Raw genomic sequence first — 111787 nt, 5'->3', positions numbered from 1 at the left:
GACAACTTTTTCTGATTCTTAAGTTATAAAGCAGATAATTATAGTGCCTTTTTTCTATATGGACATTATAGATTTATAGCACAGTAAATTTGTTACGTAATTGTATCGGACTAAAATGTGACATTATTTTATTGCACGGTTAATTGTTTTATCTTTGACTTTGGCATAAGAAATTTTAGGATTATTTATATTATACTCGTAGTATTATTCTGATGCAATTTTTTATGTGGAATGACAATCTCGAAACTATTAGAAGAACCTCTTTGACTCCTCAGATCAAGGGCGGAGTCACCTTACATTTAGAGGTTCATTCGAACCTTTTTCGGCGAAAAATGATACTATTTATATAAGGTTAAAGTAATTTTTTTATGTATATATAGTAGATGACAAATCCCCTTCGACTAATTTATTAATCTACTTTTTTAGATTTTGAACCCCTTACTAAATTAGAAGAAGAATATGAAAAATTGCTTTGATATCTATAGTCTTGTTTGTCTATGTTTATGTTGAAATAAATCTCCCTATAACTCATGAATTAAAAAATTCTCACAACAAGGTCTAGTCTACACAATTTCCTCATTAATGAAGCATTTCACAATGTTTCAATCAATACTAATTTTATCAACTAATCAAAATTTTTAATTATTATTAGACCAACAACAATCCAGTGAAATTCCACAACGTGGGGTCTGAGGAGGGTAAAGTGTACACAAACCTTACTCCTATCAATGTAGGACAACTGTTTTCGAGAAACCTTCGGCTCAATAGAAGCATAAAAAGAGGTTAGATACTGCTAAGAAGTACAAGTTGTACAAAGCGTTATGTGAAAGTAAATAACGAAAACAATACAAATAAAATAGAGTAATCAAAGTACAAAGAGTAGTATTTAATTTTCTATGCATATTATAATCTAACTAATATTACAAGTGCCAAATACATATACATATAATAAACTAAATCAATATAAATCAAAATTAATATTTAAATTTTACTTTGCACCTAAAGAATGGAGCCTTAATCAGATATTTCTGGTTCGAGCCCTGATTATGAAAAAATTCATGATAGAGAGTGTTTTCCCTAAATAGGACCCCATGCGACTCGAATCAAGATTAGTCGAACTCCAATACAAGTAGTGAAAAATAGATGAAAAATAAATTAAAAGAAAAACTAAATACTTATTTCAAAGTTATGATAATTTAATAAATATTCATTCATTGTTAATTACAATTCATGTTTTTAATTTTTGGAGAATGGATTTTGTTTACAAATTGAGACTTGTCAATGTATATCTCCACTTCTCTTCTCATTAACATAAATCTTAATTAGTTAGAACATAAAGCGAATATCTGATCTTAATAAAAACAAGAAACTCCTTTTATATCACAATATTTAAGTTTTGAGAATAAAATTACTTTTTGAAAAATGAATTTTATTTTCAAATTTAGTCTTGTCAATATGAATCTCAACTTCTCTTCTTGATGAAATGAATTTCAATTAGTAGCCGACCACAATACTCAAAGTTTTGAGAATAAATTACTTTTTAAACAAGGAATTTTATTTTAAAATTTATTAATATCACAATACTCAAATTCCGAGAATAAAATTACTTTTTGATAAATAAATTTTATTTTTCAAATTTTAAATTTATCTATATAAATCTCAACTTTTCTTTTTATCTAAAATCTCAAAATTAGTCAGAGGGAAAAAAACCCACTCCAATCAGTATCACAAAAGATTCCCAAAAAAAATAAATATATGCTCTTTTAGCAACGTTCAAATTTTCTCGAATTCGTAAAAGAAAAAAACTCATTCTCTTCTTCTTCTTCTTCACCAAATTAAAAAAAAAAAACCTTTATTTTCCTCAGAGTCGTAAGGGTTAATAACCCTTTTTATATTCCAACAATTTTTCACTCTATAAATATATGTTCTTGCATTGTTTAATGTAAAAAAAACTACAAAAATGGAAGTGGCAAGTTCTTCTTCTTTGGCTATGAAGATAATTGATATTGCAGACGACGATAACGATGATGTTTCAGTCATATATGAAACCCCAAAAGCTTCAGAAGGTAAAAGGAAAAAGTTTATTGAAACAATTTCAGTAGAAAATTACATTTGTTCAAAACCCAGCTGCAGTGGTACAAAAAAAGTGATGATTGATCTTTCTGATGAATACCCAGATGATGAAATTGAGTTTTTAGGTACCCAATTTGATCGAAAATCAAAAGGAATTTCGAATGAAATCGAGTTTTTGGGTACCAAATTTGTACAAAAATCCAATGACAATGAAGAGGTTGATAACTTGTTCACTTGTGATATTTGTGTTGATGAAAAGCCTATTAATGAAAATTTTAAGATAATGGGTTGTAGTCATTCTTATTGCAAAGAATGTATGGCTAAGTATGTTGGAGTGAAGCTTCAAGAAAATGTTTGTCGAATTTCGTGTCCTGTTTCTGGTTGTAATGGGAAATTAGAGCCGTATAATTGCCGTTCGATTTTGCCTAAAGAAGTTTTTGATAGATGGGGAGATGTGTTGTGTGAGGCAATGATTATGGGTTTGGAGAGATTTTATTGTCCGTTTAAGGATTGTTCAGCGCTTTTGATTGATGAAAATAGCAGTGATTGTGTTGTGATTCAGTCGGAATGTCCAGAATGTAGGAGGTTGTTCTGTGCAAAGTGTAAAGTTGGTTGGCATTCAGGGCTTGTGTGTGAAGAATTTCAAAAGTTGAACAAGGACGAGAGGGAAAAAGAGGATTTGCAGCTTATGCAACTTGCTAAGGGTCAAGCATGGCAGAGATGTCCGCAGTGTAGGATGTATGTCGCGAGGTCTGATGGTTGTGCCCAAATGGTTTGCAGGTTAGTTTGTTACATGATTTTCGTGTTTTCTATGTGTCCTGGAAAATTTTTGTGATCAATAGGTGGATGAAGGCTATTTGCGAGCCACCAATTCCAATTTTTATTTAATCATAGTGTTCGGATTAACTTGTACGTGCTTCAATTAATATCACGTGATACCTGCTACCTTCCACCAACATAACTATCGATTTAACTATGTCCAAATGGCAAACCTTGGACGCATGAGAAGAAATCGTCATGTCTTTATTGGAATTTGAACTTGAGATTTCATTATTTTTAACTTTTTGGTTTCACCCAGTGTCCAGAGCCTGCATTGAGCCCTGTGACTTCATTATACTTGTCTTTTAGATGTTTTAGTCTATTTGCTCAAATTCTGTTGTTTGCCTATAGTTAGAAGTAGTAAAAGTAAAAGATTACGTAAGGAGTGATAAAGAAAAACTTGGTTAGGGGAACCGAAGGTTAGGCTGACTAATTTAGTAGAGCAACACCTAAAAGGATTTATGCCTTACCCCTTGCCTTGTCTTTCAATGTTGCCAATTTCTGAGTACGTCATAATTGGAAAGGGAAGATCGAATCTAGAACGCAGGTTCTGACCTCAAATGACAGACAATTATCTCAAATGCCAAATATATAGCAACACGTCAAAATATCACTACTTTTTTAAGCTCAAATGCCAGTATATAGAACACTCTTGACAAATAGCTTTATTGTATGCTGAAAGAATTGTCTACTTGCTTATAAATTACTAGTTTCTAAGAATTTGATTGCTTGTTAGCGTACATACATATTTGATTTGCCATGGCTGATGAAGAAGGCTGAGGGAAGAGAGCTGACCGAAGCAAAGGAAGCTATGTATGTGTATGCGTATTTTTAGACGTGTTCTGCTGCTGGCTGCAATGGAATCTTGTGTGCTTGTGATTACATAGTTTCTTTAAAGCTATGATAAATCTAGCTAAGCAAAAATGCGTCGCCTTCTCTTTTGTTTTCAATAGCTTCATTGCTAATGTTCTTTGTCACACCAACCAACAATAAGGCCGATAACTTGGATGCTTTAATTCCACTTGTGGGCAATATGGTTGAATGCTGACTTTATCTCTATGTAGCCAAATTCTGATACATCATTGTTTTAACATTTGCAGGTGCGGATGTGGCTTTTGTTACAAATGTGGAGCTGAGTCAGCTAATCACCACTGCAAACGCTGTGGTACTTGAAGACATATTTCGTTTGAACTTTTTAATACTGTTCTTTCTTCTTTTTGTTCCCAAAAATATGAGTCTGCTGCAGATGTAGCACGCTGTTTAGAATATAATTGTGAGTTATACTTAGTGGCCTCTTTTCTCGAATACTCCAAAATTGTTGATGCACCCATGTCAGATTCTCCAAATGCACTGTTTTTGGAGTATCCGACACTCACGTGTCAACACTTTTGAAGAGTTTGAGGAACATAGTCCATAAATATGTATGCATATATTTCGCCATTCTTAGAAGATCCGCCGTGTTGTATAATATCATCAACCATACCCCAGTCCCAAACAAGTTAAGATAGGTTATATGAATCCCCACTTCTTGAGTTAAAGCTCATATCATAAGATCATTCGCTCTGTGTCCGGCCAAAAGAAGAACATATTATTGATTGTTCGAGTGACATTTATCTGTAAACTTATCTTACGATCTTTACACAAATAGCCATCCGGAAACACTGTTTACTGCGGTTGGGTGAATGACTATTTAGATTAATTCTCTTCAACATATCTACTGTCATCCGGGCAAACGGAAACTAACAGCACTAATATTGAGATGCTCTTTCGTATTTTCAGGTACATTGAACAGATTGTAGGTATCTCCAGGAATATAAAAACTGCAAATGCGCGATTTCTAGTTTTATCCTCGTTCTAGTGGTATTTTAGTGATAGGTTCTTATTTTGCTTGAATTGTGGATATAGAGTTTCAGATTTGTGGCTCAGGAGAGATGACTAAAGATATAGCTAAAATGACTTTCTTCTAATTATTTGTGTGAATGTTGTTGATTACTGATTTGGTAACTTCTTACCTAAATATATAACAACTATGTTTCAGTCATAAACAAGTTGGGATCGATTATATGAATTCTCATTGATCATGTAACTTTTAAATTCGCCTAGGGCTAAAATATAAAAATGAAGTAATGCAAGTTCTTTCACTTCTTACTTATAAAGATGAAGTTCACCAAACTAATGAATGCAAAACATGTCTCTCAGACAATCATTTATCACTTAACTATATTAAGTGAAGTATATTCTCACATTAATTTCTAATTTATTACACAAAAGAAACTTGAGGCATTTTCGGTTTGCACCATATATAATTGGTCAAGTGTACTTGAATTTTCGTCTTCCTCCTCCTCATCTTCCTCTTTTTCTTCTGTCTTTCTCTTCTTACTCCTCGTCTTCTCCTTGTTCTTCTTCCACTTCCAATTCCACCTCCTCGTCTTCTTCCTCTTCTATTTTATTCTTCCTCGTCTTCCTCTTCCTCTCCTTCTTGTTCTTCTTCCACTTCCAGTTCCACCTCCTCGTCTTCCTCTTCCTCTTCTATTTCCTCCTCATCTTCTTCTTCAACTTCCAACTCCTCCTCTTCGTACTACTACTTCAACTCCTCCTCCTCTTCGTCCCCGTTCTTCCACTATTACTACTCCTCTTCTTTGTCCCCCTTCTTCTTCTAAGACGACTCCTCCTCCTCCTCCTCCTCCTCTCTCTGTGATTGGGTGTTGTTGGAATTGGTTGAAAACACTCGAATAAGGGAGTGCCTAACATGCAACAATGCGTCGCCAAGCCATAAATTTAAGCAAATGGATTCAAATATAAATAAATAAAAAATATCACGTCTAATATAGAAATTTATGTGTCAAGAATATTCAATATAAGTTTATGTAAATAAAATATATTTATCTCCATAATGTAATGCAATTTTTCGGCGAATGAAATCAAGTTATACCCCTTTTAACAAAGGCAGCTACATCGATGGCATTACCTCACATTATATTTCGTTTATTGTGTTTCGATCAACTTCATTAACATGGTCCTTACCTATTTGGTTAACTAGTGAAATTTTGGATAAAAAATTCACGATAACCACTTTTATGTCCATGTAATTAAAAAATAATTATTGTCATGGAGTTTCAAATTACACTAGTAAAACATTAGAATATAACAAAATTTTCAATTTCAAATTTGAAACTACATGACAAAGACTTTTATATTGATAAAGCAATTGTAACTAATTTGCGCCTCATAAATATTTGTGAAAAGGGATTTCTTATGAAATTGCAAGTTAACTAAGGAGATCAGGGTAAAATCATCAACAAAATAAATAGAATAGTGATCATCATACATTACGTTAGGAGTGCAGATTACAAATTACTTTAAATAATTATGATAAGTAGCTAGCCCTTTAGTAATTAGTACAACTCACCCCTATGTTCCAAAAAGCACTTGAAAGTTGAAACAAAAGTAAAAAAAAAAAAAAAAAAAACAGAAAAAATTTAAAAACTTAGAAGTATAGTAAATGTCTTCTAAGTACCACAACTATTGCAGTAGTGATCACTTGTGTGAGCTCCACATTTGTAACAAAAGTCACATCCACACCTGCAATTGTGAAAAGACATCAATGATGCATTTAGATTCCAGTACACAATGATCTATGTTGCTCTTACTTTTTAAAAATTCAAATTATTTTTTATGTACATGACGTAAAATTTAATTGAAATTTTAATTTTAAAAGCAATGCCTTGCACAAAATTCTACATACGTCACTAACGTTTGGAAGATGCAATAAGCATCCGATGGGAAAGTCAATACTAACCAATTTGAAGGACTAATTTTACACATTTGATTTAACCGAAAAGCAAATGTGTGAAGTTAGATAACATAAGGATCAACACTGGAATAACATAACATTATCTATTTAGAACTAAGAGTGTTGCATATAAACCTATTAAAAAAGAAGTTGAGTACAACATATCATAACTGACTGCACCATGGGCTAGCTAGTCCATACAACTATTGCACGAGTGGAGTACTACTTAATCAAGTAGAGAAAAGCCAACATCATAGCTGGTTGCACAATGGGCTAGTCCATATATACAACCATTATACGAGGCCAAATATTAATTAGTCAAGTAGATAAACCAATTTGAGAGGGAGGCAACTATTGGGAACGGGTTGGGAACTTATGACTCAGAGATAAAATTTAGGGACTACTAGACCTAGACGTCTCGTACAATGACTATATTTAGACTACTCGTGGAGGGATTACTAGATACGACTCTCATGAATGAGGACGTTGAGACTATTGGAAAATAACAAGAATAATAACATTATCAATGCAATATCACAAGTGGGGTCTGAGGAGGGTTTGGTGTGTATACATTGTTGCTACTACCATTGAGACGGTCTCCGACGACTATTGGAAAACAATAAAAGAAAAAAACATAAAGATCATATGGACTAAAAACTAACCAGCATCTCATTTGTGCACAACCTTCTGATCTCTCAACATACATCCTACAACTTGGACATCTTTGCCATTCTTGACTCTTAACAAGTTGCATAAGTTGTATTCCTTCTACTTCCCTTTCATCTTTATTCAACTTCTCAAAATCTTTACACATAAATCCTGAATGCCATGGAACATTACACTTTGCACAAAACAACCTCCTACATTCCAGGCATTCCGATTGAGTAATAACAACAATCATATTTTCTACACCCGCGCATTCATTAATAAAAAGCGCGGAACAATCCTTAAATGGACAATAAAATTTCTCGTACCTCAAAATCATCGACTCACACAACAAGTCTCCCCACCTAACAAACACATCGTTAGGCAAAATGGAACCGCAATTATGCGGTTCCAATTGCCCGGCACGGAATTCTAGAGATGTTCTCTTGAAGCTTTGAGGATATGTACTTAGCAATGCAATTTTTGCAATAAGAATGATTGCAGCCTAATATTTTGAATATATCATTAGTAGCAGATTTCTCATCAACACAAATATCACACGTGAAAGTGTTACATTTTGGAATTGTGACTTCCATTGAAGCTTAATTAGTTTTTTTTTTTTTGGCATCAAGCCAATCTAAATAGATTTGGTGATGAAGAAGACAAAAAGTTTTTTTTTTTTGGGAAGTCCAAATGGATAACTCTTTCAACTTCTATGCAAAAGTTATTTTAAAAAAGTTTTAGTTATATACACCTACTGGTATAAATAGTTTTATATTTCTCATGTCATTTAAAAAGTATCTATGTAAATCTCCTTAAAATAGGAAGTTTGTAATCTTAAAAATATGACAGATTAATTATTATTATAACACATAAAATTGAGCTAATGATAGAAAAAAATTCTTATCAATATTATTATTTTTTACCCTTAAATTTTAGATATAACTCTAATTTTAATTAAATCTTTTTTTTTTGTAATTAGTTGGACTTTCAAAAGATATGGAAATCCTAAATATAAGGGTAAGAGAGTTTTATAGAAAGTGAATGACTTAAACAGAGAATGATCAAAATACGCAAGGAAAGATTTTGATGAGATTTGGAGCTAATTATATGGAAAGGATAATATTAAATATTTTAAGACAAAATCTAAAGAAAATTTCTTGAAATGTAGTTTCCTCTTTTATTTATGTTAGGAATTTAACAAATACTCTCTTTGTTCACTTTTACTCGGCACTTATTTCTAAAACAAATTTTTATTTTTTACTTTTGACATATTCAGAAAAAAATAATCTTTTTTCATGTTTTACCCTTAACATTAAATACTATTCTTCAAATTATTTTTCAAAATCTACTACTAAACATCAATTAATAGGGATAATATGGTAAAGTATCTATGTCAATAATTTCTTAATAGATGTGTCAAGTCAACCGTGACAAGTAAAACTTAACCGAGAGAGTATATTTTACCTATTTTTATTTACATAAAGAATTTAGGGAAAGTTTTTATTATGACATTTTTTTGAACAAAAGATAATTCCATTTTGAAAATCGTAATTGCATGAAATGTTATATAAAATTGTAGTTCAATTATTGATTTTTAAAATCTTCACTATTTTCTTTTATTCATTATTTGTCATTTTAAAGAAATTAAAGAATCTGATTACTTCCTAACTAACAAATAGTGATTTTAGTCCTTGGGTTACTTTTGATCCCTGCCTGTTACTTGTTATCTTATATATACATAAATATGAATTCTGTTAGAATTTTAACATCTATTAATCTCAAGGGTCAGAATCACATGTTTAAATTAATTGAAGGTTTAAAATGTCGAGTGAAATAATAAAGGGATCAAAACTACAATTACACATTAACTCAAGGAATAAAATAGCTATTTGCCCAACAAAATATTAAACACTGATATTAACATTAGCACCCTTAGTAGCATTTGAATCTTATACAATAATGACTTCAGTGCTAATCTGGACACAAATACAAGATTTAGGAGAGACGTACTATTTGATTCAGCCAAACCCGTAAGTACTTGCCTTGTAGCTCCGCCCCTGGACTCAAGCACATTGTTAAAGAAAGTATGATACTTCTCTATCTGAGTGGTATTTTATCAGCAGAACAATCAACCAAGACAAGATTTTGTAACCTTCTTCACCGAGATTCTTTTGCTTGATCAGAATGGTCTCGATAGAGTTTATCTAAAATCTCCACGATTTTAGACATGGTCGGTCTGAACGGCTCTGAATCTATGCATTGAATTGCTAATTCTAGAGTCTCTTCTGCTTCCGAGTTGTAATTCAGGCTTTTATCGACTAGTTTCATTAGATTTTTCATTCGATGAGCTATTTGTGCCTATAGTAGTCAAAACAAGCCAGTAACTTTGTCTGGTTTCCTAAATTAATGTACATAACTATTGCAGTTAGTTGAGTTTGTCTAGTTTCACTTACCTCATCCACGAGGTATTCTGTTTCACCACCTGCCCTCCGGGTAATGCTTGGCTTTCCGCTGACAAGTATAAGCATGACAACTCCAAAGCTATACACATCCGCGTTAGCTTCTAAGGGACGACCTTTAACTTCAGGCGCTGTGTATGAGCTGCAAAAGGCTTCAATTAGTGACAAGTGTAATTGCAATAGCCAGTGTCTACAAAGTTTTAACCAATTTGAAAACAAAAGCTGTCGAAGGCTATTACTAATTTGTTTTTGAAAGAGAGTGAAGGATCAAAACACACATAAAGTATCCCGTTTTTCCGAGTTTCAAAACTGAACTATCAGACGTGCTAGTTTCCTATCTGAACTATCAAAATATTATTTATCAAAACACACCTCAACTATCATGAGTTGTTCCCTTTTCCTACCTAATAGGAAAATGGAACAGTTGATAGTTGCCGTGTGTTTTGATGAATAATTGGTGATAGTTCAGATATAAAACTCAAAAAAAACGGAATATTTTTGGTGTGTTTTTGACTAATAACACACTTTCTAAAAGTGTTCCCTTACATTGTTTCTTTTGGCTTTTGCTTGTCATAAAGCTTTGCAAATCCAAAATCGCATATCTTTGGATTTAGATCATCATCAAGAAGAATGTACGCTGGTTTAATATTCCCGTGTATAACGGACTTCTCGTGAAGAAAAGATAAACCTTTTGCTAGACCAAGACAAATTCTTAATCTCGTTCGCCAATCTAGTTTTGCTCTATGTTTTTCTGAACCTGTAAGTAACCAAAGCTCAACTTTCAATCTGTACAGCTAAATCAAAATCGGCTTATTTACTACAACAACGGAGGCTCAACGAAGAAATATTTTTATAAACACAAGACGTTACCAAATAATGCTTCTTCAAGAGAGAGAGTTCCAATGCACTCATAGATAAGAAGAAGCTGGTTCTTTCCTGCACAGCATCCCATTAGTGTTACAAGATTTGGATGTTTGATGCCAATAATTGTACGACTCTTTTCCACAAACTCGCACATTCCTCCTTTTGTTGCCGAAAGCTTTTTAACTGCAATGGGAGTCCCATTCGAAAGCTTGCCCTGGATGTTGGTAAATTGTGAATCAGAGAAACAAAATAATTACTCACTCCGTTTCAATTTGTTTGTCTTGCTTCCTGTTTTAGTCTGTTTCAAAAAGAATGGTCTTTCCTTTTTGAGTAACTCTTTAATTCTAACTTTTCACTTGGCATGTTTAAGACCATAAGATTGAAGGACATTTTCTTAGCTTAAGACCACAAAATTCAAATGTCTTCTTTACTTTCTTAAACTAAAACTCCGTGCCAAGTAAAAATAAGCTAAACAAATTGAAACGGAGAGAGTACATATCTAGACGTTGAAGGTCATCCAACTAGCAAACGGAAAAAGGTTGTGCACAGTGCAGCTACAGGCTCTAACTGAAGATGTGAGGGGCATCGCGAAAACACAATATTTGTACTGCAACTTTTGTCATGAGAGAATATCATTTCGGAAAGAAAATGAAGAATACAAAGGCGGTAAATATGCCCCCTCAAGTGATGAACAAGTTTAATTTAACTAAGAAAAACTGTAAAAGACATCACAAAGAACACAAAAAAATCATAACCTATAATGAGTTCAGATTAGCTCACCGTATAGATGGTTCCAAAACCTCCCTCACCAAGCCGTTTCGCATTATCAAAATTATTTGTGGCGGCTTTAATTTTCCGATAGTTGTAAAGCCCTCCAGGGTACAATTCAACTTTTTCTTCCTCTATATCGACACATTAGTAAATAAACATCAGCGGAGTGGAAACAGAGAAGGTAAAGAAGCTTACTACAAATAAAGAGACTTATGATTCACATGAAGGTAATTAAAACCGATAACTATATAGAAATGTATCTTGGGCGTAACTATAACAACCAATGTGGGACAACATATCACCCTTCCATGATAAAAGTAGTGTTACCTTCCCGGCGTAATTTGTCTTGGTATCTCCAAGAAAAACCAATGAACAATATTAGAAAAAGTAATGCAAATCCTGAAATTCCAGCAAGCACTCCAATGGACAGTTGTGATTCAGCTGGTTCATAAATTGTTACCATGAAATATCAGTCACAAAATAGGGACCAAAACCATGTAAAACAGTAAACAGGCGATGGTAGCCTGGTGCACAAAGCATCCCGCGTCCACATAGGGTCCCGAGAAGGGCTCTGCTTCCATGGCTGGACCCGTGACCAATAGGTCACACGGAGACATCTTTACCGTTGCTCCAAGGCTCCCCTTTGTAAAAAAGGTGTTAACAGTTGGACATAAAATGAATACCTGGAGTTACTGTAATCGCAGATATAAGGGGCCCATAGTACACTGATGGGTACAACCTTGACCCTTTTCCAGACCAGTATAAGTGAATCTCGAGTTGATTGTTATGCACATAAGCAGTATATTCCTTTGTTATACCGATACTCACACCTTTTGCTTCTGTTTCGATGCTGAAGTTCCTCTGCACATTTTCTCCCTGCATAAATACTATCTAAAAATCTTCTATATGTTTGCTTATGGATCGACAAGATGGTTTTGGTACCTTACCTGGATATCTATGTCAAAGAGTCGCCCTGCTTTGCTATGCGAAACTTTATTATTGCTGTTAGATATTTCAGCAAAGTGAAGATTCACTTTGTACGTACCGGTTTTCAAACAAAATCCATAATATTTCAAAGAGATTGAGGATAAACGTGCTGTTCGATACAATTGGGCATCACCAGCACGAATTTCGCAGGTATCATTTAGCATGTACTTATCACGATTTGTCCATAAGAAGCTTCCCATACTACTATAGCCCCATTTTGAACTATTACTCTTGAAGAAAGTTGATTCACCACGTGGATGTATATCAGCTTCATAGTCACTTCCGTTAACTGATTGAGACTCACCGCCACAGTTTATGTACAAATGATCATCTACAAATGGATACACAAATTTTAGTACATGGTACATATAAGATCTTAAAATATGAGTAACTTTGATGTGGAAACGACAAACTAGCAAATAGCAATCTTATCATGAGTCATGACACAAACACGTTTAACTATTGAAATAATAAGTCCGTCACATTCAATCACGAAAGATGTATCTACGAAGTTAGTCATAAGGAACGTCACAACATAAGACGTATACTAAAATCACTTACATAACTGAGTTCCATTCTTACAATGGAAATCAACTTGGTCCTGCTTTGCAGCCCTATATTCAAATTTATGCACAAAGTTAAGTATAGAACTCGGACCAATTTTCTTCCGAGACTAAATTATTTCTTTTTTTTTTCCTCTTTGCAGAGATAGAAGTGGAAAAGCTTACTCTTCCATTTCATTGGAGCAGCACTTGAACAGATTCCTGTAAAGGCAATATAATTGGATTTGGAAATAGAAAAGCTACTAAGAAGAACATAAATAAGATTTTTCTCGATATGTGAAAATCACCCTTACAAGTTAGGATTTATCTTCTTTCCGGGGCTTATGTTCACATTTTTGAAATGGTTTTCAGAAAGATCCCTGCACTTTAACTTGGACGAGTGAGTGGAAAAATACGTTGTAGATATTAATGAAAAGAGAAAGCAGGCACAGAAAATCATGTTAAATCAAACATCAATTGGAAGAAATAAATGCCATGATGTTAACAACAATCGAATTATAATACAATTTCTGAACAAAAATTATATCCAAGTAATCGATAGAAGAGTAAAAAACAAGAACACAGAAAAAGAAATGTACTTACACGTATTTAGAAGCATTCATCCAAGCTGGAATTGTCTCATTGAGCTTATTTTTTCTTAGAAATCTGGAAACAATGGATCGGATCATGAAACTTAAACCAAGACAGAAAAAAGAAAAAAATGTGATAAAGATCAAGGTTTCGACATCACAGTGCACAAGTATTCATCAAAAGTGAACTATCACACAATTTCTGAATTCAAACAATATCAGAATCACACTATAATAATACATAAATATCGTAAGGTGCAATTAGTATGAAAACCAATGTTCACTTCAAAAGTTTTCCATCAATAGATCCGTCTAAGCTGTGATACAACAACAACATGCCTATTGTAGTCCCACAAAGTGAGGTCTAAGGAAGGTATGAGCATACACAGACTTTACCTCTCTACCTCAGATAGAGAGGTTGTTTCCCATAGACTCTGGGCTCAAGAAAACTAAGTCCAAAGCAGTCCCGAAAAAGAAGTAAGGGAAGAAGTACAAGAAACAACAGATAATAACAAAACAAGCAAATAGTAACAGAATGGAAACTACAACAAAACAATATCGATGTACAATATACAATAGATAGTAACAGAAATTAGTATCAGCTGTTATGGAAAAACAAAACTTGAGTTTTGAGATGTTTTGAGTCTTGAGATGTATAAACTATTAGTGGCTTCAAGAAGAAAGATATAGCCAAATGGAAATAGGTATTGAAGCTTTTCTTGCAGTGATGAATTTTATATTCACATTTCATTACAAAAGTAAGATCACCCTTTATATTTATTGATTAGTTAGAGAAGCAAGATCGCTTACATAAATTCCAGCGAGTTGTTAACAGCTTCTGGAATTGCACCATACAAATGATTGAAACTCAAGTCCCTGCATCAGGGAAAAAGAAAGTAGTATTACTTTATTATACATTTGTTCAGCACACTCAATCAAGTTGTTTTTCCACTTTGTTCCATGCACTTCAACTATTTTTTAAAAAAATATACTGTATAACGTCAAACAGAACGGAGCAATACAAAGATACCACACTTCAAGAGTTTAGCCTGACGGACCTCTTCTATCCATAAACGACTTACTTTCTCATAAACCTCATAATATTAGATACTTTTTTTCCCTTCAAATTGGGGGTAGGGGAAGGGGAAATGGGGGAGGGAATCATAATGTGGAGAATCGAAACCTTACCAACAGGGTGAAAATTCAAGTAGTCAACCAACTGAGCTACTAAGATTCCGCTCATAATATTAGATGTTGAAACACGGGATTGCGGAGACTTTAATAAGAAGGGTTTGATCATGAAGGGTCGTTTGGTAGAGCGTATGAGTATAATACTGAATATGGTATATTAGTAATACTGAGATTATTTCTTATCCACTATTTGGTTTGGTGTATTAAGGGCAGCTTTGTCTTTAACCATGCTTATCCATGTATTAATAGCCCTTGTATTACTAATACCATGACTAACACATGTATTAGATTTTCTAATACATTCTACAAACGACCCCAAAGAGTTTCATATGAAAAAAGTAGAGTCAGAGAGAACATTTGACGCATCGACTTTCCCACACGCCTTTTTCTTTGTAAAGTAAATGAATATGGAGATATTTACTGCAGAAAGCTGTCTTACAGATATTGTAGGCCAGAAATATTCCATATCCAATCAGGGATGCTGGTATTTATTAAGCAATTCCTCAATGTCCTAGATAAACGGAAAATAGAATCGTATTTTAGGATAAGAGCAAAAGAAAAACTATTACTCCAATAAACATGAAAGTTTTGGATGCCACGGGACTCACAAAGCTCTCAAAGATCCCATTCCGGATAAATCTGGAAATGAGGAGTTACCTCCAACTGAGTCACTGATATACCTGAAAGTAGTAATGATATAATCCATAATAATTCAAAGTTTGGGAGAACTCCTTTCAAGGATTCGTATATCGGAAAAGCTACAGGATTTTACAGTGTTGTTAGACTCTTCAGCTTTGAGAACTGGCTATGGAAAGGTCCAGAAAAACTATTCCCCATCAGATTCCTTCTCAAAATGTGCAGAAAAAAAAATCAATAGTCTTGATTAAAAACATGCATAGATGGTATAAAAGTGTATAGTTACTTTGTGAGTTTTACATGATACGCAGATGTTGCCACTCTGAAAAAATATCCGGGATTGTGTCATTAAGGTTGTTCCCTCTCACATTGCTATAGAGAAAGAAGATTAATCCAAGTGATTTAAACCTCTAATCTGAAGATCTATATTCTTGACCTCAGCTAGCAAGTAAACACTCCAACTTTGAGTATGAACATCTAGACACCTCAACTCATCTCCACCATGGCAGTTGAACGCTCCAACATACAAAATGATCATCTAGACATCTCCAAAATTTATGTATCACATCAGCGTCGGGTGTCCACGAGACACATTGGGATGAGTTGGGGTGTTTAATTGCCAGTTGAGGTGTCTAGAATGTGCACTCTCAAAGTTGGAGTCCTTACTTGCCATCTAAGGCCAAGTTTGAGAGTAGATACTTACAAGTATGTCATTTTATTCAAACTCTTGAAGCTCGGCGGCAAGGCACCAATAAATTCATTGTTCTGTAAGTGCCTGAAATCATTTACTACATAATAATAAGTATCCATATATTCTTTGTTAACCTTGAACGAAACTCTATCCAGTAAGATGTGATTCAAATTTAGCAGCTTCTGCGTTCCCACAATTACAGCCAGCTCTAAAAACATACAAGGAATGAGTAGAATTGTTTTGTTTCGGATATATTTTTACTTCGACAGACAAATGTTGGTTGGGAATGTTGAAAGCCCTCTTACCAGGACCAGGGCATAGACCGAAAGAAAACATATTTATCCTATTGTATGTAGCTAAGTACATTCACCCAAAAGTAACCAACAAAAATATACTTACAACTCCTCAAGATTCACAAGATTTCCAAGCTGGTGCGGGAGTTTATCCGAGAGTTGATTATCCGCCAGGTACCTAATTGAGAAGGCAAATAGATGGGGATTCAAGTTTGCGCTAAACCAAATTGAAAGTAGCAATAAGGATATTATCAAGGCTTTTACAATCCGATGAGACTCCCAATATTTCCCAGCTCATATGGAATTTTCTCCGATAAGAAATTATAGCTCAAATCTCTGAAAGGACAAGAAGGAAAAAAAAATATGAACTAAGGCGACTAGATAGTAATAATTTATTTCGGAATAGAAAGGACAATATAAGATGCAGCTTTAGACTTACAAATATTCCAAATGTCGGAGAGAACCCAATTCTGGAGGAATTTTTCCGTTGAAGAAGTTTTTGCACAGATATCTGTAGTGGCAACAAAAGTTAGATTTTAATGATTAAATACAATCCCAAAGTACAAGTTTGAGTGAATTTTGATCCATGTTAACTCTGAATTAGTTGACATGTAAACATGCAGAGTTAAAAGGAATCAAAGGTGCTAGCTCATTGTCGTGATTGAAGCCCCTGTTAGCTCTCCTAAGTACTAATCCATAGAGTACACGTGAAACTACTATTCCAAATAGTTCTTAGGTCTTCATTTTTCACAATATCCCTCATCTAAGCTAATAGAATTGTCACCATTAGATTATCAAATATTCTTCACTCTCAATTTTCGTTGTTAGAACGCCAATGATCTAACCGTTCTTAAATCTTACAAACACCAACATAAGGACATAATTAGGTAAGTCAATGACTTACATGCTTCTTAAATATGTCATCTGATCAAAGAAAGGTGGAATACTTCCGCTCAATGAGTTATCACAGAGAGAACTGTCAAACAAAACATCATAAGCATCAGAGGTAATTCAAGAAAAAGAATTCCTTACTTAGCTTCGTTGTAAGCATAGTAATGAAAGACTTGAAAAATAGATAAATAAGTTTCTTATGGACACAGTAAAGGATGGAGAATATAATAAAAAGTTTGCAGCCGAAGTTATGAAACTACTCACAAGTCTGATAAACTCTTCAGATATTGAAATGATTCAGGAATTGATCCACGGAACTTGTTTCCATTCAAATAACTGTGATCAACCAAAGTAGATAGATCCATAAAGGATATTACATTATCGAATCTTGGATATACATTGCACTAATTTTTGTAATGCTTTCCTACTAATGCATATGTTTTGGGGCATGCATTCCATTTTTTCCACACCTGCCTCGAAATATAAATGCCTACCGGTCATAGTATTAAAAAAGGGGCATTCCAGTTCAGTAAAGCTCCCGGGGAAGGGGCAGACCACAAGGATATATTGTACGCAGCCTTTCCCTGCATTTCTGCAAGAGGCTGTTTCCACGACTTGAACCCGTCACCTTCTGGTACATGGCAGCAACTTTCAAATTTACTCCAAGGATCACCTTCGAAAAGCACAATACAAATAAGAATTTAGGTATTCTTACAGGGTTTTTAAATATTTGAGGTCTCCAATCTTCTTAGGGATCCGACCTTCTAATCGTCTATTGGAGAAATCACTGCAGTTCATTATGTTGCAAAAACATCAATCAGAACTCGATGTTGCATAGTTAAAAACAAATGCGACAAATTTTAACTCCCTTGGTACCACAACTTCAAAAAATAATAATGAGCACAAAACAAAACCTGCACATATTTGGCATGAATGGTACAAACTCAAAACAAACCTCTAATACTTCAACATCATGAATCTGGAGTACCATTCAAACTTTCTATTAATATGAATCATTCACATGAGTAAACTTTTGCTTTATTAGCATAAGAACCTTCATTAGAATACTAATTCCAAGATATATGTAATCACCTGTGAAAAATTCAAGTAGCAATAGTGGTTCAAATCCTAACAGAGACAAAAAAACATTTGGTGATTTCTTTTCATCTGTGCTAGCCTTGGTGGATGGAATTACTGTTGAATTTGGCAAGATTCTAGATGAATTAATTTGAATATTTGGTAGGAAGATAATTCTTCTTTGGTATAAAAAGTCAAGTTAGGAAATTTGTAGTTGAAATATTGGTAAACCATTAAATGGTTTCACAAAATAAACCTTGACATTTTTAACCCATAGTGATGTCATGGGTGACATCAAGAGGAAGATTTCATTCCTATTAATAGGTAGCTCTTGGTTCATTTGTAAGACACCTCTCACTTTGCCTTCTCATCCTCTAAGACATTTGATGTTCTTTCTCTCTTGTAGTGTTTCACTTGTATTCTTTTGGAGTGAAATAAATATTGGTTGGTTGTGTCCGAAGATTAAACAAAAGAAAATAAACTTTTGGCAACCTCGTAAATTTCTGATGTTTTTTTTATTATTGTTTCATTTACTATGTATTATTTATCTTTAGATATAGCAGTTGTGATTTCATCACTCTCTATATATTCAGCTTCAGCAACAGTTATCTGGTACTTGTTGGTGGGAGGTGGCAGATATCACGTGGACCTTATATATAATACTAATTCTGCGATATATGTAATCTACTGTGAAAAATTCAAGTAGCAGTAATGGTTCAAATCTAGCAAAGACAAAAACGCAAGGTGATTTCTTTTCATTTGTCCTAATTTTGCTGGACAGAGTTACCTGGTACCTATTAGATAACAAAAATCACGTGGAATTACTCGAGGTGCACGCAAACTAGCCCAACACCACGGTTATAAAAAAAAAAGCACCATGAGTATATATTGCTCTCTATGAACAAATCTCCTAAACTCCCAAAAAATGGGTCACTAATTATATCAGTGCAAATTATAATTAGAAAAATAGATGAATGTAATCCAATCGCTGTCTCCAGCTCATTCAATCAAAGGACTTGTAATATTTCGAAATAACATATTACTCAGCAAGTCAATTAACAAGAATAGCAGTCGAGAAATATACCCAAAAAAAATAAATGACAATAATAGTAAATAAGTTGGATTAGAAGAGATACATGTGCACCACTCGACATCTTTTATGTTCCTCAGGATAACAATCGCAAGTAACGGCATTTGAACTTTCAATATTACAACTTAGGCGTAATATTCCCCAAGAACACCCAAGCAGCTCATTGATGATATCCTCTGGCATCCAAATGCAGAAAAATTGTATCAGCACAGAAAAAAATAAATTAAAATGAATTTGTGAGATTTCAGGATGTTGTTCTATTGGTAAAAGAAAACAAGCAGAAAAAATGTTTTCACAAATAACCGAGTCCAATATCGAATTATCAACCAAGGTTAAACACGAATCACAACTGGATACACATGATGAACTTAGAAGTACGACATAAAAGGCTAGAGTAGCTTTAAAGACTAAGACAGTCGCAATCTTACCATCTTCTCTGGCAAGAGGAGGTATTATTTTTGTTATACTTTGATTATACCAAGTTGTTGTACAGATATTGCGTAGAGGGCCGTGAGTAGCCTGTTCCACGGTCACCTCACAATGGACCAAAAGCAGCAAAAGAGAAACGAAAATCCTGTAAACATACGTTAACATTGCCATATTAGCTCACAAGAAATGATAGTTCCTCAAATATGTGCCCATACCTTTATAATAGCATTCTTTCTTCAAGTATACCCAATAATACAATAATAATAGCATAACTAGTATAGTCCCACAAAGTTGGGTACGGGCAAGATAGAGCATATCTAGATCTTATGCCAACCACAATGTTAGAGACGTCATTTCCGTTACACGCTCGGCTCAAGAAAAAACATTTCCTATAACAAACTCAAATTAATATATAATGATCATTAACCTATGTTATCCAGACTCTTCAAAAATATTGATGGATATGTGTCGGATCCTTCAAAAGCAGTGCATTGTTGAGAATCCAATACAAGTGCAACAACATTTTTTGAGAATCCAAGCAATAGAGATCCAAACTTGATTCGTAATCAAAATATTTATAGATATTTAATGAATTTCTCAAATACGTATATAATATCTAAACAAAAACTAGTAGGTTCACGTAAACCCACAAACAATATTGTGGGTTTAAAAAAAAGGAACAATCCTTACTTACTTTTTCATGTTGTTTAGGGCACTTACAGCATTATCTTTTCCAAAAAGGTAAAGACACACCACATTCTTGTCACTTTCCTCCTTGAAATTTCTACTTTATAAACCTCCAATAATGCTCTAAAAGAGTTCTTGACACATTTCTATCTTGTACAGTAGCGGGTTCATTCAAACTCGATATTTTTGATACAGAGCATAAATTTATATGTAAAAAAGTCTATGAACCCATAACTTCTAAAATACGAATCCTTAGAGATTGAACTCTTAGGGATCGTTTGGATGAGAACAAGTTATCCCGAAATTAATTATCTCTAGATAAGTTATCCCATTATCACTATGGTAAAAATAATGGTGGGACAAATAATTCAAGGACTAGCTAATACTTCCAATCAAATGCAAGATAAAATGATCCTACATTTTATCCGGGGATTATTATACATTATGCCTCGCACGAAACGACTCCTTAAAGGGTTGTCCCGCCGGTTCGCCAACTAAATTATTGAGAGAATATAATACTTGGACTAATTTATTTCAGGATTAAAAATGGGATAAAATAGTATGTTTGGTTGATGGTAGATAAGTTTATACGGTCAATCAAACACAGTATAAATAAACTTTATCTCAGACTTAATCATGAGATATATCATCTTATCTTGCATATCAAACGACCTCATAGAGTTTAAATAGTGGGTCCGCTTTTTAATTTCCTTTACAGGGAATCAGTTCACTACCAGAAATCCACTATCAAAAAGGCATATTCAACTCGTGATTTGCGTGTAAGGTGTTTGATGAAATGACTCAAAGAGACTTCAATTAAAAAAAGACCAGTACAGTAACAGAACGGGGATATTAACTTCTCTCTTTTTTTCTCAATAAACAAAGACCATAGTTTCACCTTTTTGCTGAAAAAGACATGTAAATTCTACCATTAGTCTCAACAGAAGTCATTTTATAAAAATAAAATGATCTTGTATATGATTGCACTAAAAAAAATAATTCTTTTGAGAAAATTTACGATTTTGTGATTCCTTTCTTCTCATTTTTTCTAGCCTTTCGTGAGGTCTATACTCCCAATATAAACACGAATTCGAAAATTTACAACTGAAACCCCCCCCCCCCCCCAAACATACCAAAAGTTGCAGTTGATAATAAAAGTGCAACTTTATTTTTAAATAAGTTTATCAAGCAAGCGTCATATTCGATTATGACTCCGAAACGGACCACCCAATCCCCTCTCTTATAGGCTTTGTCATAGACTGGATGTTGGTGTTATCTATGAGAATTTAAATTCTAGTACTTCTAGACTAATAAGTACCTCCTCCGTTTTTTTTATTTGTCAAATTTTGATTTGACATGCCTATTAAGAAAACAATGATTGATATAGTGAGTTTATCGTTTTATTCTTATTAATTGATAGAGTTTTAAACATATTAACTCACTACATTTTTCAAATACATTAACTCAATGTTAATAAATTTAGAGTATAATAGGAAAAAAAAAATTTCTTTGTTGATTTGTCAAAATTGACAAATAAAAAAGAAAATCAAATTAGAAAAAATTTAACAAGTAAATAGGAACGGAGGGAGTATATACCATAATTTTCTTTAGATCTTAATGGATAGTGGTGTTAGTTTTATTTTTTATCCATATAATAGTAACAATATATTTATATCAATTATATCATCACAAATAAAAGTCTGTTTTTTTTTCTCTATATCTTTTACTGGTGAAACTTTTGATGGTAGTAATGGATCCTGCCCAAGAAAATTACACACATCTTTAGTTCAAAGTCATAAAATTCAAAAAAAACATTTTGATACATTACACACATAATTAAGTTTAAGGTCGTAAGATTTTAAAAGTTTTCTTTATTTTTTTAAATTCTATACCGAGTCAAATTAAGATAAACAGATTGAAACGATTTTTTAAACACCGTGTTGAGCCAAGACAAACGAATTGAAACGATGGAGTAGTTTTCATAGCCTAGAATATAGTTGTGGTGTGTAGAGTGGTAAGTTTAAAGTTTGAATTCTGAGAATGAAATTGTTTTTGGTGGTGAGCGTTTACTCCCCTCCCCGCAAAAAAAATAATATAATTTTTCAACGCGAATCAAACCCAAAACATATATTAAACAATCGAAGAGAAATAATTTAAAAAGACTGTTTACATTAATCATCTAACAAACCATTTAATTAGTGGTTACTATTTTGCTTTCAAGTGTCCAAAATACATGGAGAGATTAGTTTGTTTTCTCCGTCATTAAATTGGACTAACCTGTTTACCATATTATTAGAACCACATTGGTGTATTGACAAAAATAATTATATAAAAAAAGAAACATATTGCATCAATTTAAATGTCAATTGACGTGAAATTAAATGTACTGAAATACTTCATCTACTTCAAAAAAGTTATCGTTTTTATTAAAAATATGTTTTAAATATTTTGTCATTTTAAAAGTCCAAGATAAAATTAATTATTTTCTTCCCATATATATATATCCTTAGTAGTAATGATAATTATTCAGTGAAAAGAGATTATATCTTAAGACAAAAATAAGAATAAATAATCAAAAACTCCTTCTAATTAATATTTTCTCAAGGGCGTGTAAATAAAAATTTGGCTTCTTCTTCTATGCGTGTATCTATAAGTTATTTTTGGCATGGCAAATGTAGTACATCGAGTCACATGCCATTACTTCATTATCTCCATATTCATCTCATGGAACCATATGCTCTTATAGCAATTGGTGGCTAAGCTAATTCAAAAGTATTCTTAACATTATAACGTTATGTAATACTGTCTGCTTTGGATCAAATTCATGTGGCTTTTTCCAAAACGACTCACACTATTAAGCGTATTTCTACCCCTTAATTAAATATATCTTCCTTTTCACATTACCTACTAATGTGGATTTTTTTCTTCAAACATCCAACACTTTTCTCTATTTCTAAATTAATACTCCCTTTGTTTCAATTTACATGAGATCTTTGATCGCACATGGAATTTAAGAAAGCATTGAAAATTTTAAAGACAAGTAATCTTAATATGCATTTCATAAAGTCTTTTGAAACTCATGTTCTTAAGCATGTTAAAAGATTAAAGCTTGTTAGTCTAGGTAAAAATGGAAATTCAAGTTAAATAGTTTTTAAGCTTAGAAATATGTCATTTTTTTAATGGACTAATAAATTATGTGTCAATTTATTTTATTTTTTTTTGGAATAAGGGATTACTCTAATGTAAGTTGATAGAATGATTTATTGTCACCTTCTTTTAAGCATGTATATTTTAACTTTTGCTTTCACATTTTGCATTATTTTGAATGTGTCATTTACTCATGAGAATCTCTCTTTCAAAGACGGCAGCAAAAAAAGGTTTCTTTTGATTTTAAAGATTTGTCACCACTTGCTAAGTATAGTAATTAAATATCTCATTATCTCTTAAATAAATAGTACAAACATTCACACCAATTCTTGCCACACTAAATATTTTTTCTTCTATTTGCTTGCATTAGGATCACAATTTTTTGAATAGCTATGGTACTTAATTTTCCATTTTGGGTGTATTCGGTAGGAAGGAAAATAAGTGGTTTCTTATTTATTTTATTGTGTTTAGTACCTAAGTAAAAATAAATATTATTTTAAAAGTATTTGTATAAAATCTAGACAAATATTATGGAAGGTGAGGGTCTGGAGGTAGCGATGTGGGGTGATGGAAATCGGATGGGGGCTAGGGGTTGGGGTGAACGTGAAGATGAGGTGTGTTGGATGGTTGGGAGGACACCATCAATTCGGAACTTATTTTCTCTACTTCCACTAGAGATGTCATTTTACTCATTTTTTAAGGAACATGTTTTCATAGAGAAAATGCTTTCCAAAAAAATTGACCAAACGAACAATGGTAAAAAAAATCGGAAACTGTTTTCCTCCGTACTGAACACACCCTAAATCCATTTCTTAATTTCTCCATATTGATTCATATGATATGAATTTTAGTTCTTTATGTTTTCTTGAATGTTTTTCTTTCTAATTACTTGGTTGTAGGATAAGAGTCAACTTCTTGAAGGAAAGGTTGATTGGAGAGGAAGAATAGCTACTAAGGATAAACATGGAGGACAAGGTCCTTCCTCACTCATTTTAGGTGAACAATATTGATTCAATCCTTCAACACAAATATATCATTAACACGGTGTGATATTGTCCGTTCTAAGCTAAGTTCTTATGATTTTTTCGTAAAACATTTCACATAATTAATATTATTATTGCACCATTAGTTTCGATACCAACTTTTAATATCCTCAATAAGAATATAATCATATGTGTATCTACTTCTATAAATATATTTTGACTCTAATCCCCTTAGTAAAAGTACTTTATATATCATATGTTGAATTTCCCTGATTTTTTGTGTATTTAATTTTTTATATTTCAATTCTCATGAGTGAAAATTCCTAGCTCAGTTGATGCTTCCACCATTAACATTTTGTGTATTAATTACTAGGTACATTTGCTTGTGAGAACATAGCATCATTTGTGTTAGGAGTAACCTTGGTGACTTATTTCAATGGAGTGATGCATTATGATATAGCTGATGCAGCAACTCAAGTAACAAATTACTCAGGAACCAGTTATATTTTAACTGTCCTTGTGGCCATCCTGGCTGACACTTATATTGGAAGATTCACAGCTGTTCTTATTTCATGTTGGATTGAGTTCTTGGTAATATTGCATATTCTCTTCATGTTGTTAATTTTAACATATGGACATATAATCAGATTACTTATAAGGTAATTAAAGATAAAACTGAGGGTACCTATAATGTTGAGGCGGATGCAGTATTTTCAATGCAAAAATAATTTTATGTGTAAAAATCCACCGAAATTGTAACAAATACTAATCGGTTTGAACCCATATATAGATATTAAATCTTAAATCTGCCTATACTATATAAGGTTTATTTTGTAAGAAAATCAAATATTGAATGGATAATATATAATATCAGCATGTTAACACTGACTATTAGTTCCAAAACAAAACATAATTTTTTTTAGTTTTTTCCTCTACAGATCATTTGTGAATGACATCTAATTATCTTTTTGGTAATTAAATGACAAAACAGCCCTGTAATATGATTCAGATATAGATAATTAAACACCCTATAATTTAATTTATAATCAAACACTTACCTCCTATGTTGTTCGGATCCTTAAAAAATATCAACATGCATGTATCAAACCCTTCAAAAGTAGTATAATTTTTAAGGATCGGATGTCTGACAAGAGTGCAACATTTTATTTCCAAAAGTCCGAGCAACATAGCTTATACCTATGTTTTGCTCGGACTCTCCAAAATTATTGCTGCACCTGTGTTGAATTCTTCAAAAAATGCGCTACTTTTGGAGAATCCGACATGCACCTGGTCGATATTTTTGAAGAGTTCGAGCAACATAGGCTTATACCCCTTATATTATGGAAATCTTACACTGATAATGAATTCCCCAACTATTTGATAGGGACTAGGACTACTAGCATTTCAAGCACACTATCCCAAATACAAGCCACCACTTTGCAACATTCTTGATCCAACTTCAACTTGTGAGAAAGTTGATGGAAAAAATGCAGCCCTATTATTTGTTGCACTTTACTTTGTAGCACTTGGCTCAGCAGGAATCAAATCAGCATTGCCATCACATGGTGCTGATCAATTTGATGAGAAAGACAAGAAAGAAGCAATTCAAATGTCAAGTTTCTTCAATTGGCTTTTGTTAGCTGTGTGCCTTGGTGGTTCAATTAGTACAACATTTATTGTGTGGATTCAAGAACATAAAGGATGGGATTGGGGATTTTTTGTGAGCACATTGGCTATGTTGTTTGGTGCAATAATATTTTGTGTTGGATTACCATGGTATAGGATATTTGTTATTAAGGGAAGCAGTGCCATCGCAGAGATTTTCCAGGTATTTGTGAAATTTAACATGTCTTAGTACAACGAGTTAGTGGTAAAAATTACAGCTAAACTATCACCTTTTCACGAGTTTCATACCTCAACTATCACTCACTTGGTCTATTAAAACATACCTAGTTGTTAAGTTAGTCTACACGCGCCTGTTGTTGACTGGTAACAAATATTTTTCCAACTCATCATTGGGGTGTGTTTTAATACAAAAAGGGAGTGATAGTTTAGATAGGTAAAGAGAACAGTGGATAGTTGAAGTATGAAATTCGCAACTGATTGTATGGATTCAAGAACATAAAGGTTCTAGTGAAAGTTAAACATAAGTCTTAGCTATGTTGCTCTTATCCATTAAAAATTCCACCTAATATGGCTCGGATCCTCTAAAAGTTATTTGTTATTGGAGGATTAGACAGGAGTGTGACAACATCTTTAAATGATCTGAGCAACATAGAGTCTTGTCATTACAGATATTTTCTAGGTTCTTGTGAAAGTTAAACTAAAGTCTTAGCTATATGTTGCTCAAATCCTTCAAAAATGCCGCGTAATGTGTGTTGAATCCTCCAAAAGTTTATTTATTTTTTGAGGATCCAACATGAGTGCAGCTGCATTATTTAAAATATCCGAGCAAACATAGTCTTAGTACTCTTACAATCCTCTTTCTATGACAAACCATGATCATTTTTCTAATTTTGTATGACTTCCTTATGTTCTTATTGATAGGTGTATGTTGCAGCCATAAGAAACAGAAATCTTCAACTTCCTGAGGACTCATCCGATCTCTATGAGATCGACGAGGATGAGGAAGCTGCAACTCCAGCAGCAGAATTTCTACCTCATACTGATACATACAAGTAAGTATCTCTCTGTTTCATGTACTTCACGACCAAATTTTTATACTATCAGATCACCTAAAAGATAGCTAAAGTATGCCCGTAATAAACAGAATTGTATTGGTAACCTAGAGAATAAGATAGATGAAAGATAGCTCAATCAAATAGAAGTCATCTCCAAGAATAAAAAGCCTGTTATGCTAAATACTTGTAGTTTGATCGATATCTTAATTCGAGTAGCTTTTTCTTTGGCCTATGTACCAATCTTAGATATTTCATACCTATGCTCTTTTTCTCTTAGCCTTTGTTTGGCAAGATGTTATAAGCTATGTTGCTAATACTCTTAAAAATGTCTACAACCGTGTGTCGTCTCCAAAAGTATAGTGCATTTTTTTAGAATCTGACATGAGTGCAATGACATTTTTGAAGAGTCTGAGTAATATTTATTCGAGATAAAAATTCAAAAATAAATAAAATCAGATAAGATCCTCATTTTTGTAGTAATATTATTTTTTCTAGGTTCTTGGACAAAGCAGCTATTATTCAGACATCGCAACAACAACAATCTGAAAAACCAACTAATCCATGGAGACTTTGCAGAGTTACACAAGTAGAAAATGCAAAAATCTTGCTAAGCATGATACCTGTCTTTTGTTGTACAATTATTATGACACTTTGCCTAGCCCAACTTCAGACATTTTCGATTCAACAAGGCTTCACCATGGACACAAGGATCACAAATTCCTTTCACATACCACCTGCCTCATTGCCAATCATCCCCATTGTGTTCTTGATCATCATCATCCCCGTGTACGATCAAATCATCGTGCCAATCTTGCGCAAGTTTACTGGCATTCCCACAGGTAAGAGTGTCAAATAGACGGATTGAGCTGATTTAATAAATGAACATGTCTGACTTGATTTGGACGGATTAAAATGAGCTGAGTTAATAAATAAATTTATTGAGTTAAATTTGAGCGGGTCAAAGTTAATAAATGTGTGGATCGGGTGAATTTGGTAGGTCAAAATGAACTAAATTAATAAATGAACCTCCTAATTAACTCGCATAGACGTTAGTACTAGGGTTGATATAGATTTGATCAAAATGGGCTAAACAATAAGTCATAACTCAACCAGTCAACTCTTACTAATAGTTTTAACTTTTATTCTTGATTTGTTTTCTGATAGTTTATAAGATCACATATTTTATTTTTTCGTATTATAATAAATGAAAAAGCTTCTTTAAAATATCTGCTAATATTTCTCATGGGTCAACATTTGGGCAACATTCGACCCAACTTTTAAATGAGCTGAATTGGATTGATCAAAATGATTTGAATTAATAAACAGATGGGTCATTAACCCATCCAAAAGTTACTTGATCTGAAAAGAATTGCGTCCAAATGAGCTAAACAATTGGTAAAAGCCTAATCGCCCCAACACTTATATGCTTTGGGCGGGTTTGAGTTGTATCAATAAATGGATCATGGTTCGGCCGGGTTGAGCATAACATATTTTTATAGGCTAATTTTGTCACTTCTACCTACAGGCATAACATACTTACAACGAGTCGGGGTTGGTTTAGTCCTCTCTGCTTTATCTATGACAGCAGCATCCATCTTAGAAGTCAAGCGCAAACAAGTAGCCCGGGAAAACAACATGCTCGACGCGATCCCCGGGCTACAACCATTGCCTATTAGTGTATTTTGGCTCTCAATCCAATTCTTCATATTTGGAATTGCAGACATGTTCACCTATGTTGGACTTCTTGAATTCTTCTACTCTCAAGCACCAAAGGAATTGAAATCAGTGTCATCATGTTTTCTATGGACTTCAATGTCAATAGGGTATTTCTTGAGTTCAATTATTGTCAAAGTTGTGAACAAGGCAACTAAAAAAGTTACAAATAGTGGAGGGTGGTTAGTTGGGAATAATTTTAATAGGAACCATTTGAATTTATTTTACTTGATGTTAGCTGTTTTATGTTGTTTGAATTTTTGTGTTTATTTGGTTGTTGCTAGTAAGTATAAGTATAGGGTGCAAAAAAGTGCTAGTGATCAAGATGATAGTAGAATACATGCTTTAAAAGATCGGAGCAGTCTCTCTACCTTCTCGAGACAAGATTAGGATTGAGTACGCACCATTGATCTCTTCAGATTACTTGCAGAATTTCAGTGGATATATTATTATCTGGTGATGATGAAGATTTAAAAGTGAAATTTGTGATCTTTGCTATATATTAGCAAGGAAATTAGTTCTTTCTAATGTACTTGGAAAATTCAGTTGTTTTTGAAAGTTGAAAGATAATTTGCTTGTTAGCTGTTGGTTGTTTAGCAAAAGATCTTTAATTTCTATATTTTTAATTATGATTATAATATTGATTTGCTACATCCAATCATTGGTGAATTGTATTTCTCTTTTAGGAAAAAAAAAGGAGTACAATTTCTCTTGTACTCTTTTAAATTGAGCAACTTATTTGCCTTTTTGTTATAATATATTTTTGGTCTAATTTTATCTTTTTCTTTAGAAAAATGTCTCCTTTTCTCCATTGTTGATACCTAGTGAAACTCCAATTCGAGGGGTTATTTCAGACCGTCACTAAAAGTTAAGATTTATTATATGCATATACATAATATAATATTTTTTGACTTAAATTACAGTAATTAAAATCTTAGAATAAACCAATGTTCACTCAGGTACAAAATTTTTACTAAAAAAATAAAAAATATATATTAAAAAAACACATTAATTTTTTTAAAAAAATTCAATAACTATTAAACATACATGATTTTTTTTATCATATACAAAAAAAATTACAATTTTCCGCATAGAGAAAGTTCAGAATCCCTTAGCTTTACCTCGCCCCTATCTCCTCTGATAATAATAACAAACACTGCCGTCTGCCCATGCCATGCAAATCAATTACGTGGCCACAAGGCTCATAAATACAAGCCACCTCAACATCACATCCATGCCCATGTGTCCACCCAAAAATCCGCCACATCAATCAATGCCACATCATCGGAAAAAAACTTTATAAAGGTCCTCCACCCAACTCAACCCTATCCATTTTGATCACTGAAGTCGTTTAGTAGAGTGTATACTTCAATTAATTTGAAGAATCACTTTTAAAATTTCATTTTCAATATTATTCTACCATATTATGGCTTCTACAACAAAAAGTCATGAACAAGTTCCACCAGGAGAGCCCATGTTAATGGGGCAACATATGCTAGACAAAGGTGCTCAAATGTTGCAATCTTTGAAACCTATCAAGCAAATGAACCAACATGTTTGTATTTTTATTGGGTTTAATTGATAGGTTAAATGATATTTTTATTGGGTTTAATTGATAGGTTAAATGGAAAATGGAGGAAAAAGAAGTGGAGGGAAAAATGATTTGTTCTTTCTTGCTTTATGAAATAAGCATTTGTCCTACATAAGTGGTGGAAAGAAAAAGTCTCTTATTTAAAAGTAGAAGCACTCCTTCATTTTGCTAAAGGGTCAAGAAGAGGGTCTCCTCTCACGCCGCCGTCGTCGTTGCTCGCTCGGCTACGGCTTCAGCTTTGATCAATTGATTTAATTTTTAATTGCAAACATTTTCTCAACAGACAAACTTTTTTCCAACAAGTACCTTTTCAAAAGGCTGCAAACAGGCTATATATATCTGTTAATCCTCAGAATTGTTCTTTACGAAAATTTCTGTTTGACATCTTCTTCTTCTTTTCTGCACTTCTTAAACTCGTGTGATATACTGCCTTCGAGTGATTCGCAGTCACCATAATTTGCTGTACCGCTATTTTGGTAAGTAAATCGTTCTATCCTGAGAGGAAAGATTTCAAAACCTTAGGTATATTAAGGGGAATAATTTCCTTAAGGACATACTGTGCAATTAGTGGGCTCGGTTTCTTTTCTTTACATAATTTTTCAGACACTGTTTGTACTTTCAGTTTCTGTTCTGATTTTACCTCTTATTTCAGAATTATTGTTACTGTTTCATCATTTATTTTTCACTACAGTTCACTAACAACTTTTGTTATGTACAATCATAATATGTCCCGTCAAATTGAGACACATTATTATGTTACGCGTGTGAATCAAGATTTCCTCCAGTGTGCTGTTTATGACTCCGATGAATCCACTGGACGCCTTATTCGTATTATTTGTTTTTGAACTTATTTGATAGGATTTAGATTATTTTTTAAAAAAAGTCCTTCCTAGAAGCTTTCATTTTTTTCCCTTCCAACCCATATTAAAGTTAGAAACTGAAGGTGTTTACCATTAGAGCTCTTCTCTGATTGGATTCCTTTTTAATTTATCGAATTCAAAATTTTAAATTTATAAATCTTGTATACCATATATATACTCTCTTCATTTATTTGTCTCACTTTTATCCTTTTTAGTCTCTTTTAAAAAGAGTGTTTTTTTATAATGGTTTAATTTTAATTTTTTATATTTTAAGATTACATTTTTAAGATTACAAGATTAAAGGGTATTTTGATGCATTTTCTACATCTTTAGTTTAACACTATTTTTATCTTTATTTTTTAAAATTTCGTGTCAATGTCAAAAGATAAAATATCAAACAAAAAAAATGATTGAAACAAGAAATATTAAATATTATTTTTGATATTACAATAGGTATATAATTATGAATTTTATATGTAGGAGTGGAGTATATAGAATCTGATCGTATCTTTGAAAGTTTGCCTCAAGAAGAACAAAAGCTTTGGCATTCTCATGGACACGAGGTTTGTACCTTCATTTTTACTACTTTTCTTTAAATATTTGTAGTTTTTCACAAATTTATTTTTAATTTTATGTGATTTTTATTTTTATTTTTATCCATAAGACATCGGAAAAGGTCATTTTCGTTTCAGGGTCAACCTTTATTTTTAGAGATGTAATCAAAAGGTTTATTTTTTAAAATGGTAAGTGATCATGAGATTATCCATCTTTTTTCCCGAGTTATAGTAGGTTAGTTACTATATTTATTATATTATGAAGTTTTAAATGTAATTACATAAATACAAACATTTTGTTTTATTTTATGTAGTCTTATTGTCACGCCCTGGGAGGGTACCCTAGACGTGTCCGGCACTCAGAAACCATTACTGGCTCCCAAGCGAACCACTTGACCTGATCACACATCCGTTCATTCATTCAATCAGAGGAAGACTTAAAATAAAGAAATAATTTAGTGCGCAACTCAAATCATCGATCTAACTCAAGAAAGAAAGGTCATGGGCCAACAAATCAAACTTCACTCTATGTCATTAAAATATTCTGACAAGAATAATTCAAGGAAATAAAATACTCAATCGACCCATCACTATCTAGTATATGAAGTCTCTATCACTATTATCTAATTGGTGCCAATGATAGGTTCATGGCTACCTCAAATAAGGATGAAAAGACTAAACTCAACGCAAGAATAACATAAGTGGTGTTCTCCGAATGTAGGGGAGGACTCACTAATAAGCTGAGTGTGAACAAATCCTCAACGGTGCGCCTATTGATGATTTCTTAAACCTGTCTCTGCATCATGAAACGATGCAGGTCCAAATGAACGTCAGTACGTGGAATGTACGAGTATGTAATATGGCATAATGAAACATGTGTCAAGATAGAACAATACCGGTTCAAATATCTCAAGTCATAAAGATAAGAGAGACTCAATCAAGGTGTCATAAGTCTAAAGTAAGAGCACAGTTTAGACAGAGACCAATCATATACAATCCGATCCAATCCAATCATATACCATCCAATCCAATCATGTACAAGACAATTTAATCCAATCCAATCATTTACAATCCAATCACATACCATCCAATACAATCCAATCAACTCAACAACAAAGTCAAAAGATTCAACTCAATAGATATGCAAATTAAAATTTAGTAATGTTATACAATCTGACTCAATCATCTACAATCTCAATCCAACCAATCATATCATGCACAATCCACACAAATTGGGAGTTTCTCTAACCGACAACAATCCCACCACCTATAAATAAGTGATGTACAACGAGCCACATCGCTGCCACATCCGCCCATACTTTGCCAGGGTATGAACGAATCAATCAATCATGGTTCCATCAATCAATCAAGTCCTATCATTTCAGGATGATGAAATGGAAAACATCCGACTTTAACGATCCAATTCCTTCCTACGATGGCTACCTAGTTCATGGGGTTCAAGTATGGACTATACTCTTACCCAATTCGGTGCTCAATACTCCTCCCAAGACTCAATATGCACATATTTATCAAGTGTGTAAAATATTCAAAATACTCATTTAGTGTCACGCTCCGAGAGGGTACCCTAGACGTAACCGGCACTCAGAAACCATTTCTGGCTCCCAAGCAAACCACATAGCCTGATCAGACATCCGTTCATCCATTCAATTAGTGGAAAACTTAAAATAAAGAGAATATTTGGTGGGCAACTCAAATCATCAATCTAACTCAAAGAATAAAGGACATAGGCCAACAAATCAACTCCAATATTTGCCATTAAAAATAGTTTGACAAGAATAATTCAAGGAAATAGATACTCAATCGACCCATCACTATCTAGTCTATGAAGCCTCTATCACTACTATCTAATTGGTGTCAATGACATGTTCATGGCTATCTCAAATCAAAATGAAAAGGGCTAACTCGATGCAAGAATAACATAAGTGGTGTCCTCCGAATGTAAGGGAAGACTCACTAATGCGCTGAGTGCGAATAGATCCCCATTGATGCTCCTATTGACGATCTCTTAAACCTGTCTCTGCATCATGAAATGATGCAGGTCCAAATGGATGTCAGTACAAGAAATGTACGAGTATGTAATATGACAGAATGAAACATACCTCAAGAAAGAATAAAATCGGTCTCAATATCTCAAATCAAAAGATAAGAGAGGCTCAATCAAAGTGTCATAAGTCTAAAGAAAAAAATACATTTTAGACAAAGACCAATCATATACCATACAATCCAATCCAATCATGTACAATACAGTTCAATCAAATCATTTACAATTCGATCCCTTCCAATCATGTATAATCTGATCCAATCCAATCTAATCACAATTCATCTAACCCAATCTGATCATGTACAATCAACTCAACAATCAACTCAACAATCAAATCCAATCTAATCACATGCCAGTCTATTCAATCCAATCACAATTCATCTAATTCGATCCAATCATACACAATTAACTAAACAATCAACTCGACAATCAACTCAAAGGACTCAACTCAATAAATATGCAAATTAAATTATGCAATGTTTTACAATTCAACTCAATCATCTACAATCACAATCAAATCAATCATATCAAGCACAATCCATTCAATTAGGAGTTTCTCTAACCGACAATCATCACCATATGAGCGAGTGATAGTACAACAAGCCGATGTTGTTGCCACGTCCGTTCATACCTTGACAGGGTATAAACGAATCAACCAATCATGGATCCAATCCAATCAATTCATATCATGTCAGGACAATAATTTGGGAAACATCCGACTTTAACGGTTCAATCCCATGGGAAGCATCCGACTTTAACGGTTCAATCCCCCTCCTATGTTTGGCGACATAGTTTATTGGTTCGAGTATGGACTATACTCTTACACAATTCGGTGCTCGATACTCCTCCCAAGACTCAATATGCTCATATCTATCAAGTGAGTAAAATGCTCAAAATACTCATTTAGTCTCATTGGATTCTTTTCAAAAATCAGTCAAATCTGGCCTCATTGGACCTTTTTTCCAATCAACTCATCTCAATCATCAAAATCTTATTTTAAAGATTTGATACCATCTCAACTCGATGAATGCAGAAAATATTAGATGTCTTTAAAACATAACTTTAACTCCTTAACTCAAACTCAAAATAGACATTTTAAAGTAAAAATGCCCAACTCATTTATACTCAAAATACTTGTGTTCAAAATGATTAAAAGACTTCTCAAACTCAACTCATGCTTAAACTCTTTTAAATCATAGATGAAAATAATTACTCTTTAAACTCAAAATAGTGTATAAATAGTTTATGCAAAAATGTTTCCAAAATCATTTATTTAAAACTCCTTCTCAAAAGATCATTTGTTTTCAAAATGTTCATAAGACTCCAGCCACATCAAATTAGGTAAATCACATATCACATAATCAGATTAGACTCCAATCCATTTCATCACACCACATTCTCATCAATATAGCCTCTTCATCAATCATTCTATATATATTAAATAGCCACAATTTACATCATCATTCAGACCATCATCAAAACATCATCATTCACATCATCACTCACACCATCATCAAAACATCACCATTCGCATCATTATCAACATCATCATACACATCATTATCAATTATTATCATCACATCATTGTCAAATATCATCATCACATCAATCGCCAAACATCTAATCCAAAATCCTTATTTTAGTCTCATGTTCAATTTATAGAAGCAAAAGGACATTTTTAACTATCCAATTCATTCTTTTCATTCCAATCAATACATATATACACTAAAATCATCCATCTCAACCTCAAGACAATTATGACAAAGAAATCTCATCTTGGGTTCATGGGAATGAAACATGAATCCATACTCTCAACAAAACTCAACTCAAGAATATTGTCAATACCTATAAATCTATATACAAAGATACATTTGTAGTCAATAATATGAAAGTTGACTATTTAAGAATCAAGTCATGAAATCATCCATCAATTTCTAGTATATATAAAAATATTCTAGGGTTTAGAAAAATTTCAAGAAAACCTTTCTAGAAGGTTCAAATCTTTCACAACTCCTATCCAACACATCAATGGGCATATGGAAGAACTCAATCCATATTTTAGGTTAGCCTTACATACCTTGTTTGAAGACCATTTCACCGGAAGCCAAGACTTGACTTGAAGATCTTGAATCCTTGAGCTTTTGGAGGGAAAATCTTGTTGGAGATGATTTGAGAGAGAAGAGAATGGAGGTTAGGGTTTTTAGAGAGAGGCACAAGACTGCAAAATGGTCCAAATCGTCTAAGGCTAGAGTATATATAATTAGGGCAAAAGTCCAATTTGCCCTTTCTCAAAAATCTAGATAACAGGGCAAATATCTTGCTGGAGCTATAGTGGCGCGTCGCGCCATTCCAGCGCCAGGCCAAAATAAGCTTAAACCCTACAAACCTAATAGTAGAGCGTCGCGCCAGAGACCAAACTACTGAGGTTGTTTTATGGCGCGATAGTGGCGCGTCGCGCCCTTACAGCGCCAAGCCTAAGTTTTCTAGGTTCGGGAAAATAGGCTCAAAAACCCTGCAGGCCTTATAGTGGCGCGCCGCGCCAGGGACCAAACTACTGAGGCTTGTTCCTAGCGCGATAGTGGCGCGTTACGCCACTGCGGCGCAAAGCCTAGGCTTCCTGCACTTACAAGTCAGGCCTGAAATTCCGGTAGTGCTAGTCCGTCTTAGGATAGTCATAACTTTTGACTCCGAACTCCAAAATTTACAACCTTGGCGGCGTTGGAAAGAAGACTCAAAGACCTTTAATTTGATAGGTCATGGGCCACCCAATTCATCCTATTTTTGGAGACATGGTCATTCAAAGTTGACCCTTATACTAACTCATCCGAAAAACTTAATCGATTGGAGTTCTTTAGACTCGACTTGGTGTTAGAGATCCCTTATGACCCCTAAACACATCTAACAAACTTCAATCACTTAGGAATTAATCTTAACTCATGTGTAAGATTACAAGTCCTCCGGTCCGAGTCTACACTCACGTGAAGAAATGTTCGAATCTTTGCGAAAAAAATTCTGGGGTGTTACATTTAGCCTCTTAAGACTTAGTTTCAAATCAACTCATTTAGTCTCATTGGACTCTTTTCAAAACTCAATCAATATGGTCTCATTGGACCTTCATTCATAATCAACTCATCCCAATCATCAAACTCTTTTTTTTTGAATTTGATACCATCTCAACTCAATGAATGCAGAAAATATTAGATGCATTTAAAACATAATTTTAACTCTTCAACTCAAACTCAAAATAGACATTTTAATGTGAAAATGCTCAACTCGTTTATACTCAAAATACTCATGTTCAAAAATGATAATTAAGAGACTTCTCAAACTCAACTCATGCTTAAACTCTTTTTAAATCAAAGATGAAAATAATCATTCTTAAACTCAAAATAGTGTATAAATAGTTTATGCAAAAATGTCCACAAATCATTTATTTAAAACTCCTTCTCAAACAATCATTTATACTCATATGACTCCAATCAAATCAAATTATGCAAATCACATATCATGTAGTCACATTAGATTCCAATCCATTTCATCTCAAACATCATCATCAACATACCTCTTCATCAATCATTCTACCTATGTTAAAGAAAATCATCATTCACATCATCATCAAACATCTTGCTCCAAAATCTCCATTTATCTCTATATTCAATTTTATTCATACTCATTAACAAAAATACATCATCTCCCTTTGAAAGCAATATTTACATAAAAACTATCAATCTCACCCTCAAGACAAATTATAACAAAAAGAAATCTCATCTTGGGTTCATGTGAATGAATACATGAATCCATACTCTCAACAAAACTCAACTCGAAAACACCATCAATACATATGAATTTATATACAAAAATTCACTGTAGTCAATATGTAACTACGGTTTGTGAAATAAATATGAAAGATGATTATTCAAGAATTCAAGTCATGAAAATCATCAATCAATTAATAGTATAAAAAATATTCTAGAGTTTAGGAAAATTTCAAGAAAATCTTCATAGAAGGTTCAAACTTTTCACAATTTTCATCCAACACATCTATGGGGCATATGGAAGAACTCAATCCATATTTTAGGTTAGCCTTACATACTTTAGAGTAGATTTTGAAGAAATCTTGATGTTAGGTCTTCAATGGGAAACTTGAATCCTTGAGTTTTGAGGGAAAATCTTGTTGATGATGATTTGAGAGAGAAGAGGATGAAAATTAGGGTTCTTTGGAGGTGAAAGACTGCAAAATTTGACCCCAAAATGTTCTAAGTTCGTATATATAGATATTAGGTAATTTTCTCAAAATGCCCCTACAAAATCTGGAAAACTGGACAAGTCCGCGACGCAGACTTGTCGCGCACCTTTCTGGTGGACAAAAAACCAAAATTTGGAAAAACTGGGCAAGTCCACGACAGGTCTGCGTCGCGGACTTGTCTCGCACCTCTCTGTTCGACTGAGCATAATTTTTTACTCCGAACTCCAAAAACTGCAATCTTGATGGTGTTGGAAAGAAGACTCAAAGAACTTTAATTTGATAGGTTATAGGCCACCCAATTCGTTATATTCTAGAAGATATGGTTGTTTGAAGTTGACCCTTATACGAACTCATTCGAAAACTTAGCCGATAGAAATTCTTTGGACTCGTCTTGGTGTTAGAGATCTCTTATGACCCTAACAATGCTACGAAATTCCGAATAATGCTACGTAAATTGGGACAGGGGAACTTATAGTTTTCATTGAATACTAAAATTTATTTCAGAATGAAGCTACGTTTCAATTCACGGTCGAAATATTTGCATTTCGACCAGTAAACAACTCTAACAGCGTTACATAAATTGGAATAGAAGAACTAGTAATAATTTTTACTAGTAGACATTTCGACCCGTAAACAACTCTAACAGCGTTACATAAATTAGAATAGAAGAACTAGTAATAATTTTTACTTGCTACTAGTAGATTAGTCCCTCAATCTCAATTTATATGTGATTATTTGGGTTTTGAGAGTTTGAACAATATTTTATTGTGTTGAAATTTTCATCTATTTATTTATTGATGCCATAAAAAGTGATGCTAACTAACTTCACTTTGCAATTTTCAAAGGTGACAAGTTACCAATTGGGCCTCCGTCACTAATGATGTCTCCACAAGCAGTAGATTTGGGCATTGTGAAAATAGGCCTAGTCAAGAAGAGAGATGACAAGTACAACATATCGACCGATGCCATGAAAACGGTGAGGGCTGATTTACCCGAGCCCACGCAGCTCAATCCGCGGGCGGATTATTGGGTGGAGCACGGCAAGGGTTTTGCGATTGTGTTGATCATGCACTCTCGCTTCGTGTAATGTCGTATGTATGATAGAGGTAGTGTGATCGACTTTGATGATGTTGAGATGAAGAAGATACCACCATTTCCATGAGTTTGTGTTTGAAGCTTTAATACATAGTTTGCGTCCATGTTAATGTTTTCCTGGTAATGTACAAACAAAGGCATTTACTATAAGGGATATGAGTATATATATATATAAGTTATTTTTATGAAAAATTACTTAAATATACAACTTATTTTATAATATTTTTTAAAATTCTTTATCATTTGAAAAAATTACAAAAATTTCTACTCTTTTCTATTCTCTGACGTGATGTATCGATTAAATGATGTATTGAATTTCATTAAAAAGAAGAAATTTCAAATAATTTTTAAAAGAATAAAAATAATGTATAATTGGGAAGAATAGGATTTAGGTAAAATTTACTACTTTTTTGTCGTTCTGCCAAAGATAAAGCTTTGATCAGAGATCGTTTGGAATGCATATTGGGTCTCACTCTAGGGGTAAACGTCATTTATCAAAAATGGTTTCACTTTATGGTAAATATCGTATCAATAATTGAAAGTATCTATGTATCTGCCAAGAAAATATATACACAATCATATGCATAATCAATATAAAACACCCTCCTATTGCTGAATAAAAATATATGTTCCACATCTCTTCCCAATGATGAGATTCCTTGATTCCTTATAAATCTTGAACAATTATAAATCTTGAATAATTATTTTTTTATGCATATATATATATATTTTGATGTTAGATACATGTATTTTTCATATTGGGTAAATTTTGAAATTTAAATATATAAGAAGATAGGCGAGCGAGATATGAGATAGGCGAGCAAAAAGAGTGTATATATTTTAGATACATGTAAATCACATTCGAATACAATATATTTATAACAAATTACACCTAATTTGATCCACATGTATCCAAGAGTGTGCTAAATATATATATCTGACGAATGAAAAGTGGTACGAAAAATAATTTTCAAAACAAATATGACGACACGTAATTAGAACCTAAACTAGTAAAATTAGTGTTGTTTGATCTATTAAAAATAGAAGAAACTACATAATGAGATATACTTCACTACCATATATATTATTATTATCTATACTTTTAAAATATTACATATTTTACCACTAATTAAGAGTTTTCTACCATATATTGAGGAAGATACACTTAAATACATGTATATTTGCTATCAAATACACTAAAACAGGGAGCGAGACGAGCGAGATTTGTTATGTATCCCAAATATATGCGAATCACACTAGATATACTCCAGATACATATATCTAGTGTAATTCATATGTATCTGCGATACCAAATACATATGAGAATAGCGAGCGAGATAAGAGGGAGACGAGGAAGGAGAGCGAAATTTGTTATGTATCTCAGATACATGTGAATGCACTTGGATTACACCTAGTTTTAATCTCATATATTCTGAAATACATGTATTTTAACGTATCTGAATTCATCAAAATCTGATAAGATTCATAATATTACAAACTAGATTATAACTAAATAATTAATTTCTAAACTAATGAAATTCAGGTAAGTTTTCCTTTATTTAAAAATATCTTAAAATATTTCCGATCCATGAATACGCACGCACCAAACCATTTAATTTGTCACGTACAATAAATCATACAACCCCCCCCCCCCCTTCTTGAGTATAATATAATGCCATTTTCCACCATCTTTACAATAATAAACTCTCAAAAACCCAGCTAAACCATCTCTGTAATATTCCACAACTTGTTAACCATTACCTCTAACAAGTACCATTCAACTCAACACAAAATTCCCCCAAAATAATAATTAAAAAAATCAAAACTTTTTTTAAAATGGGTTTTTTCAAATCCCTTTATCATCTCCATCTTCATGTTCAATAACATTTTCTTCATCAAATTCCTTTCATTTCTTGGACTCATAGCCATTTCTTTACTCTTCTATTCAATCCTCACAGTACCAGATCCAATGCAGAACGTACAACTCAACGAACCAGAGACCACCAAAACTGAAGTTTATTCAGTCTGGGGGATTCCATCGGAAGATGTTACGGGTCGGGTTAAGAAATTGATGGGTGGTCTCAGATCGGAATTTGGTGGGCCCCAATTTGAACCTCACGTGACAGTCGTCGGAGCGGTAAGGTTAACGGAGGATGAGGCACGTGACAAGTTTAGAAAAGGATGTGAAGGTGTGAAGAAAGTGTATAGTGCTAATGTGGAGAAAGTTGATATTGGGACTTTTTTTTATCAGTGTGTTTATCTTTTGCTTCATCCCACCAATGAGGTAACAATAAAAATTTAATTTTTTTTTTGTTTGGATTATTAGTTGTAGTGGTAGTAGTATTGCTCGTGTAGTTTCTTGTCCTTCGATTTTAAGTTACTATCTGTTTGATTCCTCGTTAACTGTTCTGTTACTATATATTGTTTCTTGTACTTGTGTTGGTTTCTTTTTTGGACTGCTTTGTTGTTTTTCCTTAAGTATAGGGTCTATTGAAAAGGTACTCTCTCTACCTACGTAAGGTAAGATCTGTGTATAATTTAACCTCTACCCTTAGACCTTACTTTATGGGACTATATTGGGTATATTGTATTTTTAGGAACTTTGTTTGTGTGGGGATAAGGTCTGTGTACGCTCTTTCCTACTAGTGTTGTTAAAGATGCACTTAAGCCTTGAAGTGAGGCTCGAAACGTGTTAAGTATTTTGCGTTGCTTGATGTGCGCTTCAATGTCAGTCATCAAAGTTAACAGTCTGAATAGTCAATGTCTGAATTCACGGTCAAAATTAACAAGCTTGAGTCTTGAAATTCGAATATACCACATGAATTGGGATAGAGAGAGTAATTTTTGTTTAGTGTTGTTCTCCTCATTGTTTGACGCGGGTTCAATTCTCGTCGTTCACCCATAATTCATAAATATTAGATATTAGATAGATTAATAAATGATTGGCTACAAAGGGATTTTCTTTAGTATTTATATGGAAGATTGATATTGAAATGACTGAGAATTAATAAGTTTGTTGCTAATTTGTTAATGTGCAAACTTCTTTTTCTTAGTTTGAGCTAGATTAGTTAGTACCTTCTGTTCCAGTTCATGTGACACTTCCTAGTGAGATAGCAATTCTCCTAATCGACTACTTATTATGATAAATGAACGTTCCACTTAAAAAAGAAAAAAACGACTCTTCAGACCTGACTACATTGGGTATGTTGCTGTTGTATGTATTGGAGGTTTAGTATATTGATTTGGTATTCTTTGGTTCCGTTCAATTTTGTTTGAAAGGATCTATCTTTTTCCCCTTTTTAACTGGTAGAACTGTCAAATGTAATATCGATCTTGCAACTGGATGAAAAGGGAAAATAGAATCCGTGTTTAGGAATTATGGAAGTTTACTTATTCTTTACCATGATTTTTTTAAAAGTATGATCACTTAAGTTGAGTTGCTGAGGATAAATTAGTGATATGAAATTCCTTTCTATCAGGTTGTGGAGGCTAGTGCACGCTGCTGCAGCAGCTTTGGTTACAACAGCTCAAGTCGTAAGATATACATTCTTTCTTTGTATTTTCTGGTAATTTTATAATTTAGTCGCGTGAAGCTTTTACCTTTTTCATGGTTACAACTTCTCTCTGTTTCTGTATCATAATTCATCTTGTTACATTATAGAAGTGAGGATAATTACCCGAAATATTCATTAAACAAAATAGACGATAGTCAGAGTAATGCCTTATCCCCTTTACTTCCCAAAGGATTGAACTTGCCTGAATATCCTTTTTGTCACACTCCTTAAATCTTCTAAACTATAGCAATCATTAATCTCAGACTTCCTTTGTATCCCCACTCATTCCAATTTCAAATCAACATTGATCTTGGATGAACTTCTCATCGTTTACATTCGTGATAACAACTAGCTCATTTAGATTTTTTGATTTTTTTATAACTGTGGGGTACGGGTTAGTTTTCGCTCTAATTCTCCGGGATACCTGTCACCTTCCACCAGCAATTGATACTAGTAACTTTGTCCACCAAAGCTAGAACATATGGGATGATAGCAACTAGCTCATTTGGAATCTCAATGTGAAAGCTAGATCTAAATACTCATGTTGCCAGTTGGTACATGAGGGTCTTTTGGAAGTCGGGAATTTGAAATGTGCATAACTAGCTATGCTGAATGAATCGTGTCTTGAAGTAAGCTCACTTTTCCGGTTTTACGTTATTGTTATGCTCATGTGGTTCTTGCAATGAAGAAGAAACTTGGAAGAGTTTTTTTGGTTTGAGGGTTTGCGGGGTTGGGGGGCAGGATAGTTGGTGCGGATAAACTCTAGGATACAGCAAGATGCTATGCTATTCTGAAAGCAGCAAATTGGACAATTTGTATCACAAGTAAATCTATTTACTCTTCGTGCTGTCAACAAGTTACTGGTTTACTTTCTACTAGATTCTTTCTATCATGAGCTAGGTTTTCTATTACTGATGTTTAGTTTTTATGATCATGCAGCGTATATGCCTCATATGAGCATTCTTTATGCTGATTTGACTGATGAAGAAAAGAAGAAAGCTCAAGAAAAGGCTTGTATCCTTGATGAGAGCATTGGCAACTTGAGCTTCCAGATATCTCGCCTTGCATTGTACAAAACAGACACCGATGACAAAAGCCTCAAATCGTGGGAGAAGATCGAAGAGTACAATCTCAGCACTAACTAGTTTTAACGACACTTTTAACTCTCCACGAGCTGAAACTCTTGCTCAAGAAAATGTGGTGTACCTTATTTTTACCTTAATTTTCATTACCAGAACTTTCGAGTCTTTTTTCATGTGTTATACATGAGAACTGTGCTGTTGGGGCTTCCTTTTTCTGTATATTTTTGGGTTTTTGCAAAACATCCAGGAGCTAATAATACAATCATATAAAGCATTGCAATTGCCAATTTTTTTAGTCTTTATTTAAGCTGCCGAGAATTTCATAATACGAGTCCAAAATAGCTCCATGGAGTAGCAATCAACAAGTTCTCTTTGACCAAATAGGATTGTGATGGAGTGTAAGTACTCATTTATCCTTAATCAAAGTTCGACACGTGAATATGAGGTTGCCTTTGTTAGGGAATGGGGGACTTTCCGACATAAATTTTGATTTAGTCAAGGATTCAACACAGGTGAACATCCTGTTTGATGTTTAAGGGGCATAGCCAACTGTTGAGTGAACATCTGTTTGATGTTTAAGGGGCATAGCCAACTATTGAGTTCTCTTTGGATGAGATAGGATTGCAGTGGAGTGATAAGTTTTCTCCTTTAATTTCAAGAATTAACTTGTGAAAGAGATTAGTTGTTCAATGCTTTTGCAGATCAAAAGTTTGAGTGCATGGAACTCAAAAATTGCAAAAGTAACTGATGAAGAAAACTGTTCTCTAAAGAAACAGGTTGATAAACTTGATGCATCAAACTTGAAATTTGAAATTCTTAAGACGTCCATTATTGAAAAGGAAAAAAGAATCATGAGTGAAACTGATCAAAGAATAGAGCATGATCTGAAAGAGTGCAAATTGATTTCTTTTGTGAAAAAAAAGGTAAGCAAACTGAATCTAAAAGTTTCTAGGCTGAAAATGGATCTTGAAAAAGCCAACAGATGGACTCACTCGTCCAGAATTGTTAATCATCTGAGTGAAAGAAATCACAATGAGAAAGTTGGAATAGGATTTCATAAAGAAAGTGCTATTACAACAGACTTATGTTCTATTTGTGGTAAACTTGGGCCCATCCAAACGGGCTCCTAATAATTACATTAATTTTCTAGAATTTCAACACAAAAAAGAGGCAATGTAATCACAGTTACATGTTACATGTTACAGTTATTCGGGGCTAAAGATGAATATGGGATGGAAAGACGCTAAAGCCTACAAACGAACAAAATTACAAGAAGCCATTTATTGAAGTACACAAAAATAAAATGCACAACGAAATCCCAGGGCCAAGCAATTCAGCAAAAAATCTTAGATCCAACTAGCCTTTCTTTTGGGAATCTAACAGTTATATCAAATTAAGTGATTATTAACTCCACTATCCTCTAGGTCTTGCATCATCATGACATCCCCTTCTTTTTGACAGTTACATCAACATGAGATCTTTTAGAAATCAATTTAGAGATATGTAGCTGTTTACATATATGAGCAGATTATTTCAGCCCCTGTTATGCATTAGCCCTACCTCTCAAAACTCAATAAGATATTTTTTATAAGAATTTCAGTAAGATACTTTGACATACAGAATTAAATAATATCAATTGTTGAATAGATATAATACCTTTACGGCTTGATAAAAATGTAAATAACAACTTAAAATGCCATTATCCCAGAGGCTCCTTTTGAAATATAAAAATCCACGATAAAACCAGAGGAAATGTCAAGCTCCTATGTCTGGTACAAATTGCTACAACCAACAGCATGCAAATTTGACTATGCGGTACCAACAAACCTTAGACTTCATAACCAGTTGGACATCTGGTAGCTATTGAGAAAATAAGGTACTTTTAGAATATATATCTGATCTTATGCATTTATCAAAATAAAATAAATGAAACAATTCTCATCTCATGGACATCCAAAGACTTTCTTTTTATTTAAAGGTAGGAAAAATCCGAGGTTGAAGGTTACAGCTTGAGATAAAAATTACGAATAATCAAAAAATAGGAAAAGGGCAACTTACATTGTCAAGTTTCCGTTAGCAAAAGGCACCTGTTCATTCAAGAGCAATATTATGCTTGCTAGAAACAAACCAGTTGGTTGTTTGCCTCCAATTTGTATTTTCCTTTCTGTAAATTGGACCTTCAGAATGTGTAGATAGAAGGAAGAGGTCTGCCACACAAAGAAAGTTAGACGAAGTATAAAAAGGTACTCATTGCTTCACACGATTCAAAGAAACTCTAACTTCTCAACATCAGAAATGGGTGCAACAAACAGTAACAGTCTTCAAATGTCAGCAATTAATTTTAGGATTTAAGTTAATATTTTACACTATCATTATATTTAACATGATATTTACCCTCGGGTTTTCAATCCACAACTGCCATGGACAATTGAATTGATAATGTATAAATTTGAACGCAATTTTCCAAGAAAGCTCAGCAAGCAATTTACTTCTCAAGTGTCCATAGAAGTATAGCAACTCTTACAAGATAATTCAAATAGTAGAACATCTTAAACTATTGTTTATGGGTGTGAAATCATCAGCTTTCACATTTTCCATAACTCCTGGACAATACACTATGTAAAAGCACTTGGGATCCCTAGACCATTCCGTTCTTAAGATGCAAATGGACATTGTGGAGCACAATTTTCCGCTTAAATGCCAAAATTGTCCAATTTACCCCCGAAAAAAATCACCTTTAAACATGCTACTCTACCAAACTTAAATTATACATAACACTGATAAAAGGACTCCCCCAATCAACTATTCAAACCATGTGAGGTTGGTTATATGAATATTTTCTTTTCATTCTGCTCTATTTGGGCACACTACATTACAAAGACATCATAATCCCAATCAACGTATACTTACAAGAACTGCAATCAATTTAGTATCAGGACTCCAAACAGCTCGCAAATTCTCGCCTTCCTTCTGAATCGAATCCGAGCTTCTCCTGTACTTGCCCAATCTCACTCTATGCTGCACCCAATTCAAAACCCAAAAGAAATGTGAGAAATTAATCAACACCCAGTTCAAAGCGACATAAAAATGTGAAGAATTCCCATCAACCAAAGCGAAATTCTCCAACAAAAAAATTGATCAAAGTCTGACCTGTGAGGAGGACCATAGTTCAAGATGAGTAGGGAAAACCACAAGCAATAAACGATTGATGACTTTGAGGTACAAAATTTGCTGCGAAGAAGGGCATGGCCCTGATTCCATAGGGATGACCTGTGGCCATCCATATGCCATATACATCTTCTTCAAAATTTAGGTGGACCTTATTTCTATCTTAAAGGTAGAGGGGTTATTTTCTATTTGTGGGACTTCTTTACCACTACTATGTTTACCCTATGGACCATGGTACTAACAAGGTGTTCCCATACTACACAAGGACTTTGTTCAACATGTAAGGTATTGTAAGTTGTCTTTGGAAGAGGAAATAAGGTTCATGGGATTTGAATGAAACCTGTATTTGTTTCAGAAATTAGACTAAACTATGACCATCTCATTCCCAACTTATTATTGACATATAAAAACTTCCCAAGTTTCTACAACTTTAACTAAGACCAAGGTCTGAAACTTTCCAGATCCCTAGTTTTATCTTCCATCAACAAATTCCAATTCCTACTCCTACAACAGCATTTTGCTACGCCTGAAGAAAGGTGGGGTGGAGGATGAGAGCTATCATCCTTCTGTCGCAACCAATAATACCTACATAAAATTGTGAACAGGCAAAGCTTAACATATCTTTTAAAAATGACTGCACCAAAGAGATAACAATGACCCCTATAAATTACATTGGGGTCAAAGTGAGATTCAAAGAATTCTGAAGCATAAATTTTCAGCTTTAAGCTTTATTTGTCCCATGAAACGAAGTGCACGAGATCTTCTTGATACTCTTTATCTTTCAGAAGATCGCAATCTTACAAACAAGAGTCGCCCTTTTCATTACGATCACCCACACCCTCAATGAAAACAATAAAATCTGGTACTAACTGTAAATAAAAAAATAAGGGAACAGCAATGCACAAAATCATCTCTATTCTCGATTTATCAGAAGATCAGATCTTTCATACAAGAGGTGGCCCTTTTCATTATGATCACCCACACCCTTAAGGACAATGCTAAAATTTGATACAAAGGACTATGGAAACCAAAGAACTAAGAGCAATGATAAGCCTATCTACAAAATAAATTTCTGCAGGACACAGATCTGGTCAGAAGAACAAGAACCGAAAATCTCATCTCGGGCGTTTTGCAGAGCCACTCAACCACCTTCTCAATAGAGCAGTAGACGTTTATGCTGCTTTCAAGTTGGTGCGGTTAAAGCTTGAAGTAGAAGATCTCACCGGAAGCTCTTTTAACCATTTCAAGCTGTCCAAGGACTCTTTACATCCATCCATATAGATCATGTCTCTTCTGAATTTGAAGTGGATGAAAGCTTTTCATCCAAACTTTCAAGCAAGTCATGGTATTCGACAAATGACGGATGGGTCTGAAGATGCACATAGAAACCACAGTGAGATGCACAAATAAAGTCAGTGTAACCAAGAAATGATGTATCAAATTTACCTTTAAAGTAATGCTATATGCTTTCCACAAGCGCAAATCATGCTGAAATAAGTCAAATAAGACCTGAGCAAAAATAAGCAGATTTTGACGTTCTCCCAAACAGGAACACAAGCAGTAAAACTAATGGCAAACCATTTTTCATGTAGTTAAGGCAACCTATCAATAACATCCTACATTCAGTTAAAGGAAGTTAGTCAAACCTCAGACCGCCTCAAAAGTGTGGCCAGTACTACAATCCACTCTTTGAACTTCACAGAGCACATATGAGACAAAAGGAACTCTGCATCTAAACGACTTTGCAACGTTCCCATCTGAAGCTGATGATTCAAAAGAAACAAGATTATCAGTATGAGTATTAAGTTCAACAACAGTTGTAGCTAAACATGCCTTAAGAATGCATATCAGCAAACATATTAACAGAAATACATCTAAAAAAGAAATTCAAGCACCATTTGAGAACTCATTAGCATAAGTCAAAAGTTATTACGTGAACTGGAACATCTACAGACATAATTAAGGGAACACTAATAAAGCATGAAACCAAGAGATTGAAATTGATTTAAGATAATTTTCTTAACACAGAGATCAATAAACTCATAACTTGATAATGAAGTAGAAACTTCTCATGTTCTCTGGAGACAAAATGCCCCAATACATCCCCAACAGAAGAACCCTTGTGATGCAAAAGCTTAAAATAGTTTATGGACATAATTCACCCTATCATCCATCTGATATGAAACATCTAACATGATAAGGATACATTTGTGGCATTCTAAATGTCGTTGACAAGCAATACTTGTTTGTACCTTCTGCCCGATAAGTTCAAAGCCTGAAGCAAAATTGTCCAAACGAGCACTTCCATATCTTTCTCGCTGCAAGTATTCCTGCAAGACATTTATATCACATGATCTGTTTTTAATAACATAATAGGATACAATCTAAAATGTTTGTCAATCATACCACGAGATCAAACTGCGTGCCCTTCACAAACGCAACAAGCTTTGACAGTTCTTTTCCAGACATCAAATAGCTTGCATGACTTTCTAAAATATTCTTAACAGAAGCAACATGTGCACTCGGCTCCTTAAATGAACTGCTCCAAAAAAATTATAAGAATCAAGGGATAAAGTAAGTGAAAATCTCCTTCCATCATCAACACCAGAATCTTAGGTGCCAATTTTAGCTAAAATAAAACAAGGAAGTGACACTAATTAATGTAGCTACATCTACCCTTTGGACTCCAAAGTTTGCCTCCGGTAACTAGAGGGAAACAGAAAATATCCAAAGAATCTAGGAGATAGCTTCTCAGAATCAGTGGTTGTGGGTTCATATTCCCGTCCAGATCTGAGAAGAAACCTCACCTGAAAACCAAGCAAAAAAATGTGAATAGTTCACATGAAGAAGACAATTATATTGTTAAAGAAACATGATCGACATCAAAGTTCATACCAGTTCCCCTGCCAGTTCGTATAAAGACTCATCCAATGTTGCCTGGGCAAGTGGAGAACACATGTGAGGTCAAAGAAGTCCAAACTTAATGATGTCACAGAAATTTTGACTTTAGCAAGCATGTGTTCATTTCATTTTCCATTTGGAAATAAATTGAATTAAAGCTCATTGAGATCTTAATAAAATTTGAAGTGCCTGGGACCAAATATCATTTATCCTTTACCCAGTCAATCTTATGTTTTACAGACGACAAATGTCATGGAAATTGTCACAAAGAACATCCATAACGGCCATCCAAAACAGTGTGTTTTGTCACAAAGAACATCCATAATGGACTTCATTAAACTTTTTCTTTTAACATTTGTAACTATATCTGCAACATTTTCTGCCTAGTTAATTTCTTCAGCAGGATAACAAAACAATATATAAATCCAGGGAAATACTTCAATACATTACATGGATTAAAAGCCAAGATTCATTACATCTGCACGTGATTACCTGCAACAAACGCAATGCACAATATTGACTTACAGCTGGACTTTCAAGCTTAGCAATTACCTGCAGCAAGAAGCATGTTAAACAAAGACGTTCAAATGTACGACTTCTTCAGAGATATTGCGCAAAGTTCTCAACACAAACTAAAGTAGCCCCAGACCCCTCCTACAAGAGGGAAACTTCGAAGAGATATACAATTTATAGCCGAAGACGAGATGGAGATTGCAGACAGAAATTTGAAACTCAAAGAAGGCTGCAACTCTTACTAGTATATAGCAAGCGGCAGTTCGATACCATCTGCTTTGGAAGCATTCCTCAAATAGCCTAAATATAGAGAAAAAACAGCTAATAATGGAGTTCGACACAAGCAGAATTACGTTTCTACAATCTATGATCTATCTAATAGGCTTTTGATACACATCAAAGCTGATGTTTTGTTAAAACTCATTCAGTAATGTCATACAAATTAAGCAATAAATTCTTTTACATACTCAGTCGATCTCCCGGCAGCAGCAAATAAATCTGCCCAATGCCGGCCATCAGTCTTTCTTGCAACACTAACGACGACGTCAAAGTACTCCGGAAAATTTTTAATCAAATCACATGTCTTATCCAGAAGTGAGGAATTTGTTGAATGGTTGGGAATCACACTCTGATTCTTGCTCCTGTAAAAGAAGATGCATATTTTACTACTATGATGAAAATATAAGGATGATTTCGGGGTTAGCAGAGGGAGAAAAAAGAGCTAAGAGAAGATTGTCAGATCAATGTCATAAAAAATTAGTGACTACCTCAAGAACAAACTTCCAAATTCCATCAAAAGATGCATTCCAAGAAACAACATTCAACAAAAATTAAACTCAACCTCATTTTATATAAGGGTTTTTTCTCAAAAATAGTACTATTAGAGTCAACTGGGTTTTTCTTTAACTATGATTTTCTTAATTCTATACATCTAAAATCATTAAATTTTAAAAGTGTGATTCTTACTTCTTTTTGTATAGCTTTTAAATATGTGAATTGTATTTTAAATAGGGAAATGGGCCTCATATACCCCTCAACTTTATGATTTAGAGCTAATATACCCCTGGTTATAAAAGTGGGTCATATATACCCCTACTGTTATAAAAATGGTTCACATATACCCCTATCGTTACAAAAGTGGCTCACATATACCCTTTTATCTAACAAAAGTGGGAAAAAAATTAAATTAATTTTTTGATTTTTAATTTTAAAAAAACTCATGTAGGGATATATATGATCCTTTTAACACATGATTTTATTTTTTGACTTCTTTGATTATCATTATTTGAGTTTTTTATTTTATTTTATTTTTTCTTTCATTCTTTAGTGTAAAATATGAGAAATAAAGAAAAGAAGCGTGAATGGAAAAAGAGAAAAAAGTAAGGAAAAAATTTTAAACTAATTTTTTCCAACTATATTGTAATTTTTTTTGTTATCTGTAAAAAAAAAAATTGGGGCATATATGATTTCTTTTACAAGAAAATTAGTGAAAAAATGAATTTGACCATCAAAATAATAAATTCAAATTAACCGTTAATCAAAGAAGCCAAAAAAAATACGTGTGAGAAGGATCAAATATACCCCTAGATGAATGTTTCTTTTAATAAAAAAAAAATTAAAATAAATTAAAAATTGATTTTTTCACTTCCATTAGAGAAAAATGGTATATGCGAGCCATTTGTATAACAATAGGGGTATAACGAGGGGTATATCAGATCTAAATGGCAAAGTTGAAGGGTATATCAGACCCTTTTCCCTTTTAAATAACTAAAGCATTGATGTAAAATTCGCCCAAGTTGTTTCGGAACCGGAAAAAAGAAGACTGTTGATCCTTGGTACTCCATAAGTGTTCATTATGAATGGGTTGGAGGGAGACGGACGACTAGAGCAAGATATTATTACTGATTCAACAATGTTTCCACAGAAGCTTCCTGAATATCAGAACTCTGATTTCGGGAAAAATATCCATGATGAAAAGGTCAGCAGGAGTACTTTGGAGTTTGGATAGCAAGTGATAATCTTACAAATTATATAATTGGTAAAAATTACCCAGAAATGTCGGCTTCAAACACAGTAAAAAGGAGCCACTCTAAGCAGTGCGAAAAATGTGGCTTCTCTGCTGATAATTGTGCCAATCTTAGAGCTTCTTCCTTTTTATCCCTCTGCCAAAAAAGTAAGAGACGTCATCCCAAAAAATGAAGTTCGTTAATTCTGTTTCATGTAAATCCTCGTGGTTAACAAACTATAAAGATTATAGTAGAGTCACGGAAATGAATGCTTATTCAGATAAAAACAGAGACTCCTAAAACACACACAGAAAGACAAAAAGAAATAAGAAAACATGGATTTTCCAAAAAAAAAAATTCTACCAAAATATGGATACTCGACATGAACTGTAAATGTTTACAGAACACATAGAACATGAATGCCAACTAACAGGTGCATGGATTAGGATCATGAACGATTAAATGCATAAACGTCCACAAATTAAGCAGAATAAAATCTTCTTACAACAGAATAATTTTACTTAACATTTTGTCAAATAAATAAGAAGATTGCTGCCTTATCATGAAAAGTTGTGTACTTGTGACTTCTCTTATCGAAAATAGCATTTTTTAAAATATTCTTATTATCAAGTATAAGTATTAGTATTTTCATTCATAAACATGGCCAAACTGGCCGTATACAATGGGTATACCAAAAAGTAAAAAATTTACAAAACAAGATTCTCTACAAACTCCACCCAATCTAACTGGGAACTTTCTGTTTACACCAAAAGAAAATGAGGGATCAGAGACTACTCCTCAACTAAGAGAAACTTGACTCTACTCCTTCAAAAGCTCTCTTATTTCTCTCTCCAAACAACCCACATTAAACCAAGCGGAACCACGTTCCAAGCCCTTCGTCTTCTCCTCCTTCTCCCGCTCTACCAACTGAACATCAACTCCTTCACAGTATTTGGCATTGCCCAAGGGGTGCCAAACCACCTAATTATATCCCAACATAATCTCATTGGTTAGCCCACAAGGTATAAGAAGATGATCGACGTCCCCACCCGCCTCCTTACACATGTAACATTAACTGACAGAGATAACCTTCCACTTTCATAATCACCCCTCTAGTAGCTAGCCACGTGAAAAAGCACACATTTCTCAGCACAATTGGAACCCATTTGCATTACATGGGAAATCAGACTCCGCCCTAATCAAAAGTTTCTCATAAGAACTTCACAGAGAACACTCCATCAGTTCCTAGGGCCACCACCAACCATTGAGGCTATCCATCGGATTGACTTGCATATGAGGCTAGCAATCTTTGAAATCCACTCAATTTCCAATCTTGAAAATCCCTTCTAAATCAAAAATCACACTTATAACTCGATAAAATAAAAAACTATTCCTCAAGTGCAAAACGTTTCATCTTGTGGTACTTCTCATTTTCTACATATCTAATAATATTTTTAAATATAAATTAATCATCATAATTCACAGAAAATACCCCAAATAGCTCTGAATAAACAAAAGAAAGCATTCAATTAGGGTTGGAAGAATTTCATGATTTGATTTGGGACAAATTATAATGAATGCTGAAGACCATTATACTATACTGTCATTTAATAGAAATTAAGTAATTACAATCGTACAATTTTTAAATTTCTAGCACATTGTAAATTGAAAAATGAACTTGATGGAAGCACATAATGGGTGATGTGGTTTCTTTTATTTCTTTGCTTTGGTTTTAACCATCCGATGTCTGAAATCCACTGGCACGTCTAATTCAAATGTGTGCCATAGAAAGCCCACTATGGGGTGGGGGGTAGCACTCCTTACCAAGGAGGACTCCATTCCCCCGGCTCACACCCGGGGTAATGCAATTTCATGGTTACGTACCATTACTCCTCTCTCTCTCTCTCCCTCAAAGCACATAATGGGTAATGCAATTGCGTTGTTAAATACTATTACTCTGTCCAAAAAAAAATGTAGCACATGACACTTCTCCATATAGAAAATCAAAAGCAGTGATTTGACAGAAATGTCACCATCAGCTTCCTTGGAGAAAGATATTCTATTTCTTTCTTAGTTTAGAATTCAAAAAATAATCTCCACTAATGAAAGATGACCTGTTTCCAAACTTCCACCTTTTTATCAATGAAAAGATATTCCATCAGTTGTCCCACTTTACCCTTTGAATGTAAGTAACAACGGCAAGGTACCTGTAGAAGATGTCGAAGTAGGCAATGCAAAATAGTCTGAGCTTGAGGTGATGGCTCAAAACATGAAAACTCTGTACATGCGGAAAATGACATTCTCTGGGAGACACCAACTACAACTCCATCGTTTGGAAGCAAACCAAGAGGATAAACCTCACGATCAAATTCCAGCTCCGGATCCAACTACAAGTTCACACCGTATATTCAAATAAATGAAAGAATTGTAGATGCAATTCTAGACATAAAAGGAAAGACAGGTCATAAGATTTTAGGTGTGTGCATGATAATAAGTTCTTTTTTTAAAAAGAAATTATGCGTGATGGTAGTTAATGATCTGGGGCAATATATGATAAGCTAAGATCATAACTGGTGGTGCGGTAATGCTAACTATCTGTGGACCTTAGTTTGGTCATAAACTAAAGATAATCAATAGTAATACTCTGATGCTTAATCCTGCAAACGATGAATCATAACTCTCTAGGAAAGAAGTATATCCATGCAGGTATTTCAATTCTCTCAAATGGCATCATGAAATGATCCATTATTTAAACTTCAATCCAGGTTCCACCCTTCAGCTATAATACACTCGGGACTCCACTGTTTTTAACTTTAATTAGACCCTAAGTGTTTGACCTTCAGAAATGCTTAAGCACTTCCAATTTCCCAAACAACCTATACTAGAATATATCTCGGCTTCTTTTTACTTCCCCTGATCTTATTAATACTGACAACTTCTCCTTAATCTTTTCTCCCAACACCTCCCCCTCAAGAGAAAAGAAAGAAAAGGGAAAAGCAAGCTTTTCACATACACCAGTGCATATCATAACTGACCAAAGGCTATATTTCTTGAATCATTCAAGAGCTACTAATAACTGAAATATGGACAATTATAGATAGTGTAAAATCAAAGACAAAAGACTCTGTGGACTCTAGCAATAACATCTTGAATACCTGCAAAAAATCCTCTTGCTTAAAAACATCAGCACCAGGGGATGGATACCAAACCTGTACTAAGGAGCTTTTAACCAGTATATACATCAGACTTGTAAGGTAAGTACGAATTTTATAAAAAAACTCTTACTGTTAAAGAAAACTGTTACCTGCATTCCACGGTGGCCATAGTCTAACCATGAAACTTCCTCAATCAAGCTTGCTTTCTCCTCTGACTGACCACAGGTAACCCAAAACAACTCTACAGAATCCGTGAGTGTTCTTTCTCTCCCCTCATCCAAATCAAGAAGTGAAAGCTCTCCATTTGTCCTTAGTATTAAGCATCTGAAAGTACAAGCACTAGAAAATGACAACAAGGTCCTAAAGCACATATCAGTACACATCGAGACTAGCATGCAGCAATGCAGGGTCCAACTCAGAGATGTAAACATTCTGCAATAAGTACATACCGGGTAGGCTCTCGGACTGACAGATCCAAAGAAGTGGACAGGCCACCATTTCTTGCAACGCCTTCTCTTGGGAGCTGATCAGGAATAAAACGCATTGATGCAGGATGGCTCTTTGCAGTCATGATTGATAGCTCTCGTACTGTAGAAAGCTGTTTGTCATGTTATCACTTAAAAACGTATGACAGACACAATACTCTTATTCAAAAGAAATTGTGATATATATCTTGAGCTGTAAAATGCAAAAGAGACTTTGACTCAGTTTTATAGAGCATATACTCCAAGGAAGTTTCACCTGTAAATTGGGAGAACTCGAAGGTGTTAGTTCACCAGATAACTTCACATGGTAAATATGGACATCAAAAGGTCGGTAAGTGACAAGAAGATAATCTTGGTACACATCCATGACTATAGGTTTGGTAAGTAAAGGTTTCCGACATAGAAGTGAACTCTGATCAAGGTGATATCTGGGATAGAAAAGTAATTCATACCTGCAATTCCAATCAAAGTTGAACAAGTGCTGTTAAAAGCTATTTTTAAGAACCCTCTAGATACAATCCAAAAGATCCTCTCTTTTTTTGTTTTAACATAGAATCTAAAAGATTCAATCTACAACTGGAAAGCTATGTTGGTCCTTAAATCAGAAAAATGACCCTCTCACTCCTTAAAAATACTGACCATATATTCAAACAGAAGCAGAGACAAATAGAGGACTCCTGCAGCAAACACTTGAGATATAGAAGTGTTAACAATATTTGATGCAGTCTCGATGCATCTATCTGACCATAAGAAATTTCTTGTGAGCACAAGGACATCCAGCTCACATACTAGCTGTCTCTTGACACCAAACAGATCACGAGCCATTTAGTAAAACATCATTTATCATTCAACATTCAAGGGTATGTAACTTGGAGCTACTGAATAGAATGTCACTCCACCCAGACCGCACCCTTTAGTGGCCAAGCTAACATATCACCAAAAAAGGTAGCTGCTTATCCAACTAGATGCATATGAAGTTCTTTAGTTTTCAAAACATTCCTGATGTTTTCCAGTTATGATTACCATTTATTCAACTACCCATCACTCATCAAGATTTTTATGCCAAGAGATGTTTTCCTTTACTGCTAGAGGCTCCCTGATTGATAATAATTATCTCACCCCTAAAATGCATTGCTATCTAAGAGCAAACCAAACACACAGTAGTTTCTTAATAAACCAGGTCAAACATCAGAACAGACCTTCAAATTCAGAAAAGCCAACGCCAATCAGCGGTAAAGTGTAAGAGAATCCAATATACGAACATACATTTTTTGTACAAACATACCTTGTGTAAAACATAATAACAAATGTAAATTGCTCATCGATCCTCATAGAGCATAAGTTGATGCTGTTTAAAAGTATTAGCTAATGCACATAGATAGCTCACCCGTCAGAAGAATCATCATAGTTGCAGACAACAACAATCTTCCCAAGCCATAACAAGCCTCTGCACTGGATCTTTTGTTCCTGCGTGACATCTCCAAAAACTCTCCACTTTTTCAATCTTATGTCATATAAGATCAGTCCATGAAGGCCAGCAGCTGCTAAGTACATTCCATCCTTGCTAGCAGCCACATGTTGAACTGGCCAATTCTGAGAGATGTAGGAAACCTAGCGGAGAGTTGAACTACATTAGAAATATACTGTCTCAACAAAGAAAAACAAAAGCAATATAAAAATGAATAAACCATACTGATCACTAAATATAACTCTTAACTGGTAGGCTAAGATGCAAGAGTTTTAGTTCATCAGTATCTTCTGACTGCACAACAAGCAATCGATCTTCACCATAGATTACTTGTCGGACATAAGTAGTCCCAGAGACTCCTCTGTTCAGACAATACTTTCCAAAAGAGAATGCAACTATTCTCTCTGAAGATCCTTCCTCAATAGCATAAAGCCTGTATCCATATTCATCCCAGTTCATCAACGAGGTACCGCTCATCATAGGTTCATATTTACATTCCTGATTTCGCTTGACCACTGGAGAAGATGCAGAACTTAAGCCAATTTGACGAATGGTGGACATCAAGCGACAGCCAGAAACAGACCAAACTGTTAGCCCTCTTAACTTCCACCCAACTGCAAAAGCTGAATTATCAGGTGTCCAAGCAACACAACTGACAGCACCAGTGTCCTCTACTGAATATCTGCAGAAGAATTGCAGGTTATTGAAAGTCGGGGAAGTCCTATATTTTTTTATTAGTGTTGCAATTTTCCTCATACAGAATCTTCCATCACCTTCCTTTCATTCTAAGAAGATGAAGCCAGAACTAAAGAGCCAGTACTACTCTAAAACATCTCAAAATCATACCAACTAGGTAGGATATTTTCATTTCAATGATTCATAGTGATGACTTTGCTTCAACACTAGTTCTGCTAACTGCCAAAATTTCATAGATATATGCTTCACATGGTTTACACAGGAAACTATTTCTGACAAGGGCATATAGGCACAAATTAATCATTGGTTAGACCATTGATGGTAAAACTGAAATAATCCCCTTTGGTGGGCACTATGATCACAGATATAATTGTCTTACACAGATGCTTCTTAAATTTTACTTTCTACGCACCAGAAAAAGAAAAGTTGAATAAACTTAAAATATTAACGTTTGAAGTTAAAATGTATATTCCCCAATACTATGAGAAAAACAGGTTCCTTAAAACACAGATCTTTCTTTTTTGTGTGTGTCACCTTGAGCAGACATGATCTTCTCTGTACCATTCCAATTTTATTGGATGTCCCTAGAGGATCACAGATCATTATAAAATTTAGTTGCCGCATACTAGTACTTACTGACATAATCATCCATTATCAAAAACTAACAAACACTTCAAAACAAGACGCAAACATAAATAAATGAATTTAGCTTGGGACAAAATAATCAAAAATGCAATTTGCACTAAAGGGTTCTCTTATAAGCAACCGATTGTGCCTGTCTTTTCCAAAACTTGGATGTCAAGTTGTCAACAGCAAAAGCTTACCCCCAATCATACAGAGAAACAGAACGCAGAAGCGAAGCAGATTCTGCAATGTCATACAACTCAACAACACCTCTTCTGGTACCAACAGCAAGGAGTTGTTGATCTGAAGCAACTGCAGAACATACAGCATCACCAGAGCCCAGTTTCTTTTCAGCTTTGATAGACTCCATTTGCTTCAGACCCTTTTTGCTCACAGAACATAAGACCAATTGTCCATCAGAAAATAGCACAACAAGCAACCTTAAGGGTAAGGAGAACTCCAAATGGATCACAGCAGAGTTTTTCGACAAATGATGACTGAATTTAGAAGAAGATAAACTCCCGCCAGAAGCAAAACCATTTTCCAAGGAACTTGCTAGTTTAGGAACCCCACTGCCATCATGAGACTGAAAATCAAGATCAAAGGCATCAAAGGCCCCACAAAACTGCAATACAACAAAAAAGTATGAACAAACATTTCCAACATTTTCTGCTGACTGAAATGAGCAACTACAGACTTCAATTTAAATAAGTAGACATAAAAAGAAATGTCAACAAAAAATTTCACATTAATGTGCTACACAATTAAGACATTCACAAAGAATTACCTCTCCCTTCCAGGATATATTATACAGAGATCCATCAGAAAGCCCAACTATCATATGTTTCTTGTCACAAACTACATTGCTCCTGCAAGCCACATATGCAGGGAATAAACTATGTGTTTCAGCTGAGATCAATAGACGACAAGTTAAAGAATGAAGAAATGAATCTGGCATGAAAGACATGAATGGAATTATCTTTCCCTTCTCCACAAAATAAACTGCCAGTGAAACAACACAAAGTTGCACAAGTAACAAAGTACAGACAGAATAGGAACTCAGGCTCTCAATATGGTAACAAATGAAGATAAACTATACGTGACAATTTAAACTACGAGCCAAACTAGTCCTACTTAATTGACAACTTAAGCTACAAAACCAAAATAATCTTTAAGAAAGTCTAATTCTAAAATACTGGAGAAACACAGGATTCACCAACTTCTTTTGTCATTCAAGATCAACAACAGGATCGGACTCAACTGGTCTTAAAGTTCAAACTCACTGGTTTTTCCTTTTTACAGAAGTTTCTTTATTTTGATGAAGTAAGATGATTTCATTAAAAGCATCAAGAAGATGCATATTGTACAAAAGAGTGAGCTCAAATCTTTAAAGGCAGTTTAGTCTTCCATTACTTTCCAAGGCCATCTGTCAATGATTTCATTTGATGGACGTAGATGAGTATAAGCTGCCTTTGCAGAAGAGAGACCATTTCTGAGAGACAGTGGAGTCTTGATTTATAAGCTGCCTTATGCTGTCAGCTACACTTTCCATTACAAGAAGCCTTGTAATTTGGCAAGTAGAGTTAGAAGCTCTGGAAACTCCCAGCCCTGCAAGCCCCTCCTGAATTGAATGAGCCAGCAATTGTCTTGCCAATACTGAGAGACAGTGGAGTCTTGATTTTGGGCTATCTGATAGAGGTTAGGAAAATCTAATATTAGTATGGAGCCTTCAGACATTTATCTTTCCATGATCTTTTGTTAATGTCATTGCCCAATTTGAAGTATGAGTTAGAGAAAAATACACACCATAGTTTCCTGATGCTCTTCCATGGCTCAACTCCATATGGATTCCTGGTGAGCAAAGTACACCAATGATTCCGGGACCAGGCTTAGACCTGACCACCACTTTCCATAGTGGATTCTCCTCCTGGTTGAACCTCCAGAACCATTTCATCAACAGACATTTGTTGTGGATGCAGAGGTCCCTAATTCCCAGGCCTCCTAATTTGTTTTGGCAAGATGACCTTTGACCATTTAGCTAGGTGAAATTTATGGCCCTTGCTGCCCCCTTCCCATAGGAATGTTATCCTGATTTTGTCCAGTTGCTTCACTACTTCGCTGGGGATTGGAATAAGGGACATCAACTATGTAGGGATGCTGTCCAACACACTATTGATCAGTGTCAACCATCCTCCCATAGAGAGGTATTGCCTCTGCCAAGAAGCAAGTTTCTTTTCAAATTTTTCAATAACTCCATTCCACACCTCCGTTGATTTATATTTTGCCCCAAGTAGAAGCCCAAGATAAGTGGTGGGCAATGTATCAGTGCCACAACATAGGATTCCAGCTAGCTCATCCAAATTTGTGACTTTTTTTTTTTAATTTGTGACTTCATTGACAGGAAAGATAGAATCAATGCTACCATTGTCTATGCTATTTCTTTGAGAACCAAGATCGTCTATGCTATTATTTAAGGAAGAGGAGCAACTTTCATGCAGCCCTTGACAAAGTTTGTCAAGTTTTCTGCCTCAATCTCATGAATTCTACTAATAAAATGAGAGAAACGGTTTTCCTCCACTCTCTACTCATTATTTCATGTCTTATATCTTTCTATCACATACTACTATTCCTACAGGCCACAGTTACACATGTGTACATTCTGTTTATTTGATATATCATTTTATTTAATTTATAAATTGTGGTAAGGATTTTATATGTTATTTTACAGGAGTAAGAAGTATAATAAAATCATACTAAAGACTTTTGCAAAGTTCTAGCAACTGTTAGTCTCCCTTTAGAAACTAGCAGAGAGAGTTGAGCATCCTTTATATAGTTTGATGGAGACAAATTTTTCATCCAATTGCATTTGCACTTTGCAATCCTCACGTCTCATATAAATGTCTATAGTGAACAAAAAGCAAGGGAAGAAGGATTTTTTATCTTTTTGGGTTTCCCAGCGGGTGTCTTGTACCCTCATTGGAGCCCGACTAAATCTGGATTCATGCTGGGATGTCCCACATTAGGAGGTAAAGCGCTCCCCCCTAACAAAGACGACTCCATTCCCGGGGGGACTCGAACCCGAGACCTTTGGTTAAGGATGAAGGAGTACTTACCACTCCACCACAAACTTGTTTCATGAATCAAGGAAATAATAGAAACCTATCACTTGTTGATGGTGCGGAAAGAGTATTACAACTATCATCAGACAGCGGTATACCATTAATAATAGTTACATACAGAGGAACAGAACATCACTGGGGACTCTTACAAAGCTCCTTATCACCATTCAGGATATATATTGAATTGTCAAGATTCAAGACCAAAACTCAATAGTCAATACTGTGAAAGAAACTGCAATATCAAGTTGAGTGGGCTGAAAGGGCTCTGTTTTGACGGCGTGGCACTGATTGGATAATGACATTTCACTGGACGATGATAAGGTGGTTATTGAACATTTGATAAAGCTCTATCTGGAAAGTGATATTGCAGTGTGGCCCTTACGAATCAATGATTGAATTGAACAGTGATGCATCATTGGACCCGACGGGGTGCCTTGTCTGGAGAGATATGCCACTGGACAACCTGGAGAGGTGTCTTTAGGCTACGAGGTGTTAACTAGAGAGATTTGCCGCTGGGAAATGTAGTGGATTAGAGAGTGGCAAGCCGTTGGAGGGAAACGTGTCACTAAACCATGAGAATGATGTGTCATCTAACATGGTGCTGAATGAACAATGACATGTGAGCTAACTGGATGCTTATGTGACATGTGCCTTCTATATGATGCCCGAAAGGGGTCAGAATAGTTGCCAAAAGAGACAGAAATGAAGTGGTCTACCGAAACAACATGAAGAAGAGCAATGCAATCAGAACAGTCATTGAAAAGGAAGAATGGTCACTGAAAAGAGACGTGTGTAATGCCGGATCAATCACCAACAACAAAAAAAAAAGCATTTTTGTCAGACTAGCGGTGCACTTGCCCACCTGTATGTGTTAGCTACTAGAGCTCTAATATCATGTGAAAAGAAAAAGTAAAACCAAGACAAGTGAGCTAATGATGTCTCCTTCATTTGAAGAAAACTTTTATTGAATTGGTCATCAACATAACATAAGAGGAACTCCTTATATAATAGTCTCAATTTACAGACGATAAGGCAAGTAATTATACATGAAACAATGTAAGTAACCATTCTCCTATAATTAAATAGAGAATGTTCTAAAATTTCATTAAAATATTCTACAAAATGCTATGATTCAGATACAATTAATTCGGAAATTTCTAGACTTTAAACACATCTAACCTAGAGCTCGTTTGGATGGGCTTAAAAAAGTAACTTTTATGCATGAAGTATTTTTAGAACTTTGAAGTGCTGAAAGTTATTTTTATAAATAAGCAGTTGAGTGTTTGGATAAAAGTGCTTAAATGAGGAAAATGATGTGAATTTTAGGGTTAAAAGAATAAAAAGGGTAGTTTGGCAATTTAGTTAAAATAAAAGGGATATAAAAGTAATTTTCATGGTCAAAGAAAATGACTTTAAGCACTTAGAAAAAAAAAGGTAGGAATCCTAACTTTTCATTTTTGACTGAATTTAAGAACTTTATGGCTTGAAGTTAGCATTAAGCAAACACGTCCAAAAGCTAAAAAGGGATTTTAAGTTGGTTTTGACCAACTTAAAGCCCATCCAAACGGGCTCCTAATAATTACATTAATTTTCTAGAATTTCAACACAAAAAAGAGGCAATGTAATCACAGTTACATGTTACATGTTACAGTTATTCGGGGCTAAAGATGAATATGGGATGGAAAGACGCTAAAGCCTACAAACGAACAAAATTACTAGAAGCCATTTATTGAAGTACACAAAAATAAAATGCACAACGAAATCCCAGGGCCAAGCAATTCAGCAAAAAATCTTAGATCCAACTAGCCTTTCTTTTGGGAATCTAACATAGTTATATGAGATTAAGTGATTATTAACTCCACTATCCTCTAGGTCTTGCATCATCATGACATCCCCTTCTTTTTGACAGTTACATCAACATGAGATCTTTTAGAAATCAATTTAGAGATATGTAGCTGTTTACATATATGAGCAGATTATTTCAGCCCCTGTTATGCATTAGCCCTACCTCTCAAAACTCAATAAGATATTTTTTATAAGAATTTCAGTAAGATACTTTGACATACAGAATTAAATAATATCAATTGTTGAATAGATATAATACCTTTACGGCTTGATAAAAATGTAAATAACAACTTAAAATGCCATTATCCCAGAGGCTCCTTTTGAAATATAAAAATCCACGATAAAACCAGAGGAAATGTCAAGCTCCTATGTCTGGTACAAATTGCTACAACCAACAGCATGCAAATTTGACTATGCAGTACCAACAAACGTTAGACTTCATAACCAGTTGGACATCTGGTAGCTATTGAGAAAATAAGGTACTTTTAGAAAATATGTCTGATCTTATGCATTTATCAAAATAAAATAAATGAAACAATTCTCATCTCATGGACATCCAAAGACTTTCTTTTTATTTAAAGGTAGGAAAAATCCGAGGTTGAAGGTTACAGCTTGAGATAAAAATTACAAATAATCAAAAAATAGGAAAAGGGCAACTTACATTGTCAAGTTTCCGTTAGCAAAAGGCACATGTTCATTCAAGAGCAAAGTTATGCTTGCTAGAAACAAACCAGTTGGTTGTTTGCCTCCAATTTGTATTTTCCTTTCTGTAAATTGGACCTTCAGAATGTGTAGATAGAAGGAAGAGGTCTGCCACACAAAGAAAGTTAGACGAAGTATAAAAAGGTACTCATTGCTTCACACGATTCAAAGAAACTCTAACTTCTCAACATCAGAAATGGGTGCAACAAACAGTAACAGTCTTCAAATGTCAGCAATTAATTTTAGGATTTAAGTTAATATTTTACACTCCCCAGACCCCACGTTGTGGGATTTCACTGGGTTGTTGTTGTTGTTGTAAGTTAATATTTTACACTATCATTATATTTAACATGATATTTACCCTCAGGTTTTCAATCCACAAATGCCATGGACAATTGAATTGATAGTGTATAAATTTGAACGCAATTTTCCAAGAAAGCTCAGCAAGCAATTTACTTCTCAAGTGTCCATAGAAGTATAGCAACTCTTACAAGATAAATCAAATAGTAGAACATCTTAAATTATTGTTTATGGGTGTGAAATCATCAGCTTTCACATTTTCCATAACTCCTGGACAATACACTATGTAAAAGCACTTGGGATCCCTAGACCATTCCGTTCTTAAGATGCAAATGGACATTGTGGAGCACAATTTTCAGCTTAAATGCCAAAATTGTCAAATTTACCCCCGAAAAAAATCAACTTTAAACAGGCTACTCTACCAAACTTAAATTATACATAACACTGATAAAAGGACTCCCCCAATCAACTATTCAAACCATGTGAGGTTGGTTATATGAATATTCTCTTTTCATTCTGCTCTATTCGGGCACACTACATTACAAAGACATCATAATCCCAATCAACGTATACTTACAAGAACTGCAATCAATTTAGTATCAGGACTCCAAACAGCTCGCAAATTCTCGCCTTTCTTCTGAATCGAATCCGAGCTTCTCCTGTACTTGCCCAATCTCACTCTATGCTGCACCCAATTCAAAACCCAAAAGAAATGTGAGAAATTAATCAACACCCAGTTCAAAGCAACATAAAAATGTGAAGAATTCCCATCAACCAAAGCGAAATTCTCCAACAAAAAAAATTGATCAAAGTCTGACCTGTGAGGAGGACCATAGTTCAAGATGAGTAGGGAAAACCACAAGCAATAAACGATTGATGACTTTGAGGTACAAAATTTGCTGCGAAGAAGGGCATGGCCCTGATTCCATAGGGATGACCTGTGGCCATCCATATGCCATATACATCTTCTTCAAAATTTAAGCGAAATACTCCTGAACAGATGATAATTTAGTTTTCGAAGGTTCTCAATCTGGAAAAATTATGAGAAAAAATGCAGATCAAAGTTTGCGAGAGAGCATGATTAGGGTTTTAATGGAGATCCAAATCTGGGTGCATTTGATGCAGAAAATGATGAAAGAGAGCGTCAATGTGATGGGACCTCCCTTTCAGTAGGGCTGGGCGTTCGGTATTCGGTTCGGTATTTTCAAAGTTTGGATTCAGTAATTCGGTAATCGGTAATTCAAAGTATTTACCAAATACCGAACTTTCAAACTTCGGTTCGGTAATTCGGTAATCGGTAAATCAAAGTTCGGATCGGTACGGTATTCGGTAATACCATATTGAAGTCGAACTGTCGAAGTCCACACGGAATATGTTAGTATATCATATTCACAATAGCAACAATAAAAGATGTAAAGATTTTTAATAACAAACTAAACAATGGATCGAATACATTCTCAACTGAAATACCAGGCTTTTGGGACATAATAAAAAGGACAAAACAAAGCTAAAAAGCTCCTTGACTTCAAACCTTATTTCTCTACTCGGAATGATTATATATACTGCAGAAAAATAGGCAGCAGAAGTCCTGATATTCAAAGACAAATTGTTGGAGTATCAAAATGTCTCCAACAGCTTCATAGCCGGATTTGTTGGAGTATCAAAATGTCTTTGTTCACCACTAATACTGTACAATGAAGATGACAAGAATGATCAATGACACAAGAAGGATTCTAAAGTGCAGCAGAAATATGTGTAACATGACACAAATGGGAATCAGCACTTGCTAAAGAATCAACAAATTAGAAAAGATTTCGAAATTTAACAAGTGAAAAGTTCAGGAACAAACCCAAAGGCCATGTCATCTACAACAGTTCTTCCAGTACATGTGGCTCCTCCTTCAACAAGTGTCTTGACCACGGTAGACGTCTGACTAGCAGGTTCGTGAGTCCTTGACCAGTCTGGGTTCCCAAACCCTGTCACAAATCCATTGATATCGAATCTGGACAATCAAAATTCAATTTGACTTCAGTAGTTCTAACATAAGCAAATGAATTTCGAATAGGACTCCAATAGCAACGAGACAAGTAAACGGAATATGAGAAAAGAAGTGGGGACAGAAGTGCTGCAAAAACAAGTATCCTACATCATGGACATTCACTAGATAGAGATAGCTTTTTAGAAACTTTATCAAGAAATTTGAGAAGGCCCCTGTTAGGCTCTCCATCCCAACATATAAATCAGCAGTGGTAACCCAAAACTGATGAAGACAAAATTGTCAGCATACAGAACTATGTAATTTCCGGAATCTAGTTGAAGCAAGACTACTCATTTCAGCCAACAAGGGCAGAACGCAAACCTCACACTCAAGACGGCGTGAAGTAGTGAAGCTGAATGCGGCGTGAAGCTGATGGCGGCGTGAAGCGGTGAAGGCGTGAAGAGCTGAAGGGCTGAAGGGCGAAGGGCCGACGGCGGCGTGATTCGTGAAGAAGAGGAACTGAAGTGAAGAAGAACAGAAGAACATAGGGAATTAGAGATTTATCATTTAGGATGAATATAAGAATATTGAATACTGAAAATTGAAATGGGTTAATTCATTGGGCCTGTAGGTTAATGTTAATGGTAAAATTACTCATTTACACATGTTATATTATCATATTTATTAATATTTTCAACTAATTCGAAAAATATCAAAAATTCTTATTTTTTTTATTTTCTCGCTCTTTTATTGATACATCACTTTTACCTTATATCAGTTACCTAAATTCACTCATATTCTTCAGCCTCCTCGGCAGTTTCTTTTTTTCCAATTTCAGTCCATCTATTACTCAATTTCAAGCATCTAAGGTATATTCAAGTTTTTCTTTTAATGGTATCTCACTTCATTCTCACCTTCTTTGATTTCCTCTATTTTCTTCTGTAATTTTTTTTTTACTCACATTGTTCACTAATACACATGAATTCCGCTCTATCTTTTAGTGTTGGTCTCACTCAGTTGAATAAAAATCAAGAAATTCTTGTTTTACTGGACGAGGTTAGATCCAAACATCGTAACGATCCATCAGTGATGGATAAACTCCGTGAGAAATTGAAATCGAAATCTCAAGTTCAACAATCACCCAAAGAAGCCGACAAGAAGATTGAAGGGGTTTCAACACACCCTAATCTCCCAAAGGTATGAGTTTCTATAAGTTTTTTTTTAATGTGATTTTTTATGAAGATTTACTGCTCCTGATGCATATAATTTTATGTATCAGATTCGTATGTATCAAGCTAACATTAGAATCTGATACATCCTGTTTTTTTTTTTTTCTAAATGTCATTTTTTAAAAGTTTTACTGATTCCTAAAACATATACTTTATGTATCAAATTCTTATCTATTTTCTGATACATTGTGTTTTTGTATCAAATGCTCATATATCAAAATTTACTACTTCTGATACATATTATTTATGTATCAGATTCTCATGTATCAAGCTTACATGAGAATCTGATACATCCTGTTTATATAATTTTTTTAAATGTCATTTTTTAAAAGTTTTATTTATTCCTGATACATCTACTTTATGTATCAAATTCTTATCTTTTTTTTGATACATCATTTTTTTGTATCGGATTCTCATTTATCAAACATTAATGCTCATGATACATCTTGTTTATGTATCAGAATCTCATGTATCAAGATATAATGCTTCTGATACATCATATTTAAATACAAAAATTAAGTTGTATTTAATCAATTTCCATGTCAATGCAGGGAATGAAATACGTCATCAAGAAGATCTCCTCGCACTCCCAAAGATTCGGCACTGCATATATGACTAATTTTATTGATGATTTCAAATCATCAATAGGTGATGAAGCTATACAATTATTTCGACAAATCATATTGGTCACTATCTAGATATGCCACCGTGCAATTTTCAAGGGCAAATCATCAAATGCCTCTTACTTCTTGAGGTCGAGCAAAAAAACAGAAAGGAATTGCATACCTCCTGGTCAAGGAGAACCGATGGACGTCGAGTAGTTTTTTTTTTAATTTTACAGTAGTAGAATGTACAATTGTATTTTTGCACCAATAGTAAATATTTTTTCTGGCTATTCAACAATTTAGCACACTTTTAAGTTTTCTAATATTTATGTATCATATTTTGATTTATCAAACTTGAATGCTTCCGATACATCTACTTCATATATCAAATTGTAATGTATCAATATTTAATGATTCTGATACATCTACATTTATGTATCAGAATCATATGCATCAATCTTTTACAACTTCTGATATATATTGTTTATGTATCAGATTGTAATGTATCAATATTTAATGATTCTGATATATCTACATTTATTATCAGAATCACATGCATCAATCTTTACAGTTTCTGATACATATTATTTATGTATCAGATTGTAATGTATCAAGATTTAATAATCTTGATATATCTACATTTATGTATTAAAATCTCATGCATCAATCTTTACAGCTTCTGATACATATTGTTTATGTATCAGATTGCAATTGATTGATATTTAATGATTCTGATACATCTACATTTATATATCAGAATCTCATGCATCAATCTTTACTCTTGATACATCTACAATCTATATCAATACAACATGTTATGTATCAACCATAATCCACTTGAAAACTAATACAACAATCTTTAAAGTATCAACCTTAATACGTCGAATGTTTATGTATCCGTTATTCTTATATATCAGATTCGAAATTACTATCAATACCAAGTAACTTACAATGACTATAATTACCAACTATCCATGTATCAATTATTGATATTCAATTACTATTTTGGTTAATTGATATATGTATCAAAAACAACTCATAATGTAAAAAACAACTATGTAGATGTAAGTACATGATCCAAATAGAATGTATCCTGGCATAACAAAATATCATTTTTCTTTGGAAATAAAATTACAACTCTTTCTGATGTGGCCTTCATGGCCACAACGACTACAAGAATTTGTGCTCGTTCTTATCTTCTCACTAGAGTACTTTTTCTTTTCTTTCTTTGGTCTTCCTGCATCCTTTTGTATCTTGGTGGCAAGACGAATTCTTTCAAAATTTCTTTCAGAACAGACCAATCTTTCTTATCTAGCATTGGAACCATTGGAAATTCATAAGTATTTGCCAACGCCTCTGGTTTGTAGTAATCAGAATAGTATGGGTGCATGCCTGTAATGTTCTTGCTCTTCAACACTACAATTGCGTGTGGACATGGTATCTCGTCTAGTTGAAACCTGCCACAATTGCATGTTTTTCTTTCAAGATACACAATGTATCTTATACCTGACTTATAAACAGAATAAAGATATTTGATGAAGCAACAACCTGCAGTAAATAATTATCACAGCTTTGTATCAACAATGATGTATCAAATACAGGAATGATGTATCAGAACTGATATATCAGGTAATACTGATAACAGGAAATACAGAACTGATGTATCCTATAGCTATGTATCAAGCAACTATGTATCAAGTAGATAACTACTTAAAAAAAATAACATGAGTGTACCTTCATTCTCGAACACTTCATTGTGTTTGATATTAGGATATCTTCGAATTTCCTACCCAAAGTATGTTTTGTATAAGTTGCTATTTCCCTATTTTTGCAGTTCCAAGCACCAAACACACCCTTTTTTGTTAGAACTTATGCTCTGTTTTTGAGTTTTCTTTCATAGTCAGATTTGTTTCTTTTTTTAAAGAAATTTTTGCCTTAATTAGCATGGTAATTGATTGAAACAATCAATCATAGCTTGAATTACGTTACTACCCATAAATAATCCAACAACATTGATTGTTTTACACCCCAAAACTGATGTATCAGCACAACAAATAATGTATCAGAATTTTTTTTAAAAAGGGGAAATCGCGTAATTTCATAAAAATGAGGGATACATCGTAATTGAGCCTTTTCAGTATGTGATTTAGGTAAAGTTTACTAATTCTAATTCATTAATTGGGCCTATAGCCCTTTATGTTTAAAAGACATCTCATTAATTGGGCTTATAGCCCTTTATGTTTAAAAAACATCTTTTAGAAGGCCCAATAGAAATAATTTCGGTATTCGGGAAATACCGAATATCGAAATCAAAACCAAAATATCAAAATATTAAATTTTGGTATCGAATACTGAACCGAAGTACCAAATACCGAAATACCGAAATAGCCGTTCAGTTGATTGTTAACATAAAATTACTCTCATCTTATCTCAAATATCCTCATTTCTAATCATATCCGTTCAGTTGATTGTTAACATAAAATTTGTACTATATTTATATCATTCGATATATTAAGTCTTTCACTTAAGATTTATTTATTTGTGGTTGTCTCAAACTCTTGGCTATTCTACAATATGTCTGTGTTTGTTTTTTAGCAAAATATAATTTGTCAACTCATGTTCATGGTTTATTTGGTTTGTCACTTTGTTTCAGATCTTCAATGATAGTGTTAAATCTTCACGGGTAAACCGATAACGGAATCGATAAAAATCAATAATCAATAAAGTTTCTATAACGATTTAGCATGTCTACAAATTGATAATCGATAAGTCAAACTGATAAACTTCAAAACCAAATCAAACCAATCAATACGCAATCCTGATCGGATCCTTCAATCTCATCCATTTTCCAATAAACCCTTGGCAGAAAAATATCATATAAGTATATATATTAGGCAACGTGCAAATTCTAAGAAGGTAAAACTAAGTTATGAATCTCCTCCATTTCAAAACAATAATATGTAAAAAGGCTTGTGTATATTCATGTTCCTAATGATTGGAAGTTGAATTCGAACTTTTAGATTACGAATTTGATATGTAAGAGTACATGTGCTAATATTATATGTAAAAATAGCGTTCATAGGTCTACTCCTCTTTGTGGAGTGCTAAAGTCAACAATCAACATAGTTACATAGACAGGACATTAAATTAGAAAAAACACTGTTTGTAATTAGTCTTGAAGACTTGATCACTAAAATCGAGACAACAATAACATATTGAGTGTAGTCTCACAAGTTGAAATTTAGAAGGGTAGGAGTGTACGCAAATCTTATCCGTATCTTAAAAATAGGGAGACTATTACCAATAGACCATCGGCTCAAGACAAAAATATACAAAGCAATCCCAAAAAAAATAACGAAAGTACACGAAACATGTAACAACAGATAGTAACAACACTACATATATTAATTAATCATAAACTCTAATTGGCTGCTAGAGAATACTTTGCTCATATGTTAATGGTTGCTTTGAGAATTTTTCTTCAGGAGATTGATATGCAATCAATTTAGTATCAGGACTCCAAACAGCTCGCAAATTCTCGTCTTTCTTCTGAATCGAATCCGAGCTTCTCCTGTACTTGCCCAATCTCACTCTATGCTGCACCCAATTCAAAACCCAAAAGAAATGTGAGAAATTAATCAACACCCAGTTCAAAGCAACATAAAAATGTGAAGAATTCCCATCAACCAAAGCGAAATTCTCCAACAAAAAAAATTGATCAAAGTCTTGACCTGTGAGGAGGACCATGGTTCAAGATGAGTAGGGAAAACCACAAGCAATAAACGATTGATGACTTTAAGGTACAAAATTTGCTGCGAAGAAGGGCATAGCCCTGATTCCATAGGAATTGCAGCAAGTGCAGCCTTCCTATGGAACAAGAAGAAAAGTGCTAGGGAAACTAAGCAGATTCAAGACATGGCAGATTCAACAAAATCTTTAAACTCATTATTAGCCTGTGCTGATCAAGAGCTAGAAAGTCTTCCTCAACAATCTCTCGACAAATCTATCAAGACACATTACGGCCAGAGACCTGATCTCAAGACTAATTACTACTATATCTTTTCATAATTTGTACTTTGTTTCCCAACTCTATCTGTTTGGTAACTAAATGAAATTCTCTTGCAGGAATATTGCTAGAAGTTAAAGGATCAAGTGTTGGAGTACTTGCCTCTGGACCGAAGACCTTGAGGCATGACGTTGCAGCCATTTGCTCATCTGGGTTGGTTGAAAATCTGCAGTTCGAGTCCATCAGCTTCACCTGGTGATTTACTCGCCCTTTCAACTCTAAGCTAGCTTAAAAGGACTCTATAAGAATGCATCAGTATCTGTGTAGATATTATGCCCTGTAATATGTTCCAGTCTTCTGGTTGGATCAATATGTGTGTTTAAAATAGGTATTGTGAGTATGGTTGCCCATGATAACATTACTTTTTGTTGAATATAATATGTAAGGTATTGTAAGTAGTCTTTGGAAGAGGAAATAAGGTTCATGGGATTTGAATGAAACCTGTATTTGTTTCAGAAATTAGACTAAACTATGACCACCTCATTCCCAACTTATTATTGACATATAAAAACTTCCAAGTTTCTATAACTTTAACTAAGACCAAGGTCTGAAACTTTCCAGATCCCTAGTTTTATCTTTCATCAACAAATTCCAATTCCTACTCCTACAACAGCATTTTGCTACGCCTGAGGAAAGGTGGGGTGGAGGATGAGAGCTATCATCCTTCTGTCGCAACCAATAATACCTACATAAAATTGTGAACAGGCAAAGCTTAACATATCTTTTAAAAATGACTGCACCAAAGAGATAACAATGACCCCTATAAATTACATTGGGGTCAAGTGAGATTCAAAGAATTCTGAAGCATAAGTTTTCAGCTTTAAGCTTTATTTGTCCCATGAAACGAAGTGCACGAGATCTTCTTGATACTCTTTATCTTTCAGAAGATCACAATCTTACATACAAGAGTCGCCCTTTTCATTACAATCACCCACACCCTCAATGAAAACAATAAAATCTGGTAATAACTGTAAATAAAAAAATAAGGGAACAACAATGCACAAAATCATCTCTATTCTCTATTTATCAGAAGATCAGATCTTTCATACAAGAGGTGGCCCTTTTCATTATGATCACCCACACCCTTAAGGACAATGCTAAAATTTGATACAAAGGACTATGGAAACCAAAGAACTAAGAGCAATGATAAGCCTATCTACAAAATAAATTTCTGCAGGACACAGATCTGGTCAGAAGAACAAGAACCGAAAATCTCATCTCGGGCGTTTTACAGAGCCACTCAACTACCTTCTCAATAGAGAAGTAGACGTTTATGCTGCTTTCAAGTTGGTGCGGTTAAATCTTGAAGTAGAAGATCTCACCGGAAGCTCTTTTAACCATTTCAAGCTGTCCAAGGACTCTTTACATCCATATAGATCATGTCTCTTCTGAATTTGAAGTGGATGAAAGCTTTTCATCCAAACTTTCAAGCAAGTCATGGTATTCGACAAATGACGGATGGGTCTGAAGATGCACATAGAAACCACAGTGAGATGCACAAATAAAGTCAGTGTAACCAAGAAATGATGTATCAAATTTACCTTTAAAGTAATGCTATATGCTTTCCACAAGCGCAAATCATGCTGAAATAAATCAAATAAGACCTGAGCAAAAATAAGCAGATTTTGACGTTCTCCCAAACAGGAACACAAGCAGTAAAACTAATGGCAAACCATTTTTCATGTAGTTAAGGCAACCTATCAATAACATCCTACATTCAGTTAAAGGAAGTTAGTCAAACCTCAGACCGCCTCAAAAGTGTGGCCAGTACTACAATCCACTCTTTGAACTTCACAGAGCACATATGAGACAAAAGGATGGAGTGTGTTCTTTGGAGATGGAACAAAAGGTACCGTGGTAGGAGTTGACTAGATTTGAAATCTGAATCAAAGGCCTTGGAAGAAGATTATGTGGATGGGCTAAAGCCTAATCTACTGAGCATCTCTCAGCTGTGCGGCAAAGGCAATAAGGTATCTTATACTTCTGTAGGTTATAAGGTTAAAAAGCTAGACACAAAGGAGATCATTCTAACAGTTAAAAGATACAAAAATGTCTATAAGGCTGACATCGTAGGAATGCCAGGCTCAAAATTAAAATATCTCAATGTAATTGCTAATGACCCCTTACTTTGGCACAAAAGACTTGGACATGCCAGCCTAAACCAATTAAACAAGCTAGCATCAAAGGACATGATTATAGGCTTGCCAAAAACTAAGTACAAAAATAATTAAATTTGTGGTGTGTGCTTAAAGGGGAAGCAAGTGAAATCATTCTTCAAGCCAAAGAATCAGGTAAGCACAGCCAAATGTCTCGAACTAATTCATATGAGCTGTGTGGACCAATGAGGGTAAAAAGAAGAGGAGGAAAAATATATGTTTTGTCATTGTTGATGATTTTTTCAAATTCACTTGGACACTGTTTTGACTTCTAAAAAAGATTCCTTTGATGTCTTTTCTATTTTCATCAAGAAACTGGAAAAGAAAATTAAAACCTCCTTGATTTTCATAAGGTCTGACCATGAAACAAAATTTGAAAATGCAATTTTTTTTGAATTTTGTTCAACAAATTGTATAGACCACAGTTTCTCTACTCCTAGAACACCACAACAAAATGAAGTAGTTGAAAGTAAAAATACGACTTTAGAAGATATGACTAAAATAATGATGATTGCAGGTAATCTTACATAAAATCTTTGGACTGAGGCCATAATTAAGCACTGCTTGTTACATTGTGAATAGATGCATGACTCATTTTCTCTTAAGGAAGATTCCCTATGAATTACTCAAAGAAAGAAAATCCAAGATCTCTCATTTTAAAACTTTTGGCTGCAAATGTTTTATTCATAATAATAACAAAGATAATTTTGGTAAATTTGATGCAAGAAGTGATGGGGGAATCTTCCTAGGGTGTTCTTCACATAGTAAAGCATATAGGATTTTAAACAAAAGAACAAATTGTGTTAACAAAGTGTACATGTTGTTTGTGATGAGAATGATACTATTGTTGAGACTAACATGCAGGATTATAGTAAAGACGTGGAGTACACCCAGAAACAGATTGGGCTACCTGATCCAGTTGTTGAGCAACAGCGAGTACACTAACATGGGGAATAACAAATAAAAAAATTGCCCCTGTTCCTGAACAAATTGCTGTTGATGGTGCAGGAACTTTTCAAGAGTTGGCTATGAAGAGCAACAAGTGGTATTAGATTCAACATCATGAGTTCAATTTCAAGAGCAACATGCTGCATGAGGCAGGTGTTAAGAGGGGATTGTAGGGTAACACCAACATCCTGCCTATGGCAAGATCCACAAGGGGGCTGAGGTGATCGGAGTCAAAGTTATGATCGAACATGACATTTGCGTGGTGAACATTTGATATCAACTATAGCTTTTTGCATAATGATAAACGCTTGATTTTAACAAGGATTCTCTTTGATATCATATTTAAGGGTGTATAGCTAACCGATGAGTTCTCTTTGGACCGCCGAAGAGAGTAACATATCATACATAAGACAAAAACCTTCCTATTAATATGAGCTCTTGGTATCACTAATTTCACTTGCCTTTATCATATGCTTCTTTTGTGTAGTTTTTGATCACTTACAATACACAAATTCAACGAATAATGGGATTGAGAGTAAGCGCTAACGAAGAGTTTTATTTATATATTTATTCAATGAAAAATGCGAGTTTGTTTTGTCCACTTTCTTCCTTCTGACAGTGCATACCGAAGTGATTTGAAACTGACCATTTGTCAATCTTGTTTTTGTACAACTTTTTCTCTCAATTTTTCCTTGATGTTGAGGCTTATTACCTCATTAGAGCACAACGTGTGAAGTGTAAATTAGATATACGTTATAGATTGGAATTTTATTATGGAAAAAATTGGTATTTATTGGATGGAGGGTTGGGGGCAATAGTTAAAGCTATTCAAAATAATAATTTTCACACATTATGAGTCCGTTTGGATGGGCTTAAAAAAGTAATTTTTATGTATGAAGTGCTTTTAGAACTTTGAAGTGCTGAAAGTTACAACAACAACAACAACCCAGTGAAATCCCACAACATGGGGTCTGGGGAGGGTAGAATGTACGCAGACCTTACTCCTACCAAGGTAGGACGGCTGTTTCCTGGAGACCCTCGGCTCAGTAAAAGCATAAATGCATAAAAATGTTAGATAAGAATAGAAAATTAAAAGCTTTATGAGAAAAACAACAAACAAACAACGAATAGATAACAAAGAAATACAAATAAATAAATACAAATAACAAATAACGATTACAACAACGAAGTGCTGAAAGTTATTTTTATAAATAAGCAGTTGAGTGTTTGGATAAAAGTGCTTATGATGTGAATTTTAGGGTTAAAAGAATAAAAAAAAAGTAGTTTGAGAATTTAGTTAAAATATAAGGGATATAAAAATAATTTTCATGGTCAAAGAAAATGACTTTAAGCACTTTGGAAAAAAAGAAGTTAGGAATCCTAACTTTTCATTTTTGACTGACTTTAAGAACTTTATGGCTTAAAGTCAGCATTAAGCAAACACGTCCAAAAACTAAAAAGGAGCTTTGAGTTGGTTTTGACCAACTTAAAGCCCATCCAAACAGGCTCTATATCAATGTGTTTGGTTTAATAAACATTCTTGTAAGGTTAGATCAAATAGACGAATAAAAATTATAGTGGAGTGGTAAATACTTTTTTATTTTTAATTAAAAGTCTAGAATTTAAGTTTTTGATATAAAGTTACCTTTATTAGGGAATACATAAATCCAAATTTAATCGGACTAATACAAATATCAAACATCAAATAAAAAAAATATTAGATTAAAATAAATAAAAGATAGACACTGAATACAAATTTATTTTGCTACTATAACCAAAGTTTCTTTTTTAAAACTAATTCACCAAAGAATGCTTGAGTAATAAATTTATTTTAAAAAATACGCTCTCTCCATCCTATCTTATATAATTTAGGGAAAATGCTCAAATATGTCATCGAACTTTGAGCAAAGACTTATTTATGTCCATCCGTTAAAAAAATGTTTTTTTTTATGTCATTTTCGTTTGAGAAAAGGCTCATCCATGCCATTATTTATTTACTGAAATGACATAGATGAATCAAACTTTTAACAAATGACATAGATGAGTCTTTTTTCATAGTTCAATGGTCTATTTGAACCTTTTCCATTTTAAATAATAATTTAGTTAATGACGTGACCGAATCATAATTGACTACATTTACAAAATTGTTTTGGAAAATGAAAAATATTTTTAGTTTACAAATAATAACATGGATGACCTTTTCTCAAACAGAAATGACATAAATAAGCCAAACTATTAATGGATGACATAAATGAGCGTTTTCTCAAAAGTTCAATGGCATATTTGAGCCTTTTCCCCATAATATAATTCAGATTTCAAAAGTTAAATATAAAATTCTTTAATTATAATTTTTTTTATATATTTTTAAATCTTAATAATTCTTGTGAGTGATAGTATTTTTTTTTTAATGATTGATAGTATTTCTTATGTAGTTTTTTTTGGATATATAAGTTATTTATTTGAACGAGGTCAAAATAAAAAATTTTTACTCTCGAAATTCAAATATAATTTTTTCAAAATAAAATTCAAATATAAATTAAAACGACTAATCACCGCCGTAATCGCTTATGAAATTGTCTCCTCCACTCGCAGCCCTTAGCTCGTGCCTCTCACTCTCCTTCTTAATTTGGCAAATTCTTACATTAGAAGTAAACGTACCCCCTTTTAATCTGTAATGGGGTTCTTGTTTAAACCTCCAAATTCCTCAATTTTTTAGAATTTATCTGTTCAAGCACTATTTTTTATAAATACCCTTTTGCTAATTTTGGATTTTTGAAAAGTTCTTGGTACATGTTGTTGTTATTTAGTGCATTTTCTTGAATATTGAATTGTTTAGGGTAGTGTAATTTGTGTAGTTATTTTCTTGAAATGGAACCGAATTCACCTGTGAGATTCAAATTAGGTAAGCAATCTTCATTAGCACCAGAGAGGGTGGATGATGAAGATGGTGGATTTGTTATTGATATTGATCCAAGAGTTAGGTTGATGTATTCGGCGAATGAGGGTGATATAGATGGGATAATGGAGATTTTGGAGTCTGGGACTGATGTTAATTTTAGGAATATTGATAAGAGGACTGCACTTCACGTTGCTGCTTGTCAAGGTTCAAGTGATGTTGTGCAGTTGTTGCTTGATAATGGGGCTGAAGTTGATCCCAAAGATCGGTGGGGGAGTACGGTATGCTGATGAACCCCATTTTGGTTTTGTTGATGTTTGATTGTTAATATGATTTTATGTTTTGTTTGTTGTTGTTGGTACAGTTACTTCTTGTTACCTAGCTTGTGAAATTTTGAAAAGAGGTGGTTTTTTTGGGTATGTAGCTGGTTGGTGAGAGTAGTTTGCACAGTTACTTGGTATCGAGCTTAGGAAATTTTTAAAAAGGGGTTCTTTTTTCTTGGGTATGTAGCTGGTTATTGAGAGTAGTTTGGTATTGTTGGTACACATAGTTCATGGTATCTAGCTTATGAAATAAAAAAGAAAAAGGGTTCCTTATTGGGTATGTAGCTGGTTATTGAGAGTAGTAGTTTGCTATTGTTGGCACACTTAGTTCTAGGTATCTAGCTTATGAAATAAAAAAGAAAAAAGGTTCCTTTTTGGGGTATGTAGCTGGTTATTGAGAGCTATGTTGCTCAGACTCTTTAAAAATGGCGACGAGTGCTTGTCGGAATCTCTAAAAGTAGTGCATTTTTGTAGAATCTGACACGAGTGTGACATCAGTTTTGGAGAGTTCGAGCAACGTAGATTCAGAGTAGTTTTCTATTGTTGGTATAGTTACTTGGTATCTAGCTTATGAAACGAAAAAAGAGAGGTTCTTTTTTTGGGTATGTAACTGGTTATTAGGAGTAGTTTGCTGTGGTTGGTATAGTTACTTCTTGGTATCTAGCTTATGAAACAAAAAAAGAGGTTCTTTCTTGGGTGTGCAGTTCAGTAGCTGGTTAGTGAGACTAGTTTGCTATTGTTGGTACACACACTTCTTGGTATCTAGCTTATGAAACTAAAAAAGAGATTCTTTTTTGAGTATGTAGTTGGTTATTAAAAGTAGTTTTCTGTTGTTGATACAGTTACTTCTTGGTACATCTACCTCTTAAAATTAACAGAAAAGGTTCTTTTTGGGTATGAAGCTGGTTATTGAGAGTATTTTCTGTTGTTGCTACTATTACTTCTTGGTATCTAGCTTATGAAATTAGAAAAAAGGTTCTATTTTGGGTATATAGCTGGTTATCGAGAGTATTATTGCTCAATTGACAGCTATTTCTGTTTCTTTAGCCCATCTTACTTTTACAGTTATTATTTAGTGTCCTGGTCAGTCTGTGGACACACTACTAACCCATGGGTTTTCTAGCTCCTACTAGCATAGGTACGGTAAGGGTAACTCTGCCTAGCCATCCTTAGTTGGATAGAAAGAATTTACCTTGTGTTGCCTCTAGTGGGATTTGAACCTTAGTTCCCATGATTATCACTCTAGCACTTCAATCTTTAGGCCACCCTTGGAACATTACTTTGGTTATTCTGAGATCTTATATGGCGCATCATGGTGAAGAATAAAAATTAAACATAGCAATGGTTGGTGGATAACTATACCATTTCGTGTCACGTGAATACTGTAGAATTGGAAGTTTTGTCTGCTTTAAAATATTTCTCTTGATAGACTTATCTGCTTTAAGATGTCTTTATGTTTTTCAAAGTTACATGATGTGTGACCTTTTTTTAAGATGAGGACATATGCATGAAGTTTTAGTGTTCTTCATCTAATCTGGTTGGCATATACTAAATTTTATTTTTAATATCGTTCTCCTTGCTCCCCTTCAAGTTAGACTACATCATTTGAACACTTTGTAGGCTTATTCTTCCTTCATATATTGTCGGACCTAATGCTGTTGAAAGCCATATCTTTGTCACTTGACAGAGTGATGTGAAGCGAGGGTGTACTAGCTCATGCTTGGAGCAATGTGCTTAAGAGAATCACATTCTTTTTCTTTAACACTGATAACATTTGTATTTAAGTTAATACTTAGGTAGTAGTGGAAAACCATATTTACAAAAAGAAGAAGTATAATCTTCCCCAAAATTGAATCAAAGTCTAGATGGACCCTAATACATCTATGATTGACTCAGTCTCATTGGAGTAGCCATTTGTACACCAAAAACAGAACAACAAAATACATTTAAGCTTGACTTCCTGCAGGTTGTTGTTCCTATTTTCAGAACATCTATCATTTCTCTCTCTCCATATAGTCCACCATATACAAGCAGGGGTCATCCTTCATCTTTCTCTGTTTGTAGCCCCAGCCTCAGCCTTAGCTTCCTCCCAACTGAAAATAGTCTCATCAATCTTACTAGGCATACTCCAGGAAATGCCTCTGAGATTAAGGAAAATCTGCCACAGTTGGTCAGTGAAATTGCAGTGAAGAAAGAGGTGTCTCACAGTCTCTGTATCCTGACCACATAGGGAGCATCTGTTGCATAGAGAGATACCTCTCTTGGCCACATTGTCCAATGTCAAAACTGCTTCATTGGCTAGCAGCCAGGTCAAGCATGCCACTTTGTGAGGCACTTTGACTCTCCAGATTTACTTCCAAGGCCATTTGAAGCCTTGATTATCACGAAGACTTGTTTGTTTATATCCTTGCTTCACGTTGCATTTACCTTTGTTGTGCCCATGCCACCATAAATAATCCTCACTTGTTTGTGTTCCTTGGAAACTCTTCAGTAACTTGAAAAGCTCTATCATTCTAGGTTTCTCCTAGTCATTCAAGTTTCTTCTAAGGACCAGATTCCATCCTTGTTGTGACACATTTCAGCAACAACTTTTTGTTGATGTTGAGCCAAAGCAAAGATGTCAGGAAAGGGATTTTTAGGACTCTCAGTACATATCCATTTATCAACCCCAAAACTTGTTTTTCTGCCATTTTGAACCGTGACAATTAATTGGTTATTGAGAAAATGCCAAAAATACTCTAATAGATTTCCAGAGACCGTAGGGGGTATTAACTACTCTAGTTACCCATTTGTTCAATTCGTCATACTTGCTCTAGATTACCATTTACTAGAGGGCTTGGCCCTCCTGATAGCCACTTGACCTTGAGAGCTTTGCTTTGTTTTTTGAGGTTCTTGATACCTAGTCCACCTTGTTCCTTGCTTTTGATAATGTTCTTCCATTTGACCAGGTGAAAACCTTTCCTCTCCTTATTACCTTGCCACAAAAATTTTCTTCTGATTTTATCCAACCTTTGAACTACTGATTGGGGTATATGGAAGATAGACAACATATATGTGGGTAGAACATCTAGAACTAAGTTAATCAAAGTTAGTCTACCTATCAAGGACAAATATTGTGATCTCCATCTGGCTAATTTCTTTTCACATTTCTCCAGAATTGGGTTCCAAATGTCTATGGACCCAGACTTAGCCCCCAAAGACATGCCCAAATATACTAATGGCAAAGTGCCTACCACTCCTCCCAGAATCTGTGAGAGATGATCCATATCTAGAACCCCCAAAGGCATGCCCCAATATACTAATGGCAAAGTGCCTACCACTCCTCCTAGAATCTGTGAGAGATGATCTATATCTAGAACCAAATTAATTGGGTACAAATGGCTTTTGTTCCAATTTATATGGAGCCCAGAAATGGGTTCAAAGTACACCAGTATAAGAGCCTGTTTGGATGGACTTATTTTAAGTAACTTATAAGTTGAAAAAAATAAGTAGGTGCAACCCAACTTATTTTTTTTGACTTATAAGCTGTTTTCAACTTATAAACTGCTTAAAATAAGTCCATTCAAACAAACCCAATTATGTATTGAAGCTTATTTTAAGCACAAAATGACTTTAAGTTGGCCAGCCAAACACTCAAAAAAGTTGAATACAACTTATAAGCAACTTATAAGCCAAACCAAACGGGCTCTAAGTCTTAGTATCAACAGTTGCTCCTTAGCCCCACAAAAAATTAGTGAATCATCAGCACACTGCAAATGTGTGATCTCTACACTGTTTCCAGCAACCTTGCTCACTTCAAATTCCTGAATTCTTCCTGTTGTCGTAGCTATATTCAGCATGTTGTTGAGTACTTGAGTCCCTCCATAGCTATGATGAACAAGAAAGGGGATAGGGGATCCCTTTGCCCGATCCCTCTATGTGCATTGAAGAAACCTTCAGGTGACCCATTAATGAGTATTGATAACTTCACAGTTGAAATACAATACTTGATCCAGCTGATCCATCTCACACCAAAACCCATTTGTCTCAGCATACTTAAAATGAATTCTCAATTCACATGGTCATTTGCTTTCTCAATATCAAGTTTGCATAATATACCAGGTTTATTTTGGGACACTCTAGAATCAATTGCTTCATTAGCTATGAGCACTGCATCTATTATCTGTCTGCATTTGATAAAAGCCATCTATTGCTTGTCTACCAACTTATCCACAACTCTCTTCAATCTTTATGCCAGTATCTTGGAAATCAGCTTGTAGAAGTGCTTCCAATTAAACTGGTCTGAAGTCTTTGAGTTCCTTTGCTCCTGTCTTCTTAGGAATCAGTGCGATGTAAGTTGCATTATAACTTTTTTTAAACATCCCACTTTAGTGGAAATTGTGGAATGCCTCCATAATGTTGTCTTGTTTCATGATGTCCCAGAATTTTAGATAAAACCCCACTGTGTAACCATCAAGGCTAGGGGCTTTGTCTATAGTACGCATCTATAGACACTCAAAAACTTATTGTTCCTCAATATCAGCCTACAATACTTAATTCTCATCCTCTGCAATGGTAAGATGATTGCTAATATTCTCAGAAGGCCTCCATTTTTAGGTTATGTATATAACTTCTTGTAGAAGGAGATGATTTCTTCCTTAATTCTATTAGGCTCAGATAAGTCACCTACTTGCTCCCAGTGAAAACCTATTCTATGCAATATGGACTTTCAAAAAAAAAAAGCTCTCAGGCACGAAAACCAAAAACTTTCTCTCTCCTACTTCCTAGGAGGGAGAAACATCTTTTTCTTGACACTTTTCCGGCAATCTTTACTGGAAAACCTCTCTCTCACCTTCCTGAGTTATCGCCTTTTGTGGTTACTCCTTTTTTTCCTTTTTTGAGCATTTCTCTCAACCAGAAACTCTATTTTTAAGGATGGAGGACAATATGATCTATTTCAACGCAGGGCTGAAGTCATTCGATATTACAAGGTGGGAAAATGGCAAGTCTCAATGGTATGAATGTGTGGAAAGGAGTAGGAAGATGATGCGAAGGTCTACTGTGAGCAGAAAAGCTATGGAGTGGATATGCTTTTGTATGAAAGAAGCATCGAAAGATCAGAAGAAGGAGATCGGGATATGCAGATTTTTAGAAAGGGAGTTGGACCTTTTTTGCACTAGAAAGTGCAATCAACATGGGAGATTTATAAGCATAATCTCGTCAAATGGAGGGGGGAGGTCTGGCTTAATCATTCCAGAGCTAACATTGAATGTTGGGTGGATGGATATTGCATTAAAGATAGAAAGGTTCATTAAATGGCAGAGAAGAAAGGTACAGATACCTCCTCCGAGAGTGACGGATGTCAAGTACCTTTTTTCAGTAGTTGTACAAGAGAGTAAATGGCAATCACAAAGTCTTCGTACTGCTGAGATAAAGAATAGGAATGGTAATATAAAACTGACTGGTAGAATGGACGATCAGGAAGATAGCCTACTCAAGAGATGTGTAGTTGGTTATTGCGGAGAGGAGTTGAAGGAAAAGCTAACACTTGGTGACATCAGAAGGTGGTCCTCAACAAACTGGAAGAAAGCATTTGAGGTCAACATCTATGAGCTTAATGACGACTCATTTCTGTTTGAATTTCCAAACAAACACATGGCGGAGCAAACCTTACAAGGGCAATGGATATGGAAGAATTGCAGCTTCCATCTGGAATGGTGGAAACCTTTAATAGGAAGCATCTCAAACTCCTTAACATGCAAAGAAACTTGGATCAGATTGGTAGATATTCCCCTGCACTTGTGGTCTCAGAAAGTCTTTCAAGAAATTGGAGAAGTCTGTGGAGGATGGTTGCAACTGAGGAAGAAACAGAGCTAAAAAACCATATGAAGTGGGCAAGGATTCAGGTGGCTAGCGACGACAGGAAAATACCCAAGGAGGTCTCCATAGAACGGAACAGAATTACTTACCACTTTCCAATATGGGTGGAGTGCAAACCCAGGTTGGAAATAGCACCAGAATCAGGTTTTGGAACCAATGGAGAAGAATCAAGGCTGAATCCAGTACAAGCTGTGATTCTGCACTAGAATCCCATCAATTAAGGGATTCTAGTCAGAAACAACATGTGGGTTTTAAGAGAAAGACAGCTGGAGGGGAAAAGTTTAATGAGACACGTGACTTGCACATGACTCATTGAAATTTGAAATCAGATTTGGGCCTCTCGTCCAGCCCAAGAGTACTATGCCCCAGAAAAGAAGTATAACTTCAGATAAAGCTGGACAACTGATCTTTAATAAAATACATGGAGGAAACAACCCAGAAGCTATCAGAGAAGAAAGTGTGATGGTAGAGAGTGAAGTAAGAGGATCTTCGGGAAAAAAAATTCAAAAGAAGAAGAACAAAAGCTCGCAGAACTGTTAGGTAACAACAATGGGGGAAGAGTCTTATTTTCTTCAACTGACCAGTATCTACTGGAGGAAGCAAAGGGGGAAGGTTACAACACATAGTTCTTTACCAACGGGAGATGGAACTCAGTCTCATGAAGAAATTTCATCCCTTTCTCTGGAAGAAATAACTAGAGAAGAAACCAATCTGCCGGGGCAGATTAATTCGAAACAGATAACAATTCTGGGACCCAACACCAATCCAATGTGATGCTTCTGAATGCAATAAGGAAGCTGAAAGCAAGGCAAATAAATGGGTACAGGATAATTTGTTGAGGCTAAGCAAGGATTTTGGAGCAGCTTTTGAAAGGTGCACTGAGGAAGCTTTCGCTCTGTTACTAAAATAGATCAAAGGAGGGCCAAAGCTTTAACAATAGGATCTAATAATAAGCAGGTGGTGCCGTTAAGAAGTAAGAAATCTCATCTTTGATGTCAAATATAAAGATAAGAAACCTAGGAGTGAATCGAGGAGCAGAGGGAGAAGTGCAACCTCCAAGTTATCATGAAGCTAAATTTTTTATCATGGAACGTGAGGGGGCTCAATATGGACGATAAGAGGAATTTGGTTAGGAGTAGAATACAGTAAGAGGGGGTGGACATTATAGTGTTAATGGAGACAACTTAATGTGAAGGTGGGAGAATTTTCGCAACAACTTAGGGGATGGGAGGAGGGTGATTGGAATCTTTAGGTAGCAAGGGGGGCATTTTGATAATGTGGGACAAGAGGAACCGAAAAGGGGAAGCTGTAGAAAGTTGCAATCAGAGCATCACATGCAAGCTTAGTAATTTAAACCAAGAGTTCACTTGGTTTGTTACTGCAGTTTATGAATCATGTGATAGAAATGAAAGAAATGAATTGTGGGAGGAGTTAGGGGCAATGAGAAGCTTTTGTGAAGGACCATGGGTGGTATGTGGGGATTTCAATACCACAAGGTTCCCCTTAGAAAAGACCAACCGTAGTAGATTGTCTGGGGCCATGTCTGATTTCTTCAGCTGCATCAATGAATTGGAATTGGTGGATCCTCCTTTATTTGGGGGTCCCTACACATGGAGGGGAGGGGCTAACCAAAGAAATGCATCAAGGATTGATAGATTTCTATACTCCTTTCCATGGGATGAACTTTTCACTCAAATTAGACAATGTGCTCTGCCTAATCTAGGTTTTGATCCCAACCCCATAGTACTAACTTGTGGGGATGAGGCTTTCAAAAAATCTTGTTTCAAGTTTGAGAGTTGGTGGTTAAATGTAGAGGGTTTCAGAGATAGAGTTAAGGAGTGGTGGGGATCCTTTTATGTGACAGGAAGTCCTGATTTTATTTTAGCTTTCAAAGCTGAGTTTCTTTTTTCAAGGAGTGGAGCAAGGAGAATAGAGGCAACCGGAAGGTCAGGAAAGAACAAATATTGGGGCAAATTGGCAGTTTTGAAGATATCCAGGTTGTTAGAGCACTAATAGATGATGAGCAGTTATTGAAGGCTCATTTAGCAATGGAGTATGAGGATGTGGCTAGAAATGAGGAGATGCACTGGAGACAAAGATCCAGAATCAGTGGTTAAAGAATGGGGACTAGAACACCAAGTTCTTTCATAGAATGGCTACAGTTCACAAAAGAAACAACACCATAGAATCCTTAATGATAAATGAAGAATTGCCTTCAGATCCTGTGGCTATTAGAAATGCAGTGGTGGAGTTCTATCAGATTCTGTACAAAGAGACACAAAACTGGAGACTATCTTTAAACATAATGGAGATTCAAACAATCACAATAGAGGAGCAAGCATGGTTGTCAAGAGATTTTGAGGAAATTCTGGAAGGAATAAAATTGTGTGCAGTTGATAAAGCACCTGGAGCAGATGGTTACACAATGGCCTTCTTCCATGCTTTCTGGGAAACTATCAAAGATGATCTGATGCAGACCTTTCACAATTTCCATACTCAACAAAGGTTTGAGAACAACTTTAATGCCACTTTTGTAGCCTTAGTCCCAAAGAAGGTAAGAGCAAATGAATTAAGGGATTTCAAACCTATTAGTCTGGTCACAGGGGTCTACAAGATAATTGCTAAGGTGTTGGCAGAGAGGTTGAAGAAGGTGATTAGTAAGCTAGTTAACAAGCACCAAATGGCTTTCATCAAGGGAAAACAAATCATGGATGCTGCTCTTCTAGCTAGTAAATATATTGACTCTAGAATTGGAGAAGGAATCCCTGGGCTAATGTGTAAGCTAGATATTGAGAAAGCTTATGATCACTTGAACTAGGAGTTTCTTATCAATATTCTAAGGCGGATGGGGTTTGGCTGGAGATGGTTCAGATGAATGGCTTTTTGCATTAAAACCACTAGGTTCTCCATTCTAGTAAATCTAGTAAATGGAGAACCAGCCGGTTTTTTTCTTGCAGAGAGGCTTGAGACAAGGGGATCCTCTATCCCCTTTTCTCTTTATATTAGCAATGGAAGGTCTGGACAACTCAATGAGAGTTATTGCTCAGAATAACTGGATAAAGGGTTTCTCCATCAAGAACATGGCAAATGATACAATGGAACTGACACATTTATTGTATGCAGATGACATAGTGGTATTTTGTGAAGCAGAGCAGGAACAAATTTGCTATTTAAGAGTGATGTTGGTTGATTTTGAAGCATGCTCAGGACTCAAAGTTAACTGGAGAAAGAGTAGCATTTTTCCAATAAAGGAGGTGCAACAAATTGAGATTCTGGCAAGTATTTTGAATTGCAAAATAGAAGAGTTGCCTACAGTCTACTTAGGCATGCCGATGATGCTTCTCTGAGAATGAAACAAATCCATTCTAACACCTTCTCACTGAGCATAACCCTCCTCATCATATTTCTGCTTCTTTCCACCCAGTCATACCATATAACATTGTTCGAAGTCCATCTGGTAATGTCGTATGATTTAAAATGTTGGTTGAAATATATTCTATTATCCCCCATAATTTCTAAAGACGGAAGAAGAAAGGATTTTAGTAAAACAGTAATCATAGGATGTAAAAACTGAGTTGTTTGAAAAAGGAAGGGTCAATTTCCGGCAAGTCTACCGGAAAGGGGAGGTTCTGCAATCCTAGAAAGTAGGAGAGAGAGTGTCATTGGTAAATGTGCATGGGAGCATTTTGAGTGGAAAACTAAACAACTAAAGTTAGAGAAGCGCACTCTTCAAACAATGAACTGCAAACTAATCTAACGAGACACGTTGATTCTTTGAATCTGATTTAAAAGATGAATAAAAGGAAAGAAACAAGTAAGAGAATTTGCTATCGAATACTAGGAATCTTCTAATGGTACGCTTTAGCCTTCTCTTTGCTATCATTGTCTTCTTGTTCCTCTCATATCTGCAATTTCTCCTTGTGTTTATTATTCTAAAATATTTTACATCATAGATTAGATGTGAACTCTTTAGTAAGGCTAAAGTCTTCTAACTTTTATCAGTATATAAATAATTGCTTTATAGAAGTGAGTCAAATATTTATTATTTTTTTTGTCAAGAAAATCCACCATTAAGTGGGAGGATGAGTTGTATAGTAGCACAGTCTTTTTCTTTCTCGTTCAAGAGTAAAAATTCATTCAGGAGAATCAAGACTTGAAGCTGGTTTGATAAGTCTCAGTTTTTTGTAATTTTTGTTTATGAAGTAAGCTGTTTCATTAAAAAAGAAGGCATCAAGAAGATGGTTAACTCTGTCCAGCTAAAATGATTAGGAAACATCTAGCTTTGAAGGAGTGATTTGGAGTTGATATACTGTCAAAACATCTTCGATTCCTTTCAGTCCACAAAACCCAAAAAACTGCTGCTAGGATCTTTAACCAAATCTTCTTGATGGTTTTATCGACTCTCCACTGACACCAACTAGTATAAGCACTGTTCACATTCTGTGGCATGACACACTGGAATCCAAAAATAGAGTCAAACATGCTCCATAAGTCAGCAGTCGCTGCACAGTGCACATTTAACAATTGCTAGCTAGCTGAAGTCCTTTCTGATGAGGTTATCCTGTGTAAGTCATGCTTCATTTAAGTCAATCCAGCTGAAGCAGATAACATTGGGTGTTAATTTTGTACTCTATGTTAGCTTCCAAGGTTCACTTCGTTTGAGCCAAGGGTCTATTGGAAAAAACCTCTCTACCCCACAAAGGTAGGGGTAAGGTCTGCATACATCCTGCCCTCTTTAGACCCCACTTGTGGAACTACATTGGGTGTGTTGTTGTTATTGTTGATGATGATGATGATGATGTTAGCTTCCAAGGCCAAGCGTCAATTATCCCTTTCTGAAAGCATAGCTTCTTGTAGCATTATTTCAGAGGCAGTCTTGTTATGTCTCCGGATCAAGGAGTCAGCTGTGTCTCCAGCTGAAGCTTTTTGTAATTCTTACTCTTGGTCTGAGATTATCTTATCGCCAGCTTGTCAACTTCCTGTATCTACTATAGTTTCTTCAATCTCCTTAGGTTGTGACCCTAGGTGTAAGAGTCACCTGACTAATTGAAGACAAAAAATATGATTTTCGGTAGAACGGAGGTTTAATCCAGCATCTATTCGTATTAATGTGGTGCAATCTCATGTCCCTGAGTATTGCACCTCAGAGTTATTTATAAAGGAAATTTGCCTTTATGTATCGTGGAAAAGCTGAACAATGTAGAAGTGACAATGTTATTATCACGAATGACCAAAAAAAAGGGTAATTTGATTTCTCAAAGTATCATAAAAGGAATCAAAATAGGATAATTTGATTTCTTAAAGTAATAAGGAAACTTTTAGATGGACGCAATCTGAAATTTTTGAGTGTCCTGTTTTTTTCCATATTAGTTTACATTTTTGGGAACAATCTAATCTTGCTTGAACAGCCCCTGGCAGATGCAATACATTATAAAAATCATGCAGTGATCAAGCTACTGGAGAAACATGGTGCCAAGCCTCCAGTAAGTTTACATTCCATTCTAGCTATTGGCCAGGGAAAAAGCTTTTATTTCATATTGTGATAAGAGTTCCTTGGCTTGATGATTATCTAAATTAATTTTCATCCAGATGGCCCCCATGCATGTTAAGACTTGCCGTGAAGTTCCAGAATACGAGATTGATGATAAAGAACTTGATTTCACTAATAGTATTGAGTTGAGCAAGGTAATATATATATTTTTTCTTATTCTTTTACTTGGGTTTGATGCAATGAGCCGAGGGTCAATCGAAAACACTCTCTCTACCTCCATGTAGTGGTAAGGTCTGGTACACTATATCCTCCTCAGACCCCACTTAGTGGGATTTCATTGGTTATATTGTTGTTGTTGTTTTTCCCTATGGAGTCTTGCATCAAAATCCTTTTTTCATTCTGCCCTCATTGTTAGTTTCATTCTCCAACCTGAGAGTTTGTACTGGCTTTTCCTTTTTTCCTAGTCTTATCTATTTGATTGTACAACAAGAGGGAGTTGCTCGGATGGCGAACACCCCTCACTTTCAATCCGAAGATTGTGAGTTCGAGTCACCAAGGGAGCAAAAAGGTGGGAGCTCCTAGGGAGGGGTAAAAAATAATCTATTTGATTGTACTGTTATCTTGGGAGAAAAAAGGTGGGAGCACTTTCCTGTTACGATGGGGTTGCACCAGGGATCGACTCTTAGCCTGTTTCTATTCGCCCTAGTGATGGATCAATTGACAAGACAAATACAAGGTGAGGTGTCTTGGTGTATGTTGTTCGCGGATGACATAGTCCTGATTGACGAGACTCACAACGGAGTTAACGACAAGCTGGAGGGCTGGAGATAGACGTTGGAGTCTAAAGAATTTAAATTGAGTAGGACCAAGACAGAATACTTGGAGTGCAGGTTCAGTGGCCTGCCGCGTGAGGCTGACGGGGAAGTGAGGCTTGGTACCCAGGCAATTCAAAAGAAAAGAAGCTTCAAGTATCTTGGGTCTATTATACAGGAAGATGGGGATATCGACGACGATGTTTCGCACCGTATTGGTGCAGGGTGGATGAAATGGAGGCTCGCCTACGGAGTGCTGTGTGACAAGAAAGTGCCACCAAAACTCAAAAGGCAAGTTCTACAAAGTGGTGGTTAGACCGACTCTATTGTATGAGGCGGCGTGTTGGCCAATCAAGAAACTTCATGTTCAGAAGATAAAAGTCGCGGAAATGCGAATGCTGCGGTGGATGTGTGGGCACACTAGGATGGATAGAATTAGGAATGAAGATATTCGAGACAAGGTGGGAGTGACATCGGTGGAGGACAAGATGCGGGAAGCGAGACTGAGATGGTTTGGACGTGTGAAGAGGAGAGACACAGATGCTCTAGTGCGGAGGTGCGAGAGGTTGGCTATGGATGGTTTTAGGAGGGGCAAAAGGAGGCCGAAGAAGTATTGGGAAGAGGTGATTAGACATGATATGGCACAGTTGCAGCTCACCGAGGACATGACCTTAGATAGGAGGTTGTGGAGGACTCAGACTAAGATAGTGCGCTAGGTGGCTTGTCTTTTCTCCATAGTAGTCATAGTTTTTCTCATTTGTTTATTAACATTTGATTTCTGCATTTGATTACTGCTTATATTTGTTGGTCCGGTTTACTTTGGGTTTCCTATTTATCGATAGTAGTTAATGCTCCTTTCTTTCCGGTCTTTCCTACCCTCACTTTCTCGCTCTCATTATTCATATTTTTATATTGTTTTCGATATGCTTGGCTCTACTGACCTGTGTCTTGTTTTCCTTGTTTCTCCTCTCCTGTTCTTCTCTCTTAAGCCGAGGGTCTTTCGGAAACAGCCGCCCTACCTTTCAAGCTGGGGGTTAGGTCTGCGTACACTCTACCCTCCCCAGACCCCACATGGTGGGACTATCCTGGGCTTGTTGTTGTTGTATTGTACTGTTATCTTGGAAGATTCTAGTGACAAAGTTTACTTAATGTAGCTTGATGATCACTTTAGAGTTCAATATTGAATAAGATTCTACTATTGAAAGCGGCAGTCACATGAGGCAAGTATGAGTAGATAAGGTATGTTCAATGGAGGAAAATTGAGGTTAGCCTCATCTGATCACATCTTAGATTGATCTGTGGTAAATAGCTCAGCTGCATAGGATTGCTTATCTTCTTCTTTGGAACCTTGGCTAACTATCTGCTGACTATTATGGTACAATCTGATGCTTGCAAGAATTGTGAGATGGATTATTTAATTGGTTACTGAAGTGGCCTAGTATATCTTTTTTTCTCCAATATAGAATTTTTTTTCTCTCTACTCCCCTGCTGATTGGAGGTTTGAGAGGTTGGCTTTGAATGGTTTCAGGAGAGGTAGAGATAGAGGTAGAGGTAGGCCCAAGAAGTATTGGAGAAAGGTGATTAGACATGACATGACGCAGTTTCAGCTTATCAAGGACATGACCTTAGATAGGAGGTTGTGGAGGATACGAATTAGGGTGGGAGGTTAATACGTAGTAGAGCGCTGTCTCACTTATCTTTCCATATTATAATCGTTATATTACTTGGGGAGTTTTTTCTCTTTTAATGTCTGTTGTTTTATTGCACTTCGATTATCGTATTATTTTGTTGTAGTTATTTTTTAAAAAAAATGCTTTGACATGCTCTTTATAGTATTTTGTCATGACTTCTTTATAGTATCAGAAACAACTTCTCTACCTCCCAAGGTAGGGGTAAGGTCTGCATACTAGGTATACTATTGCTGTTGTTGTTGTACTCCTCTGCTGATCCCAAAGTTATTGTAGGGAACCTTCCATATTGCCTCATGGCGTGGAATACAAGTTGCTGTAAAAAAGTTTGGAGAGGATGTGATTGCTGATGAGGATAAAGGGTGCGTAATTTAAAAGTGATTGTGCTTCTATATTTTTTACTTTCAAGGGGAAAACCTGTAGTTGCTACTTCACATTGTTTAGCTCTTCTGTCTGTCTTTTTTTTTTTTGGATATTTTACACACTCTAATATTAGAGCTGCTGCAGGAGCGCATTTAGAGATGAGCTTGTGTTGCTCGAGAAGATAAGACATCCTAATGTGGTCCAATTTCTTGGTGCTGTAACACAAAGTAGTCCAATGATGATAGTGACAGAATACTTACCAAAGGTCTTACTTATTAACTCTACCAATTTGCATAATTATATTTGACAACATCTTTATACACTGTTTTCTTCCTAATAGTTCAATCCGTGTTTTCGACATACATTCTCTTTTCTTCTTTTTGACACTATGTTTGAAACTTTTCCTACAAAACTATCACTTTGAAATAACTTTTCCGTGCTGTATGTTTCCAGGGTGATCTCCGTGAATATTTGAATAGAAAAGGAGCGCTTAAACCAAGGAATGCTCTCAGATTTGCAATGGACATAGCGAGGTTCACATCCACTCTGTGCTATTGACCAGTATTTTGAACTCTTTATAAATTGCAAGATTAATGGTTTAAACCATTTTTAAAAAGCAATTTTTTAAATTATGCATTACACTCTGTTCACTTTTACTTGTTCACTATTTCAAAGAGGTCACGGGTTCAAGCCTTGGAAACAGCCTCTGACAGAAATGCAAGGTAAAGCTGCGTACAATAGACCCTTGTGGTCGGGCCCTTCCCCGAATCCTGTGCATAGCGGGAGCTTTAGTGCACCGGGCTGCCCTTTACTATTTCAAAGATAGATTTTCACTTTTACTTGTCACTTTTAACATATCAAAAAAGACCATTTTTTTTCATATTTTACCCTTTGCATTAATTACTTATTCCCCAAAGTACTTTCCAAGACCTAAGTAGACATCAATTAATAGGGGTAGTGTGCTAAAATAGCCATGCCAATCATTGTTTTCTTAATGGGCGTGCGAAGTCCAAAATTCAAATGTGACAAGTAAAAGTGAACAGAGGGAGTACTTATAAAACTGAGTAAATGTTAAAAAACACACCCAAAGTATCCCATTTTTTCGAGTTTCATACTTGAACTATCCGGTGTGCGAGTTTCCTACCTAAACTATCACCACTGTTTATCAAAATACACCTCAACTATTAGTTGTTCTCCTTTTCCTACCTGAAATATCACCATCATTCAGGTAGGAAAAGAGAACAATTGATAGTTGAAATGTGTTTTGATAAATTGTTGGTGATAGTTCAGGTAAGAAACTCACACACCTGGTAGCTCAGGTATGAAACTTGACAAATCGGGATACTTTAGGTATGTTTTTAACCCTTTATTCTAAAACTTTTCTTGGATGTAAAATTTCAATGTATTGTAGTCCTTTGGTTGGAGCATTACTGCTGAGTATAAGAATTCTCATACATATTTTTGGTTTTAGGGGAATGAACTATCTGCATGAACATAAAGAAGCAATTATTCATCGTGATCTTGAGCCTTCGTAAGTTTCACTTCCCTCAGGTTACCTGAACTACATATGTCTATACTACATCTAGTCAAGTTTTCGAGTAGCATCAATGTTTGTTTATTGTGATTTGAGTTTCTTCATGTAATAATAGTTTACTTTTGTTGAGTAAGATAACAGAAATATTTTGCGGGATGATACTGGACATCTGAAAGTTGCTGACTTTGGAGTAAGCAAGCTACTGAAAGTTACAAAAAGGTTCAAAGAAGAGAAGCCTCTGACATACGAAGATAGTTATCGTGAGTACTGCTTCTTTTAAATATAAAATATTCAATCATTCTCTATTCTTTTCCATTGGAAAAGATATGGTAGCTTGTTACTGTGGAAAATAATGTATGTATGAATGTTGCTTCTTACTGTGGATGCAGAATTTCTATTAGGGGTCATTTGGTAGGATAAAATAATGCATGCATTAGCTTTGTGTATTACTAATACCTTGTTTAGTAGGCTTTTTCAACTTATACCCTCTATTTGGTATTATCCTATGTATAACTACTAGCTAGTACATGGCAAACCATGGTATTAGCAATGCAAGGGTTTTTAATGCATGTTAGCATGTTTAGAGACACAAATTAATCCTCAAAACCTTTTCCACATCCTTTCCTACTGTATTGTGGAGGGTATTTTTATAAACAAATTATTTTTATTTTAGTAATTATACAAATGCATGTTATTTTTAATACACCAAACCAAACAACGCATAAGAATTAATCACAACATAACTAATGCCAGCATAATTAATACCAACATTACTTATATACCTTATTCAGCATTACCAAATGACTCCTTAGTCTACAGTCTGTCGAGTGTTTTCAACTTTGCTTGATAGCTCTAGAAAAAGCTTTCTTCATTTTAGATGTTGTGATCTGATCCTGTTCATTGATATTTGAGGACAGATATTTGGATTTCTTCTAACATTTTCATCTTTTTGTTTTTTCTTTAAATTCTTGTGAATGAATAGGCAGATATGTAGCTCCAGAGGTTTTCAGGAATGAGGAATATGATACCAAAGTTGACGTCTTTTCATTTGCCTTGATTTTACAAGAGGTAAAATTTTGCTTATCTGGTTAATGTTTAAACTTTGAGGAGAACAGTTTGTTTGCACTCTTCTGGACCATATCTTTATTTTATGTTTAAGAGTGTGTGAATGCAAGGAGCATTATCTTTCGTGTTCTTAAAAGCGAAAGCACAAAACAAGAAGCAGACACATACTCTTTTAAAATGAAATTGAAATGAGTGTGCAATCTATAGAAAATCAAAGATCGTTTAACATATATGGATTTATTACTAATGGCATTAAATTACCAATTTAAGAATTCAATATGTAATGATGCCATACTATTCTTGCAATTCTGCTTCAGAAACATTTCTTTTGAGCCGAGGGTCTATCGAAAACAGTCTATCTATGTCACAAGGGTAGGTGTAAGGTCAACATGCATCCTACCCTCCTCAGATCCTACTGTGGGATTACACTGGATATGTTGTAGATCAAATTTAACATGATTGAAATATGTTTCAGTAAGGTCACAGAAACATGCAGTAATTATCGTTTACTTGAATTCTGATCTGATCTATTTATGTTTTTTATCTGCGGAAGTTTTGAAGTAACTTGAATTTGATAAAAATTTTGTGAGTCAAAGATGTGCGTCTTTGCAGTTTCTCTTTCCAGTAACAGGTGATATATAATATCTTTGTGATGTGCTGTATATTAGATGATTGAAGGCTACCCCCCTTTCCTTGCAAAGGAAGAAAACGATGTACCTAAATTATATGCTGCTAAAGAGCGCCCTCCTTTTAAAGCCCCAGCGAAGTTTTATGCCCATGGACTGAAAGAGTAAGTTCAATTTTTTTCATCAGTTGCTACTATAAATCACGATAGTTTACTAGTAAAATAAAACATGCAATTCTTGGGTAATATCAATTATTATAATCTGAGAACATGGAAGAGCAGGTCAACTATGATTGGAGGGAGAACCATAAGTTCTCATGTTTAAATTCTAGTGAAGACACTAGGTGATATTTTCCATATGTCTAAGCCTTGATGGATAGAGTTACCTAGTACCTCTTGCTGGTGGGAGGTAGCAGATATCCAGTAGAATTAGTCGAGGTGTGCGCAAGCTGACATTGATACCACCGTTATCAAAAAAAATTAGTAGTATTAAACGTACATCAAAAAAAGAAAACAAAGAAACTAAGAACTGAAAAAACTTACAATTATAAATTTGAACTATTTAAAATTAGTGTTCCTTTCCTTTCATATAGTCCAGCATTATGCAATGCGGACTATGCCGCAGTTGCAATGCAAGAATAGGTGGCAGCCTCTTTCCACCTCACCATTGCACATAAAACTCTTACACAATGATTACATATCATGATTCCCTTGCTATGTGCAAGGCAAGCATCCTTGCCGACATGCCACACGACAAAAATGACTTTCTAGGGGGCTTTACACTTACCAAAGTTGTTTCTATAGACAATATGTAAAGCTGGCACCAACACTGTTGATAGCCTTGTAGCATGAACTTGCTGGAAAATTCTGCTGCCCATTCCATACAATGCAGTCCTCATCTCATTCTTTGACTTTAGTATTATTTGTTGTTTCTTTTGCTTCAGTTAGCATATTATTTGCGTTGCTTTGTTCTCTTTGCCTTTGTATTTGCCTTACGTACTTGTTGTTTGGTATGCTTTATTTGATCCGAGGGTCTATCGGAAATAAGACTCTCTATCCTCACAAGGTAGGGGTAAGACGGTGCACATACCACCCTCCCTAGACCCCACTTGTGGGATTACATTGGAGTTGTTGTATTAGTGTGCAATTTTCTGGAGTGTTTGCAGACGTTGCCATGTGTTTCTGTTCCCATTCAGTTTCTGAACAAAAGGGTTTAGGTGTAAAATTAAAAGATAATGAGCTGGGATCTGACATGTCAAAAAGAGCAACATTGAAATAAAACTAGTGCGTGAGTGTCTAGGGGCCGTGGTAGAAGCCCAGATATAAGGTTCAACTGAGCCTAATAGCTTTTGCTCAAACAATGATCTATGTTAAGAGATTCATTAAATATGTACACATATTAAATTTAGAACTCTATTATTAGCATTTGAAGTTGGCGTTCTAAAATTCAGTACCCATAAAGTTGAAATCTTGGTTCCACCTCGATGGGTTTCAATCTTGATTCTACTAATGTACAAATTAGTAGGGTTATAACTGATCAACTAGGGTCATTACGTAGATTGTAGCATTTAAACAAAATGGTATCTTGGAAAAATGTCCTTATTTTCGTTTTTTTGTATAGAAATTTACCATTTTATGGTCATCAACTGTTGTCTCCAATATGGTACTCCATCAGTTTTAATTTGTTTGTCTTACTTTACATTTTAGTCTGTTTCAAAAAAATGTCTCTTTCCATTTTTGGGCAACCTTTTAATTTCAACTTTCCACATGACATGTTTAAAACCACAAGATTAAAGGGTATTTGGTACATTTTATCTATCTTTAATTTAATACAACAAGATTCAAAAGTCTTTTTTACTTTATTCAACTCCGGATCAAGTCAAAACCATGCAAACAAATTGAAACAAAGGGAATAATATTTAGGGGTGCTTTTGGTTTTCAGGTTAATTGAAGATTGTTGGAATGACGAGCCAGCCGAGCGTCCAAGTTTCAAGCAAATTATCCCAAGGCTCGAGTCCATCTATAAAAAGTTTGACCACAACAAGCATTGGAAGGTAAAACTCCCATCATAGTTCCCCTTCCAACTGTTTGTCTGCATTTAATTATGTGATTGGACGTAGGGTTTGGGGGGGAGAGGGGGGGGGGGGAGGTGTTCAGGTCAATACTGAACAAGTAAATATGGACGTAGTGAGTATAATATAAGTGGCCGAGTTAGTTATAATTAGCTTGGATATGACTTCTTTCCTCAGGTTTGGTTGCTTGACTCAATAATGCCCCTTCAATCCCAAACAAGTTGGGTTTGGTTATATGAATCCTCACCAATGACCATGTTCCCATTTAATTTCCTCTCCAGGCAACATTATTATACAAAACCTTAATCTCTCCCCACGACCTTTACTACAGTTGAGCATAACATATTATTCAGTGGATACCTAAGTGCCTCTTTTTCACCATAAATATTTTGCTACATGCAGGTAATTAGACCATTGAATTGCTTTCAGCATTTAGAGGCAATGTGGAAGAAAGATAGTTCAGATTTAAGTAGACGGAATCGTTCATCTCGATCTACGCTCCACATCTAAGTTCTGGAAATAAGCAAAAATTTCATTTGCTCAATGAACTGTGCATAAAGTTTCTCTACTTCTCCACATTGTCTGCAAAAAGCTTCAGTTGCTTTTAGTATTTAGGCTGTTGGATTATTTTATAGTTTCAAAATCTTGTATTCTTAGTCATTTGAATGAAGATCTTTCCCTAAGTTTTACAGTATTTTTGTATATTTATTTTGAATCACGTGTTCTTCATTGTCTAAATATGAACTTCCTTTCAATTACACAGTCAAACCAATCTATAAGGACGTTATTTATCCAAATAATTTTCGTAAAATTAGTGTACTAGCAAACACAAAATACATAAATCTTGAATTTCTATTTCGTGATATCAAACAACAATCAGTGAAATTTCACACAACGTGAGGTTTGGGGAGGATAAACTGTACGCAGACCTTACTTCTACCAATGTGGGGTCATTAATAAAAATTGCTACGATTACTGGTCATTAGGTTTGTGCGGCCTTGCCTGGCCAAGTTTGAGTGCCAATGGAGTCGGTCGACTAATTTCTAGAAAAATCATTGGACTAACATATGCAAAAACTGTTTAGAGTTTTGAACTCTATATGTCGTGACAACAAAACACTAACAAAAGAGATATCATTAATGAAAATACAATGAATGCTGGATACGTGGCTTGTGAGGCCCGCCCTGGCCATGTTTGGAGCCAACATAGTCCGTTGACTAAAATTTTGAAAATTTCTATTTAGTCAACAGACGCTACTAATGAAGAATCCAAAAAAATAGACTCGGACCCCCGATACCTAAAAAATCTGTGGGCTAACACACGAAAAAACAACAAAATCGCCTAATTCTTGTTGCATCTCCCCTAAAATGCTCCTACATGCCATAGAAACCTCGCCGAAGCTACTGTAGTTGTTCTCTATGCCATTAGAGACGCTACTAATGAAGAATCCAAGAAAATTCGATCCAGACCCCCGACACCTAAAAAATCTGTGGGCTAACACACACGAAAAAATGACAAAATCGCTTAATTCCGGTTGCATCACCCCTAAAATGCTCTTAAACGCCATAGAAACCCCGCCGGGGCTACTGGAGTTGTTCCCCAGGTCGTTACGGACGCTACTAATGAAATCTTCAAGAAAATTCAACCTGGACCTCCGACACATAAAAAATCCGTGAGCTAACACACAGGGAAAAAATGAAAAAATTGCCTAAATCTTGTTGCGTCGCCCCTAAAATGCTCTTAAACGCCGTAGAAGCCCCGTCGGGCCTATTGAAGTCGTTACCCAGGTCGTTACGGATGCTACTAATGAAGAATCCAAGAAAATTTAAAACGACCCCCCAGCACCTAAAAAATCTATGGCCTAACACACACGAAAAAAATGATAAAATCGCCTCATTCCTATTGCATCGCCCCTAAAATGCACCTAAACACCGTAGAAGCCCCGCCGAGGCTATTGGAGTCGTTCCCAGGTCGTTATGGATGCTACTAATAAAGAATCTAAGAAAATTCGACCCGGACCCCCAACACCTAAAAAATTCGTGGGCTAACACATAAAAAATAATAAAATTGCCTAATTTTTATTGAGTCGCCCCTAAAATGCTCTAAACGCCGTACAAACCCTGCAGGGGTAACTGGAGTCGTTCTCCAGGTCGTTACGGATTCTAATAAGAAAGAATCCATGAAAATGTTACCCGGGACCCTCGGCATCTAAAAAATTCATATAACTCATATAAAAAATGATCAAATCACCTAATTCGTGTTGCGTTACCCCTAAAATGCTCCTAAACGCCGTATAAGCCCCGTCGGGGCTACTGTAGTCGTTCCCCAGGTTGTTACAGACGCTACTAATGAAGAATCCAAGAAAATTTGACCTAGACCCCCGCACCTAAAGGATCTGTGGGCTAACACACATGAAAAACTGACAAAATTGCCTAATTCCTGTTGCGTCACCCCTAAAGTGCTCCTAAATGCCGTAGAATCCCCGTTGGGGCTACTGGTATCATTAACCAGGTCATTACGAACGCTAATATAGAAGAATCCAAGAAAATTCGACCAGCACCCCCGACATCTAAAAAATTTGTGGGCGTTACACATAAAAAAATGACAAAATCGCCTAATTCCTGTTGGGTCGCCTCTAAAATACTCCTAAACGTTGTAGAAGCTCTACCGAGGCTACTGGAGTCATTCACCAGTTCTTTGCGGACGCTACTAATGAAGAATCCATGAAAATTCGATCCGAGCCCCTGGTACCTAAAAAATTCATGGGCTAACACACACTAAAAAATGATAAAATCGCCTAATTCCTATTGCATAGCCCTTAAAATGCTCCTAAACATCGTAGAATCCCTGCCAGGGCTATTGAAGTCATTCTCCAAGTCGTTATGGACGCTACTAAAGAAGAATCCAAGAAAAATCGAACCTGACCCCTGGCACCAAAAAAATCAGTAGACTAACACACACAAAAAATGACAAAATCATCTAATTTCTATTGCGTCGCACCTAAATTTCTCTTAAACAACGTTGAAGCCCCGTCGGGGCTACTAGAGTCGTTCCTTAGGTCGTTACGAATGCTACAAAATAAAAATCCAAAAATATTCGATTCGACCCCTTGACACCTAAAATATTCGTAGGTTAACACGAATGAAAAAATGACAAAATCATTTAATTCCTAGTGCGTTGCCCTTAAATGCCATAATAGCCCCGTCAGAGTTACTAGAGTCGTTTTCCTGATTGTTATTAACGCTACTAATGAAGAATTCAAGAAAATCAACTCGAACCCCCGGTACCTAAAAAATATGTGGTCCAACACACACGTAAAATTGACAAAATCGCCTAATTTCTGTTGCGTTGCTCCTAAAATGCTCCTAAACGTCATAGAAGCCTCGCTGGAGCTACTGGAGTCGTTCCCCAGATTGTTACGAACGCTACTAATGAAAAATTCAAGAAATTTTTGCCTGGACCTCTGACACCTAAAAAATTCGTGGGATAACACACGAAAAAATGACAAAATTACTTAATTTCTATTGCGTCGCCCTTAAAATGCTCCTAAATGCCCTAGAAGCCTCGACGGGGCACTGCAGTCATTCCCCAGATCGTTACAGATGCTACTAAAGAATAATCCAAGAAAATTCAACCCAGACCCCCAAGCACTTAAAAAATCTGTAGGCTAACACACGGAAAAATAAAAAAATCACATAATTTCTATTGCGTCGCTCCTAAAATGCTCCTAAACATCATAGAAGCCCCGTTGTGGCTACTTGAGTCATTCTCCGGTTTGTTATGGACGCTACTAAAAAAGAATTCAAGAAAATTCGACTCGGATTCACGACACCTAAAAAATCTATGGGTAAAATACACGAAAAATGACAAAATTGCCTAATTCCTGTAGCGTCGCCACTAAAATGCTGTTAAACACTGTAGAAACCCTGCTGTGGCTATTGGAGTCGTTTCCCTAATCGTTACGGATACAAGACATTGTCTGTTATATGTCAGACACAATGTTTGATACATAAATACTATAAATCAGATACATCTAGTACATAAATTTCTACTCTGTTTACTAACTATGTATCAGTTTGTATAACTAATATTTTCTTAAAATGTGAAGCACATCGATGTAATATTTTACTACCTTCGGAAGAAGTCCAAGATGCAGTTAGGCTATCAGTATCAATGCACAACAACAAACTGTATTTTTAAAGTTTTTATTGAATCTGCACACACACGATACTATCACATTTCACCTGATATTTCTATCCAAGAAGACATGGCACGGGCGTCTGTTATAGCTCATCACGAGAGATCTGTGAAGAACATAATAAGAGGTTTCTCAATTTCTGCCGGTTTGTCTTGGCATTTGGTAGATGAGGTATACATTCCGATAAATTATGATAGGGATTTTCATTGGGTTCTGACAGTAGTTGTGTTGAAACAGAGGTTGATATGCGTCTATGATTCATCATCTGGAAGAAGAAGTAGCAACCCTTTCCCAGAGATTCAAAAGATAACAGTAATGCTACCTACATACCTTCACAATAGTGGTTTTTTTTGAGAAGATTGAACGTACTGATTGGTCGTCGCTTGATTCATACAAGGACAAATTAACCGGTAACATGCTTGAAGCACATCACCCTTTTGCAGTTGAATATTTTGAAGGAATTGCGCAACAAGGAAGCGATAGCTTGTGAGTATTAACAAATATGCATATTTAATTCATGAAAATATCATTTTTATTTTTTTAAAGTTGGTTATTTCTTTGTTTGCAGGGATTGTGGTATTTTTCTAGCTATTTTTGCTGAATATTTTAGTGATGAAATTTCTATTCCAACTATTGGACTACATGTCGAATACTTTCTTTCAAGATATATCTCACTATTGTGGAATTATGGTTGTCGGAAGGCCAATGATGGTTATATTAGTGAAAATGACACTCCAAAAAAACCTAAGAGAGATTTCATCGCTCCTGGTCAAGGAGAACCGATGAACATCAAGTAGTTTTTTTAAAAAATTGGTAATAGTAGAATGCAGAATTTTATTTTGGCACCAACAGTAAATATTTTTTTTGGCTATTCAACAATTTAGCAGATGTTGTTGAATATAGATTTCGTTGTTCGTATCATAATCCTTTGTATCAATTACATATCTATGGGTAATTTTAAAACTGTGGTGCATTGTACATATTAAGTGTAAATTAATATCAAATTTTGTTCATGATACATAACCTTTCTAATATGTGGTGCATTGTAACAATGCTTATGTATCAACCATAAATCAGTCGAATGGTCATGTATCAGTAATCAATGTATCAAACTCAAATATAAGATGGAAGTTTATGTATCATATTTTCATGTATCAAACTTTACTGCTTCTGATACATTTACAACTTAATGAGATTTACAACTTATATCAATACAAGTTGTTAAGTATCAACCATAAATCAGTTGAAAGCTAATACAACAATCTTCAATGTATCAACCATAAATCAGTCGAATGGTCATGTATCAATAATCAATGTATCAAACTCAAATATAAGATGAAAGTTTATGTATCAGATTTTCATGTATCAAACTTTACTACTTCTGATACATTTACAACAAAACACCTATAATGCCTTGTACCAAATAATCCTAAATCAATATCTGACACATTCTTTTTGTATCATATACATGTTTTAAATTTACCATTTCCACATAAACGTTAAATGATTATATAACTTTATATGATATATCAGATTCATAACAATGATGTATCAGTGACATTTGTCAGCATAAATAACTTACTTAATTTATTTATTTTGATATTTAATAAATTTTACTACATCACTATCAAGTAACTTACAATGAAAATAATTACCAATCATGCATGTATCAGTTATTGATATTTAATTACTTTTCTGATACATAGAGTTTTAATCTGTTCATGGGTATCTACCAAGTAGAAGTAGGTATCAAATAAAACCACTAAAATGTTAAAAATCCGTGTAGTATGAATTTTATTTAAAAAGGAACTACTACATTATAAAAATAAAAAGCAGATGCGTAAGTACATGATCCAAATCGAATGTATCCTGAGAAATCAAAATATCATTTCTCTTTGGAAATGAAATTACAAGTTTTTCTGTTGTGGCCTTCATGGCCACAACGACCACAATAATTTGTGCTAGTACTTAGCTTCTCACTAGAGTTCTTTTTTCTTCCTTTCTTTGGTCTTTCTGACATCCTTTTATATCTTGGTGGCAAGACGACTTCTTCCAAAATTTCTTTCAGAACAGACCAATCTTTCTTATCTGGCATTAGAACCATTGGAAATTCATAAGTATTTGCCAACGCCTCTGGCTTGTAGTAATCAGAGCAGTATGGGTGCATGTCTGTAATGTTCTTGCTCTTCAACACAACAATTGTGTGTGGACATGGTATCTCGTCTAGTTAAAACCTATCATAATTGCATGTTTTTCTTTCAAGACATACAATATATCTTCTACATGATTCATAAACAGAATATAGATAATCTGATGAAGCAACAACCTGCAGAAAATAATTATCACAAATATGAATACAGAACTGAAAAAAAACAAAAACTATGTATCAAGCTGATACATACTTAAAAATAACTGATGTATACCTTCGTTCTCGAACACTTCATCGTGTTTACTACTAGGATATCTTCGAATTTTCTACCCAAAGTATATTTTCTATAAGCTGCTATTTTCCTTATTTTTGCAGTTCCAAGCACCAAATAACATTCTCGTCTCCTCCAAAAAGTCAATTATAGACAACTCTCGTGCTTCAACAAGACATACATTGATACATTCTTCGATGTTAGAAGTCATCATTCTCCCCCTGTTGACAGTTGCATAAATTCTTGACCACTTTTTGTACCTGCATTTTTCAAATACTCTGTCACCCGGTGATCAATTTTTTCAACTTTTGTCATTAATTTTTTGAATTCATCTTTTTGGTATGCCTTGGCCATCGAGTAGAAGAGGTGACTTAGCATAGTTTTTCTCCTCCTGTAGTTAGTACACACATTTTTTCATATATGCCACATGCATGCAAAGTGAGGGACATTGGGAAATACAATAGTTACACTCTTCATTATGCTTTCGTTCCTATCTGATACAACACACATATTGTCCCTCTTACCAAATGCATCTTTGAAGTGCTGAAAAAATCATGACCACGATGAATCATTTTCTGTATCAACAACACCATACGCCAATGGAAATATGCAACCTAAAAAATTATTATCATCCATAAAATAGTTATTAGACTTCATCAGATTCACAAAAAATGTGTCAAATGAGATGATACATTGCTATTCAATACACAACAGTAACAAAAAGTAATACCTTCCCCATCAAGTGTGCTAGCTGATACAAATATCCCTTTATATGGTCCATCAAGATGAACATCGTCAACAACAACTACAGGTCTACAAAACTAAAAATCCCTTAGCAATGGCCTTAACGCTATGAATAGATACATGAACTCATCAGTTCGTGACTTGTGCATAGTTATGTACGAATTTGGATATACGGTTTTAGCATATGTATGTATACAGGCAGCTGTCTATATCCATTAGCAGATTTTCTCCTTAACATCTCCAAATCATGTTCTTTTGCACACCATGCTTGTTGATAGGTAATATCAATCTCATAGGTTGCTTTAATATCCTTTCATATATCATTAGGGGTGTGAATTCTCTTAAGATTAACCAATTTAAGTGCAGTGAATGCACTAACAAAAGCCTTTGTAGCATGAACTTTGTTGAAAATTCTATCTCTTAAGGGACACGAATGTTCACTATTGAAATATCTCACTTTGAATATATCAGAGTTTTTCCTACACGATGCTTTCATTCTCCAACAACAATAGTCTGAATAGCATATTAACACATAACTGCACATTTTTAGGAAAAATTATTAACATGCATTAGATACACAGAGATTCATATGTAACATGACCAAATAAAAGTACATATTGACAGCAAAATATTTTTCAGTTGTACCTGATACATAATAATTAGTATGTATCATGACTATAAAATAAAAATTAAATTTCCAAAATCAACAGCATATTAGAGAACCTTATTTAACTTTATTAGATACATAATATTATGATGTATCATGAATAAAAAACTAAATGAACTTGATACGACCTGAAATGTACATAGTGTTACTTAACCATTAAAATTTAGTGTTTAGAAATGTATCAAGGATTAGATTTTCAATCACTTTCTATAAAACAAATTTATAACTATATGTATCAGATAGTTATTAAACAATTATACTCACTGTATCAAACTCAATATATATATATATATATATATATATATATATATATCTACACACTATGTATCTGGATATGTCAGAACTCATTAACATTTCAGAACTCATTCAATACCATACACATAGCAAAATAACTTCAAATGTCCATACCTTTTACTGTCAGATCTTTTAACTTTGAAATTTAATCCATTATCAATTTTGTATTTGGCCATTATAGTAACTAGTGTTTCTTTGTTCTTATACAATTACTTCTCATTCACTTTCACATCCAATTCTAGTATATAACAGGTTGCTACATTATCAGATTCTTCTAAACCAAGAATTTGTGAATCATTCTTGTTTTCTTCGACACAAACAATTGCTCCAGATGTAGAGTTGAATGTTTGTATCTCACATCTCTTTCTATCTGATTGTTGTTATGCACACGGGATACATTACGAATCCAGGCTAGTTCTTCTTCAACTCTATGTAAAGATTAACACCCATATCATTACGAATAATCATTAGCGATGAGTTACCTTGAATGATGTATCGAATTTCAATGTTTTTCACTGATTCATCGATGGTCAATTCAGCAGCAATTGCTGATTTTAGATTCACGAAAAATATATTGTCGCCCACTACGATTCCATCACTTTTGTATCGTTCACAACTCACCTCGGATGACCAAACTCCGAAATGTCTCAGTAAAATCGAGATATTCATCTCGAATAGCTTGATGAATTTTGAATTTTGGTTTGAAGTTTGTTAGGATCCTATGCTCTGCTTTTTGAATTTTTCAAATTCCTCATAACTGTTACGCTTTGTTTGGGTTAATTCCCTTATTTAACTAAGTAATTGATTGAAAGAAGGAAACTTAACTTGATTTACGTTACCTTTCAATAAAAAACTCAACAACATTAATTATTATGTATCAAATCGCGATGTATCAGACGCAACTCCTATGTATCAGAAAACTTCCCAAAAACAGAAAATTCGGGTAATTTTAAAAAATATCAGAATAAGTTATAATTGACCTTTTTCACTATGAGATTTAAGTAAAATCTATAAAATTTATATCATTAAATTTCCTCATTTTGTGTTAAATTTTCCCCACAACTACATTAAATACCAGTAGGCAATTTTTATTTATGTAACTAAACAAGTCTTGTTGTAGAGGAATTATTAATATTACAATAATACCTTTTATAACAACATATCACTATAGTGATCAAGTTTTTTTTTCGAACTTTGTTATAGAGAAATTTGACTTTGTTAGGTATTTACCAGGCCCCTAATGTCCGTTGGAGACGAATCGGACGGTAGAAAAGCATTGTATGATCTTCTAGCAGTGGCCATATTTGCAGCTTCTGTTAGATGAAAATTATCAAAGAACATATATTGATTCCTGTTACTGCATGGAATTTGTCCATCACGACTGCATACTCCTTTGGGTGTTGTGTTTGATATTATGCAGCATGGTGAGTCAAAAACTGTAAAACCTGAAATTAATCCAAAAAAATACATGATATTAGATTATCGAAAAAAAACAACTCTCTCTCTTCCAATTTATATGATAATGTAATCCGTTCGAAAAAGAATGATAACCTGAGATCAAACCGCCGAATCAGAAAAATTGGGTTTGTTGTCAGTAAAGGATCTTTTAGCAATCGAATCGAAATTCAGTCTTCAACTTTTGACAGATAAGATTTTAGCAACCGACCGGTGATGATGATGGATTTTTTTTCAATCGTTATTATAGCAACTGCATTTGGACTTTTAGCGTCCGGTGATTGACCTATAGCCGGATTAAAAAGAATCATAACCAAGTTTTTTTGTTTTCGCTAAAGGATCTTTAATGATCAGGTTGAAATCTAGGCATTAACTTTTAACAACCATGCTTTAGCAATTGACCGGTTATAAACAGATTTTTTTTCCAGCAATTATTGATCTATAGCGATCGAATTTGGACTTTTAGCGTGACCTATAAATGCACAAATATTATGACATGTTTTAAAAACATAAGTTTCAAAATTATTTTTTCCTCTTTTAAATAAAACAATTTATGCCTAGTAGGGTAGGATTGGGCTGGTTAGGCTGGGACTAAGCATTGTTAAACCTACCCCTTACTAGAAGAAAAAGGAAGATTAATATTTGTCTACAATCCTACAATTCATCCAACCTTGTGCCATTTCTTTATTTTTATCATATTAATTGTTATCTCCGTTTTATTTTATGTGTCTATTTAATTAAAACGTACTAAGTTTTGACGAACCCATATTTGACTTCTACCAATCCGTTGACATGTGAAATGTTGGATTTAAAAAAGGAAGTGGTAACAAACAAACATTGAAACAGAAAGAGAACTAATCCCTACTTTCTGATTTATGCAATGTTGTTTAATTGGACACAATTTTAAAAGGATTTTTTTTTCGAAACTTGTGATTTTAGCGGTAAATATTTATCACGTCAAATGTTTATATCAAACAAATAGATACATGACATGCATATTAATTGCGCATACACTTAACTATGATTAATTCATGAATATTTCATTATCAAATCACTTAAATTATAGCAAATTGAGTTAGTTTAAAAAATTAAATATCCAATACGAATAAGTAATTATCAAATAAATAATATTATAATAAATGAAGAGTGAAAGAATATTTTAACCTACCAGTGGGTGGACCTCCTGTTGAAATGCTAGTCTGATTTAAAATAATAAACCTTGCATTAGGAAGATTAGTGTTCAAATCATCAATTAGAACCTTTAATTTCTGATTAAAGAGTTGGACATAATTATTAATGAAATCAACACATCCAGATTCATTTCTTCCAAATTTTCTGATCTCCTCTGGCAAACAACCTAATAGACCAATATTTGATACTGCCACCTTCCTTGCTCCATAGCCATGCAAACTCTGAAAAAAGATATACCAAAAAAAAATATACAAATCAAAATGGACTGAATCAATAATAATCCATCCAACGGTTATTTGAATTGAATCAAAATAAATATGAGCTAAATATTTGATAAAATTCACGAATAACCATTTTTCATTTTCTATAATTGAAAAATAATCATTATCATGAAGTTTCAAATTCTCGAGACATTGCATTAGTGGAGTTTAAAATTCCACTAGTTGAACTCCATGATGATATCTTTGAGTTTCGTGTTAGGTGATTATTTTTCTTTACCTAAATATTGAGTTATAGCCCAATACATCCAATCTAACCAAGTTTTAATATATATTTTTTGTTTAATTATGAAATATAACTAATAAAACTTTTTTTCTTCATTATTGCTATAGAACATATAAAACAAAATAGAAAATTAAAAATATTTTGACAAGTTCTCTTGTGTATAAATTTCAGCGTAACTTTTAGATGGATAAATTTGATTATGCCAAATGATCTACAAGATTGACTTTGGATTTGGCTGGTCGATCTTGAATTTTCAACCTTGCTTGCATCGTGAACAAAACTTCAAGTCCAACAAATTTTGATTTTTAATCATGAAGGTTTTGCTCACAAAGCAAGCTGGGTTCAAAAGTTCTCAAGACCACTAATTTCCAAGGTCATTGAGTAATAATTTAATTCCTGAGTCTATCCAAATTGACCAATTATGAAAATAAGCCCCTAGCACTAACAAGGGTCGTGGTGGAGTGATAAGTGTTTCATCTTTAATTAGAGGTCTTTGAGTCTCCATAGGTACGGAGTCACCTTTGTTAGGGAGCGTTTTACCCTAATGTAAGACTTCTCGGTGTGAATTCAAATTTTGTCGGACTCCAATGTGGATATCAGATATATGCCCCTAGCCAACTACCCAAACTTCAATGGATAATGCGAATCATATTTTCATGGTCTAATTTTGCTACCTCTAAAAATAAAATGTAGTAATTAATTATTAGTAAAAGTTACCCTTAGTTGTCCTTCAAATTGTTGAACAAGGATGGTTGCAAACCTATCTGGGATGAACATTTGACTTGATGGGTAAAATCTTGGCTCTAAATAATTGTTGATATAATCATTGGTACCCATATCAACAGTGTATAGGCATTTGTTTAATAGACTTCTAGTTGCAGCAACATTTCCAAGTATGGAAGTAATTTTTAGAATTGTGACTTGATGGTTCAACAGTTGCCTATTCATGCTGATCCTATCACCCTGTAACATAAATAGTGACGAAATCAGAATTTTTACGAAGATCAAAATATATACACAAAAAAAATTCTTTTATCTGTAAATTTTCGACTAAAGAGATATAAATTGATGTGAAAATGGTAATAGTATGGTATTCCAAATTGAAATAAGTAGAACATTAATAGTATAGATAGTGACAGAGTCGGGATTTTGAGGACGAGATTACAAAAATCGAAAAATATCATACCTGAAATTTGAACCTTGCATTTCTCGTATGTTATAAAGAAAAATTTAAAATTTAAAAAGTGTATTGATTCAAGAACATACAATAAATTACACTTTTATTATGAACGTTTACTACTATGCAAGGCCAAGACGACATATATGAAGGGAAAATAGAAGGAATCAACATGTATTACACGTGTAAAATCTGAATCTCGTTCGTTGAAAATATATATTAGGTATATAAGTCAAATTAAACGAGTTTTTTACCCATCGATAACCCGTCTCATCGCGAATTCCAGAAAGTCCTGATCCATAATTGACTCCTCTAAGTATTTCATTGCCTCTTGCAGTTGCATATG

The 111787-nt window shown here is 34.7% G+C and overlaps 9 protein-coding genes, 1 long non-coding RNA gene and 2 pseudogenes across 21 annotated transcripts in view; 5 read left to right on the top strand and 7 right to left on the bottom strand.

Annotated features, from left to right (window-relative positions):
• The first annotated feature begins 1811 nt into the window (after positions 1-1811).
• Positions 1812-4931, top strand: LOC129895417 (E3 ubiquitin-protein ligase RSL1-like). The gene is made up of 3 exons (XM_055971134.1): positions 1812-2853; positions 3993-4057; positions 4672-4931. The coding sequence occupies exons 1-3, from the start codon at positions 1961-1963 to the stop codon at positions 4689-4691; spliced, it is 978 nt and encodes a 325-aa protein (XP_055827109.1). The 5' UTR covers positions 1812-1960; the 3' UTR covers positions 4692-4931.
• A 513-nt stretch (positions 4932-5444) lies between these two features.
• LOC129894920 (E3 ubiquitin-protein ligase RSL1-like) lies at positions 5445-7944 on the bottom strand (annotated as a pseudogene).
• Positions 7945-9202: 1258 nt separating this feature from the next.
• LOC129893872 (probable LRR receptor-like serine/threonine-protein kinase At1g53420) lies at positions 9203-20067 on the bottom strand (annotated as a pseudogene).
• A 4141-nt stretch (positions 20068-24208) lies between these two features.
• LOC129894919 (protein NRT1/ PTR FAMILY 4.5-like) lies at positions 24209-29602 on the top strand. The gene is made up of 7 exons (XM_055970513.1): positions 24209-24292; positions 24578-24674; positions 25035-25252; positions 26046-26489; positions 27209-27339; positions 27838-28181; positions 28868-29602. The coding sequence occupies exons 1-7, from the start codon at positions 24209-24211 to the stop codon at positions 29443-29445; spliced, it is 1896 nt and encodes a 631-aa protein (XP_055826488.1). The 3' UTR covers positions 29446-29602.
• Positions 29603-30481: 879 nt separating this feature from the next.
• On the top strand, positions 30482-39573 carry LOC129894918 (oil body-associated protein 2A-like). The gene is made up of 5 exons (XM_055970512.1): positions 30482-30627; positions 31338-31474; positions 31987-32073; positions 39214-39414; positions 39475-39573. The coding sequence occupies exons 1-5, from the start codon at positions 30482-30484 to the stop codon at positions 39528-39530; spliced, it is 627 nt and encodes a 208-aa protein (XP_055826487.1). The 3' UTR covers positions 39531-39573.
• Positions 39574-41165: 1592 nt separating this feature from the next.
• Positions 41166-44386, top strand: LOC129896780 (cyclic phosphodiesterase-like). The gene is made up of 3 exons (XM_055972746.1): positions 41166-41747; positions 42943-42997; positions 43957-44386. Exons 1-3 carry the CDS (start codon positions 41337-41339, stop codon positions 44160-44162), a joined length of 672 nt encoding a protein of 223 aa, XP_055828721.1. The 5' UTR covers positions 41166-41336; the 3' UTR covers positions 44163-44386.
• A 740-nt stretch (positions 44387-45126) lies between these two features.
• On the bottom strand, positions 45127-48062 carry LOC129896197 (uncharacterized). Its single transcript, XM_055972050.1, has 4 exons — positions 47250-48062; positions 47010-47117; positions 46158-46306; positions 45127-45959 (listed from the first exon to the last, which is right to left on the bottom strand). The coding sequence occupies exons 1-4, from the start codon at positions 47394-47396 to the stop codon at positions 45935-45937; spliced, it is 429 nt and encodes a 142-aa protein (XP_055828025.1). The 5' UTR covers positions 47397-48062; the 3' UTR covers positions 45127-45934.
• A 103-nt stretch (positions 48063-48165) lies between these two features.
• On the bottom strand, positions 48166-67634 carry LOC129896195 (uncharacterized). 10 transcript variants are annotated; one of them, XM_055972041.1, is made up of 26 exons: positions 67441-67630; positions 66931-67083; positions 66613-66768; positions 65900-66073; positions 65659-65766; positions 64741-64889; positions 59903-59984; positions 59316-59740; positions 58045-58477; positions 57715-57938; positions 56584-56779; positions 56292-56440; positions 55992-56166; positions 55843-55896; positions 54895-55074; positions 52731-52843; positions 51149-51322; positions 50924-50981; positions 50619-50720; positions 50163-50204; positions 49944-50074; positions 49674-49806; positions 49520-49597; positions 48914-49030; positions 48714-48776; positions 48166-48636 (listed from the first exon to the last, which is right to left on the bottom strand). In XM_055972041.1, exons 4-26 carry the CDS (start codon positions 66044-66046, stop codon positions 48550-48552), a joined length of 3420 nt encoding a protein of 1139 aa, XP_055828016.1. In that variant the 5' UTR covers positions 66047-66073; positions 66613-66768; positions 66931-67083; positions 67441-67630; the 3' UTR covers positions 48166-48549. The 10 variants fall into 10 exon arrangements, with proteins under 10 accessions (XP_055828016.1, XP_055828015.1, XP_055828018.1 ...); XM_055972040.1 differs by having other exon boundaries at positions 65900-66768; XM_055972043.1 differs by having other exon boundaries at positions 59316-59701; positions 65900-66768.
• LOC129896198 (uncharacterized) lies at positions 60536-61781 on the bottom strand. The gene is made up of 2 exons (XM_055972052.1): positions 60922-61781; positions 60536-60804 (listed from the first exon to the last, which is right to left on the bottom strand). Exons 1-2 carry the CDS (start codon positions 61067-61069, stop codon positions 60554-60556), a joined length of 399 nt encoding a protein of 132 aa, XP_055828027.1. The 5' UTR covers positions 61070-61781; the 3' UTR covers positions 60536-60553.
• A 6113-nt stretch (positions 67635-73747) lies between the features above and the next one.
• On the bottom strand, positions 73748-74776 carry LOC129896613 (uncharacterized). The gene is made up of 3 exons (XR_008768003.1): positions 74701-74776; positions 74501-74563; positions 73748-74423 (listed from the first exon to the last, which is right to left on the bottom strand). It is a non-coding gene; the product is annotated as an uncharacterized LOC129896613 (long non-coding RNA).
• Positions 74777-78749: 3973 nt separating this feature from the next.
• LOC129894158 (integrin-linked protein kinase 1-like) lies at positions 78750-99559 on the top strand. Of its 3 annotated transcripts, XM_055969699.1 has the most exons (12): positions 78757-79240; positions 90550-90624; positions 90731-90826; positions 93409-93494; positions 93640-93760; positions 93949-94028; positions 94967-95026; positions 95171-95289; positions 96012-96097; positions 96763-96884; positions 98662-98773; positions 99194-99559. In XM_055969699.1, the coding sequence occupies exons 1-12, from the start codon at positions 78932-78934 to the stop codon at positions 99299-99301; spliced, it is 1374 nt and encodes a 457-aa protein (XP_055825674.1). In that variant the 5' UTR covers positions 78757-78931; the 3' UTR covers positions 99302-99559. The 3 variants fall into 3 exon arrangements, with proteins under 3 accessions (XP_055825676.1, XP_055825675.1, XP_055825674.1); XM_055969701.1 differs by lacking the exons at positions 96763-96884; positions 99194-99559 and having other exon boundaries at positions 78750-79240; positions 98662-98754; XM_055969700.1 differs by lacking the exons at positions 90550-90624; positions 90731-90826 and having other exon boundaries at positions 78756-79240.
• Positions 99560-108152: 8593 nt separating this feature from the next.
• The window catches only part of LOC129895560 (GDSL esterase/lipase At1g29670-like), a 4802-nt gene continuing 1167 nt past the window's right edge, over positions 108153-111787 (bottom strand). The window contains exons 2-5 of the mRNA XM_055971284.1: positions 111696-111787; positions 110982-111227; positions 109738-109981; positions 108153-108559 (exon numbers count right to left, since the gene is read on the bottom strand). The exon at positions 111696-111787 is cut by the window's right edge and continues 33 nt beyond it. Of these exons, the coding sequence (XP_055827259.1) occupies positions 108333-108559; positions 109738-109981; positions 110982-111227; positions 111696-111787 (809 nt within the window). The 3' untranslated portion in view covers positions 108153-108332. The remainder of the gene's footprint in view (positions 108560-109737; positions 109982-110981; positions 111228-111695) is intronic.

Source organism: Solanum dulcamara, chromosome 7 (assembly GCF_947179165.1).
Source record: "Solanum dulcamara chromosome 7, daSolDulc1.2, whole genome shotgun sequence".
In the NCBI taxonomy this organism is placed as follows: Eukaryota; Viridiplantae; Streptophyta; class Magnoliopsida; order Solanales; family Solanaceae; genus Solanum; species Solanum dulcamara.
The sequence above is the reverse complement of the archived record's forward strand: the minus strand, read 5'-3'. Positions and strand labels throughout refer to the sequence as shown.

Coding starts and splice junctions, on each gene's coding strand:
- LOC129895417 (XM_055971134.1), top strand. CDS start 1,961: ATGGAAGTGGCAAGTTCTTCTTCTTTGGCTATGAAGATAATTGATATT. Junction 2,854..3,992: donor TGTGCCCAAATGGTTTGCAG/GTTAGTTTGTTA, acceptor TAACATTTGCAG/GTGCGGATGTGGCTTTTGTT. Junction 4,058..4,671: donor TCACCACTGCAAACGCTGTG/GTACTTGAAGAC, acceptor TCGTATTTTCAG/GTACATTGAACAGATTGTAG.
- LOC129894919 (XM_055970513.1), top strand. CDS start 24,209: ATGGAAGGTGAGGGTCTGGAGGTAGCGATGTGGGGTGATGGAAATCGG. Junction 25,253..26,045: donor CATGTTGGATTGAGTTCTTG/GTAATATTGCAT, acceptor ACTATTTGATAG/GGACTAGGACTACTAGCATT. Junction 28,182..28,867: donor GTTTACTGGCATTCCCACAG/GTAAGAGTGTCA, acceptor TTCTACCTACAG/GCATAACATACTTACAACGA.
- LOC129894918 (XM_055970512.1), top strand. CDS start 30,482: ATGGCTTCTACAACAAAAAGTCATGAACAAGTTCCACCAGGAGAGCCC. Junction 30,628..31,337: donor CATGTTTGTATTTTTATTGG/GTTTAATTGATA, acceptor TTTTCACTACAG/TTCACTAACAACTTTTGTTA. Junction 32,074..39,213: donor TTCTCATGGACACGAGGTTT/GTACCTTCATTT, acceptor CAATTTTCAAAG/GTGACAAGTTACCAATTGGG.
- LOC129896780 (XM_055972746.1), top strand. CDS start 41,337: ATGTTCAATAACATTTTCTTCATCAAATTCCTTTCATTTCTTGGACTC. Junction 41,748..42,942: donor TGCTTCATCCCACCAATGAG/GTAACAATAAAA, acceptor CCTTTCTATCAG/GTTGTGGAGGCTAGTGCACG. Junction 42,998..43,956: donor TGGTTACAACAGCTCAAGTC/GTAAGATATACA, acceptor ATGATCATGCAG/CGTATATGCCTCATATGAGC.
- LOC129896197 (XM_055972050.1), bottom strand. CDS start 47,396: ATGTATATGGCATATGGATGGCCACAGGTCATCCCTATGGAATCAGGG. Junction 46,307..47,009: donor CTAAATTGATTGCAGTTCTT/GTAAGTATACGT, acceptor TTTGTGTGGCAG/ACCTCTTCCTTCTATCTACA. Junction 45,960..46,157: donor GCTAACGGAAACTTGACAAT/GTAAGTTGCCCT, acceptor TTTTCTCAATAG/CTACCAGATGTCCAACTGGT.
- LOC129896198 (XM_055972052.1), bottom strand. CDS start 61,069: ATGAAATGGTTCTGGAGGTTCAACCAGGAGGAGAATCCACTATGGAAA. Junction 60,805..60,921: donor AAGAGCATCAGGAAACTATG/GTGTGTATTTTT, acceptor AACCTCTATCAG/ATAGCCCAAAATCAAGACTC.
- LOC129896195 (XM_055972040.1), bottom strand. CDS start 66,046: ATGTATATGGCATATGGATGGCCACAGGTCATCCCTATGGAATCAGGG. Junction 58,478..59,315: donor GTTTCTCTGTATGATTGGGG/GTAAGCTTTTGC, acceptor ATTCTTCTGCAG/ATATTCAGTAGAGGACACTG. Junction 55,075..55,842: donor AGCAAGAGGATTTTTTGCAG/GTATTCAAGATG, acceptor GTGAACTTGTAG/TTGGATCCGGAGCTGGAATT.
- LOC129894158 (XM_055969699.1), top strand. CDS start 78,932: ATGGAACCGAATTCACCTGTGAGATTCAAATTAGGTAAGCAATCTTCA. Junction 95,290..96,011: donor GACATACGAAGATAGTTATC/GTGAGTACTGCT, acceptor GTGAATGAATAG/GCAGATATGTAGCTCCAGAG. Junction 98,774..99,193: donor ACCACAACAAGCATTGGAAG/GTAAAACTCCCA, acceptor TGCTACATGCAG/GTAATTAGACCATTGAATTG.